At 39.7% G+C, this 144,179-nt stretch overlaps 1 protein-coding gene, 1 long non-coding RNA gene and 1 pseudogene across 2 annotated transcripts; 2 read left to right on the forward strand and 1 right to left on the reverse strand.

The window, feature by feature from the left end:
• Positions 1-1,750: 1,750 nt before the first annotated feature.
• Positions 1,751-48,987, reverse strand: nlgn3a (neuroligin 3a). The gene is made up of 3 exons (XM_088009764.1): positions 48,909-48,987; positions 38,464-38,649; positions 1,751-2,544 (listed from the first exon to the last, which is right to left on the reverse strand). The coding sequence occupies exons 1-3, from the start codon at positions 48,985-48,987 to the stop codon at positions 1,751-1,753; spliced, it is 1,059 nt and encodes a 352-aa protein (XP_087865890.1).
• Positions 48,988-49,088: 101 nt separating this feature from the next.
• On the forward strand, positions 49,089-82,427 carry LOC148157116 (uncharacterized; annotated as a pseudogene).
• Positions 82,428-86,911: 4,484 nt separating this feature from the next.
• On the forward strand, positions 86,912-87,384 carry LOC148157117 (uncharacterized). Its single transcript, XR_015764490.1, has 2 exons — positions 86,912-87,233; positions 87,299-87,384. It is a non-coding gene; the product is annotated as an uncharacterized LOC148157117 (long non-coding RNA).
• Positions 87,385-144,179: the final 56,795 nt, after the last annotated feature.

The following is a 144,179-nucleotide window of genomic DNA, read 5'->3' on the forward strand; positions in this document are numbered from 1 at the left end:
CCCATGTGAAACTTCTACTGAAAGGTAAGGAAGTAAAGCAGCACACTAAAACTATAGTAACAGTTTATTTCAACTCCGTTTTATTGATGTTTCTTTTATATAGCCTAACTTTTCTTTTAGACAGTTACTCTGAAGGGAAATGCTTATCCGTTCTTGTATCAGTAAGTGATACAAGAACGGAAGATACCAATGATCTTCCAAGACAGGAAGATCATTGGTAGCGCACAGCCCTGTACCTCTATTTCCTGTGTAAATATAAATAACCACCCAGGCCAACCTGTCTATGGTTTACCGGTACATAAAATAGCATTTGCTTTAAGTGCTGTGACATTTTTGAGACTGGTGTTGTTTTAAGATGATACAAGTCCTGTTTGTGCTTGAACTCTGTTCAATTACCCATGAGTGTCAGCTTCTACGGCAAACCAGCCTTAATATATATATATATATATATATATATATATATATATATATATATATATATATAGATATTAACCGAAGACGTTTGTAGAGTTTTATACTTCAACTTATACATTATAACCATTTAACCAGTAATCTCACTTCAAAAACCCCAAACCTGCTTAGGAACGCTAAAGTTTCTCAGTCAAAACCAGAAATGATGAAAGAGAGATGGACTGAACAAAGCTTTGGCTTGGCATTTCTCAGCAGCTCTCATGTATGTTTACCTGTTTAGTGTTTGTGGTATACACTAAGTAGTAGTCATATTGAATTAAGTATTGACATTCTTTCGGGAGTTGTTATACGTACCAGCAACTCCTGAAGGAAATCTGTTAATGGCTTACATATATGTGGCTATGGTGCCATTATTCTGGAGAACCACAAAAATTAACCACTGTTTGCTTTTAAAAATCTGTACTTTAAAGTATATGGCATTCCTTAATTCAATAATGTTATTCAAATCCTCTTATAGCAGCTGACTTGTCTCGCCGTTGTGTTGTCTGCTGTCTTGCTGCAATATCTCACCTCCCACGAGACTTCAAGGTGCATGTTTTTCTTCAGGGAGCTTCAGTAGAAATCTTTTTTCCATAATGTTGTGAGACACTTACAGTAAAATCTGTGCCTGTCATATTCAAACAAAAGCGGTTTGCTGTGAAGCACAGTCCTTTGTTACTACACTGCAGCCGTTTAGCAGATGTTATGGTGTGTTCATTAAACGTGAGTCAGAATGACATTGTTTTTATCGTCTTACAAACTTTTTAATCTACTTTTTTCTAAAAGATAGATATTTTTCAATAATATCTCACTGTCACAAGAATTTATCTGTTAATGTAAAAGAGAAAGTTTTGCATCATGGCAGTCTGCATCTGTTGCTGACAGAGCTCCTATAGATGTTTAGCGACTGACACAGAGGATGAAAAGAAAAGTTAAAAATTGTTATGAATTTGGACAACCCTGTCCTCTGCAACACCATGTCCAAAGAGTCAAGTTTCTCTCCTACAACAAGACTGGCCTTCCTAACGATCTTGTTGATCTTGTTAACCCTCAGGCTGCTACCCCAGCTTACAACAGCGAACATTATGGTGCTAGCCACTGCAGATTCATAGAACATCATCAGCAACTTCTAGCTTGGATAGCTGTGCTCTGCTATCCATGCTAGTCACGAATATCAAATGCTAATTGGTATAATTCTATACATCTACCCAATCACTTCCTATACCTGCCTTTATGGGGAATGGCCCACAAGCCAGTATTCAAAAAGCAAAGATGTAAATACAGCAAAAACAAAAAAAACTTACCCAGTTTTGGCAAAGTTGGTCCAGTAGGTCATCACGACAGCACTGAGCATGACATCATTCTTGGAGAAGTTACAGGGAAAAAGATCGGTGGGACCAATCATAGGAATTCCAAAGACATACGGCACTTCGTCCCCGTGTGCCGCGTCTGACCACGCAGGCTTCATAAGACTCTGGCAGTGGTGGTAGAAGGCGTAGAAGTAGGTGGGTGAGCCGTAGCGAGCGTGGAGATCAGCAGTCACCACAGACGGCTCCACCCACTGGTGGTCGGTGAAGAGAGCCACCAGCGTTTTCCGCCTAGTCTCCGGATTGTCTCTGTCTGCCCAGTCCGTGTACATGAACTTAATGGTCTCCCTCAGAGTGTCCTTTCCGTCTGGGTATCCGTACAAGCTGTCCACAAAATCCGACACGGAGAAGTCAAAGTCGTTTCCAGACACACCGTCCTCCGAATCCACCACGTTCTCCACAAACCGCAGGCCTTCGCCCTGATTCACCCCCAGCATGATGTCGTAGTTGAGAAACTCGCCCTGCTCCATTAGAATCTCAGGGTCATCTGGAATAACATCCCCATCGATGACGGGTCCAAAGGCCACGTGGTACCTGGCAGGCTGGATGTCCTGCTCCACCAGCTCCCTGGAGCTCTTCTTCCGTAGGCAGTCCACCATGTCTGATGTGTCGAGGACATTGCAGCCCACCTTCTCTGCCAGGAGACGGGTGTACTTGACCGGCTGGTAGTTCACGGCCCAGCTGGAGAGTGCAGACCCGCTCTGAATGATAGCTCTGTGGAACAGACCTGGACAAGGGCACAGGCAGAAGAGATAGGAGGATGTTTAATGTGTCATTATTAAGGATGATGATTCAGTTATGCACTGCATTACATGAGAGCTGTTAATTTTGTTGCTGCCATGATCAAAAGCGGGCTGTCAGCCACACTGCAGATAAGAATAACAAAGGCCAGACAGAGCAAGTCCTTGTTGCCACACAGAACAATAATGGAATCATTGTTGTAATAATAAATGTGCAGATGGCCTGGCCTCACAGACAGAAGGAAGATACAGCAATCTGTCTGTCCTGCTCTCTTCCTCCTTTCATTGTCACATGCTCTTTTGGAAATGCTAGCAAACGCTGCTAGTGCTAATGGATGCATTTATCACCGTGGAATGGCTCAGTTCACGTTTGACCAGTCTATATATCAGTACATGTTGAAATAGTTCTTTATGTGTTTTCAGAAAAAAGAATATGCGAGTTACAAGTCTAAAATTGTGCTTTAACGAATCTCTGTTAAGTGCAGAATAATGTAAGAAAGATCTGATCTGTCTAAATATGTAGAATTCAGAGCTAGTATCCTATGCTGCAGTCTACATTAAAACAAATAAATAAATAAAAGCACCAAGAAAACAGCTTCTTAATCTTGCACACTCACCAGAGCCACAACATTGCCTTAGTGTACTCAATGTGTACTTGCAAATAAGCAACACATACTATATTCAATATGCGACTGTCAGGAAGGTTTTTCTTTCTTTTTGCCTTGTGGTGTTCCCCCTCTGGTCTGCCATCCTGTGCAGACACCATTGTTGGAAAAATCAACAATGCACTGTGTGAATTCCCAGTTTTAAAGCAAGTCTGGAGCACCCACACTGCTTATGTACAGACTACAGTCAACAACATTTAGGCTGTTGTTCAAAACTTTTCACGTTCTGATTGGCAATTGCAGACTGGGACTCAGCAGCAGCTTCAATTAGTGAATATGGCGGGGTGTTAATATGATAACGTCGTCATCCTGTATGTCGCAGAATGCAAAAATGGCAATGCTATCAACTTGTTTATTTGCCTTCATTAAAAACCCTGCTGTGCAACCTGTTTTTTTATTATAGCCTAATAACATTACCTTAAAAGTGTCTTTAATGATGTAATGTTGGGCTTTGTAAGGCAAACTTTTAAAAACAAGAACACACTTGTAATTTTCTCATTCATCAGCGGTGTAAGGGCTTATTACACAAAATGTTCAACTTCTGAGTAAAGGGTTTGCTCTAGTGTCGGTATAAAAATCTGTTAAAACAAACAGCTGCATGTTGAACGCTGGCAGAGAGCGAGAAATCCATTTCATGAATTTTGATACTTGCTATTTTTTTCCTTCATCTACTCTGACCAAAGCACCTTAATTGAAAACTCTCACCTTTTTGGTCTGTAAACATGTAAACTAACAGCCTATTTGTTGTTTCAATAGCAAAAGGTCAAATATGGGTTAGTAACATATGCTTCATATGCAATTTACAAGTTTATTATGCAAGATTGGTTTTGTTTATTACCAATATCATTGTTAATGAACACATGTTGTGACATTATTCATAATCTTAGCATGTTTGCAAACTTGCTTCATAGGTCTTATTACCCTTTTTTGTCCATATACATGGCAGAGATGGAGATTTAAATTGTACTGTTATGTCCTAAGCTACAGGGAGAGCCCAGCTGTATAAAAAACCTTCTTGGGGACTGTTTTCTCTCTAATGATGGTTTGGGTTTTTCCTTGCAATGGCAATGCATTTTTCAGGGTAGCATAAATTGGATGAACCTCACTGTAACTAAAGACACATTCTGCATTTTGAGGTCATAACACACACACACACACACACACGCACACACACCCCCACACACACACACACCCACACACACACACACACGCAAACAATCCCACTCAAGCACATCCTGACGTGCACAGAGTGGCTCTGCAAGGGATACACTTTACATCACTTTTTTTTTATTTTGTGTTTTTAACCTGAAAGATTTTAAATTCTGCAGAACCTGGTGGGTGGGTTTCTATAAATAAACTGACTCCTACTCACTACACTTGCAGTAAGAACTGAACTGCACCTTTTCATCTGGTTATGCAGACTGCTGGCACACAATGAAAAGCCAAACTGAAACAGAAAGCTAGGTTCTATTGGTTCTATGTGGCAGAAATATATACATGTTGAACTACAAAGAACTTTTATTATGCGACTCTCCATGTTGGTTTTGTGCTCCTGAGTGGGTGGGTTTTGTAGAAAAACCATGGCTCTGAAATCTACAGTTCAATGCAGTCCTCTCGTGATTAAAATTACAGTGCCTTGCATAAGTGCTCACATTATGTCGCATTTTGTTGGATTACAATCACAAATTTCAAGGTATTTCAACTGAGTTTTATGCGATAAACAAGGTCAAACATAATTGTTAAATGGGATAAAAATGAAACAGAGTTTTCAATTCTTTTAACAATTCTTTATCCGATGCCCCCCAATTAAATCCCAGTGCAACCAGCAGCCTTTAGAAATCTCCTAATAGGGTTTATCTGTGCGTGATTTAATCTCAGTATAAATGCAGCTGTTCTGCGAAGGCCTTAGAGGTTTGCCAGAGAACATCAGTGAAGTGTATCATGAATACCAAGAAACACATTACGAGTTTTGTATACAATCTTGAAAATGTGCCTTTTAGTGTTCAGATGGGATGCACTCGTATATCTGGCAACTTGAAATCCACTCGCATCTTTCTTCTTGATATGCTTAATTGGATTATTAAGCATGATTTTAATGACTTCAGACAAAATTAAACAAGTCATGAAAAAAACACTCCATCCGTAAGACAAATGGAAAATATTTGATTAGGTGGCGAACAATTAGCATTCAAACATGCCGGTGAATTTTCTCTGTTTGTGATATTTCACCCTCAGTGTGGGTGGGCACGTTGAGATCTTTGTGTTTAGGAGGTAAACAGCTGATTTAAGTGCCCAATACATCACTTTGGTAGACCTAATCAGAGGCGGCGGGGGGCTTATTTCATCTAGGCGAAGACGAAGTGTTTATTTACATATCTATTTACAGATATTTGCTTACAAAGAGTAAGAAGGATTATTGTGTCTGAGTTAGCAAAGTGTGCTCAGTGAGTGTGATCGTGTGTTTCTCAAGAAATATTTTTAGGTTAGAATATGACTTCACTGAATATGACTACAGATCCACGAGTAAACATAATATCTTTTTTTGTTCACCGATCCCCAAAGTGAAGGATTATTAGATTTCTGCATCATGCGCTTCTTTCTTTACGGATGAGACCATTAGCCTTCTGTGTCCTGCCCCGAAAGTGCCCTTCAAGCTGTCCCGTGGTTGCGCATCTCAGCAGGATGGCGGCCCTGTACCACGTCCCAGAGAGCGGAAGCAGATGTCGGGGGTTTCACCCACTTGAAAGCATTAGAGGGGGCAGACCTAAGATGAAAGATGGACGCTCGGAGGCAGAGCAGGGGGGAGCAGGGGGGAGCAGGGGGTTTTAATCCTGCCATCCCTCCCATCCCTTCCCCTTTTCCCCTTTTCCCCTCCCTCTCTCCTCCCAGGGCTCTTTACTGGTATTGCCTCTCTTTGCATTTCAACTCATATTGCGAGGGGTGATGGGGGGGGGGGCTAACAGAGGCAGTCGTAGATTCGGGAAGCCAGTCCTGAATCCAAATGTCTGCGAGCGATGCCACAACTACTTCTAGACCATCTTTGATCAGAAGTTGCTGTAGGAAAACCGCTTCCCGCTGAGAAGCTCCTGTTCCTGCGATTGCCAAGGCGATTTGCCAGACATACGAATATCAAATCTGTTTTGCCGCAGCTCGAAGAGAGATGCGTCCGTGCGACTTGGCCCATCCCATAGCTACCTGCACCCACAAACCACCAGATGGTCGGCTGAAGGAGGAAGCTGCAGCCAGGGTGACACCGCTAGATTTATCTCCGCTCCGGCTGATGAAAGGCCAGGAGAGTGGCTGGGCTTTTACTATTGTTTGTCAAGAAACATATAAATCCAGCACACATGAGCTGTCAGTGCACCGATAAATATGTATTAGAACTGTGTGTGATGAGCCCCACGGTGATAGGAAGCTCACTGGGGAAGGTCAGAGAGAGAGTGGGGGGAGAGCGCAGGCTTTATCACCCACTGAGGGAATCCACTAATTATCCACACAGGGAGGGGAGCGCGCACATGTGCACGCGCTCCGACTTTGATTGATGATCCGCGCGGAGATGAGGCATCGGCTGACGGACGGTAGGCGTCACCATGATGAGGGTTAACTATTTGTGACGTTGTTTTGTCTCCCTCTGACACCGAGGTAGTAAATGATTTCTCACTCAATATCCAAATGAATTAAGCCGATAAGGCAGGAAGCAAAAACAATCAGAATGCGTGTCACATTCATTTTCTTTTCTTTCTTTTTTTTTTTGGGGGGGGGGGGGGGGGGGAAAGCAACAGATAGCCTTATCGCTATCTGCCTGTGTTTGACATGCGAGTGCCTGACACCGAAACTGTGAGCAGATCCATCAAACCGCAGCGTCGCAGGCAGATTGAGGTCACGCTGAATTATGACTACAGCTCCGAGGTAATCACTCATTGGGGCTTCGGCTTAAATGCTGCTGCGGTTGCCCTGCAGCCGCCTCTGTGCTGCGGTTTGCTGACCTCGACCGTTCTGCCCCCGCGCTGGACACCTGTTAGTTTCGAGGCTTGGAATGGAGGAGGTAATTCACAGATGAAAGCCGAGGAGGAAAAAAAAAAAAAAGAATAGCTTGACCTTCTGGTGGGGATGACCACTGCACTAGTTAAAGAGTCACGCAGACGTTCATCCGGAGGTTCAAAAATGTGATTAGATCTCGCTCTGACAACAACAATATGGACTAAGTGGTGATACTAATGAGCTGGCAAAGTTGCATCAATGGAGAGGGAATAACAGGATGTGGCAACCACTGTGCAAAGGTTCAATCCGTGCTAATGGACACGGATGCTGCCTGTTTGCATTATAAATGATTGTCCGTTTTAATCTGTGACAGCTGGTGATGCACTAAGCTGTGTGCTTTATTATTCTGTCTTGGTAATATACCTGACTGTAAAATGCAACCTGTAGAACGACTTGTTATGAAGAATAATACAATTACATAATTGTGACACTGGTTAGATCGATTTGAAATGTTGGATTGGGTAAGTGATTGTACTGTAACGTCTAACAGAGAAAAAATATGTACAGTGGTAGGAAAAAGCTACAATCTTGATACAGATTAAAGGCATAAAACAGACTTGTCTGGAAATACAAACTTACTTTAGATATAGTTTGTTAACATGTCATGCTTTTCTCCCCTCTTTATTTTACTATTCTGCTCATTTTTATTGAATAGAGAAGAAATCAACACACACACCTCTGGTGAAATCAAGAGGAAGAAAAAAAAAAAACATTTAGAGCTCTTTTATATATTTCCATTTTCAATTTTCTTGATTTTCTCCCTCTTCACTTTTAATCACATTAGCCGTGTTTCCACCAACTTTTTTATGCACATTTTGAAGTATTGTATTAGAAATGGTGATAGAAAAAATAAAATAAAATCTCAAATTTGCAACAACAGTTTTACACCCCATGGAGGTAATTTTTAGATTTTCTTAAAATGAGTTATTATGCCAAAGGGAAAATGTTTGCTGTATAAGTTCTGACATAGCAAACTTTCCTATCCACTGGTGGGTCAGTTCCTTAATTTAGTCCAAGCCTTTTTTATGGAGGAAAAAGGTGCCAGACTGGGATGCCTCTCACCAGTCACCCCAGGCTGGGATGGGATTGGTGAAACTCTTCCATCAACTGGTCGGGGTCGAAGGCTCTGAAAATTTCTAAATTCAAACCTCCAGCACGAAGGTTTAGAACCATCCGTTTTATTTATTTATTTATTCATTTTTGTTTTGTTTTTGCCTGTTCAACTTCTACAACTTGTTTGTTACAGGAATGTGCAACGTCAGCCTCGGATGAAATTACCCTCTCCGTAGTCTAGTTGATTCACTCCAAATGGAAACATGCCCAATTCAGATGTTCCTACTCTTTATTTTGTGCAACATTTCAAACGGTCACTTACAATTTGTAAAACAACTGGATGGAGCTCCTTGAACTTTATTGGTTTTTATGTAGGTGAGTGAAATGAAAGCCCATGGCCACTGTACGGGTTGGTAATCATGAACCACATAGGTCTAGGTAGGGATCTGGAATAGACTCATTTTCCTTTCAACCATTTTCAGTGATCATTTCAATTGTTTGTATTTATTTAGCATTGTCTTCTCTTTTAGGGTACTTTGGCTTCCTACCACAATCTAAAAACAAACACTGCCCTCTCTAAGTTGACCTTCGGTGAGTATGTGTGTGTATGACTGATTGCCCCATGTGTCTCTGCGTTGCCCTGAGATGGACTGCCGACCTATTCGAGGTGTACCCTGCTTCATGCCCATTGACCACTGGAAATTAGAATCAGCCCCTTTGCAACCTGGTAAAGATTAAGAGGATGTAGAAAATGAATGGATAATATCAGTGAGAAGTTTAAAATTCAACTAGAAGTAGCAAGCTCTTCAACAAGTGACAAGAAGGCTGAACAGAAAACATCAAAGTTGCTGTGTTTTTTTTTTTTATGCTTGTGAACTTTCAATCTCTGTCTTGTTGGATTTTTCTAAACCTCAAGAGTAAAGTTTAGGATGTATCAGCACACAGAGCCTGCTGTTTTTCATAATGCCACCATAAAATGTCTTCTGCTGTCTGTGATCTCATCAACTAAAATACACACAAAGCAAATCAAGCTTTTTAAAAGGCATTATTTTGTGAAATCCTACTGAGGAAGTCCATACTTCATTACCCAGCTGTGTTTTATTGCCGATGGACATTTCTTGATGAAACAAAACACACCATGCATTTGTAACTTACAAGACATAAAAAAATAAATATCACAGCAACGAGAACATGTATTTTTCAGCTTTTTAATGTCGTACGCCTACATTTTTCCCCCTTTCCGCTCGGCTTTTTGTGGTGTCTATCAAATCCTCACCGACTCCTTTCCAAAGGGGGGGCCACACTGAGTCCCTCCCTGCTGATTATTAGACATAAGCCCACGTTCAGCGGAGCTTGAATCCTCTGAGCCATCTTACCACCAGCATCTCTTCGCTGCAAGCAAATCTCCGCAGACCTGTGGACTACACACAGAGCCCCTCTGTGGAAAACATTTCTCTCAAACTGGGCTAGTGCTCAGTTGAGCACACTCGATAAATGTTGCCATATTTTACTCAAGTTCTTTCTGAGCAACTTCTCCTCCTAAGCTCTTATATCCTTACAGGAATGCAAAGTGTCACAGATTTTACTGCCATTCGAGAGATGTTCCAGCTTCTTTAACCCCCGTGTGAAAAATGTGAGGCCGTCCAGGACATAAATAATTATGAAATGTTCCTTGTTGTATATTCTTGCCCCCCTTTTGAAATCTCATAGCACAGGGTTAAAACTGCTGTCTCCATGGCTACCGCCTACAGGCTGAATCCACTTAAACACAAGTGCCTCTGGTCTGATCATGCATTAGGCTGCGGGTAATTTCACACTGGTCTGGCAGTCTGCAACAACACCTACATTGTTTTTCGCTTCCATTAAAATTTCCACCAAACACTGAGCTTGTCAACTTCAAAGCGATGCTGATGAAATCAGGGAGAAAAAAGCAAGCTGCACACTTCTTTGTGAGTGTCATTGTAAATGCTCCTCAATCTCCTAAGATTTAAGGGGAAACAGTGGCAGTACCCACGTAGTCATACCCTCTGAACTTTCTGCTTTTCTCATGTCAGAGTCACAAACTTCAATGTATGTATTTTATGAAGACTGTCAGGAATAGCCCAGCCCCGTGTATCAGTTTGTTGTGAAGTGGAAGTAAAATAATGCATGCAACCAGTTGTCGTCAGAAGGCAGCCATGTTTAATTTAGCTTTATAGTCTTATAATTTAGTCTTAGACCTTTTAGGGTATAAAACAATACCTAGAAGTTGAACATTTCTGTTTAATCTGCCCACGGGAAAACAAAAGTATTATGCAACTACAAACCTTTCCAGACGTACCTACACATACAGGCATTAATCAGAGAAGCAACCAAAATAGGCCCATGATGATGTGATAATGTTGTAGGAGTGGCAGAAATCCTGTCAAAAAGACAAATATTTGCAGTGTAGTTCACAAATCTGGCCCTTACAGAGGATAGACATTGCCTCAATGCATGTAAAGGGCATAGCAAGCCTGAGAAACAAGACATAGTATTTAGACGACACCAGTCTTGAGCTAACTGGCCAACATATGAAATGCTACATGTATCATCAAGCTGTGGGGTTATTTTTTAATCAGGAGATACAGGCTGGTTGGTCAGAGTAGACAGATGGAGATAAGCACATACCAAACCAGCAAAAAAAGTATTCTATGTGGTGGAGGTTCACCTTTGAGCATGGCAACAACCCTAAAAGATTCAGTCAGAGCTACAATTCAGTGGCTTAGTTTAGGCTTCCTCAACTGGCGGGTTTGACTTGAAAGATGGTTCGGGGCCTTGATCTGTTACAAAACATGGGAAATGTGTATGGATAATTTTGCAAGGCATTCTAAGGTCAAAACGCACCAGAGGCCTAAATGTTCCTGAGCATTCACCGAGTAATACCTGTTTGTTTAGATTTTTGCTTAGATAAAAGTCATGTGCTATTTTATTCTGATGTTACTGGTACTGTCATGTGTTTACTCTAAAACAGATTTACCCTGGAAAGGTTTCATAGCAGTTGGTCCAAAAGAATAGCTGCCAAAAATCCGTCGTCCTCAATAAAATCTGGGCTGAGGTGGGCATTTTTTGATCTGTACAAAAATATCCACCTTTGCCCAAGTTGTTGGGGGAAAAAAAACTAACTTTTTCTCTCTTTTTTAGCCTCTTTCACTCACGGAGTCATGGTAGCAATGCTTAAGCTGAAGAGTGTGGGGTTAGAAACATAGGGACTGCCCCTGCTTGTATTTTATCTCACCCATAAAGAGGCAGTGTCTAAGGGGCCAGTGTTTTCATCTATCAGTGTGAGACATGCTTCATGCCAACCCTATATAATGCTGTTTGAAGCTGTTGGGTCTTCTGCTCTACCCTCAGTAGAGACTGCCTGCTTGCCTGCAGGCTGTGGCTTAGACCAGATAAAGAGTTTGATCCATGAGGGTGGGTGGTTGGAAGAGTGAGGGAATGGAAAAGTAGAACAGAAGAGGAAGAGAGGGCAAAGAGAAGAGAGGAAGGGATGAAGGTATTAGTGAAGAAGGGAGAAGGGAATGGGTAAATCGCTTGAGGAGGGAAAAGGAGGTGCGAGTCGGAGAGGAGAAGATAAAACTGACCCCATTGATAGGCTGCACCCAGGTTTGAGGATCGATGAGCATCTGAGCCAAGCAAGTGTGATATCTCCTACTAATCATGCAGTGACATCCGCCGCTCAATACCACACACTCCAGGCTCCATCATCACACACACCGACCCCCCTCTGGTTGTATGCACAGCTCAACAGAGCAAGCGCTCCTTCTTGAACTCACAAGTCTGGCTGTTAATCCTGGGCATGTGCACGACACCTGAATCGCACCTTATCTGCGGTCTACTTCTCAGAAATTCATTTGCCTGGCACAGGCGCGGGTGAGGCTTACTAAACAGCGGGACATTTCAGATTAGAGCACGTTTTGTTGTCATTTGCGGGCAAAGCAGATTAGGTTGAAATTTTCAAATGCTCCTTTCTCGATTGTCTAAAACTTTTGGGTGCTTCTGCACTGCATTGTCCGATAGGGCAAATTGAATCTGGCGTTCCCAGCCAGATAATGCTGCTACTTATCCGAGCGTCCCCATGTGATTAGGTTAGGGAGTTTGCAGAGGGAAGCATAAGCATAAATACACATGTACATACTCAGTTAGTACAGGCTAAATAACATCTCCCTTGACTCTTAAATGAAGGTTGGGGCAGCTTTTAAGCACTTCGCTGTACTTGTCAGAAGCCAGAAGAGCATGTGGAAAAGGGTTTAATGGATGAAGCAATCATCCATTAATGGCTTTTTTGTTCTATTTGGCATTTTTCAAAGAATTCATTTTTATGTAACAATCATTTATTGTTAGTAAAAAGGTCTTCAAGATAGAAAAGATGTAAAAAAAAAAAATAAAAAAAAAAACACCACTGAATGTTCAAGATCAACACAAACAGCCTATTTTAATATTACGAACTGAGTTGTTTTCAGCATTCTGTGGACGCGATCTGTCCACGTATGCATGCATACATACATCCTGAATTGATTTCGTCCCTTCTCTCTCCTTGCAGTCTCCGTGGCATGCCAAGAGATAGAGAGCTCCTGCATGGTTAATTCTCCCATTTGCACTCATGCATGTTGTCAGGCTTGCTGCAGCCCCTGAAAAGCAGAGAATGCCATCTCTGTGTCCTTCTCGTCCTGGCTCCCTTTGTGCTCCAGTGTTTCAGGCGTTTTTCACCAAGCTCTTCACTGCACACACATACAGTGCTCAGAACGCCCTGATAGCTGTGTTAAAAAAAAAAAAGAAGTAAAGTGAAACAATGACGCCCTCTGTCATACAGCCTTGACTGTCAGGCGGCGCGAAAATCTAGAGAATAATGAGTTATCACAGGGATATCTGCGTGTATCTCCATGCCACTGTTGTGTAAGTGGCTCTGATAATCTCATTAGACGAGGCAAGTTGTTAAAGATGTTTTCTGAATTCCCACCTCTTCTCCTGCTGTGTCCACAAACATATTTCACAACATTGTGGCAACAGGAGATGATTAGTGCTTTTAGCTCCCTTAAATGGTGGCTTTCACCAGAGAACTATGAAAGCAACATGCTGTTCAGCTGCATCGAAAACCTTCTCCTGTTGCTTTTGAATATATGTACTGCGGTTTACGTTTCCAGTACGTTGTGAAACTATTTCAATCAATTTAATAAATCTGGCCTTCTTGGAAGAACAGCAAATAGAAAGGAAATTATAAGAAGCTCTATTTGCTGCAGGCCTCGTAGAAGACACAGGTGGATGGAGGTCTTTCTTCTGGTCGGAAGGAAACAAAATTGAATGGATGAGATTGATGCTTGATTTCGATTTTTATTTTATTTTTTTGCAGGAATTAGATTTTTTAATGCGATTATATATATTTTTTTTTTGTGTGGTCATTTACACTACTGAATGCTGCAACCGCATTCAGACTTCTGTGTGACTGGTTTCCATTTATATATTTGTATATGTATCAGATTTAGTACCATAGGTGAAACAGAGCAGCAGGTCATTGGTAATGGGAAAATGGATCTCACTAAACCCAGGAAAGTTAATTAAAAACACTAGTCACTAACTTGGAAATATCTGGGGAAACTTCATTGCACTGGATTTTATTTAGGGGTATTAGAGTTAAGAGGACCAATTACAAATACACTTTTGTAAAAAAAAAAAAAAAGTGAATGCCATTTTTTTATGTACAAGGACGTAGTATTTTGCGTTGATTTTTCGCATAAAATCTGAATAAAATCTCTTTCAGGTTGCAACGCAATAAAATATGAAAAGTTTTCACATGTTTGCGAGGCGCTGTGATTTGTACAACAGCTCCAAAGCTTGGCTCAATTTTATATAAGCAGTGACAAACTGCTTATATAAAATTGCTCTGACTTCAAGGAGGCAAAGTGGATATAAAACTTGTACAGCGTGAGAGGGTCAAAGATTTAAGTCACACACAAATATGACAACTCAGCCATGAAATATGAAAGGATGGGAAGCTTCTAATCTTGGTGACATCTTGTTCATGACAGCCAGATGGGATCAGTGAAACTCATTTTGGGCCATGTATAGCCAGAGAAGGCAACAGTTGCATTTGTGACAGACAAATTACCATAAGGGGAGGATGGCCCCCTTGAGGGGAAGCAAAGAAGCAAAGAAAGAGTGACAGATAAAGAGACACAGAGACCCTGGCCTGTGTTGTGAGTGCCTAAGTCTTGCAAAAACCAAATTAGCTTTGAGCTTTGTGGGATATGGAGGTGAAACTGAGATGGATACGCACAGGCCTTTCTAAAAAGCGGGACGTGGGTGGGAACTCAATGCCAACTCTGGCTATTTGCGCCTCCGACATCCAGATCCCACTTGCTAACGGGTCTTTGAGTCTAGTTAAAACAGCACATAAAAAAAAAAAAAAAAGTCCCTGAACTGAGTGAAGCTTGCAAAAACACAAACAACTAGCACCCTGAGCTCAGACATGTTATCCTTGATACATACGTGCATCCTCTAAACATAATTTGCTTCACCGAAGCAGTAAAATCCTACTCCAGCTTACATGGAAAATACCTACAGGCATGCATACTGTGCAGCCCACCCACATGCGTGCGCACACGCTCACACATGCACACACACATGCATCACGTCATATGAAGTTCAGGAAGCTCATTAAGAACTGCACATAGGAGCACCTTGTGGGCAGAAATCATTTTTCTCAAACTCGGAACATCAACAAGTCTTTCAATATAAAAACCACTATTAATGATCCAAAAGTTGAAAGCACTCTCTGGATGTGATGAAATTTTTGCTCCTCCTAGGAGCCAATGCACACCCCCCCCCTATTAGAACAGCTCTTCCTATTAAGCATGCCTTTTAAGGTCAGTGGCCAAACCAGCATCTGCAGCGTCCAAACTGATTAACCATTATACCATGCATGAATGTACCAGGCTGGGTGCTGGCTCCAGCAGCGTAAACATTTTTTCCTAGCTGTGCCTATGTCACTCTGTGTGTTTCTCTGACACCACTCTTCCCTGCTCCTGCCTATTGTGCCAGTAGCCCTGCAGCCAGAAGCCACACATGCTCTGTTTAATTCAAGGCGGCACACCATGCAAACCACGGACAAAAAAGAAAAAAAAAAAAAAGAAAAAACATGGAAGAAATATGATTTTCACTCTCCTCCCGTCACTCGCGTTCCTCTGCTCATATTGAAGACTGAGAACAAAACTGTAGGTTTGTGATTGGGGACGCCTCTCTGAGTTTGATCCCTGCACCTGACTGTGGAATTACCTGCAGCTGGGCTGGTGAATTTATAGAGCGTGTGCGCCCGTGCACTTCGATGTGTGTGCACATCTGGTCGTGTGCGCCTGTGTGTGAGAGGGAGAGGCTTGTATAAGATGTGTTGAGAGAAACGCTGAGGAGAGACAGCAACACTGTCACAACAGCCCATCCCCGGAGAGCCCTGTGTCCCTGCCTCATGTTTCATACTGTAAAGTCCCATTGAGTCAATTACTGTGGCAGCCACTTTAGCCAACACAGCCACTTACAGTAAGTGGACGTTAGGACAATTGGGTTATGACATGTTCTATTGTAAAATATGGCTCGGAAAAGGTCCACGGACGGCAGAGGCTGCTCCCGAACAAATCAAGTCCTCTAGAAATCCCAACAATTAGGAGCAATTTGTGCGCCCGCTCTTTGAGTCGGCATTCAGGATCGGCGAATCAATCTGTGGTGGAACCAATCAAGATCAGTCCAATAAAATGTTGCTGTTTTGACTGGGAAATATTCTGTTTGCTGAGATGTGTCCTGTGGCAACAACGACTAAAAATGTGTTGATGGAAGTCCTCATCAATCTGAGAGCACTTCAGTTTTGCCTCCTCAAAACAGAGGCATGCCCATGATTACACAGTAAATATTAGAATGTATTTTAGATTCACCACAATAGGACAAGACTTTGAGCAAGACATTTTTTGGAAATGATTTTGACACATTTTGTCTAGCTTTGACATAAACAGCGAAAGATTTTGCATATTACAAACCGTGTTGCTAAGAATCCGTTATCAGTAACAAATAAGTCAGTCCAAACTAGAGCTGGTGAACTACATTATGCTCATTAAACTGCTAACCAATCCTCTAGCTTCAAATCAGATGTCAATTTTAGTAACCTTAGCAGCTAATGTTTAGCCGGCTATGCTATTCTCACAGTTCCCGTAGCAAATCTTTCCACTTAAAATCCTACTCCAGCTTACATGGAAAATACCTACCTGCATGCATACTCTGCAGCCCACCCACATATGCTGGTCAGTCCAAACTAGAATGGACTGACCAGCACGCAAACGGTTTGTGTGTGGGTGCAAACTGTTTGCACCCACACACAAACCGTTTAAAAATAAGGATAATTCTTTCATTCTTTTGACTGACTATTAGCAAATAGCAGATCAAATCAAGAAAATGTTCATTGCTGGCTGAAATGTGGAGATGGTTTAGCAGCAATTTGAAAGTGAATAGCTAGTGCGATACAGCGAGCTTGAAGTCATACTAACAGAGCTCCTTAGCCAAGTAAGCTACACATCTTCATACGTGCTATCAATAAATTAATAAAAGTACTCCTGTGTGTTTCTTCCATGTGTTTGTCAGCTTGACACTTCATCTCACAGATTCAGAAACATTTTCTCTCATCTGCCTTGAAGACATTGTGTCAATGCCGCATCATCTGTGTAACGAGGGTGACTCGGTGAGTTTACTTTAAAAGTACAAAGAAGCTGCGTTGCATTGAAGTGTTGCGGTTCTGTTTGAAAATTATGATGTATGCTGGAAAGCTGACACATTTCTTTTGTGGAAACGAACCTTGTTGTTCTAAAAAAGCACACGGTTTGTACAGCTCCAGCACTCAACAACACTTTAGGTAAAGGTGTGTCTTTCCATTAGCTCATTAGTTATTTCTAAAATGTGTCTGCAAAACTCTGCCAATATCTGCGCAATAATACTAATACTACAATATGAAAATGAAAAATTAGGTTTGGACTTTCTGGTACTTCTGTATGATTTATAGAATTTGTTTGGGGTCCTTATGGACTTTCAGTTATTTCTTGGGGCTGTATAAATAAACATAAGCTTATGAAACTGCTTAGTCTAAGCATAGTCTAAACATAGATGAAATATACCTTTAAATGTAGGTTATGCATAGCTTTAACACCAAGTGATGATTTGTAGCCTCAATTTTTAAAATAGGCCTATTGCCCATTGGGAGACTTTACTTTCACGGGAAATATTGTGATGTTTTAATAACGGAAGATCCCATTACACCCCTACTGATAACACCACTATATATCCTACAGATTAGAGAAAAAAAATCTTGGCAGAACAAACTATTTCCATCAACAAAGCTGTCAACATCATGTACCTTATTGTGTTACAAACAAAAAGCAGCATGACGAAGAAAGAAAAAAAAGGAAGGTCATAGGATGGTAAGAAAAAAATAGAAAGGGAGGAAAATGGTGATAAGACTCTGTAAGGGTCTCTGCTGTGCTGTTGGCCCCTAGGGAATATTCCAGACAAGCTGAGGCTTTGTGCTTGGGTAAATAGCACTCTGCATGCTAAATGTGACTTTGCATTCATTGGGAGGAAGCCACAGACATCCTAATGTATTTGGTGACTCATGCAAGAATTTCATCTCGAATAGGTGCTGTTCAATAAAAAGGGTTTGGAGTGGTTTAGTTGAATTAAAATTCCCAACATCCTGACATTTCAAACCAAAATGAGTTAGACAAATCGGTCCAGTTTGGGAAAGAAAGTTAAGAAAGTGTGTTTGGGATGAGTCAGATCTATTTGATTTCAAATGTAGCTAAGCAAACAAGGAAACCTTATAGACGCGCTCAATTAATCTGTGTTTACTTCTCTTATTGTGGTTTAAATCCTTCAAACGGAGCTGATTCTTCGGACACTTTGCTACTAGGAGACATTGACGGCATTTGGAAGAGTTTGCTCAGAGCACTTTTCATTTAACCGCATTTTCTGCTGCTCCGCCGCTCCGCCACTCCTCCATGGGGTCATATTGGCTTATGATGCTCTGCAACTGTGAGTAAATATAAGCCTGTGTATTAGATTTTGGGGCCTCGGATGAAATGTAATTTTTGCAGGGCTCGGTTAGGGGGATTGCACATCCACACGTCCGAGACCACATCTGGCGGGTAGCATCAAATATGCATGAACTTCAAGAGCTCACAATATGACTGCGGCCCTATTATTTCCTCCAGCTTACGATGTTTTCTCCTGTGAGGTGTTTGATTGTTAGGTATGTAACATTGATAGCGACATTTACTTTGATATTTACCAACTAATGCTGGCAACTTGTGAATCAGCAATCTCTGATCTCGTTGCGATACCATTTAACTGAACTGAGCTTGGTAATGTGGGGGGGGGATAAAGCGCATCGATGACTGGCTGGAAGTTGAAAAGTGACAGTTAATTCCAGTTGTTTCTGAAGCTGCTGATGACAGATTGATAGTGTCACAATGTGCAAAGGACAAGTAATTAATGTGTACTCCTCCGCTTCTGTTTGTCACAAAGATTTATTGCTATGAATTTCAAATGAAGCACACAAGCAAAAAAAAAAAAAAAAGATGGGGAAAAACAACATATATAGATATATATATAAATATACCTCAATGTTTGCCACAGTGTCAGCGTCATTTCAAACTGGCCAGCCTATTAATAAGCACTATATGTTGCACTGTACGTTTCCCTCTCCCTTCAGCTCTGGTTTTGGCAGGACAGGCAGCAATGTATTTTTACCTCCAGTCTTTCCTGTCAAGCTCTGAAAAGGCCAAATGAGTAGTGGTGGACAGTTTCTCCACCACCTCAATACCCGAAATTGTGTTGGCTGCTTACAGTGTGCTGGGGGTGCGGGGAGTAAAACACAGAGTGACAGGCCGAGGTCTCGGCACAAGGGCAAAGAGCTGTGAGCTGAGCTATGGTGAGTTCCTGTCCTAGCAGCCTCATTCACTATTTATTTTCATACGTGTGTCTGTGTGTGTTGTCGTCCACGTGGACGCTGCCCCCGCGCACCGCCTGCTGTCCGCTTGCTCGTATTGTTTGGGTCTTTGTGGGTGTACATCCATCTGCATTGTGGGGATTGATGTTTTCGTGCTGCCGCTGAAGTTGTGTGACTGCAGCACGAGGGGGAAGAGAGGCATTCAGTGGCTCTTTATGCCTCGGCAGTCACACTCCAGATTATCGGTCTTTTCTACGCGTCTGTACGCGGCTCAAAAGTTGAAACAAAAGGAAGAAGCAATTTCTTGATTACGCAAGAAGGTGCACGGTTTCCAATTTTGCGTCCTTTTTCTCCATGGTAACACGCCATCCAGTGCGACTGCTGCGTTTTGATTTCATTCTTTATATTCTGTCGTCTCTGACGCTCCATGTGCAGCCAGTGCTAGCAGGCCTGCAGCTTTGGCTACATGAAATACCCTGGAGAAGGAGAATATGTGGGCTTATAACACAGAGAGCGCGTGTTTGTGTGTGTCTATGCATGCATGAAGACACGGAGGTTAGTTAAGCATGGAAGGTGGTTGGAGGGTGTTTACCCAGGACAACCTTTAATGCCAGTCAATCCCAGGGGTTTGGGCCTGCCATACTGTGTGCTCAGAATGAATATCCCTATGTTTGTGCACACACATGCATGTTTGAGAAGTATTGATTTGATTCTGTGGTTTTGTGTGTGGGAGCAACCCTGACTGGGGCACTCTATCAGTTATGCCACATGCTGCCATGCTCCACTTGCTCTGTGCCCACCAAATACAAATTTGACATCTGAAGTCACATTGCTCAACACATCTTTCATCCTTGGACGTCCAGGAAGCATCTGAAGCCATGTTGTTGTTGTTCCAATAACATGGCACATTAAATGTTTCCGTCGATATGTTAATTCAAATAAAATCCAACATTAACACATAAAAATTATGTTTTTTGTCAGTTGAAACAAAACAAGTAACACTAAAAATGTTCCAGCATGTCTTAAAATTTAATGTGGTTTCCTATATAGGGGATACTACGGCATAAAAAGGGACCAGGACAGTTTGAAACATCTCCATTTCAAAGACTATCATAAACAGTATTTTGTTATTTGCTCATACTGATAGAGCTCTCATCCACATTTTTTTTTAATTAAGATTTCGTTTTTCGTTGTTTAACATTGTCTCCAATTTGTCAAATTTCTTGAACGATACAGGAAAGTGCGTTGGTGTCGACTGTTATTGTTGCCGAGTTGGAACCAAAAAGAGACGGGAGGCAAGAAAGATGATCTCAAAGAGGAAATTATGGAACTATAAACAGGGAGGAAACACGGACAAAGAACAGCAAGAGGAGGACTGGCACAACACACCATTACAATTAACATGAACAGAGCAAGCATATCTGAAAAGAAAGCTGACTGAGAATAAATCTCAGAGAGGGCAAATGTGACAACACCACAAGTAGAACATTACGGTTTGTGCAAAATGCAAAAGAAGAGCCAGATACCAAAACAAATCAGGAACTATAACTCAAAGCAAAACCCCAAACAACACAGGAAAAGCAAAACAGGTGACAAAATGAACTCAGACTTTCAGCTGTGTTAAAATTAAAGGTGGTTGTGTACATGCATGGCTGTCTACCTGGAGTGTCTTGCGATGGTCTGGCGACCTGTCCAGGGTGTATTTGCCTCCTGTTCATTGATCAAGAAAAGCACCAGCCTCTCTGTGACCTTGCAAGGATTAAGTGCGAACAGAAAACGGGTAGATGGATAGCGATTCTGAAGGTTTATGTACTCATAATTCTGGTACTTGCTACCTATATCACTAACTCTTCCTCCTTTAGTTTTTTTTTGTTTTGTTTTTTAACTCGGTGCAGACCTGGCTGGAGATTGCGGCACCAAAGAGGACCAGTGTGGAAAAGGCGGCGCTTTGTGAGAGAGAGCGGGTGTTCAGGCACCCCGGGATGGTCGCCAGGGGAGACTCAAGAATTTCTCAAACATGCATGAAATAATCAAAAACAACACTCCAGGTATGTTTTTCATGATGGAATAACATTATAAGATGATATAAAGCTAAAAGAAAAAAGTAGATTTAACATCACATCTCTTATTTAAAGTAGCTTTCCACACTTTTATTTTCCTATTTTAGACTCCTTCAGGGATCTCTTTGTGCAGCCCTTACCTTGGGCCCTTTTCTTTGTGGTAGCTCTCTCTCTTGGTCCCATGACTATTGTCCCCATTATGACTTCTAGACAAAAAATTTGTAGCTACTGGGGCTTTTGAAGGAGGCAGATGAATGGAAAAATGTGATCTTAATATGATCAGTTTCTGTACATCTAAAATCGCTTGAGCACAAGAGATCATATATGGCAACTGTTTAAAAAAAAAGAGGAAAAATAAAACCAGGAATTAGTAAATTCCTGATTTCATATCAAAGTTTACGACATGTATGTGCAATTACTAAAGGACTGAACAAACAGGGTAACCAGGTGAGGACATTTCTTGTGTGAAGAAATGTCTTAAGTTTACAAAGAAGTGCTTGAGAAAAAAAAAAAAAAAAAAAAAAGTCCTTTAAACACATGAGTTCACACTTGACATCCTTGTCCAAAATGTAGCTGAATTGATCCCAAGTGTTACAGTGGCTCAAAAAAAGTCTAGACCAGTGTTATGGAAACGCAGTGGCAGTAACTTAATGGAGGTGTCTGTGAAACGCATTGATAATGCAACTTTAAAAAATGCCTAAGTTTTCCTAAAATTGTAGTGCACATGGCGTTAGTTCCAAATTTTTCACATCATTTGCACCATTTCTCTGCTCGTTCTTATTTTGTTGTTCAAAAAGCAAGTGGAGCCTAATTATTGCCGGTGCAAACACTGCCATTAAAAGCGGCACTGTGAGCTCTTTCCAATTTGCTCTTTTCACATCAGGTTGCTGTTATCTTCACTTCACAGTTTAAATGTGACTTTTTGCCATAAATCCAACTGGAACAAAAATGTCAGAGAGAAATTGCAAAAGTGCTTTATCACAGCACACTTTAGGTCTTAAAAAAAAAAAACAGAGGCAGGAAGGAGGAAAAAAAGGTCACAGTTTCATTTGTAAACCAATAAGTGATGCAGATACTTTAATCCACAGGTAGAATTAGGAATTAATATGTTCACATTAAATAGAGTCTAAAAACAAATAGGCGATGCAATGATCCTTGGGTGTATGCGTTTTATTTGTGTTGGTGTTTTGATTCTTTCCTTTCCTTTGGTTTTTTTTATGTTCTCTTGGTTGTGCCAAATTCTATTAATTTCTCTACATTTATTATTGTTGCTTAGGTATGTTGCTCTATTTATTCATTCCCTTGGGCTAAAGTGTCTTAGATTGTTCTTGTGTTCTTAGATTATTGCAAGGCTTCTTCTCTGTACTGTGTTAATTTGTCTTCCCATTCAGTTTCCCTGCACTGTACTAAATTTTCCCTGATTAGTTTATCTGGTTCGCTTGTCCCTTATAAGTATTTCAGATAGTATTTTCCCTTTTCAGTGCTGGATCATTCCGTTTCTATGTCTGGTTTCCATTTTGTTCCTCTGTCCACGCTGCTTGTCCTTTTTTCCATGCAAGACCTGCAAGTGGTTGTGTTACATTTATCTTAAAGGAATCTTTATTCAAACGTGAAAATATTCCTGCGTATATGTGAGTGTGCAACTCTGAGCGATGGGATTCCTCTCACTTGACATAAACATTTTGAGGAATTTCGCTTCCACTGCTCACAGATTTATGTCCGACTTCCACCATGAAGCTATGCAGATTGTTTATCAGCATTTCTGCGTGGACAGTGTTCGCGCCTGTGTCTCATCTGTGTAAATTCAGTGAAGTACTTCCATGGTAACACGTTCTCCTGTTTGAATTTTAATCAAACACGGGCCATCCTTTCACCGCCGGGGATGTGTTGGCTGTGACGGGTGTGCAGAGTTTTTGGCTCTGATCTGTGGCTGTTTCAGTGAATGGCGTCAGATATTCGCAGTGCCACCTCTGATGTCCCAGCTTTCAGTCCTCCCTGCCAGCTTCATCAGTTTTCACATCGAGAAGTAGGCTTGTTCTTTTGGGTTGCTGACAAATTACAACACCACATTTTGCGCCGTTTGAATATTTTAGCTTCATTGCACTTTTGGGGGGAGGGCAGGGGGGGGAAATGTAATACCTGCCTGTCCTGTGGGATTTTTTTTTTAGTCGTGTCTCTTTCTTGCTCTGAGGAGGATGTTTTGATACGATGAGGGCGAGTGTCTCTAGAGGGTTAGGGGTACAAGCCTCGTCTTTTCCTCTGGGTCGGGGTCACGGGGTGAAAAGGGCTGGACAAACTGCTGAACTAGAAGGAACACTTATTCTGTACAGCTCTTTAATGGAGACCAGAGGGAGAGGAGGAGTCGGAGGAGCTCGGGCTGTGGCACAGTGGCGCTGTTTCACGGTCTCCCTCTTCTCTTCTAATGAGCATTCTATTAGCAGCAAGGGGACAGATTTAGGCAGTTAAGCATACGGAGAAGGCTGGCTAACAAAGCAAGTGGTTAGCTAAACAGCTGTTCTGTCTCTGAAGCTACCTCCCATCCTCTGCTAATGAAGCCCTCACTGATGAGCAGGAGTCCCGGGACATGCTGGAGAACAGGCACAGACACCCACACAGCAAATCTCAGTTACTCACATCCCGCGTCGAATGCCTATGCAGAGGGTAGCTCCACCGACAGGACAACCGAGGCTCCAATTAGATAGTGGCTCCGAGGGGAACCCTAAGAATAGCTCACTGGGTGAGCACAGACAATTTTATATGCGTTGCGTGCTGCTCTGTGTTTGGAAGGTAAATACTCTTTTGTTACGCTTTCTTCACTGGAAGATGGCAGAAGCAATAATGTGTTTTTTTTTTATTTTTATAATGGACAATAAACAGATCACCGTGATGGTATTTTGTGAAATGTGGCGCTCTTACGTTTCACCATTCTCTGCAGTGCAAGTGCAGAGGATGGTGATGCGGATTGATCGCAGTGGTGCGGATTAATCAGAATTAGTAACGTGCCATATGGGTTTGGCAGCACCCATAAAGCTGCAGAAGATGCATGCACTCCCAGCAGCCTTCACTTCAACAACAGACAATGCTTAAATGTCTGTTTTTCAAGTAAGCAGAATGTAACTGAAAGAGTTTCTTTTAGCGAGTCTGTCAAAAAACATGCTTTCTTTGTTTTTGTTTTTTTTGCAAACAACCTGCGGTACCTTCAAGAGGAACAGCAACCAAGTAGAAGCCTGCGGCTTTACGTTAAATATCGCCCAAGATGTGGGACTGCATCCGAACTAATGTGGACAATGTCAAGCTCTACTGGGAATTTTTCACCAAATGTCACCCGCAGTTTGTTTCACCTAGTCTGTAGGTGAATCATTGTAGGTGAAGGTAAGACCTCGCCTGTTGTGTTTCCTTTCACACGTTTCCAATTGGATTTGCATGCTTTCGTCGGACATTACGATACTCGCTGAAATTTTGGAGGTTTTTAATGATGCAATTCTGACACACCAACTTGTGACAATATAGGAGTGATCAATAGTCTATAAAAGCAATGAACAATCATGAACATAGTGGACCATATCTTAACCAAAGCATAGGTATATGGAGGGATATTGTGTGCTTGGTAAATACTTGACCAGATCCACATGAACGTTTACATATTCTTATGTTACAACACTGAACTTCAGTGTCTTTTATCAGGATTTTAATGAGTTGGAATAGGACAAAGAGGTGCACAGTTTTAGAGTTGTAGGAAATAGACACACAGTTTTCGATGTTTACTGCAAATAGACTCTGATAAGTGTTACATCCATTTTCACTCAGCACTTTGTAGAATCAGCCTTTGCTGCAGCTACCAGTCTTTTTTTTTTTTGCTATGTCTCTACTGTGTTTTCACAACCAGAGTCTGAAATTTGTGCAAATGCTTTGGTGTGTCATAGCTCAAGCTCAGCCAGATTGGATGAGGAGCGTCTGTGAATATTAACCTTCAGCTACAAATTCTCTATTCGATCTGGGTCTTTACTTTGAATGGATCATTCTAACACATAAAAATGCTTTCATCTAAATCATCCCAGGGTGGCCAACTCAAGTCTTTTGCAGCCTCTAAGAGGTTTTCTCTCAGGATTATCATGTATTGACTTCTATCCATCTTCCATTCGGTTATGATGTTGCTATGTTTCACTCAAGGGATGATAACCTTCTAACTCACAGCAACGAAGTGCTAAATTAAAAGCACATGCCATATAGGAATTATGGCTGTTTGTTAAGTTGAATGTGAAAAAAACAAACACAGCTTAACACAGTTTAGGGTAAATCTATGTAGCCGTTTGGTGCAAAAGTGTTATTTTTTTAATTAGAGAGAAATCACAATTTTAGTAAATTTGTTCAAATTAACTCTGTTAGAATCTCATTGTGAGTTTTATTTTTCTTCCTTTTGTTTGAATTGTTTGCTTACTTTTCACACAACAATCTTATTAACCTCAATAACTAATTTACTGCTAATATATTATTCTTCTCTTTTAAAACAGAATAAGTAAGCCAGTGCTTGCCTCTAGAAATCAATAGTTGTCTAAAGTCGACTGAAATAATGTCTAGACTAAAACAACTCATTAATGGTATTCTCTTTTTTTCCACTTTAATTAGCATACAATTCAACTATTCTTTTTCAAAGGACCAATACCAAGGCATTATTGAAGATCATGTGAATTTTATAATATGACATATTTGAAAAAAAAAAAAAACAAGTTTATTGAATAAAATTCAAGTAGAAACATAAAGTCAAAGTTTAAAGCAAATATTAAATATTTCATCTACATAAATGTATATGTATATAATTGGCAACAACTTAACATTTCCAGCATGAAAAGTGATCTTTTATAAAGGCGCTTGAACCCACTTTTACGCCTGAACACCTGTGAAGTTCAGAGGAGTGCACAGCATGTACTTCTTGGTGGTAGATTTTGTGCTGGATATGCTCACAGGGCAGGGAGCTTCTGTTTGTAACGCAGGCAGGGATGATGTAAAAAAAAAAGTGTAGTGTGGAAATATTTGTGTGTTGTTTGAAACATTTCCCTGCAATGGACTGGTGATTAGCTCAGGGTGTACTGGAGATAGGCACCAACCCCCCCTATGACCCTGCGAGGACAAGCAAGTATGGATGGAGGCATGGAAGGGACATGTCCAAGATTGGATACGGTGATGATCCATAAAGCTTGTCTCAAAAATTTTATTATGCAAATACTTCTGAATAAAGGATGATGCAGAAACATAAAGCTTGTCAGCTTTGTACACCTGAAATCATACAGACAGTTTATAAGTTGTGTTGATGGAAATATGCCTTAAGCCAGTCCAGACTTGATGCTGCAATCATTTGAATGCTAATATAACACCTCTCCTAGAAATTTGGGAACATCAAAGTACAGCAATATGTGTGCAAAACTATTAATATTCAGCTGAAAATAAAAGACACCTGCCTATTGTAGTCATTGTCGACACCGTTGGCATCTACATAAATTTTATTACGGCCAAGGTCAGAAAAGTTCAAATTCTTCACACAAGGGCTTTAAGGAAAGCCTTAGAAGTTGTTTATTTTCTTTCTGGGCAAGAAATTGCATCTTTGAGTTCAGCCTCTAAATTGTTGGCTCTGACTGTGTACCTGTTTTGTGGGCATTTGCTTGTGGACAGAGATGCAGACATACACAGATATCACACAGTACATGCAAAGCTGCAAAAATGCATTATTTATCATTCTCACCCTGCTGGAGATTTAACTAAAAAGCTGTGAATGGCTTCCCTAAAAGACCTGTTGTTTCAGGATGTGAAAGTTGGTTTCACAGGAAGAAAAATAACATACACTAGCCAACAGTGTGTCTTAAGAGAAATACACGGCTCTGGGAAAGACTGAACACTCCAACAGTGCAAGGAAGTCCTTGGTTTTCCAGTCCAGAACATTTGTTTTAGGTGTTACCGTCTCCAGCACTTATTTATAGGACTAATGCGCAAGGTGGGATTCATTTTACGTGTCACAAAAAACATACACAAGGAAAAATGTAGAAAACGATCAGTTTGACGTGTTCAAGTCAATGTTACAATTTGGAATCAAAGAACTTAACATTTCTTTGAAACATTGTAAACATTTTAAAGTTCATGTTGGGTTAAAACTCAGGAATCATCGTTTCTGCTCTCTACTGTTTTCTTAGATGAAAGAATGTAGCACATCACTGAAAACTTTACACTAAAAAAAAAAAACATGTTGCTTTGTCGGTGCAGGTGAGAACATATTACTGCCAAAACACTTATTTAAAAAAAATCTTCAGCTTTTTAGTCTATACTTTGCACACAAAGCCACTCTTATGATGACAGCCACAACCAAGCAATAGTGAAGAAGAGCAGACATTCATCAGTAGTGATACCTACAAAATAATGTTAGCTTTGGCGTCTCTACAGAGAAGGATCAAACATCGACACTGCTGCACAACTAAATGCAACAAAAACCGAACTGCTGTCACACAATTGCTATGTGCCTCAGTACCTCAGTACCTCAGCTACACTACTGCGTACATGCCTTCAATTGCTAGAAGCAGTGTGACAGCAATTTTAAAAATTAGTAGCTAAAAACTCCTTTAAGTAATTGTCTTATGAATAAATGCATATTTAGAAGGTTGTTTATGATACTTTTATTTTTTACCTTGTGCTAAAATATTTGGTAGATTATTGTTTTGACACTTTGCAGTCTTCATGATACAGCTTTCTCCTGCAGTGAACAGTTTAAAGAACCAACTAATTTTGTGGTGGTCGGTTTCTAATTTTGTACTTAATGACAATACTTGTATGTTTTTAAAAACTAAACCAAGTCAGAATATTTGATCAGAAGTAATATTGTCATCACTGCAAGCTAGCTTTCTGTACAAGTAAACCATAATTGCAGCTCAGATGACCTTTAAAATGCAGCAAGCAAAGGTTTATTTCCCTTTAGCTGTGGTTTGTTTTCACTGTTAAGTCAGCAGTCGGCCAGTTCTCAGTTTGAACCTGAGCAAAACTGAAGTACTATAGCTTCAAAAGGAAGAGTTTGTCTCTATATTTAAGCTGAGAGAGAGAGAAAAAAAACACTTTGGCTGTTTCAGTCCCTAACAGTTTCATTCAATTCAGTGAGTTACCTTCTTTTAACTCTGAAAAGGATCTATGGCTCATGTTACCTCTCTAAGCTAAAAATCTATTCGAGCCTTGTGGGCTTGAGATCTAAAGATTTAGTGTTGTATTCAGGTTTCACAGTTCTGGCACACACACTTGAGGTTTTTGTTTTTCAGCATGTTTAACAGAAGGTCCTCTCAATAGGCACTTTTTTGTTTGCAGCCAGATTATGCAAATTTTACTGTTAATGCATTTGCTTTCACCAGAAATGAACACATGGCTTAGCAGACTGTGTGTTGTGACAGCACATAACAGGTGATATTAGCATGTGCAAACATGGCGGAAAGTTTTAAGTATCCAGATGGGGTACATGAACACCAGTATCTGTGTTGCACTGTGATAGGTTCTCTGTAAGGAAAACCCTTGAGTTCTGCCTCTCAGCAAATTACTCAAACTGTTTTCTTTTTCAATATGACACAGGAAAAATAAAGAGTTTTCCTTGTAAACCAACCTTCCTATTGTCAAAACAGTATTAATCTTCATATTGTTGTTGTCAATATATACTATTTTGGATGAAATGTGTGTCAGACATTTTCTATTCTAAAGGGTTAAACATATCAATGTCATGTTGTTATGTTCTACTTCCTCGTTGTTACTGAAGAAACTCTCCTAACAAACAGAGAAGGTGAAACACTAGTGATTAAAATTTATGAAAAATTTATGATACAATCGAGAAGACCATTGAGGACATATTCCAGTGTTAGCCGAGCAGCACAACACACTGATTGGCACAAATACTTCATTGGCAAACGCAAGATCTGAGTTTATTGAAAAAATGCATATCGAGACAGGTATATATACATTGCTGCAACAATTTCCACATCAAATTAACCCAGGGTTGAACATGCATAATGAAGCTGTCCTGCAGAACCTGCAGACAAGACATGTGTTGCTGTCGTGAAAATCATTAACTATGACATCCTGAACATTAATAGAGTGCAAGATAATGCCACACATCAAAATACTAATGCAAATCGTGTGATACTGGAAAGCAATGTATTGTTTCACAGCTTTGCTTGCAAAACTGGACAGTGGACACACGTTGTATTGACAAATCCCTATTCTTAAATAATTTGGATCAATATAGATGGCCAAAAAAATGCTGATCAAGACACTCCTACTTATGAATTACTTGTGATTCTTTCTGTCTCGAAAGATCCTTCAAATGTGGCAAGAAGTGTTATGGTGCTCCCATCCATGGCGTGGGATCAGAGCGGTTCCACACAATCCATCTGTTATTCATGCAGAGACACCGAATGCTTTTTACTGGGCCCAGATAAACAGATGTATGGGCACCTGAGGACTGACCTAACTAACTGCAGGGGTGAGTTGTCAGCAACAACAAGCAAACAGAGTATTCATGGTCAACACTAAAGGAGAAAGTTCAGCTAATTACACCATAGTTCATCGGGCAGACAAACACGGAAACAACAGACTATCTAATGACACATCTAGTCACCCTTGTTGTCTGGTGTGGAATCCCTAATGGGGAAAGGCAGACAATTGTGGGTGCAAGGAAGAGAAGTGCATTCACAAAAGCATTGATGATGGGAAAAGAACCTGGAAAAGACGGTACAAAAGAAAAAATGAACATGGCGACATTTGATGATGTGAGAATAGTGTTTGGGAACACAACATGTTGGCGGAAATTGGGTCAATGTGTACACAACAATAGGGAATAAGGGGAGGTTTGGAGAGAAGGCGAGAGATGGAAAAAGGTGTGAGAGGAGGAGGGAGGTCAGAGAGAAATGGAGATGGGCGGAGGAGGAGTTGGTGGTGGTGGTGTTGGGGATGAGCCCCCAGTGCTCAGCTGTCAGTGCTTCCTCTGCAGGTGGGGCAGGAGAAGTGCCAAGTCCCTCTCTCCCACTCACACAGACACCCATGCATCGCTTTATAATGGATGCTTTACACTGGTGCCAGAGAAAGACTAAGGCTGAGATAGGGAGACATGGTGAGAAGACGAAGGAGCGACGTGGGGGAGGGCTGGGTACTGGAAAAAGAAAGAAACTGCTATGAGAATCGAGGAAGAGAGGAGCTCAAGGAAAATGCTTCAGAGATCACTCAATATAGGTGAGACAGGGAAGGTGATAGACAACCAGACAGGAACTTCCATCTAGTCATTAGACCAATCAAGACAGGAAACAGACAAGACGGTCTGAGTACAATGTGACGCTGCTATCGGTTTAATTGATCTAAAGTCTAACAGGATCATAGAGCATCGAGGCACAGCCGCCAGCTGCAGCTACTGCCACTCACAACTGCCTCTGTCTGCCAGGAGTGCTATCAATGCGGTCTGGACAACAATTTATCAAGAATCACGGATGGCATCTACCTGAACTAATGATTTGTCAAAATCTTCTCGCGGGGATTGCAGGTCTTCAACAGACAACGTTTTCTGTAGTCACCTCGTTCATCAGCAGTGATTAGATTTCAAAAGCAATCTCAGCAGTGCATCACCAGATGGTCCTCATTCTATTGTCTTGGAGGATACTGCTTAGACAGTGTGCCACATGGCGGTCAAGCTACTGGAGCTGGGAAGTCCAGCTGTATGCCGTTACCTTGGTTGATGGAAGCGTGGATTTACTAAAGTACTCAATTATCCTCTGCCTCTTTCTGTGACCCAGTGCTTGTCTCTTTAACACCTATAACTTCATGCTTTATTGGCTCAGCTACCTGCTGCAAGCTGAGACAGACTGGAGTACCTGACTAAACTGCCTTTACTCTTTTCGGACCATTCATCAATTCTTCATTCCTCTGCTCTCTTCTGCCCGGGGACAGGTAAAGCTGTCTCCATCTGATGGACAATCCAATTGGGTATTACTTAGTGTTAACTCCAAACTGACAACAGGGCCTGGAAAAAATGTTCTCTTTAATATAACAAGATCTGCTCCACCTTGGATATTTTAGAAATGCTTTTTTTTTAAAGCTTTCCTTGTTCAGTAAACCTTTAGATTCATTTTATTTCAGTAAAGCGATGCAAATAACATTTCTGCATGAATTAGGGCATTTGCAACGTATTTCAAGTTCAATCTGCTGTCTTTGTAAGGCAAATTTGCGTTGCTACAATTGTCAAATTCACTGTTGTTCAAAGAGGAACTGGATAACACAGCATAGGCCACTTGTGAAAAATAGCATGCTTTTCCACACAATGAATTGCCATCGTATATAGCGGACAACAAAGAGTAGTCGGCGTAAAGAAAGACAAGCATTCTTGCTTCGCAGAGATGGCATCCCCGTGGTTTAATTATCGCTCTTGTCAATCGCCGTGGAAGAATACGGCACCTGACAAGGCATGCCCCCATTCTCTCATGTCATATAGACCCTTTTCACACCCTGAGATGCACAGACACCCTTCAGCAAACAGCCAAATCAAGCCTAGACATAGAGGCTTTCTATTGGGCCAAACATGCAGGTAACTTTACAGTGTCGAGGCACTGAATGCCACCGACATCTGAGAAATGGAGGTCTATTCAACTTTGACAATTGTCCCTGGTTTCTCTCAAGCAGGGGGAATTTGCACAACAATGACAGCTGCATTGGCTATGAATAACATCCAAAGGATGAGGTTATGCAGCTATCTTTCTTGCTGATTCAAATTCATTTCCCAACTCAGCCAATGTCGTTTTATTTGTAACCTAAGCCCGATAAGAAATGGAGGCCTGAGCTTGCAGAAACAATCAGGACACCTACTATAGATGACATTGATAGCACCTATGCATGATGAGCAATGGCAAGAGGGACGTCAGGGAGGGTATGCTTTTAGACTTTTCCATAGAGAAATTAACCATTGAAACTGATTCCAGAGAGGAAACCACAGATAATATTTTCAAAAGTTCAAAGGTCACAGATGTAACAAGGCAGTAATATTACGGCATATCGATGCAGTAATTCATACAAGAGTAGGCCCAACCATGAGTGCATAGAAATGTAGATACTTTTACAGACTGCTAAAACAAGAGTATGGGTAGTTCAACAATTTTTTAAATATTTGCTCATCCGTACTTATGTTTAACATACTCACTTTGCAACACTAGACTGCCCCACTGACAGAGGGGCTTTTTCCTTTACCTTTAAACATTATGACAAATCTAGAAAATACATTTACTGGTGAATTAGAAATATCTGTGCAACAAATGTAAAAGATTTGTCTTCAAGCTAAAAGGTTACAGATTTACATTGAATATGATCGTGTTCTTTGATATTTGAGCCATAAAAAAACATTGTCATTGGGTTCAATACCTGTAATGGATCAGGTCCTCCATAGCTCCACATGTACTTTAAAAATGTACATACTGTACATGAAAAAACTGTAGAGGTCAGATGCTCATGGCTATGGAAGGGTTAAATGCCCCAGCAGCTGCAGCCACAACAGATTGACAGGGGCAGATTAAATAGGGGTCTCAGAAATGTTGCTGACAGACTTTTGAATTGAATGACTGCCTGAAAAAGCACATTTCCACTGATACGTGCACTAAAATCACCAATGCTTGACATGACTTCACATAGAAATTTGTTCCTTAAACACTTCACTTAGATCAAAACAATAAATATTTAAAATATTGCACACATTTGAGTTAGATTAACGGTGGATTGATTTAAATACACATCATTTCCACAAATATATATAAAAAAAAATGAATACTCATTCTGTTGGGTAAATGCACAGTGTGGGGTGCTGGGGTATTTTCTGTTCTGGCCATTTTGAATTGAGATGACTCACCAGCCTACATACTTCAAAATACTTTCTCTTAAAGGTCATGGGAGCCTGTTTCTCTTTTCCATTATTACATCAGAGTAACATCACTCTAACAGAAGCCACAGTATCTCGCTAAATCAGGAACAAGGGAGTAAGACATTAATTACAAGGACTTTCCAATCCCATCCTCTATGAAACTGCATGATTCACAAATCCTTGTCAGAAAATCAACTGAAAATGAGCAGCAGCCATGAATGAAGTTCATAATCAATATTTAAGTGGAAGCTCTCTCTGAACATCAGCTCTGGATGTCATAAAAGATTGTATCACCTAATCATCTTATGTGCAATTCTTTTTCATAATTAGATTCAAAAACTAAAAAAAAAGGAGCACTCATGCAACGCTCCTGGATCAGGGTGGCTTGCATGTTGCAAGAGGGATTTCCTGCATTATCAAAAGCCTCTGCACTTCTTGCAGTTCTGCAATAAAACCAAAGCATTTAACATCTGTATTTATGGTCCTCAATAACCCAGAAGTCTTAATAAAAATGAAAGCTGACATTGGCATGAAGGATCCTCCACACTAGCTGTCTTTAATGTCCAAGACATTCCATTAAAAGGAGAGCACTTCCTTAGAAGCAGAGCTTTTATCCTGATTGCTTACAGGAAGAGAGAGGGAGGGGGGGGGGAAAAGAAACCAAACGACCTTCAGCGCCTTTGCAACTAGCCCCTCACATGTGATCTGTGAACAGAGCCATTTCCACCCAGACATGCAAAAATTGAATGCATATGCTGATAAAAATATGCAAGGATGTGATACGTGTTTGCTTTTTATTCAAAATGAGCAAAAAAAAAAAAAAAAAAAAAAAAAAAAGGATGTGGACTTTAATATGCGCCTAAAGACATGTATGCAAATACATCCCTGGCTATTTGGTATTCCTGCCATGTACGGAGATGTCATCTCACTGTTTAAATCATAATGATTATTACGAGATAGGGGGAAAGAAGTCTGCATGTTCAATTAGTGCCTTTGCGATGCCAAATAGATAATATGTGGGACTGACTAATGTCCTTGCTTCGAAAATTCCTTTGCTGTTTTTCTTTTTGAAGCCGAGGGAAGAGAAGATTTAGATGGAGATTCCTCCCTCCCTGGGAACACAATTGTTGAGCTACATTTAATAAGCTGGTCAGAAACACTCTACTGCCAAGAGAGACTGTGCCTTTAATGACCATTTCGCTTCTTCAGTCACAGATGTGCAGCTAGATGGGCACATAGCGGACCAGGAAGCCATCTTATTAATAGCAACACAGCACACATGCAGCGGACTGGGAGCCTGCAGCGGGAGAGATGGAGAGAGACCGCTGGAGACGTTGCATGGTTTTACTGTTTTGCGGAGGCAGGGGAGACAGATGGGTCCAGTAAAGGGAAGATTAGATGTTGGACTCAGTCTGGACTGGAGTCTGAGATAAAAAAAAATATAAAATAAATAAATAAATAAAAATCAAGTCCACATGAGAGGTGATCCAGGTCCCTCAAACAAGCTAGAGGGGAGAGGGCTATGTGATGGATGTATCTTGTGACTGGAACTCTCGGCACGCCCACGTTAGGGTGGGCACCAAGGCCAGGCCGGAGGAGCAGGTAATCAAAGGAAGAAGCCGGAGGGCCGGGGCGATATAAGAAGATTCAGCTTATTAAATAACCTTCAGGAGGAGTACAGAGGATCTAAGCCACCGATAGGCATAAAGAAGTGTCTGTTATATTGAAAGTCTATGCAGAATGTTCACAGGGAGTGCACAGTATGAGTAGAACCGCTGTCATTAAAGACACCAACACACCAGGGGAACTTGGGAACAGTGCAGCATCGCCGTTGGTTTGCTTTTTCTGTTTTCTTTTTATTTGGATTTCAATTTCCTGGATCTGAGAAGAAACTAAGAAAGAAAAAAAAAAGAGCTTGTGTGAGTGTTGTGTATTTCCTCAAGTTAATCTTATCCAATGTTACCTTATTTCTCATAGGAGTCCAAATACAACACATTCAATATAAAATCACACCTATGATTTCAAGGGACACAGGATAAGATTATGTTTTTTGGGCAAATGGGAATAAGGAATCATCAAGAGATTCAATCATCCGCTTAGAGTCATATTTCCAGAATGTTTATTTAAATGTAAAAAAAAAAGAAAAAATAAAAAGCTTAAAAGATTGGTTCATATTTCATAAATGTAATATGCTGTGCCTTGCTAAAGTATTCATAGTTTTTGGAGTATTTTAGTAATTCATCACATTACAAAAACTTCATAAAACTTAAGGATCTTTATGCCAAAAACAAATAATGCTCAATTTTGAAGTGGAAGAAAAACAATTAATGGCTTTCAAATGTTTTTACTGACACAAATCAGAAAAGTGGGTCAAGCATTTACATAATCTATGAGAATAGTTTAAGTGAAATGAAGCAGCCGTTTGAGCAGGACTGTCTAGAGATCTTAGCCTTGCTTCGATTTGTCTAGATCAGTAATTGAGAAAATGTTGCAAAATCTAAAGATCGATGTTCACAGATGTTTTCCATTTACTCAGAGTGACCTTTAGCAATTTCTTCAAAGAAAGAAAGTCTCTAACCCTTACCAAACAACCCGTAGTCTTAATTCTGCATATTTAATTTTCATATTTTTACTTGTAGAAAAACTTTAAAACCTGTATATTTTTAGTTCCGCTAGATAATTATACACTGCTCTGTGAGAATGTTGACATTCATAGACTTCTGTGGTTTTATGACAAAAAGTGAAAAAAAAAAAAGAGTTAACGTTATGTTGCAGTTTATGAACACTTTTACAATGCACATTAACAAGTTTTACATCAATTTTCACAGCTATGGAGATACAAACTTTTTTTTTGTTTCCTCTCTGTTTATTGCGTTGACTTGGCAACAAGAGCATCCCACCAGCTTTCGCTACACTGACTGCTTTGAAAGCAGGTGCAAAAATACACTTCTCCACTCGGATTTCCTGTCGCATCCTGCAGCCCACTCCAGTCCTAAACTTTCTATAATTACAACAATCTGTGCTCCTAGAGAGTCTGTGTGAAATCTGATTGCCATTGGTAACATTCGCAGCAAGAGTCCTGCTGTGATAGAAGGCTTCCTGTTTCAATTTCCCAGGATCCCTTCAAGTTTTTGCTTGCTCCTTTCTTTTTCACCCCATCAGTGGGGCATACATTTCCATTCAGGGGGAAAAAACAGACCCGGTAATATCCAATTTACTGGAAGGCAGAAGAGATGGTTTCACTAGCAGTATAATAACATGCTATATGAAGCGTGGCATTATAGAGTGCATAAAAAAAAAGGCATCTATGATAAAAATTCAATCCAAAAGCAGTCATCATTCATTGGAGGAAATCAAGGCAATTAGTAACACTTTACTGCAAATTGGGGAACACATAAACAGATTGCAAACACTGGCATTGTAACGGGTCCAGAAGAGGTTCAGCTCACACGACCTTCTTCAAATGCACAATGGTCAGCTAATCAAACATGCAGAATTTACTGGAGTGACAAGAAAATGAAAATGCACACATTTAGTGTATGTTGGCATGTGCTGTTATTGTTTCTGCGTGACTCAAACACTCAATTGCAGCACAGCAGTCCCTGCCTACAGTAAGTTTGGTGACCTGAAGAATGTACTGTACCTAAAAACTGGCTCACAGTAAGTAGCGAATAGCTTCTTGTTATAGTTTTCACAAATGTTACCTAGATGCAAATTAGTTTGAGAATAATACTAAAAAAATATTTTCAGTCAAATATGTAACCACTTGGAGTGTATACAGCCTCTACTGGGACTTGACCTGGATTTGTTTACTTTGATCAAATGAAACTAAATCCGAGATGGGTCATAAAAAAGGCAGTCCAGATGGGTCTGGTGTGCCTCAAAAGGTGAAATTATGGAAAAGCATCTAATGCGAGTAACTACGGTGGAGGTTCTGTGATGCTGTGGGTTGATTTGTTCTACAAAGGAACCTTGTAAGATTCTTTAATATATCAAGGCATTTCAAACAAAAATCTAAGAACTGAAACTGAAAGAGAGCCATGTTTTTTTTTAATTCATGAGGACAAAACAAATTACCATGGATTGATGGATAGAACTTTGGTTAATAGGACAGGGAATATAGTGGAAATGCAAATATTTTTCTCCCAACTCTGATTTTCTTCTGTAAGTACTGGGAAGACTAAATGGCATCATTTCTACTCACATAAAAATTCACTCAATTTAAAGGTCAGATTTTTGAAAAGTTTGCAATCTGAGTTCATGCTACTGCAGTAAAAAAATGGTTTCATTTGAAGGCTTCTAATACATCTTTACCAAAAACGCCAATATGCACGTAGGGCGCAGCTGGACATACCGGTAATTAATAAATAAAAAAATCAATTTAATGTTTTCAATCATATTTTCCAAAAGCAGAATGTATCCCTCATGTCAGCATGTTTGCTACGCAGGAAGGACTAAATGGAAAGCTCTCTTATTTGAAACATTTCCACTACATGCTTCGATCTACATGTTGCACACATGACCAGAGCTATTAATTGAATCCATGACAACACGCGGCTCTTAGGTCTGATGCATGAATAACAGTTTTCAGGTTAAGGACGATAAAGTTGACTGTGCAGGAACACAGCTGGAGCTCGATATCCACAGATGGAGCTCAGCGCCAACACACGGGTCTTATTTGTACAAGCCAAAGTGCTTCTTTCAGAACCTTACTTATGTATTAGCGGTAAAGCTCCATCTTAATTCAGCGATGCATTAGGAGAGCATGAGCTTGAGAGATGTTTATTGGATGTCCACGTCAAGCACGAAAGCTGCATAAAGTATTAAATAAAGTCATGGCCAACATGAGCAGTAAATCATCATGAGGTAATATTAAGGTAGCAAAGAGATAAACAACGCTCTTTAGAAAGAGGACAGTGAGAGACCGTGTGCGTCATTTAGCCTTAATATAGCTACCTCCTCCTTATAAAGCCATGTTCTTTTGTACCCTGTCCTGGAAAAGACATAAAGCCAACATGCTTGTGTCTAGCATGAAGACCTAGATTAAAAAAAAAAAAAAAAACAGCAGAGATTGCTCAAATTTACACGTGGGATTAAATAAGGGGTTATTTTGGAGTCACACTAATACACACGCATGCTTCTTCTCCCAAATAGTTACTAGAGCAGCTTTTTTAACGATGCCCTACCTTCGGAGTGATGGGAGAGGGTGAGCAGGCTGACGCAGGAAGCTCCGATCCCAGATCCAAATACGGTAATGCGGTTGGAATCTCCTCCGAAGAAGCCGATGTTCTCGCTGATCCACCTCAAAGCCTGAATCTGGTCCAGCAGCCCGTAGTTCCCTTTAGCAGCCTGATCGCCCGTGCTGAGGAAGCCTGAAACATGCAAAGGCGAAAACCCATAAATAGCAGAGAAAACAACTGGCTTAGTAGAGAAGGAAAAGGAAATTCTAGGTTTTCTGCAATACCTAACCCCATAGTCACATTGTCACAGGAAGCATCACCATGAGTGACAGCTGCAGTGAAATCATGACTTATTACATGATATGGCTGTTGGTAAAATAGGAGTGCATGTGCCCACATTTCATCTGCACCTTATGGAAAATCAATGGCACGTCTTCCCAGGTGAACATCAATCATAGATTACTGTGCACTCGGCAATACTGACCAGTTCACACGAAACCTTGAGCATCTACGGAAAGCCCGTCGACTTTGTGTGAAAACGACGTGACTTTTACATTTCTAATAATTTTCCCCATTTTCCTCCGACACATTTCAAACCCCGTCTTAACACTCGTCATGTTTTCAGTGGCGACACACAAGATTCGTGAGCATTTCCCCGGCATGTCAGCGTAATCGGCCATGTGAGGTCTAAGTTGGTAAAGTGTGCGTCTCCTGGGTACATCAGAGCTCGTGTTAACACATACCACTCTCTCTCTCTCTCTCCAGGGCGTAAGCCCTGCTGAACGATGGGGTAATCGAGAGTCGTGGGAGAAGATCAAAGGCAGGCAATCCCTAAACTCCCCAATGGTGGATTCAGTGTCCGTCAAATCCCCGGGCCTGCATGTGAGGTGACAGCTCGGAGACGTGAGGAAACCAACACCCAATTCTCTTTCACAAGCAATAAATGTTCTGATGGAGGATGTTTAAAGGCCTCCGGTGATGGTCCCTCAGCATTGTGGCGTTGCTTCCAACATCTATTTCATGGTCTGTGCCTTCATCTTATAATGAAGTCTGTTTTGAAGTCCACTGGGGGAGGCAGACAGTTAACAGCAATGCAAAACTAATAAAAAAAAAAAAATGTTTTAATCTGTGTGATTTCACTGATGTCACTGCTCACTTAAGATAAACAAAGATTAGAGTAGCCCTCCTCAGGGCCATTAGTTGGTTTGGGGATGTACTTAATCTACTAAAAGCATTCATGTCTATCAGCTCTCAGTTGTCAATGTTTCTACTTTTGAGGATGTGATGAACAAAAAGTGTGCAATGGAAAGCAAAGTATTTTTTTTTTTTTGTTTAGGGCACAGCATTGACAGATTTTTCTTCCAGCGTTACCCTTGTTGATTACATTTGAGTGAGTTTGTAACATCCGAAAATGGATAAAAGCTGAATGCACAGAAGCAGAAAACGGCACAGAGAAACCCATGACTGGGTTAATTCTTTAGACAAAAACATGGTTCAATTAACTGTGATCTTACACATTTTGAAGTCAAAACGATGCACATTTCCCGGTCTCATATTTACATAGTTTGACTTTAAAACAGAATCTACCAAACACAGAGACATAAGAACATAGAAACTCTGTCCTCAGGAACAAGGATCAATTAGATGATGCATCAGTCAATGAAAAGTGAACGAAGGGATGAATGGATAAAACTTTTGTCAACAAGACAGCATAGTCCCTATGATATTATTCTTTTCCACACTCAGACATTCAGACCTGAGACATACAGAGTCCGCATCACTTCTTCCTCATTCGTGAACAAGACCTAAGGATATTTAAACTTCTCCACTTTTATTTTTTCTGTATTGTGGCATGCAAATAAATAAGTATAGTTATTATTGGACCATTACTGGAACATCTGATTTGTGGCTGTGTGAGTTATAAAGCAGTGGAGGTTATGTGTAGAGGCGGCTGGTGCTGGACTCATGACATTTGAAAATATCCCCCCAAGCTGCCCAATCCATGGATGACTGGAGTATGTAATGTCACTGGCATATGAAGGGAATACTGGACTGTTCTCTATTTACTCATGACATCACGTCGTTCTTCACAACCCTGGTCACCAAGTGGTGATCTTTGGTATAACAAATATTGATTTCTGAACGCTTCCTGATTTAAAACATTAGTATTGTTGCTTCTAAATGGATCTCAGTTTGTTTTCTTTGCATTATTTGTTGTCTCAAAGCACCACATCTTTTTCCTTATTTTGACCATTTCTCATTTTCTGCAAATTAATACTTAATGTTCTTGGAATTTCAGAGACATGTTGTCAGTAGTTCATAGAATAAAAGAACATTGATTTTTCACAGACACATATAAAGAATAAGATCAGACAAACTGATCATTTTAATTAGTTGCCCAATTGGACTATCAGGACTGAAGCGAATGGTCACCTTTTGCTCAGTAGGGCAGCAAAACTGTATTACAACACCTTTTGATGCTGTTACACAAGTGTCTATTTCAGAGCAATAAGACAGCAAGTAAACTCAAAGAACTTCCTTCTAACCTTCGTAGTAAGACTCCTATGCATTCATAAAACTGAGTTTATATTGTCTAAAGCTAATTAAAAGAGCTCACAGAGTCATTGCTGCAAATAAAAGGTCGTGTGTTGACTGCATTACGTGTGTGGGCTGCATATATATTGTGTCCTTGACATAAATATTGTGATAAAGTGAATATTGTGTGCCTTGGAAAGAGTGTGATGAAATTATAAAAGAAAAATTAAAAGGAATACTATTACTACCACTCCTGCTAGTAATACGAGTTTGTAAGCTGTACTATGAATTTGCACAATCTTACAGGACATTTCATGGTGTTGCATTCTTACGTGAGTACCGCTGAAGTTCTTTACCTTTTAAATTGGAATAATTCTTTTGTGTTGCACAACAGTTTTTCATAAAGTGCACTTCAAGTCCTGAGTATGTACTTATCATTAATTGCACTTGAGCTAACTTGGCAACATTGAGAATACTGATTAAAATCTGTTCTTTGGCTTAAATGCTCCAAGTTTGTCTTTAAGAGCTGTGGTTTCACATTTGAAAATTGTGGTAAAATTGTTAATTCACTTTTTTAGTGGAGATGATTTGGAGCAGTCTTCTTCTATCCTTCCGCACAAATGAAATCGTTGCTGTGCATACACGACAATGGTCTGGAAACCATCCGAGACACGCTTCTAGTCTTTGAGAGAATCTGAGCACAACCTTCTACCACACCCCGACATTAGAGCACCCTTATCCCGAGGGTTTGTTGGTATTAACAAAAAAGGGTGGGCAGCGGAAAGGCCAGGGCCAATTGTCGATAGTAGAGAGGCTGTGGCACAGGAAATGAAGCAGTAGACAAATGGATCAACAGATGGTCTCCTTCAGATGCATCCCTGAGGATGACAGAGCAGCAGGCACATGCAGAGAGGGAAGGAGAGGGAGACAGACAGAGAGAGAGAGAGAGCGGGAGAAAAATAGAGAGAGTAAATAAAAGAGATAGGCAATGGGATTGGAGACAGATGCAGACAGAAAGAGGAGAAAGGAGGGCTCAAGCTGAAGAGCTTTTTCCTTTTGCTTTTTATCTCCGACTCCTCCTCGCTCTCCGTCATAACTAAAGGACAACAGCTTTTACAACCTTCTCCAGGGTACACAGGGGGGAGGCAGAGGAGACGTGACTCTCCAAGAATAACCCTCATTTGCAAAGCAGTTCACACTTCACCAAGTATATGTCAGATGGGTTGAGAAATGTCATGAGACAAGGCATGGAAGAGGAATTTTGTACAAGCGTTAGCCTAATTGAAAAGATACTATAAACATTATCCATTTGGCTTTGTATTATTTAGGATTACTAGATGACAAAATGTAAATTATTACAGTTGGATCCTCGTCTGTGCTGCCGAACACTCGGTTCTGGTGTCCTGTGTGAGGCATGTTTTTCCTAAGCCACTCTGACTGCTCTGCATGTTTAAAAGAAACGGGTTATTAACATGTAGAGTGATAATCTTAAACAAGACATGCTGCAGGCACCATTTAAAAATACATCCACCGTAGCTCCTGGGTGCGTTTTAATTGGAAAGGTGACAGAAAGTATTTACTTCGGAAAGCAATTAAGATAGGAAAATAATTGTTTTCATGCATGACTATTTCTGTTTTTGTACTTACTGCAGCTATTTGACGCATAAGCTCCGGCGCTCCCGTTTTGCACATAAATCTATAGGCATATGAAAAATAATCACCTATTCGTCACCTCTGGGCATTCTCGCTGAAGCGCAGACTCACTCCGGCTACTTTAATATATGTAATTAACTGTACAGGCTCACTTTGTTCTCGTTCTGAGTTATGTAAATCTTTTTCTCACCCATAAGGGACCGGGTTATAGATTTCGAGACTTAGCAGATGATCTCTGTCTGATCAGCACAGCGTGGGCTTTGGCTTCACATGAGCCGTGGCGGTGCCGTCCAACTCTCGTTCTGTTAGCTGCTCACACCTACACATGACCCTGCGGATTCTGAGCCGAGGCTCAGCGCTTGTGAACTGTTTTGTTAGGCTAGTGATGTGCTTGACTGCACTACTCAACCCCAGGCAGTTTAAATTGCTAATGAACACAAGCTACTTCACAATAAGCTTTTAATTACTGATGAAAGCTGTCCCTTTTTAATTCTTGCATTAAACTCGATGTGCAATTTTGTTTTTTTTTTTTAATGGTCACATAAATTTGGCACAAATTATGCAAGTTGGTGGTATTGCATTTGACATCCCTTAAATAGCAGGAGACATGTAATCTGGTACTTTGAAAGTTGAGTCTACACGAATGAGCTGGCTTTATGGCATTCTTTCACGCTGATTCAAGAAACACTGCAATAAAAATCACTTCAGACTGACATGGTTATTGTTTATACCATGTTTAGCACAAATTAGTCGTTGCTTTTTCTTATGTTTTTTTTTTTTTTTTTGAAGATTTCATCTAATTAAACAGACGGGAATAGATTAAAAAGATGGCGCCCTCTTTACTAGCAGAGGTATTCATTTACCAGTTCCTTACATGATCAAATTGGTGATGCTCTCAGGTCCAAATGGTGGCGTCTCCAAACTGCAATTTTCATATTTTTTATCGGATGTTCAACAGGATTACATCTGACATCATGGCCGACTATTTAACAAAGATTCTTCATTTATTTTTAGTCTTATTAAGCGCTTTTAATCATAAGTAAATCCATGTTGTATAGTGAGATTAAATTACAATTACGGGTACAGAGTTCCCACCTTTCTGTTTGGCATATAATCACTATTACAACTTCAGATTGTTTCATTTATTCATTTGTTTTTGCTTTAAGAAGTTTCAGTGACATAAGTACAATTTTACATGTTCCTAATGTTTAAATGATAATCATCTGCTTATAATATCGTCTTTTTTTTGTGTGCCTAAATCATCTTTTAGGAACTACAGCGATCATTCTAAATCTGTGGATATTTCAATGCTAATCTCAACAAACGAGGAACATTTACACGCTAAAAACAGAGTGAGACACTTTTGTTTATCACGCCAAAGAATTTCTGAGACAAGTGTTCGCTTTTGAAAAAGAAATGGACCCATCAAAATGGAAAGAATGCCCTCAAGCTGATCTGAACGAGAGCAAAAGGAAACATGTGAAACACTTTTCTTTATGTCAGCCTTTCTAAATTATTTATGCCACATCCAAAACATATTGCACAGGAACTGTCGGGGAAAACGGGGTTTTCTACAGGCAGCACTTGTGAAAGGTCAAAGAATAACTTTCGGTTTTGTCTCAGTAGTTGAAAACAAAGATTTCCAAATATGGCAGCCAACATGTCAGCTGGATTTGATGTCGAATCTACATGACAGTTTCTTCATCACACAAACAAACTGTATGAGTTAATAACAGTGATTCTGTGCTCTTTTCCCCTGCACGATGGAGCTGTAATTTGAACTGACTGATTACATGATGTGATTTTCTATCATGTCTAAAAGCAAGCCTGCCTTGACGTTGATGTGGGCCACTTGTACACGATGGGGGAACTGACATTTTCCTCTTGTGGCAGCTCAGAGTCTCAGCCTTGATTTTAGCCAGAGCGGCAACAGTGACTGTCGTTTGGTCAGAGCCGGATCAGGTCGTACCTGTCTTACTGCATCCTCCTAGTTAGGGACAACATTGTGTGTTTGCATGTGTGTGTATGCGTGTGTGTGGATATAAATCTCCCACTGGAAGAAACATGGATGTTGTTGTTGTGTTAACCTGACCAGAGGGTTGGTTAATGTACACAACATGACAGGGTCTTCAGTTGGAGCTTCAGTTAATATGTAGGAGCAATGAAAAGCATGCACTGTGACATCCAGAGAGCAGGTGAATCCTGCTCAAACCCACCACCGCACAATTCTTGTCACTGCACAGCCAGTGCATGGCTCAGGATTTTTAAAGTAAGCTTCTGTTATTATCTTAACCTGTGCAGATAATTCATTTGCTGTCTTCATTTAATGAAAATTCTAATGTTGATGAAGTTGCACGTTTCTCTTTATGGGCTTTGACGTATGATAATACAAAAAAAAAACTGTTTTTGTTTTTTTTTTACTATTCATTTAATGCACCAAAAGAAACTGCACATATTTATATGAATTTCTCAACTTGACTCACAGCAACAGGGAAATATATTAGATGCATGAAGCCAGATAATCAAGGTCTTTATTTTCAGTAGGATTCAAAACTATTTCCATCAGTAAACTCACGGCACATTTTTTTTTCTCCTTCATGTATTTAAGTAATCATATTCTATTATATGATTAAAATAAGGGTGGGACTTTGTGAATTATACTTTACTTCACCCCTTGAAAATGCATTAAAAAATTGAGAAGTATATATATGTGTGTTTGCATGTATGCGCATGTATGTGTAATTCTAAAACAACCAAATTATGTATATATAGACGTATATAAATCATTGGGGGAAAATATGATTAGTTTAAAACGGTAATCGGCAGGCCACATATTAAAGAGAACAAGGATTCAGAATTGCCAAGGAAAAACTTGATCAATGCATCACTACTTATAATTTTTAATAAGAACCTACGTGTAAAAGACTGTACTTGTCTTTTTTGCTCCTTTATTTTGGTGTGGCGGCTGTCCTTATAATAAATGAACAAAAATATTATGACACATGAGCACCACCAACTCAGCTTAACTGTGCAGTTCTTCCTGACCCAGGAAGATGATTTCCTTCAGCTTTGCTTCCTTGCACTGATATCGCTCTATTGATTTTGATTTAAATGTCTGTTTCCTATGGTGAGGCTATAATTCAGAGTGTAGCAGAGAGAGGTGACGATAGTGATCGCTTTGACCCCAGACATCTCTCTTAGCCTGGTCTCTCAGATAGTGGAATGCGGGTAAACTAATGATGGAAGGTGAGAAAAACGTGAGGAGGGGATGGGCTTGTTATCAACCCAGAAAGAGGGAAGTAAAAGGAGGAAGTAGAAGGAGCAGAGGAGGGGGAAAAAAATGGAATAACAACTGTGACGTAACAGAGAGTATGCTTTTGGGCTTTTAGCCGAACTAATTCTCACTTCCAGTTTGCCTCGTCTCTTTCTCCCTCTCATCCTCTCCCTCTTTGGCTGGTCCCTTTTTAACAAAGCAGTCTGTGTCCAAACCCTCCTCTAGACCCACCCCTCCCGACCAAGTCCCTTTTTGGCTGCTCCCTGTATCTCTTCCCCTCCTTTTCTGTTTTGGGGAAATAAAGGTCCACACAGTTGCAGCATTGATGGTCCACACTAAGAGTTCTCCACTACAAAAGGGCTCCAGCTTCCCCCCGAGTCAGGCCTGAGTTGAATGGGAGCCTCGGGGGTGTGGATGAGAAGCATAGGCTGGAAGAGGCCACCCTGCACAGAGCCACATAAAGGGCCAGTATGCCGGGCTCAGGATGAGAGAGACGTACACCTATTGATTCCTCTCTTTCTTTACCTACCAAAGATTTTTAGATTAGTTTTAAAAACTTTGGGAATGGTCTTAAACCTCAGATCAGTGACTCTCTTTTTTTCCAGCTCAGAGGCCCACAGCATGTCTCGAGTACAGACTGATCTGACAGGACGAGGGTGGGAGAGATGAAGAGCACAAGAAAGCCTCTTCATGGCAGCCTGAATACAGAAAGCCATTTACCGACCACCAGTCCTTGTTTCCGGGGAAGGAGAAAATAAAGAACTGGGGTGGATGAAAGTGAATTATTTCTGCTTACTAGTTCCATATTACTGAATATAACATGATAGTATAATTAAACAAGAACATGGTTAAAAAGAATTTATGCATGAGCCCCCGGTTCTTGCCGGCCTCATCGGGAATTAATAATTAAAGGAAATATCAAGCTGCTTCAAATGGCAACAAAACCATCAGATGTTCCAGGAGCCGGGTCCCTGATATTGGACAACTTGAAACTGAACAAAAACACCCCGGCAAAAAAAACGCTGACAATGTTACCTTAGGGGAGATTGTTAGAAACTTACATTTTCATGCCTACTCTTGTAAAGGTCTGAAATGATCCTAAAAATTACTTGATTACAAAATTCCTCTGGGAAAAACCTCTGACTTGATGCTTTTGTTTAATTCAAACGACTCTTTATTAATGGTCACATATTTGATGGGGAACAACTCCTATGGTCACCTAACATGCTTATGTATACATTAACAAGCGTATAGGAGAAAAAAAAAACATGGAGAAAAGACATGCAGTGCCATACATTTGAGAAAAGAGAGACATACTTAAGGACAACACAGCTGCACTAACTGAGTTAGTGTTTCACAACAATAAGTTGCCAACAGAACCTTTGCAGACAGATGCTTTTTGATTCTTGAAATGACATTCCCCATGGCTATTTAGTATTTGAGAAACAAGCAGATGCATGCAAATCAGGACATATGATAATGGGCACAACAGATCTGAAACTATCTCAGAGGAGCAGATTGGTCCTGGTATAATAAGGGCAACTAGGATTATAACGATATATCCAGCCAACAAGACAAGCCAATACATGACATTGGACTCATGAGAACACAATAAAATTTTAGAAATGTATTTGGGTAAACTAAAGACCTAAATTTGAGTAAAAGTTTGGCAAATTACGAACTCTGTTCGTAACTCCAAGTTTAACTTGTGCGCACATTTTTTGGTATTTATGCTTGTCTACATCGAAGACGATCCAACTTCAAAGAAAAAAAAAAACTTGGAAAATTCTCCTATTTTGTGTTTTCACAAATAGGACAAAGACTCATAAAACTCAAACTGTGTTTCAAAGAATTGCTGAGTGCAGAACCATCCATAAATGTAAAGATTTTTCATTTTTAAGTGCAGGTGATCAAATGCAGCTCAGAGTCGTTAAAAACCGCTGCATCGCCCTGAAGTTTAGGGCCAGTGGAAAGCTACGAAGCAGACTGTTGTCGGCCTGTTCAACAAGTCTTTCTTAGCCAACTTGGTCAACACACTTGGCCAGCACTTTAACTACTTCCTTTTATAGATCAAAAAAGTAATATCTTGTACAAAAATAAAGCTTGAAGCTCTCCCTTTAATAATAGGCCTCATAATAATCATCTATATTTATTTTACCAGATGATGTCAAACGCTGACAGCAGCTGCCTGCCATTTCGCAAGAAAGACCTTACAAGGAACATTTGGACAATTTGAAACATAATCTGAGATATTCAGAAATACAAATAGATGTACTTATACATATCCAACTCAGAAAATGTATTATGCACTCATATCCTTTCAAAGTGCTGAAAAAAAAACAAAAAAAAAAACACATTCAGTACAATATTTGATACCTGTAGCGTCAGAGCAGTGTTCTTGGTTTTACAACATGTTAGATATACATTACGCAGCTTTTACCTGCATTGTGTTGGTATGGTTTGGAGAAAGGTAGCGCGCACGCACACGCACACACACACACACACACACGCACACGCGCGCCGAGGCGCTCTTTTGGAAAATGTGGCTTTCGTGCAGCAAAGGCACGAGAAAAGACAAACAACCAACAAAATGTCAAGAGAAAAAATCTGTGCTGCACAAACACCAAAGCTCATCTGACACATATCTAAGCCTCTAAAACCCAGATCTGTTGCTGACAGACAAGAGCTTGTTATGGCAGGCAGGGATGAAAAACAAGATACTTAAAGTCAGATCCTGCGGTGCACGTGGCGGCTGCCGGCCATCCTGCATGTGACTTCGGGGCTGCTTAATCTGATAGTGTGATGTGCGTTGGTGGTCAGACGAAACAATCCGAAGGGCTCCGGTGAATGTCAGCCACGGCAGCAACTACAAATGAGCAGTTTACATATGTATGACCCCTGGCACCCGAGTGCCACTCAATCAATCACATGTCAGTAAGGTAGTTGCTTAGTTTTAGCTACGTGGACTTCTTTTGCCTCTGCCTCTCACCTCTTACGGCTCTCCTTTTTGCCGAATCCGTGTCATGTTTCACGTCTTCCTCCTCTTGGCGTCTTGCTCTGTTCTCCATACCTACCTCCGTTTCCCTTCTCCACCTCCCTACCTAACGACCCTCTCTCTTCTCACCATCTCACAGCAGCATCTTCCCTTTCACATAATAGCACAGACAGAATGCTCAAAGACACTGAAATGCGTTTACATGAAGGGGAGCTTTGCATCTCACAGCTGGTGCGGAGGCGGGCCTGCTTGCTTCCACAGGAGGAACGGGAGAAACTGGTGTTTGAGAGTCACAACTGTGAGGTTAAGCAGCACTTTGGTTCCACTTGGATGCACGTACACAGTGGGAAGATTTTCATTAAGAACACTGTGCCTTAACGAACAGTGTGATATTCAAATGTAATGCATATATGTGCAGACGTGGACACGTTTTGTTGGTAGCGTTAGAGCTCAGTAAAATAATCCTTCATTTGTGCTGAGACGTGATTTCATTAGCGACAACTGACCAGGGTACGTCTGAATTCATTTAAAATGTAATGGCGTAAGCAAATACAATTGCTAAAAGAAAATAATTAATTCATCCTTGAATTATGTTTCTCATATTTCAATGTCTACAACCAGCTACTCAGCTAATTTAAATGGAACCAAAATGCTACTAGATAGTGTAGTATTGTTGTGGGCATTGCACTGAACACTAGGAAAACAAACTTAAGTCACAGACAGGAAAAATCAATATAGAGGATCCTATACAAGCAGTGTTTGGTCTAAACAGCATGACTTCACTTATATTCTCTTTTCAAGAAGGAAAACATAATGCCATACTGGCAATCCTGGAGAGACTGGACACAGCACCCACTGATGTGATTCACAGGAAGACAAATCTGGCACTCGTCTACAAAAGAAATGAGGAAATGCCGTGTTTCAGAAACTAGTGACGGGCAGCATCGAGTGGCGCTTGCAGATACTTGTGGAGTTAACCAGAGGCGGAGATCCAATCATTAATGCTGACACGTAAACTTTTGATGCCCATTTTGATAAGGCAGAAAATGCAAATGTTTGAATAAGGAAGCCATTGAACTCCAGAGTCACTTTCATAAGTCCATGGAAGAAGACCCATGGCTTCACTATTGACAGAGACACAAAAATACAGGGCTCAGTTTTGTTTTATGACCAGATCTGACAACATTAAAATTTGCAGCGTACAGTGAAGCCTCCAGACTACCAAGACATGCCGAATTAAAGCATACTGCTCAGTCCAGTGTTGGCAAGCTCAGCTTCGGCTGCAGGTGATGGATCCTCCAGCAAGACAATTACCCAAAGCATGCAGCTGAATTCACACAGGAACTGCTAAGATAGAAGCACTGGAATATTCTTAAAAAGTCCATCCAGATCTGAATCTCAGATCTGATCTGAATCGATAATGGAGAAACGAGGAGAAATCAGCTGCCGACTGGAATTGCACAATTTTCCAATATGAGCAGTGACTGTCCAAGAACTCAAAAGTAAAATTTTTGATTGCAAAGTCCTGAAGCGCTACCAGGTCATAACAATATTTGGTGTTAAATGTGGTTACTGAATGAAAAAAACTTTCTAAACCCTACAAGTAAAGTTGGATCAACCTGCACAGTAGACAGTGATTGCTGCAAAAGATCAAAAATAATAAATCAGGATGCCATCTTTTTTGACCATAGCATTCTTTTTTTTTTAATTCTTTGAAATATTACGTTGAATCAACAGCTTAAAGGTACAGTCTAATTTATGTTAAATGTGGAATAAAAAAAGTAATGAATGCCTACACACATTTGTCATTGTCAAGTTCTTTCACTGATATGTTATTTTATTATTGTGGATAGGTTTACATCTCTCTACATATACACACACTTTCCTGGTGTAATCAACATCCTTTGTCCAAAACATCACACCTTTGGGGTGCCTTGTGTGATGTTTTGGCCTGTGGCAGAACAACTTCAAAGACGTTGCATGAAACATGACATGCAAGCTGGGATGATGTAATTTCAGGGTGTGGTGAGAAAGTTTAGCAGCTCAGTGTGCACTGATGCGCCGTGATACCACGGAAGAGATCAGAGCCCCAGCTTATCAAAGCACATCACAGGAGCAGAGCAGGAGAGAAAGGTCATCATTTAAAGGATCTTCAAAGCCCAAATCCTCTTCTCCTCAGGTTAGAGTAGCTCTGGTATCTGGCTGTAATGAGCTTAGTCTTGGTTGACACTTCTACACAAGAACTCGAGAAGCCAATCCATAAGGTATTCTTGCAGCTTTTATTCTGGATACCATAAAACCTGTCGCCTTACGTTTGCTCATTTGTAAAATCCTGACAACTTTACTTGCAGATCCATAGCATCAAATTTAATAGAAGCTAGCTGTATTCTTTGAGTTCAGCAGTCGTATGTGGCCCAGAATGAATGATCTTTGTTTGTCTTTAGACAGTGAGTGTACTTTTGTGAAAAAAAAAAAAAAACAACAAAAAAAACAAAACATTGCACCTCTGTCAGTGAGGTTGCTCTCCGACTGATAACTTCCTACTAGGTTACAGGGAGAAATGATTTGCTCAGAGAATATGGTTTCTGATGCATATATTTATGTTGAATATATATTTCTCAGATCTCTCTGGTCTGGGTACATTGCTAGTTGCCACAGTAGAGACAAAATCATTTTTTTTTCCATATTGGGAAATACAAAAAAATATGTCTATCCCTTGAAATGTCTTTCAAGCAAAATGTCTTACAGCACACCATGTTTTATTTGCTTGTCAAAATCTAAAACGATATGAAAAAACAGTTTAAAATCCCCTGAATTTTCACATCCTGCAGTCAGAAATAAAAAAAAAAAAAAAATGAAGTAGAAGCCAGATGCTGTTAATCAAATGCATTGATTACCTGATCATCACCGTCATTAAGTCTCTGCAGCAGCATATTAGCGCAGGTTTCCGCAGTTTTTTGGTACGAATTCAGAGAAACTGTTGAAGCAGATGTTGTTGCCCAATCAATCTACGAACGTTCACAATTCTTCATCTTGTGCGGCAAAAACCAGCTTCCAAACGAAAAGCGCTTAAGAGGCTGTAGCCAGCACTTTGACAATCTTTCCTGAAGTGGAGATTTCAGCCCGATTAAATCAAACTGCCTAACAGTTAACATCAACTGTGGTGAAAGGATGATGATTGGTGAAGGTATTGATTGTTGTCAGGTCAATAAAGACTGTTTCACTGATTATTAAGAGTGGTATAACTCAGTTTAATTCAATTCATTTATTTATGTAAGGGTAACGAACAGCAAATATCATCTAGAGACACGTAAAAAAAAAATAGTCAGTTCATTCCAACCATTGAGAAAGATTCAAAGTCAGTTCCATGCATTCCAATTTGGTTATCAAACAATGCAATTAAGTTCAGTTTATTATTCAAATTGATTACAAACTGTTCTAAGGAAACCCATCTGACTGCTTGGAGTCACTCACTTACACCATTCACTCCTCGTGGAAGAACATGCAGCAACAGCGGACTGACGTTCGCAGTGTGTCGTTGACTTAGCAGCAATCCCTCACACCGAGCATGCATGTAGCAACAGCTGGAAGGAACCTCCAGCAGAACTTGGCTCAGTGTGAGCGGCCATCTGCCATAACTCAGTCCACAAACATCTTTGACATGCTATTTCCAATAAAATGCTACATAAAAACAGATGATCTGCTTCTCAGCTGTGATTTTGAGAATGTTCCTTTCTGATTCACTATCTTGATGAAATGAAAACGATTTTAAATCTAAAACCTTGGGCTTTAACAGTGCCATCAGTAAACGGGACCACTGAGGCGAAATTAAAGCACATTTACCCATCTATAAATCTGCAACAGAATCGCAGCAAAAGAGAAGAATCTACACACTACAATGTCTGATCATTCCTGAAATGCAACTTATATCTTCATCTGTCATTTAATGATGCCACCCCACCACCACCGCATTTTGCAGTGTGAATATTGTTTTAAGGTGATGTGCAATGTTCGTTTTGAGCCCAAATCATGTTTTGTGTGTAAGCAAAAAGTTACATTTCTGTCTCACCTGGACAGACGAACATGTTTGCTGTTTTAGTTGTGGTTGTAACACAACAACATATTTTGACTACTTTGCCAGAAATTGCAGATGTGCACTAACATAAACAGGCCTTTACTGAGATTCTAAGTGAGAGTCGTAGTGGTTTGAAATATGAGCCTAATAAGCATAAAGACAATTTCAGATTGGATTAAAATTGCTGATTAAAAAAAACAAAACAAAACATTTAAATAGTTACATTTAAGTCAACATTCTTTCAAAATCATGAAAGAGACCCAGGATAAATTAGGGCTACCTAAAAACAGCAGAACACAAACACTGCCTATCTATGAAAAGTCGCTGTGCTTAACCTATTTGGCTTTGAATTTCAACTATGTATACATGAAAGCGTAAACTGAGGTGCAATCGATGTGGGACTGACTGCAGCAACTGTGTGCATAAGTGAATGGGAAGCTTTCCAACAGAGTGTGTATGAGTATTTTCTTGTTTTTTGTTGTTGTTGTTGTTTTGGCATGAATGCCAATGCGTGTAGCATCGTGCAAGTGTGGGGTGGTGGGGAGCATTGCAGTGAGGGGGGTATGGATATTAATCACCAGGAGGAGCATGGTTCTGTGTTGCCACCCGGAGATGGATGGGGTGTGAGTGCAGTGATGTCACCCTGACAAATGGACCGGCCATGTTGGCTGAGACTCGCACATCGCCTCTCATTTCAATTAGTTCGTTGCACAACAACCTGGCTAGCCCACAATCTGCAGGTTACACATGCACAAACACATACTCCGAGTCCAAAAGCACACCTCCTCCGGTGCTTCAGCCCACAGCTCTCTAACAAGATGCGCTGATCTGTAAGAATACAGTGGAGTGTCTTTAATTAATCTAACTCAATTATGATGGCACTTTTGCTTTCCCTCGCAACAGCACTCACTCATTACCATGCATAATATGGTCCAAATGCACTGACTATGTTGCATGGCCAACACACAAGCCAGTGGAAGCTGGCACATAGGATCTAAAGACTGGACACTGACTGTGTGTTTACTCCACAATATAAATTTGAAAATGTGCCAAAAAAAAAAAAAGGCAATGTGAGCAGCTGCTTAGGTCAGGCATGCATTTGCTCTTTGTTGCAAAACAAAATAATACAAGAAATGCAGCTGTCTTTAGGAGCAGCAGGTACTGAGCTCTGGTCTGACCACCTCATTTGCTCTTCTTGGACTTTTTCTTAAAAGCCAGCAAAAAGCTAACCAACGAGTTGGTTTTAAAGTGTCTATCACTTACAAAAGAAGTGTTCGGTCCTTTCTGGAGGTCTAATGCTGCTAACCGGAGGCACAGAAAACGGTTTCCAACTCTTGTCTGTCTTCAGTGAACTTTGACACAGGAAAAACTGCTGACTTTTCTCAAACAACTACCGGTTAAAGTACCTCTCAGTCACCATTCTACTGCGCGTACATGTACTCTTACTCTTTTTTCCCACTCTCTCACTCTTCTCTGATCTCTGCATCTGACTGCAGTGATCTTACTGTTCTGCACACCAGGAAAGTAGCGCAGGGGGATTCTGTTTTCTCTAAGCTGGGGGCCGACTGGTCTATTTGAGACTGAAGAGGGCTACGCAGTGCACCGTGGAGGACTAAGTTGGGGCTTTGATAAGAAGTTCCCGGGGCTAAGAATCCGATTCCAGCTTAACATTAGCTGCTGGGATCTCTTCATCTGCCTGCGAAGGCATCAGGAGGTTAATGCTACCCCATAGAGATGAGGAGCTGAATGGGGCTTTATGGTGCCATACTTAATTGGACATTTCCACATTTCCATTTAGCCAATTAAACACAGTTTAACAGTTTCCCTTGAAATCTAATGCTGGAAGAAAAAGCAGGTTACAGATGGAAATCTTATTCAGTACGGGAGTATTTTTTAGTCATAACTGTGTGCATAGACGTTTCATCAAAAGTAGAAAAGAAAATAAATTCTGTTAAAGCAGGTAGCGTTTTTTTTCTGTGGTCTGTTGACGTTTCTCACTGATGCCAAGCATATTTGGCACATTCATGAATTAATAGTTAGCGGTCTAGTCGGTTTGTGCGTACTGTATGTAGAATTCACAAGCTTCAACAAGTGAGAATGCGTAGCTGGTTCAAGTTCCCTACTGCAATACTGGGGAAACACGCCAGTTCGTTGATACGAGAAATTCTTTTTTTTGTTGTTGTTTTGAAATACTGTGTGTGTGTGATTTCATTAACACTTTTGCAAAAGAGGCAGCGCAAATATTATTGTAGGGAACATAAAAAGCATGGACCACACAAAAGACACTTGCACCAATGTCCTCCAAAAAGAAAACAATATTTGTTTGACTCCCTTCCCTTTGGTTGAGACGTTGGTCTTGTTTCTGGAACGAACGAGGCTCCGTTGCTTTTTTTTTTTCTTTTTTCATTTTGCTCTGCACTCCTTCCTTTAAATCTAGCAACACTAAAGAACTGGGTTTCAACAACAACAAAAGAGGTTAGCTCTGGCTCTCCGTTTCATCTTGGCCTCCATCAATCCCAGAGGACATCTCTCTGGGTCCGTCTGCACTGCATAGCGATGGGAGATTGCACTGGGCCTCTGTTTATTTGGCTTTCTTCCCCTTTCTCATTGCGCTGAAATCTGCCTGACAGTTCGGCGGCTTGGCTCAGGCCCCACAGGGGCTACCGTCAGATAAAATGTCACAGTGGCTTTGTTCCACATGCCCTATAGGCTGGCGAGACACACTGTACACCTGAGAGCGGGAGGGTCAAAGAGCAATGCAAAATTGGTGAGGAAGAAGAGGGATAGAGAAGAACTGCCTCTGACTTAGTTTTGCAGCCTTTTAATAACACGCATTTTAAAGAGCCTTGGTATTCGTTCCATAATATTTTCAAACTTTTGTCACATCACACCAAATTGCATTGCCATTTTTTAATGTAATAAACCATTATAAACTAGCAGATAGTTTATGAACATCAATATCATGTTTTTTAATCTTTTTTAACATAAATCTATAGATTTAGACTTTGATGGGGAATTGCTTTGATCAAAACCTCTCCATTGTGGTATGAATGAATGGGGCTGCTGACCTGAAATGTGAACCTGTGCATAAGTGTAGAGTCACTGCAGCCTTAAATACATTTTTCTTCCACTATTTGTATGAATTTATCGTCATCCACATTCCTATGAACTCTGACCAGTTTCTCTTTGACTGCTAAAGAAAAGCACTCCATTGCATCAAACTCCAGCTGTCGTTGGTCATAAGATTTTCTTTGTCTTTTTTTTGGGGGGGCGGGGGGGAATACACCAGTTGAAGTTACAAAGAAACTACACCAAGCTTTACATAGAAGCTTCTGAGGTTTACAAATGGCAAGCTTTGTATTTGAATTCATCTTGTTTAAAGGGTAAATGTGGGTGAAACCAACAGGTCATTACCATAACATCTTTTGAATGCCTATTCACACTGTTAATGTTACTGGTTTTGGCCAATAAGGTGAATATTCGAAAAGATTGGCTAATTAGCATCCTCACCGCATTAGCACACCCTATGGTGGTAACAGGTTGGAAAAGAGACCCCAGCCTAGGTGCAGTTTAGGGTCCAGGCCAAGTTCTCACCTATATGTGGCCGAGAGTCTGGGCAGATAACTGAGGCTGTCAGTGCAAATGCTACGAAATGAAACAGTATTCTCCACGCGGTCGTGGAGCTACAATCTTTCTCAGGACTTCAACTCCTGGAGGGATTCTTTGTCAGCAGAAGGAGAGCAGCAGTACATAGACATCTTGAAGCCAACAGGAGTACATCCTCACTTTGGAGATGACAAAATATCCCTGACAGAGATCAGTGTCGTAAAAACCTCTGACGCCTTTAAAGAACAGCTGGATTTTAAACAGAGAATAATTTACACACAGCTAGATTGCGTTTACAGAGTAGGATACCTCTGACGGAATCGATTGCCCTGTATTTCATTAAGGAGTAAGTACAAATTCACTTCATACAATTCTGTAATCAGTGTTACCTTCTCTGTTCACCTCAGCGTTATGCACCACATTGTATGTCCACAATATAAAATCCAAATAAATTAAATTGATGTTTGTATGTGTAAGGTGACAAAATGTGGAAAAAGTTCAAGTAATATAAATTCTTTTGCGTGACACTGTATTGTCACTGAACAAATTGACCTTTAAATAGAATTAGATTTAGGACCAACCCCCAGAGCTGTATAACTTTCCTACAAAAAAAAAATCCCTAAATCATACATGGCCCATTAATAATGCAAATGCAGTGTCCATTTATGTGACACAGTGTTGTGGTACTCGAAGTTGGTCTTGGTCTTAAGACCGGTCTTAAGACCATTTTCTGATGGTCTCGGTCTCGTCTCGGACTCGACCGCATTTGGTCTCGGTCTTGTCTCGGTCTCGGGCTCTGAGGACTCGGCATTTTATTTCAAGACCAGTCAAGACCGCAACTGTGAAAATATCACTAAACGTACAGCATACTGTCCAGTTTATTTGTTAACATCTTTGTTTTCAGTGGATGCAAAACGCACAGATTAAAATCCAAGCAACTAAGTGTTTCTGTTACTCCCCCCACCCTCCCCACCTTTTACTCTCCCTCCCCACCTTTCACTCACGCGCGGCGCTCCAGGACATGCACAGTGGTATCCTCTCAGCGGCAGAAAATGTTTGTCTAATCATCAGTAATATAATAGTGCTGCATAAATAGTAAGAAATCCGATGGCCACAGCTAACTCAGCAGCGCTTCGGTTTCACAGACGGTGGAGACAACGTCTAACTTTTTTCGTCACTTAGAAAAGTAGCTCAAAGAAGGTAAGATCCGTTAACGTGATGTTAGCAAAGCTAGCTGTACAGAGACACATAAGCATTGTGATGAAAAATGTTATCACTCACTGCGGTGAATTATTGTGCGGAGGTGTAGACTGACTTGTCGCATATATGGGACAACGCTATGTCCAAAAGTCTGCAATATAGTGAGGTGACATTCAGAAACAGTCAATTCTTCTCCACGGCTCTTTACTTATTATATAGGACTGGAGTGTCACTCACTGAGAGCCGTTGTTCTATCAGATAGCCATACGCTGTCAGGTTAGCATACATGCATTAAGCATCAAGAAGTCCGACCGTCAGAGGAGTTGTCAGTTCACCATACGCAGCAAGTTATGATGAACATAAGTCATTAAATTGTTTTCAATGATAACTTTATAGATATACATGTGTTGTCATGGTTTCAAAGTGTATTTAAAGCAGAGTCTGGCTGCTGCTGGAGTCAGCTACAACACACGCCCGTGTAAAACTCACTTAACCGCTAAGTCAGGATGCCATACAACTGTTAATAACAAAGTGTATGACGATCTACGTTATGATTCTATGTTGTTGATTAAATGAAATCTTATGGTAATGACGTGTCTGACAGATATAGCCGGTGTTCTATCAGATAGCCATACGCTGTCAGAATAGCATACATGCAGTGAGTACCATGCCAGCGCATGAGCATTAAGTCCGACCGTCAGCGTAGTTGTCAGTATACGCAACAAGTTATGACGAAAATAAGTAATTAAATTGTTTATAATATGACATAATATGATAACTAGATAGATATACATGCGTTGTCGTGGTTTCAAAGTGTGTTTAAAGCAGGTCTGGCTGCAGCTGGATGCCATACAACTGTTAATAACTGTTAATAATGATCTACATCATGATTCTATGTTGCTGATTAAATAAAATCATATGGTAATGACAGCGTATGCATGTCTGAGCTAAGCGTACGACTATCTGACAACGTATGACAGAACACCGTGAGTTTGTGCTAAGCGTATGACGATCTGACCTGACAGAACACCCGTTCTTTGTTCTTGTAATGCTCTGTGTACACTGCATCATTATTTTATTTGATTATGTACGTTAATATTTAAATGAACAAATAACTAAAACACAAGAACGAAAGAGCACGCAGAGCATGCACAATGCTCTTTGATTGTTTTTGTTCAAAGTGGCAGCTGTAATGTCTGCCATGGTGTCAGACTACCTGGCTTCATGTACTGGGATAGAGAGTGAAAACAGTCACGATGAGCGCCTTCTGTTTGGTTACTTCTTGCTTGTTGCTCCTTGGTCAGTGTTCGTAGTTAAGCGTTATTTACCGTCAGGGCATTGCCTCAATTGCTATGTTTAATGGTGCAGACAGTGGTGGTTTCTTATATGAGCAATATGTTCAAATGCCCAGGGCTTTATGTTTTTAGGGATGGCACGAGACCATCACACTTTTTAGCACAGAAATGGAATATTTAATATTGGTAAAATATATTAAGTATTTAATATCTAGGTGTTTTTATGGGAATATGGATCTTTCAGATTATTTTGAGAAGCAATTTCGATCATATTTTACATTTTATAGTATCATGTAGCGTGGGGCGCTGGTCTTGGTCTTGACTCGGTCTCGACTCCCCTCGGTCTTGGTCTTGACTTGGTCTCGGACCCCAAAAGTCTTGGTCTTGTCTCGGTCTCGATACACTCTGGTCTTGGTCTTGTCTTGGTCTCGGGTTAGGTGGTCTTGAACACAACACTGATGTGACAGGAATATGTAGCTGAGTGTGAGCCCACTATCTTGCACAACCATTTAACATAACAGCTTCTGAGTCTCAAAGTCCTGACATCTTCAGTCAAACCTGATTCGCATTTCCTTGAAAAGCCGCGGCACCAAACCCAACTGCCGTCTTTGAGCCCGAGATGACTTATCTCACTGTTTTCCTAATGAGGCTCAAATGAAAAAGTCGACTGGTTTCTCTCGCATCTGAGCACTAGGGCGGTTGCCGCTGTCAGCTCCTGTTAGCTCAGTTCTCTCTGGTTCGTGTTTCACAGAGCACAAACACACTCATCCCAAAGGAGCCAGTCCATGCTCCTTCACAGGCGCCGACCCCCACCAGCCCTCAATTAATTAGTAAAAGAAGGAGCAGCTTCTGCAGGTAATTTGATTAAATACGACATCCCTGCTTTAAAGACTGTGCTGACGGAGCAAAAAATAAGATGGGACGTTGTCGGAAGAAATTGTCACTGTACTCCTACATGACCCACACCTCAGATGCTCCGCTCTCCTCCCTCTCTTATCAGCTCAACATCAACGTGCACTCCATTTTCCAAGGACATCTGTGAGACTTATTAGATGAAAAATGCTATATGCTCTAGATTACTGAGCTTGTCAGTCGCCTAATTTGATGCAATCCCCACCAGATCTCTTTGCCTAATTAGGTTTTTTTTTTTTTTTTTTTACTTGATAGCAGACATTTATGAGTTCCTATGTTTGTACTTTGACTGAATGCTGCACGGAGGTTTTTATCTACGACCATGCTTCTCTGATTAAACCATATGTAAACAACAATGTGAGAGATTACGCATTTCTTGTTCACCAAGGACATCGACAAATGACATTAGTTCCCGACAAAATCTGCAGAGGAAATCGTATTAGCGCAAAAATACACACGTACTGCAAAGTATTCAAATCATCACCTTTCAATTTTGTTAACACGGTTACCCTACTGTTACAGTAATTTGCTCGAAACAACTGAAAAAATGTGAGGTTTCATTCTATTTAATATACAGCGAATGTTTTCTCTCTCCATCCCGAACACTTCATGTCTTTGTGCCACTGTATTGTACTTTGCCCTCAGGCTTGGAAAGGCTGAGTAGAGCGAGGAAGGCTGTATCGAGCAACGGCGCATAAATGGAACGACTCGCCATTTCGGTGGGGGCGGGGAGGGGCAGACCACTCATTACACAGATGCATAGCGGTGTTTGTGGTCAGTCAAGGCCAACATCCACTCTTCCCAGTTTGACCTAAGCTTGAATGGACATTGCTGCTCATCTTGGAGCTTCTCTCCTCTAAGCCAACACTCTTTGTATCCTCCAGGGCCTAGTTTCCTTAGAGGTCTCCACGGGCGGTTTCTTACCCAACAACAATGCAAGCATGCTACTAAAGAGAGGGAACCAGACATGAACTAATGGAAGGAAGGATTCTGAATCTTATTAAAGGGACATCTTGTTTCAGTCACTGCTCCATTGAGCCCTCCGGCTTCGTGTCAGTATCAACAGCAAACAGCTAGCAGGTGCAGTGCACAAATGAAGCCAGTTGTGTTGATCGAATCATCTGCTGCTCTACAACCCTACATCTATTCTTTCATTTAATCATGCAGTGAGAATAATAATTTGATCCCCTGAGTCTAATAAGTAATAAGGAAATCAACACACTCTCTTTTTGTGGAAGCTTAATTTTAATTGGGAGAGAAAGAGTAACAAGGATAGAGGTCTTATGTGTGAAAATGCAGCTCCGTAACTCTTCTATAGCGGCTTCTCTCAAGCCTTGCCAGGGTCTGGGGTTTGTGCTGTGCTAGATGATCCATCTATTATCCATCTTCTGTGTTCTGGATGAGACTATTCCTGACAAAGGCTTTATTGGTGCTGAAAATTGGCCCCTTAATGTGTTTATGGGGCCTAGTAGAAAAAAGTTCCAAATTATTTTTCTTCCACTTCTGTGTTTGACTGTGGAAAATGCATTTTTAAAGGCCGCAGCTTAAAAGTTCCCCAACTCAAAACGCATTTGGAGAAGACAACGTGGACATCATTCAAACACTTTTTTAAAAATATATATTTATTTGGTCACTGGCAAACTTAGAACTAGCCTGTATAAGATCAAAGCTAATTGAAGGTTATTTGATTTTTCTTTTATTTAAAATGAATCACTCCACCTTTTAGAACCTTCTCAATGAACTTCTTACTGATGGTTTTACGGTTCGTCTAAGTCTAGTCGGGATCTGTTATTTTGTTACTGAGGTGCTTTGACAGCTCTTTGGTCTTGCCCATGGTGGTGGAAATGTTGAAAGGGAAGAAATTGATTTTGCCTACAGGTGTGGCCTTATACACAAAATAAGATACTGGAGTATCTGTCGCTGATATGTTACAGCACATAATATGGTCCTAAACGTGAGGTAATAAAGAGTAATTGTAAAACTGTCACATATGTGAAGGACAATGCAACCCTGTTTTGCACTGTACGTGTTTATTGGGACGAAGGCTGTAAAATTCAGAGTGTCCTGCTGCGTCTCACTCTGCTTACTTTCGTTATCGTCTCACTTCATTTTCATTTGATACATAATCCTCTGGAGATGAAAACTCAATGTCCTATACGCAGCCCATCATTGCCCTCAAATGGTCAAATAATTATAAATTCAATTGATCAGAGAATAGTTCAGAGTGCAGTTTATTTAAATCAAGACTAAAAACCCCAACTGCTTAGAGTTGCTTTTGAACCATAATAAGTTAAATACTAACCAACAACTGATGTGTGACGATGGCACTTGGCAAAATGTAATGTTTCAATTGTTGACTATGTGTTCTTTGTCTTTTAACTTTTTATGATAGCACTTTGAGCTGTATTGTTGCTGAAATGCGCTATACAAATAAACTTGATTGATTAAATGAAGTGCTCAGCACCAGGTATGCTGAATCCTCATCAGTGCAGAAAGTATAGCACCATGAGATTAAGGAACATTATTGAATCAATGCTGTACCATCCGAGTAGCAATAGCATCAATTATATAGATGTGACGGAAATGTGTGGTATATCTTGTTACGTTTTGCATTTTCTCACACCATTTAAACAAAAGGTAGACGTGTCAAACTCTTACAGTGGTGATAACATCAAATAAAAATGAAAATGCTCTAAATCTTGTTTTATCTATGGTTGCAAACAATTAAAAGCGCACAATCAGTATGAAATCAAATACTTATTGCCTCACTGTTTCACTCTTTGTTGACTTGTAAAAACAAAAGCTATAAAAATAAAAATCACCCTTGTATCTATCTCATTGGTTAACTCCCCGTAGAAGAAAAACTGTTGGTTAACAACTCTGCTATCATTTGCTGAGGAAAGCTGTAATGTGCAGTATTTTCTGACTCTGCCAGCCACACATCTGGCTAAAACATTCTGCAGCCTAGCTAACTGTAGCTCCATGTGCAGAGGTCTGATGTATAGCAAGCTCACAAGGTGAGCCTTATCTCCTCCACCCTGAGAATTCGCAATTCCGTCCTTTCGGATTGGCACCGGGAAAAATCTTGAGTGGCAGGCTCCTGTTCTAATTAAACCTGCAAAAGCATTAGTCCCGCTTGTGAGCAGTTTTCATAATTACCCATGCAATTCATTCATTATTTAATTTAAATAGGTGGCTCAATGGCCAAACATGCAGTGAATTGAAGGTCTAAATTAGGAAAATGCCACAAAGATATTGGATACCTGATTTTTTTTTTTATTATTATTATTATTTTTTTTACACCTGAGCCACATGTAATGCTTCTGGATGACAAAGGATCAGAAATTAATGGATGGAAATTTGGTCTTATTAAATTTTTAAAGTCTGGAGGTAACATAGGCAAACACGGGAAATCACTCTTAATGCAATGTCTATTAGGTTTAAATAAAATGTAAGTATGACCTTTCTAAGCTCCTTAATTCAGCTAAATTGGCTCCAGAGGAAGCTAATTTAACTTTTTACAACATGGAGGAAAATGGGCTGCAGAGCAGAGGTACCATCAGCAAATGGCACTGGGCCCTGACTTGTTTGCAGAAGAAAATGTGTTAGCTTTTTATTTTCAAGAGAAAAAACCCTCCCTAAAAGGCTCAGAGACTCCCGCCCCCCTTAGTATTTTCCATATTTTCTACCGACTGTTGGGATTAGCATTATAATTTTGGCCACAATGGTATTGTTAGTGAATATAAATTTGAGCAAAGACTGAATTGCAAATGCAGGGCGCAAAAGCATGCAGTCAGCATGTAATAATATGGCATGGAAATGTTAAGAGGCACATCTATTTAAATGGCAGAACTAGGGTATCACATAAAGATGACATAAAGTTGAACTCGGAAACAGGCCTGCAAGACCGGGGGAGATAATTGACCCATAATTCAAGTCTACAGTCTTGGAGGTAGACCACTGGCTCAGGCACAACAGGTTAAATGCTACATAAAATGAACCAACAGGTAAAGCAGTATACCACTGCAATATGAATAGTTAAGTCTGTGGGCTCAAAAAAAACAAACAAAAAAAAGAGCTAAAAACCTTCTAGGTTAATCAAGCTTTTTGTTAATTTTATTGACTTGCATGTTAACAGCTATTTTATTCTGTGTCCTTATTGGCTTTTACAGCATTTATTTTTAATAGATATTTTGTGTGTTCAGTGCACAGCATTTGTTTGACTGTTTTGTCTCTGAAAATAACCTAATAAATAAACGTTAGTTTCAATCTGGCAAAACTATAAGGGCCTGGAGATTATATGTCTTATCTTAATTTATAATAAAACACAAATTATTGATGGAAGAAGTTGATAGAAAGTAAAGGACACACGGTTTGCAGAATCATTTATAAATAAAAATCTGACAGGTGAGGTGTGTGTTTATATTCAGCTGCCCAGAACAGACCTTTGGTTTTAGTCAGGCTGACCCTCCTCAGACCTAAGAAGATTTTCCATTAATGGATGGCGGGACACTGTCCATTCGAAAATGACCTATTCTGGCTGCCCACAGTGCAGTAGGACAAGCTGCACTGCATTTCTAGATCTCTGAAAAGGTTTTCACATAGCTGCCATTCACACACTGACATAAAACTAGAGAAGTCAAAAACTATTAAATACTTGATTCTAACTTCTTTTTTTATATATATAAAATTGCTCATATTCTATCGTACAGTTGGATTGTTTGTACATAATGTGGGTGCCACAAAGTTGCTCAATTCTACACATTATTTGAAAAATATTCAAAATGTGCTTTACTATAGTTATGCACTTCTGCTTCAGGGGTTTCTAAGATCGTATGAACTTGCCTGCTTCAGTTGTCACAATTTCAATAGTGGAACTGGCCTGGCCATTGCTTTCCAGTGCAGCTCTGCTTGAAAAAAATTCTTGCTTCCAGCACAGTCTTTGCTTTTCCCCCTCGACTCAGATCGTCTCCGGTCGATTTTCAACCCACTCAATCAGCGAACAGAATGAGAAGTTGTGAAAAATGACTTCTCTCTTCGCAGTGGAGGACAGTTGTTTACAATTTCCCGTAAGCTTCTTAGGATCGAACTGGCGCATAAGATACGTCATGGATGAACGTTAGCGACTGGGTGAAGTGTAGCAATCATTTCTCAACAGGTGAGAACCCAAACCCTCTGTATGAAGCAAATAGCGTAGGACAAAGCTGTGGTTTTTATCAGGCTGTAGTGGAACATTAACATCATTTAGCTCCATATTTTATACCTTGTCTACTAAGTGACAAGTTATTGTTTGCGCTATTGATGCTGAAGAAATCAGCTCAATGCTGCCACCTCCACTTTTTGCTATCCTGTCAGTGTGTATGCAGTGTTAGCTTTCTGCCTCATTTTTCCTTTGGTAAAATATATATCATAGTTTTGTTGGTCTATCAAATAAATCTCAATACATTCAAGTTTGTGGTTGTAGTACAAACCACTTTGGTTTTACTACCAAAGACTATGAATACAATGCAGAGTAAAATTTATTTTTTTGTGTGAGTTATGAGACCAAACATTGAAAATTCAAATATGAGTGATTTTGATGTTTCCACTTCAAGAATTGACATTTTTGCGATCGAGTCAGAAGCAACACATGCACATCCTCAAACTTTAGCTTCATGGTCTGGCACGTTAGCGGTTCAACTAATATGATCTGTATCATTAAATTTCTGACACTCAAGAATCCATATCCATTTCAGTCCCTGTCAAGCATTGTTAACTTCTTTACTGCTAAATTAAGCAGGAGATATGCTGCCTGAATGGAGCTGTATACAGCTCCTGACAATGGAAGCACAGGGGCCAACAGCGTTTCGTGAGAAGTGAATTAAATTTGTAAGCTTGTGTTGTGTGGTGTGTATACTCTGTGTTTTTTGATTTCATCAAATATTTATGACGGAGACCAATTTTCCAGGATTTATTACTCGCATTTTCTTGGTACATGCTGCTCTAAGCATATGTGAAATTATGGGTTTGTTTATTTTTGGGTCAGCTTACAGGTAGAAAGCCCACAGCTCAATCATTTATATTGCCACTACAGTGTTTGCAGCACAGCTTGCTGTTGATGTAACCAACTAGCACATTTGGAAAAGAAAGATTTGATGTGCAGCACAAGGTAGACAGAAATCAAAGGCCATGGTTCTCAAACTGTGGTGTGAACACCACTGGTGATACTTGAGAGGCCCACTATGATAAAAATTGGTATTAACTATTGACAAGCTAAACAAAATCTGTGCACCAGGAATAAGTGGAATTGGTTGCGACTGTGGTCTATCTATTTCTGGATAGTTGTAAGAATTTACTGCAGTAATAAACAAGAACCGATGGGGGAAAAGGCATTTATTCAATTCAAAATATTGATGATTGGCCAAATCACTGGTGAAAATTGATTTAATGATAATACTGACAATTTAGAGCAATTGTCTTTGAGAATATCTAGTATGTATGTTAGTCTTCAACCCTGTGCAAACAGCCCAATGCATGCACACAGCTGTGTCTATGTGTGGCTGTACAAAAGTGCAAATAATTTGTTTGTTATTTTTATTTATTTATTTTTTCCTTTGGCTATTACTAAGTTTTATGCAAGGTGTCCATATTTGATTTTGAGGTTCATGTGCAATTTAGACTTGTGATATTGTCAGAATTTGTCGCATTTTATTTTTGTATGTCGTTTTGTTTTCTTTCCGTTAGGTTTTTCATGTGCTGTCATGAGTTTAATTGTATTTTAATTTAATAATGTGGTGTCCTCTTGAGCATCGCATTTTATTTACTTCCTGCTTCTCCTTGGACATGGTCAGCCCTGTTGTCATGCCTGTTATGCTCCGTATTCCTGTTATGTTCCTGTTTTTATTGTGTTTTCAAGAATTCCACGCATGACTTTGTTCCCTGAATTCTATTGTTAGCTCTTCTTCTAAGAACACAAGACATCTTTCTTTTTTTTCTTTGTCAACTTTAACACTGGAAATTATTATCATGTGGATCTAGTAGATACATGTTTTGTCTTTTGTTTTTTATCTAAACACAAAAAAGCCATGCTGTACCATTATTTACAAAGTCATATAAAGGTAGGAATACCTGGAAACAAAATTTACTTAATACCTGTTGTAAGATCATTAATAGCGAACTGGAACTGGACAACTTCACGACACATGCTGTAAACGCTCATATAACAAACCAGATAAAAGCCAAAAATAGACACTTCCACTTGCTAAGTTGTCAGGAAATTGGAAAAAAAAAAATATATATATATATATATATATATATATATTAGCAGACTTGTAACTGTGCTCCAGTGACCCAGAAACACATATTTCTAATTGTTCTATCAGGTCTCTTGGGCTTACTTCACAGAGCTTTGACCCCTTTGCAATCAGGCCATAGCAGAGCTCATCAGAACCCAAAGGAGAGATTATCCCCTCAAGCATTCCTCCCTGAGCAGGCTGCTTCAAATACCACCTCATCCTCTTGATGGCATCCAGGCTCGGTGCTGATCGGACATGTGAGCCTGGACGCGTGTGGGACACAAAAGTCAAACGTCCACCAACAGCTCTATTTGTTCTCTATATTCCCTTGGAAGTGCAGCGGGGGACCAAGCCACGGCAAGATGGACTGCGTATGCTATTTTAACCTTTCTCCTTCCTGGACAATCTAATAACATCAGGCTGCGGCGATGCAGCAAAGTCGGCCTCAGCCCAAGGTGACTCTGGCGGGAAGAGGGGGGTGGGGGGTGAGGGGGTGTGTCTCGTGGCCAGTTAGATGAGATCTGCTCACATATCCTGAAGCACCTCTGATTTCACTATAATACAGATGAAATTGTGAGCGATAAGGACTGTGCCACCGAAAGTGTTGCAACTGTGCTGTTGATAAGTGACCTTTTTTTTTTCCCCCTTGGTACAGCGAAGAACAAAAAAAAGAGAGAGAGAGAGAGAGAGAGAGAACAGTATTGGTTGGTGATGAGCTCCATGCTGATGCAGACGAAATAAAAAAAAAGCCACTCTAAACAGTTTAGGGGTTAAGACTTCAATTCTTATCAACTCTTTGATTTCATCAGCAATATGTTTAGAAAAGAAAGTCATAAAAAAAAATTTTCTGGATAGCAGCTTAGGCCTCTGGAACACTGATGTCTGTACTTTCCAAAATATAATTCACTGGGGCTCTCTCTATCTGATTTCCGTGGGACATGTCAGGGGCTAATTGTTAAAAATTGAGTTATTGAGCCGTATGCCCTTCTGCAGCCCCTGAAGGACTAGCACCAACACAAACAGCTCCCGAACACTATTGGAATTCCACCGGAGTATCCCGGACTTACCCCGGCCATAATATTGCTCTAATAATTGGAGCTCACAAGTCATCAAATATCATGGCGGTTTGTTCAATTGATTCAGACAGCATATAGGAGAAGAGGAACGAACACGCATTTCCAATTTACGCATTTGTAATCTGGACGGCATTCTTGGACTCTGTTTTTAATAATGGGAAACTGTGCAAGGCTAAAACGGTGTTTTTGCAATCTGTCCTCTGGCTAGTGGCGCACAAGCGAGCGTACATGCAAATATGATGCCGAGCTCAGCGGCATCATTAAACTCAAGACAAGTGAACACAGAGCTCTTTTCCAAAGAAGAGAGCTACCGTGATGGCGGGGATGCAGCAAAACACCACGATTGATTAATGTAATCCAGTAATTTGATAGGCTTTATTTTGACAGCACACTGTTCAAATGGAGTGTTTGACAGAGCAGAAGTGGGGTGTCAACAGCCTGTTTGCCACATTCTGCAGCTGCTGCAGCAGCACTGAAAGTGATGAGAGCTATATCGCATCCCATCAGTAGAGGCGGTGGATTACTTTTTTTTTTTTGTGCAGACTGCTGACTTCTGCACACAGCAGAATGAGGTTGAGTGAAGGCAAGTCACAGAGCTGGATGATAATAAACCATAGTTGTGATAAAGATGTAATGGATGTGGAATCTGGGCAAAAAAGCAAAAAGGGAAACAGTCATGAATATTATCATAGAGAGTGTGCGCGTGACATGGATTGGGCTGGTCTCATTGCACACACTGGAACCGCACTTAAAAATAAAAAAAATAAAAAATACATCCCTGCTGACTCCCTTTGCAGACGACGCTCTTATCACCTGCGAACAGGATGGAGGCGGCAATGTGTCCAATCAAACAGTTGTCGTTCAGAAGTGTTTGAACATGTTTTAAAGCATTTCAAGAGCAAACTGAGTTTAATTAGAATGGCTGCTGGTTAGCACTAGCTGCAGCCAAAGACGACTACTCGGAGGATATCAACCGTGCCTTGAGCTCTTGTCTGCTCTGGTCTGGCTGAGTCTCCAAAGTCCAGAGTCTGAATCTTTTATAAAAAAGAGGGAGTATTAAAAAAAAAGGAGAAAAATCAGGATAAAAATGGTGGAAGTTCGTTTGGACATTTGCATAAATGGTGTAGTTCTATGAAAGTGCTTGAAAGAGCACGGTCTATTTTACCGACAGGATAAAGTAACATTTCACTCTTGCTTGATTGTTTTTTTGTTGCTTCCATGGATGGATGTGTGATCCTCTGCCTTTCTCTGATTGGGTCAAGGAGGTAACAGGTCCTGGAGGGACCTGGCCAAGAGGAGTCGGCCCTGATCTCAGGCGCTTCAAACTTGCTTCAGCACTGTTCCCCAAAGGTCGTGGCTCAAAGATGCCAACACAACCAAATCATCTGTAATAAGGCAAAGATGAGACCCCGAGACTCCTTAACCAGACACTCTCATGACTTCTTCAGTTTTGTGCTTTTTCCACAAAAACACGTGGATTGTACATCCAAACTCTCATGATCCCTTCAGTAACTCTGTGGGGGTAAAGATCTATTACACTGTTCCATGGCTATGATCAAAAATATGACACGGCCCTGTGTGAACACATTCATGCTTTTTACCCTTAAATAAAAAAAGTATTCGCCTCTCTGAGCAGAAACTAAATGCGATGAATGCTGAGTGGGAATGTACTAAGTAGCACAGCATCCCTTCTCAATGCTCCCCGGTATACAATACACCCAAAGGGAATCGTGAATAATAAAGACTTCAAATGACAAGCACGCAGCGGGGTTAATGATAAAGGTCAACTTGCCAGTATGTAGCCTGCTAGTATAAAGGCCAAGTGGCGCAGGATTCACAATTCACACGGGCTCCTGGCCAATATATGGCAGCAGGACCCAGGGTTTTCCAAACCAGATGAGAGCCGTTTCTATGCAGCAAATCCATTTCCAGGGCGGCTGCCAGGTGCTGCACTCCTCACTGATGCTTTTATTAGCCTGCTACGTCAGGTTATGCGATGACAGAAACTAATAGAGTTTGATGTGGGGGGGGGGAGAAAGCAGCGAGGCTCGTAAGTATGTAAACAAAACAGGAACGAATGAAACCCTGGATTACGAGGGAGAAATCTTAGGACCAGTGGTGGGAAGTAACGAAGTACAAGTACTTCGTTACTGTACTTAAGTACAATTTTCGTGTATCTGTACTTTACTTAAGTAGATTTAATAATGGATACTTTCTACTTTTACTCCACTACATTTTACAGTAAGTATCTGTACTTTCTACTTCACTACATTTCTAGAAAACTGTCGCGTTACTCGTTACATCCAAGTCGCGTTGCGCTTTTTGTCCATTAAAATGTGACGTTCAGGGACTTAAGGTGGCGCCGTAAAATCCGAGCAATAACGTGACTTAGTGTCTGTTGTCACCCATCGCCTCCACCTTTACTCGCACGCGGAGCTCCAGACATGCGCAGTGGTTTCCTCTGAGCAGGAGTAGATGTCTATGTGATCGTCGGTGATATAATAGCGCTGCATAAACCATAAGATATGGCGACATGTAAAATCAGCAGCGCTTCGCTTTCACAGACGGTGGGGACTTCGTCCAACTTTTGGCGTCACTTGGAAGGAAAGCTTAAAGAAAGGTAAGATCTGTGGACGTGATGCTAGCAAAGCTAGCTGTACTGTGAGACACACGTTGCATCTGCGATAAAAAAAAAATTGTCACTCCTGCGATTAATTATTGTGCGGAGATGTTGACTGATATGTCGCACATATTGGACAACGCTGTGACGAAAGTCTGCTGTATAGTGATATAACATTCACGAACGATCCGATTCTTCTGGACGGATCTTTACTAAGGTTGATAGAACTGAAGCCTCACTGAGAGCCGTTCTTTGTTCTTGTGATTCTCTGGTACACTGCAGTAGCTAATATTATTTTATTTAATTTAAAAAATATCTAGATTTATTTAAGTAAGTAAAACAACAACGTAAGAACACAGAGCATGCTTATGAGGGGCCGTTTAGGACAAAATTTACGTTTTGTCTCTCACACACTACCAAAAAGTCTCGCATACTCCAAAAAAGTTGCCTCGCATACTCAAAAAAATTACGTTTTGTCTCTCACACACTACCAAAAAGTCTCGGATACTCCAAAAAAGTAGCCTCGCATACTCAAAAAAATTACGTTTCGTCTCTCACACACTACCAGAAACTCTCGCATACTCCAAAAAAGTTGCCTTGCATACTCAAAAAAATTACGTTTTGTCTCTCACACACTACCAAAAAGTCTCGCACACTCCAAAAAGTAGCCTCGCATACTCCAAAAAATTACGTTTCGTCTCTCACACACTACCAGAAACTCTCGCACACTCCAAAAATTACGTTTCGTCTCTCACACACTACCAGAAACTCTCGCACACTCCAAAAAAGTAGCCTCGCATACTCCAAAAATTACGTTTCGTCTCTCACACACTACCAGAAACTCTCGCACACTCCAAAAAATTACGTTTCGTCTCTCACACACTACCAGAAACTCTCGCACACTCCAAAAAAATAGCCACGCACACTAAAAAAAATACTAAAATGTCACACACACACAAACGTTAACTTTCTCGCACACATACACTGCTACCAGCTCGCACATTCACAAACGTTAACTGTCTCGCACACATACACTAACAGCTCGCACATTCACAAACGTTAACTGTCTCGCACACATACACTACTAACAGCTCGCACATTCACAAACGTTAACTGTCTCGCACACATACACTGCTACCAGCTCGCACATTCACAAACGTTAACTTTCTCGCACACATACACTACTAACAGCTCGCACATTCACAAACGTTAACTGTCTCGCACACATACACTAACAGCTCGCACATTCACAAACGTTAACTGTCTCGCACACATACACTGCTACCAGCTCGCACATTCACAAACGTTAACTGTCTCGCACACATACACTAACAGCTCGCACATTCACAAACGTTAACTGTCTCGCACACATACACTAACAGCTCGCACATTCACAAACGTTAACTGTCTCGCACACATACACTGCTACCAGCTCGCACATTCACAAACGTTAACTGTCTCGCACACATACACTAACAGCTCGCACATTCACAAACGTTAACTGTCTCGCACACATACACTGCTACCAGCTCGCACACACACACACACAGACGTTTATCTCTCACATACACAAGACTAAAGTTGAACACACAGTACTAAGACTCGTTTTTTGAATGTGTGAGAGCGAGACTTTTTTTGAATGTGTGAGAGCGAAACTCTTTTTGAATGTGTGAGAGCGAGACTTTTTTTGAATGTGTGAGAGTTGTCACGGAAGAGGCGGGGCATAATTTTTGGATCAAACTGCGCATGCGTAGATCCTAAACTATAATTTTCCATTTTTGACTCACTGTATGTTGTATTACTTAGTATATTTGTGTTTTTAAATATATATAAATATATTGAAACTATCTTTCAATAGCTACCTTATATTAAACTATGTTAAGGACAAATGTCAAACATAGTGCAAATATTTTGAAAACAAAGTAAAAGATCTTGCAGGTATATTAATCTCCTTCCTCCTTCATCAGAAATGAAAAATTATAAATGCACACTATGTGTTGGGAACCTGTGTTTGTTGACTGACTTTTATTTGTCAGGCTTACGAGACAAAAGCTGAAAAAAGATCGATTTTCTTCGCTTTCAAAATAACACAAAACAGCGAAAAAAGACCTCCACACCGGACCTCGTTTATTTATGTATGTATTTTTATTTTGATAGCTGCCGATTAAACTGAAAGTTACACATTGACATGATCATATGAGTAGTTTTTACCGAGAAATCGATCAGAAGCGCCGTGAAAATGGTCAGATTCACCGGATCCACGTCTCTGGCTGCAATGCGCGCTCCCGTCACAGGGGGAACAGATTTTCACGGGGGAACAGAATTTCTCACAAGACCTCTTAATAATTCCTGTAATGCTGGCACCCAGTGGACAGATTGTACTACAGCAATTTTGCTATTTTTAATCAATCAATCAAATTCATTTATTTCTATAGCACATTTAATCTACAAGAAAGTTAAACGTTCTATATATATTTAAAATATATATAGCACAAATATACTAAGTAATAGAACATACAGTGAGTCAACAATCGAAACTTAAGGTTTAGGATCTACGCATGCGCAGTTTGATCCAAAAATTATGCCCCGCCTCTTCCGTGACAACTCTCACACATTCAAAAAAAGTCTCGCTCTCACACATTCAAAAAAAGTCTCGCTCACACACATTCAAAAAACGAGTCTTAGTACTGTGTGTTCAACTTTAGTCTCGTGTATGTGAGAGATAAACGTCTGTGTGTGTGTGTGTGTGCGAGCTGGTAGCAGTGTATGTGTGCGAGACAGTTAACGTTTGTGAATGTGCGAGCTGTTAGTGTATGTGAGCGAGACAGTTAACGTTTGTGAATGTGCGAGCTGGTAGCAGTGTATGTGTGCGAGACAGTTAACGTTTGTGAATGTGCGAGCTGTTAGTGTATGTGTGCGAGACAGTTAACGTTTGTGAATGTGCGAGCTGGTAGCAGTGTATGTGTGCGAGAAAGTTAACGTTTGTGTGTGTGTGACATTTTAGTATTTTTTTTAGTGTGCGTGGCTATTTTTTTGGAGTGTGCGAGAGTTTCTGGTAGTGTGTGAGAGACGAAACGTAATTTTTTGGAGTGTGCGAGAGTTTCTGGTAGTGTGTGAGAGACGAAACGTAATTTTTGGAGTGTGCGAGAGTTTCTGGTAGTGTGTGAGAGACAAAACGTAATTTTTTTGAGTATGCGAGGCTACTTTTTTTGAGTGTGCGAGAGTTTCTGGTAGTGTGTGAGAGACAAAACGTAATTTTTTGGAGTATGCGAGGCTACTTTTTTGGAGTGTGCGAGAGTTTCTGGTAGTGTGTGAGAGACAAAACGTAATTTTTTTGAGTATGCGAGGCTACTTTTTTTGAGTGTGCGAGAGTTTCTGGTAGTGTGTGAGAGACAAAACGTAATTTTTGGAGTGTGCGAGAGTTTCTGGTAGTGTGTGAGAGACGAAACGTAATTTTTTGGAGTATGCGAGGCTACTTTTTTGGAGTATGCGAGACTTTTTGGTAGTGTGTGAGAGACAAAACGTAATTTTTTTGAGTATGCGAGGCAACTTTTTTGGAGTATGCGAGACTTTTTGGTAGTGTGTGAGAGACAAAACGTAATTTTTGGAGTGTGCGAGAGTTTCTGGTAGTGTGTGAGAGACGAAACGTAATTTTTTTGAGTATGCGAGGCTACTTTTTTGGAGTATGCGAGACTTTTTGGTAGTGTGTGAGAGACAAAACGTAATTTTTTTGAGTATGCGAGGCTACTTTTTTGGAGTATGCGAGACTTTTTGGTAGTGTGTGAGAGACAAAACGTAATTTTTTTGAGTATGCGAGGCAACTTTTTTGGAGTATGCGAGACTTTTTGGTAGTGTGTGAGAGACAAAACGTAAATTTTGTCCTAAACGGCCCCTCATACATGCTCATTGCTCTTTGTTTTCGTCACCTGTCATGGTGGCAGACGTTGCAACAGGAGGGAGGATGAGAACAGTCACCTCCCTCTCTGCTTGGTTACTTATTGCTTATTGCGCCTTGGACAGTGTTCATAGTTGAGCGTTGTTTACCGTTAAATGCTGTGTTTAATGGTGCAGACAGTTGTGGTTTCTGACATGGGCAATATGGGCAACCGCCCAGGGCGTTATCTTTTTAGGGATGGCAGGAGACCACCACAGATTGTAGCACTGAGATGAGAACAAAGCAGAATGAAGAAGAATTTGAATTGACACTGGTTAAATTTATTTCAGCTCTAAGTATTTAATATCTAGGTGTTTTATGGGAATGTGGATCTTTCAGATCAATTTGAGAACTAATTTTGATTGGTACACTTAATTTTATTGTCATGTAGCAGGGGGTGCTGGTCTTGGTCTTGGCTCGGTCTCGGGTTAGGTGGTCTTAACTACAACTCTGCTATGTGACTCCTTGGTTCCATGTCCTCCCCCACCTTTCTGTTGGATTTCTTTCAAAATAAATGCCACTAGTGGCAAAAAAGTGAAGTTCATGCTATGTTAGGACAGGAGACCAGATGTTTCCATCCCTGAAATTATGATGCATAGAATCACATATCTAAGTCTAAACCATGTTACAGAGAGTAAACATAATAAAACCATGCTTTATCTGTGGTATTGTTCATTAAAATGGCACATTTCTAATGTATTAAAATGAAATACGATCGGTTCACTTAATGAACCGATCGATTAGGCATTATTAGCAAGTACTTTTACTTTTAATACTTAAGTATTTTTAAAAGCCAGTACTTTTTTACTTTTACTTAAGTACAAATGTTAATGTGGTACTTTTACTTTTACTTGAGTACATTTTTGTCTGTGTATTTGTACTTTTACTTAAGTACATATGTTGAGTACTTTCTCCACCACTGCTTAGGACAGAGAAAGCTATTGAGGTTACAGATTTTCAATAAAACTCGCAGCACAGCAGAGGAGAAGCAGGATATTCAAGTGCAGAAACGGTGCTATTGAAATATATGATGCCGGGGATCAGAAATGCTGTTCCAGTAGACCAATAAAGACTTGACTGGCATCAAACACATTAAGGCACTCAGTATTTACAGTCGCTTGCAAGACTGTTCACTGCTTTTGAAGGTTTTTTTTTTCTATTTCGTCAGGCTATGACCACAAGCTATATTGTATTTTGGGAGGATTTTAGTTGACAGACTGACACAAGTGCACTATTTAAAAAAAAGAATTTGTTTCCCCTCGAATTAAAGTCAGAAGTTTGCCCTATATCTGTATTTATCTTCCTTGTTCCCTAACCCCTATACAAAAAAACAGTGTGGGTCAGAGCTGAACTTCACATCAAGCCTTGTTTATTCTTCACATGAGTACCTTTAAATTTTCATTTCATACCAGCCACTGATTCAGCATTTCTAATACCAACGCAGACTCAACTTTGTAAAAAATGTGTCGTAGTTGGCTGAAATCACATAATTTATTTATTTATTTTTTTTACATTTTTACTCTCTCTCTCTCTCTCTCTCTCTTTGCATCCATAAATTGAAAAACTTTGCACAAAAGTGTGCTCTGATGTGTAGTGTGAATTAATTGAACTCTTAGAACACAAACTGACAAAATCTGATTAAATTAAATAAAACTTCTGGGTCTTAATAATTTCAATAACTTTACTGGTTCGGGATTTATCGTTACATCATCCATTTGTATTTGCTGAATCATTACCCATGAAGCCCTTTTGCTAAAAACCTCAACCCTTGAAAAACACATTTAATCCTCTGATGAACATAACAAATCAAATTAAATGATAAAAACCGCAAAAGTAGAACAGTGTAGCCTGTGTTAAGACTCATTTCTCCCTCCCCAGAAGCGCACACACAAATGCTGCAGGGTAAAAAGTTTTCTTAACTTATTCCATTTCTTTCCTTGTTATTTTTAAGGAAATCATGTCTGCATAGCTCAGTTAATGACTGATACTGAAATAAATTTATGAACATCTGTGCTGCTTCCTCTTCTTGGTAAGCAGCTCTGTCATGCTGTGATGTAAGAATCTTTTAAACTCTGTTGGTACACAAAAATACTCTTTTGTTGCAGTTGCTGGCTTTATTACAACAGATATATCGAAAACGGCTATAAATTATTCTCAGTTTTGATCATTTTAGAATAGCGCTAGAGATAACTTAGCCAAACTTGACAAACATACAACACACAAAAAAATTAGCATTTTTCCCCATATGTTTTCTAATGGTTTAATTTATAACAATGACATTTTCATTAAACTTAGACAAAAAATGATCGATTTCAACAAAATGGAACTTTGACATTTACAAATAGAAATATATATATTTTTTTGTGAACTGATGAAGCACCTTGCTTTATCAAGGTGCCATCTAGAAAGGGAAGAGGAATTGGCAATATCATGTATCAATCAATCATTTAATGAAGTTTATTTGTATAGCACATTTCAGCAACGAGGCAGTTCAAAGTGCTTCACATCATAAAAACACAAAAATAAAAAGTAAAAAAAACATAGCCCTAGGAAAACTACTAGCTAATATGTCATTGAAATCTGCTTTTAGTTACAATATGAAGTATTGCAGCGCCTGTTAAGCTGCGTTAACAAAGAACTTGTTGAATCTTTGCTTCAAAATAAATGATTTTAAGTCGAAAAATGATGAAGGCTTGTTTGTTTTAAGTAATTTTGTAATCCCTAAAACTCATCCTTCACCTACCAGCCCAAAGCCATCACCGTGTTTCCATAAGTACTCAGGCACTCAGTGAGAACCCAGTTTCTTGTACTCTGGCTTGCAACATTAAAGCCATCCCAGTCTCCTCTAATTCTCAACATTTCCCACCAGAAATCTACTTCTTTACTGACTTGAAAAGAAAGAGTGGGCAAAGAATGTGGTGAAAAATCCAACATGGATCTGTTTTATACCAATCAAGACTTTTCAGCGAGGAAAATAAAGTTAGACTGAGTTGGACTGTGGCCATGGCTTCTTTGACTAGAGAAAAGGAGGCTGCACTGAATCTCACACTGCAGCTGAGAAAAAATAAAAAAAAAACAAAAACAATAGTGCTTTCTTTTTGCTGCTTGAGTGATAGTGCCCTCCCACACATTGGTAAGCTTCCTTAAGGTTATACAAATCCACAAGTGACCCTCTTTAAAATCGATTCTCAGTGGAGAAACATGGTACAAAAGACAGTTTACATAATCTGCAAATAAAAACTGCCTATGTTAGATGTGTGGATAAGCACCTCTTTCCTTTCCAAAGTTCTGCAAAGGTATCTATCGCCAACAGCTTTCTTCTAACTATGTGTAACTGGGAAATGGAGTCTTGTGGTTTGTCTGATCACAAAATCGCACGTAACTCAGAAGTCCACTGGTCACATTAGCTTTTTTGTCATTTCCTTAGTTGTCTCACATCATCAATCAAATTTTAATATCAAAGATAACCTGAGTAATTTAGAAAAAAAAACAGTTTTGAAATGATGATTACATTTATTAAGGGAAAACAGTAGGGACAGTGTGGCATTGAAGGAGAATTTTTATATCACAATAACAAACATTGTGTCAACAGCAGCAGAGTTTATAGGTGAAAAAAACTGCTGATCGAAGGAGCCCCAAAAAGACTCGTTTTAGCAAAAAGCATATCTGATATACATTATGGGGTCAGTCTGATGGTCAGGGATGCTTTGCTGCTTCAGGACCTGAACTGATTGTTTTAATAGATGGAGTCATGAAACCTGCTTTTACAAGGAAATCCTGAAGGGGAGTGTTTGGCCATCAGTAAGGACCTTAGCTTAAGCGTTCTTGAGTTATGCAACAGGATTAAGATCCCAAAAACACCAGGAAGTCCACCCCTGAATGACCCAAAATAAGAAAAACAAAACAAAGTGTTTGAATAGGTCTAATCAAAATCTGGACTTAAACATGTTTGCGATGCAGTGGTGTAATCTTGTGCATAGTCAAGATTGCACCACAGGACCATCAGAGTTAGCATATTTTCTCCAATAAGTGAGATAATTGTGACTCCGCTTTTCTTTGTTTCATATTTAAATATTCTTGATCTTAAACATTTGAATGTGTCAAAAAAAATACAATAATTAAAAACAGCAGAAAAGTATCGGGGAATAAACGCAATATCACATCAGTGTAGAATCTTCCCCTAAACTCTACACAGTCACGACTCTGAACAGAAACAATTCTCACGTCTGTCCTATTTTAATAATAGAAAACTCCCATTCAATGGGTGTAATTAAGAGAACTGTGACCAGACCTTGTTCGTACTCTGTCTCCAATCCTTCCTCCCCCGATTGTTAGTTGCGTCCACTGTGACGGTGCAACACAAGCTGTTAATTTTCCACTCTTTCGCAAACAACTTCGCTTCCCACTTTAATCCATCATTCTAAAATCGTCACCTATCGTTGCTTAGTAGTCGCGTTCACCGCCACCTAAAATGTTGGCACTTTCACCTACACTTCTCTTCGGAATGTCCCTAATTGAACCACATTCCTCTCCCTGTTCTCTTCCTCCTACTTTTTCACCTTGTCAGTTTGTCATTTTTGTCCTCGCCGTCTCCAGACGCCTCCCTCTGTTAGCACCTCTGCAGAGGCGCTTGTGTGGCAGCAGCTGTGGAGAGCTTTTCCCACACAAGCAAGAATTGTTGACCTTGGTGCTAAGGCTTGGTCACTGCTATGATTAATGCCTCTACAAGACAAGAAGCCACTACCTCCACCTGCCTCGACCAGTCTATATCTTTTAACACTAATCATCCCTGTCCTAGGGATGATGCGTGTGAAAGATTTGTCCTCATGATACACCAATCTTCTCTTCAAAACTGCTGCTGAAGAGGGAGTAAACAACTGCAAACAGGGGAGTTTTAGCTTCACAAACACTTGTTTTTTTGGTCCTCTCCCTCTTCCAGAATGATGAAAGGCGTTGTACTGGGCTCATCTGGAAGGGGTACATGCTGGCTGTTGTTCGATAAGGCAGTTTACCTGTTTGCGTTTTACCCTCAGGAAGAAGAAGCGCCTGTGTGTTTTGTGGTTGTGAAGTTAAAAATCCCTCAAGGACAAATGCGCTAAGAAGAAAAGCTGTGCTGCCATTAGGAATCCCATGCTCCCTCCTGGCGCGGAGCATAAAGCAAAACAAAGCATTCGAGCAATGAATCACCTCAGATAGATCTTTCAGGCACCATAAACAAGATTCCTAATACAAGCTGGGAATAGACTAAAGTTATAATGGTCTCAGAAATACAAATATTCACCTTCGGGTGTACAATATATCTTGCCGGTGTCATCTCCTGACAGAATTATATTTGTTCAAAGACTTCATACAGCGATATGTACTGTTTTCATTTAATTGATTTTTTTGTCCCAGTGTCAATATCTCTAGCGGAGAAACAGAACAGTAATTTGCTGTCCCTATTACCCACAATGCATTGTTTTCTTTTTTTTCTTTTCTGTAGTTGTTTGTGTCCTTAAATTCACTTGAGTTTGGTAATGTAAATGTCTTTACAATATTTAGTTGGGGCCTGCCCATAGCATTGCATAGGGAAGATCAGTGACTGCCTTGTGAAGCAAGCCTTTTCCCTAAAGTTAGCTATTAGCTAATTTTCTCATTAATTAGACATGTTTAGTATACTAAATGGAGCAAGTCAAATTAAAACAACATGCTACTGATGCTCCACATGCTGCTGCCAGCATTTAGGCTAACATTAGCATTTTGGCTAATTTTAACTTATACACTAATTTTAACATATAAAATGGCATGCATCCATGTTATTCAACATGCTTGTGACTCTCCACATGCTGTTGAGTACATTGCAGCTTTCTTTAGCATTGATGCTAATTTTTAGCATCAGAACCCTGGGTTCCAACCGACGAGCACACTTTGGCAGGCCCCACTTAAATTCCGTCAGGAATTTTCTAGTTGGGGCCTGCCATAGCATTACATAAGGAAGGGCGGTTACTGCCTTGCGAAGCAGTACAAAAAAACAATACAAAAGTAAAGTCAAAGTGTCAGGATTTGGGTCTTCTGTGTTTATTTTTGGGGTTTTTCTGTGTTTGTTGTGATCCTGTTCCCTGTGAGTCTCTGTGATGTCCTGTCCTCCCTATTAATTGTTTCCCAGGTGTGTCTCGTTCCCTGATCACCCTCCCAGTGTTTTTAAGTCCACCTGTTGTCTTTGTCTGTTGTCATATCCTAGTCACATGTAGCTTGTCGTCAGTAGTTTTAAGTCGAACTGTATAGTCCTGAGGCTACTTTGCTCCATGTTCAGTCTTTGTGTCAGTTGCTACCGGTATTTAGCTGTCTGCTTTTTGTCTCTGCCGTGCTGCCTGATCTGGACTGTTTGAGCCACTTTCATCGTTAAATTCATCATCACTTTCTTCATAACCTGGACTCCTGCGTTCATTCTCACCTTCACAAACCACCACTTCATAACACAAAGAGCTTCAAACCTCTTTAAAAAACCTCAAGAAGGACTCAAAACTGCAGGTTGAGAAGATTGAGACAGAAAAGAGGCACATTATGTCTGAAATCAATGCATATGAAGTGAAGGTTGAAAAACATCAAAGTGAAGTGAAGAAACTTGAGATTGAGGTGTCCCGAAAGATCGACGAAATCGAAATAATGAGATTTTGAAATAAAGACAAGTACAGACTTCTTGAGGGCAAGGTAAACACTCTGGAAAAACAGTTGAAAGAGGCAGAGAAGGAAAATAAAATTCTTGAAGAGAAACTTCCAAAAACCCCAATGGAGGAAGCCATGGATAGAACTAAGCAAGAGTTTAAAGCAAGGGTCGATTTATCTTCAAGCGCATTAGCTGTGGAAAAACAGCGAAACAGGACATTAAAAGAACGTCTGATGAGAAAAGAACAGGAGGTAAGTAAACTCATGGAGCAGCAGGCTGAGACCTCCAAGCTCTTAGCCTTCCAACAACAGAGAGAGGCTGCGGCTGTGAAAATGTTTAGCCCACACAGAATCTGATTGGAGAGACCTAAAGACAGAAATTAAATCCTTAAATTATCATATAAAGGTGCTAAATGAAAAGAGGGAGAGGGATCAAAACCAAATTAAAGAAGCCACCGACCAAGTGCAGAAGGTGACACAATTGTACATCAGTGAGAAGATGGAACATGAGATATGGAAGGAATCCTTAAAGAGCAAAGAGGCAAAGGTAGAAGATGAAATTACTTTGAAGGGACCTACAGATGTAAGCAAAATTGAAACAGAAACCAATGATAAACAAGTCAGAGGTTCAACCACCGATCCAGGAAAAAAAAGTCCAGCTACCCAAAACAAAGTCGATATGTAATCGAAGAATTCTGCTTCTGCGTGAAGGCAAGTTGGAGCCAGCATTTAAAGAAGGCCACCTTACAACACAACCAAAATTAAAACTGCAGCCAACTCCCCCAAGCAAAAGGAAGCCTGAAATCCCGCATTTTACACCGACAGACAGGAAAACTGAGCGGAGAAAAATTAGCGGGCAACCTGGCGGGATCGTAGATGAGAACGGTAAAGTTCCCTCATTAGAGGCTAAAGGCAAAAATATATCATGAGGTGCGTTTGGATGGATGGATGGATGGATGGATGGATGGATGGATGGATGGATGATGGATGGATGGACAGTTCCAATCATGAAATAATAACGTCATGAAATAATAACGTCTGCATAGACTCTCTTTTGTTTGGCCATAACCATAATTTTCTGTTTTAATCGAATCAACTTTAGATTAACTCATCAATTAATAACTTGCATCCCTACCTGTACTGAACATTGTGTTTCTTTCTACGATACACTCTAAACTAAATGCATAGGTTTTCTCCGGGTGCTCCGGTTTTTCCTACCATTCGGGAAAAAAAGTGATTAGGCGGTAGCACTTTATTTGATGGGGTGTGAATAAGACTGTCATAGCACCGTCATAAACATGACATAACACCTGTCATGAACATGAGAAAGTCTTCATGACACTTTATGACTGTTGTCATAAAGTGTCATTTGGTAAATCATGACACTTTTAATACAAAGTTGACATTATTCAAAATGTCTTCGTTATGACAACTTGACATTAACCAAGAAATCATGATCTGACATAAATTTGTTATAAAAGCATTACTGATTGCACTTAAAAAAATATGTAGCTTTATGTGGTAATATTTTATTGCTCTGCCATTTTGCTAGTCTTAAATTTCTTAATTTAATTGATCCTAAAGTGTTACAGCAAGATGTCTAAAAAGTATGGAAGCCCATCTCCGCCACTATCTTAAGTTAAAAAATAAATAAATAATCTCAAAATAATGAGATAGTATCTCATTATTTTTCATATCATGGACCAGCCATTTGCAGTCCTCATAAATATTCTATGCAGACCACAATTCATGAATAAAATTCAATTTAAAAGAACACCCAGCACAGGCTGTTGATACAGATTAAGAAAATGTCAAAATTTTACTGATAAAAGGTTTTTAAAACATTAAGAAAAATAAAATATTTTCCAAACAACACATAGTTGAATAGATTAAACAATATTTTAATAAAACAACATTGTTTGCTTTCATAAAAAAAAGTATTTGGTAAAAAAAAAAAACTACTCAAGTACTTAGCAACTGTTTGATATTAAATCATAATAGCTGGTTTAATTCATAAGAGAAATATGTAATCAGACAGAAAATATCAACTTGGATCTGGACTTTGATTGCAACTTGAATCTGTTTTGATTAAAATGATCTCAGTGTTTCTCTGACTGTACATCTAGAGTTGGTGCCATGCTAGCCAGTGACCCTCAACCCCCATCCCAAGTCTATTGCAACCTTCATATGACTGTCTTAATGGATTTCCCTGTATCTTTGAAAGCCAATTCTGTGCTTGACTGTATAGCAACATGTTCCAAAGCAGTTAATGCAATTCACACATTTTGCTGCTGTACATTTAAAGAAGAAGGGACCTTCAATTCACATCCACCGGTAACTGAGATTATTTTTTATGAGCTAGACTATAAAACCAACCCAAACAATCCGAAATATTGGAGGTCACACAAAAGGAGCAGTTGGTGTGAATAAATCCTCTGATGTATTAATACAACTCTTAAAAGGGCATCTGGCTCCGAAAGCAATAAGAAAGGCCAGGTATTCACACAAAAACTCTATTTGTGAAGGTTTTATAGCTTTGACCTAAAAAAAAAAAGTCAGAGCTGGAAGAATATTGTCATTGCTGTAGGCAACACTACGACTACACACCTATACACCTGTTGTTAATTTGGCATTTTTAGCTAACAAGACAAGACATCAGTAACAGGATTTCTTTTTTGGCCAGTAAGAAATAAAAAATAAAATGTTCTTGCAGCACCATCATATTGTATGTGTGACCAAGAAAGCTGAGGTATCATTCGTGATGAATTGCTCAACTATTAACCCCCAATAACCAAAACCTTCAAATAATGATTTGGTGATGCTTTTCTTCAGCAGAGTAAGAGGAGCTGCTAGAAGCTGTCTCCCTAGACATTAATAAAAAGAAGGACGGAGCTTTATACAAGCAATCCTGCAAGAGGTTGAAGATTTGAGATTGTGGCAACGGTTCCCTGCCAAAGGAAATCAACCGTAAATGAACAGCTAATGGTGCAATGGAAGTATTTAAATACACCATAGTAAGTGTGTCAAAGTCCACAAATGAATCTAGTTGGGAATCTGCTGGATGTTCAGATGCTTCCAGTCTAACAACGCTTGATCTGTTTTGCAAAAAGGAATGGTCAAAAATGTTAGCCTCTCTCCGCTCAAAGGTGTCAGAGGGCAGAATATAAATGCGTGCTAAATGTTTCTTTGTGCAATCATAGCTTAGTTGATGTGAATTCATTTGCAAGGCAGCGTAAAATCATCAAGACAATCTAACTCAGATTGTGGTGCATTTTTGCACTGTAACAATATGAGGTTTTGTCTGGACCGCAAGCGGTCTCCACAAAGCACGTCCTCCATCACCAAACAGTAAAGGTCAAACTTCCAGCAATAAACCTTCTCATTCACAAACACTGACACAAGCCTGACATTTTCCCTCGGTGAACCGCCGCTCCATCTTTGCATTTCATATTCCCATCTTTGACTGAAGTGCTCCATTTTTACAGGAGATGCTCTGAAGGACCCCTTGACCAGATGAAAGCAATTGTCGGTTGGCTCTCTGATGTCTTTGTAATGCATATTTGCGGCTTTGGTGAAAGTACTACAATCATCTAAACGTGTTTTCATCTCTGGACAGTGCTACAGCCGAGCTTTGCTTTGCATAGTGAAAAGCCCTTCTGTACCATAGACATTAATTTCTTAATGTCACAGTTTTCCAAAAATGTCATGCTTATGAAATATAATGAGCTCTGTTCTTGTTTCCATTTGTTCCAGGATGAAGGGGGAGGACAAACTCTTAATTACAACGCACCACCAAAATCTCAATTGAAATAAAAGCGATGTTTTAATTCAAGTAAGATGAAGCGCATTAATTCGGTACACACAAGTTGTACAATTGTCTAACGCTGACACTCAGCTGGTAGTTAAAAAAGGAAAGATCATTTTAAATACTGCAGGTATACCACACACCACTGTATTAGTAAGTGTTATGTTTTAGATATGTTCTCAAATAAATGACAAAATATCCATTTTGTCATTTGAAGATCCCTACTGTTTTGAGTTTTGCTGTCTTGCTGAGTGTAGAGGTACCCAATGAGACAAATGGAAAACAAGCTGAAAGCTAACAAATAGTCATATGGTGATTGTCATTTGAAAAAAAAAATAAAAATGAACCCATGACATCCAATATGTAAACTGCCGTTACCTGGCCATATTTTAAATCGATCGCCTCATCTTGTTTTGCAGGAGCAGGCGTGATAAACGACCCCTGTCAGTTTTAAACTCTGTGACAAATATACTGTATCACCAGTGACAGGTTTACATAAAAGCCATCCTCTGTTTTTATGCCACGGCGTTGTCTTTTAGTGGAGTAGAAGCAGCAGAATGATTGGATTTGAATTTGTAGCACCAAAGGTTATTGAAGTTTATGCAATGAAACAGCTGGAATGCAATCTAACTTTAAAATTGTAAAAAAAAAGTAAAAATAAAAATAAAAAAATTACATAGTTTGATACATCAATAAGTTTTAGTGAATGTGCAACCAGAAGTGTTTACATCCACCAAAATAGCTGAAGCGTTAACTTGCTATGAAGACTAATGTTTTCTGCCTCCAGGACTCAAGGAATATTTCATTATAATAAGAACATGAGAACAGTAAACCCATGATCGCAAATATGAGTTTGCACATGCTCCCAATTCAGAAAACAGGCACGAGGGCAGATTTGTGCTTATAAAGTGGTTTACATAGCAAACAGAATCTCTGCTGAAACAGTTTACCCACATTTAAATGAGTCATTATGCATGCATTTTCCTCCAAAACCATATTTATTTAAATAATAGCTAGACCAAATAACTCTTCATTCTCCATCACCAAAATAATTAGGGTAATGCAGATTTTGCTGAAAAAGTGAAAGATGTGTTAAAGACAAAAAAAAAGCAGCACAGGCAATTGATTCGTTCTTCTGGACTTAATATAAAATTGTCATCTAATCATTGTCAGATACAAAACCTACAACTGAGACTTTCTAATAGGTGCCTAATATTGGATTTAATTGATAAATATTTACAAATAAATGAACTATTTAGAGAAGATACTGTATGTCTTTATCATGTGCCTTAAGTGAGCCACACAGGGGAATCAGTACATAAGGGGGTGAGAGGCTGAAGTGGCGAACCGTGAATGAAGGGGTCAGTTTTATGGAAGCAGGTCTGAAGTTGGTCGGTTTCTGTTGTTTTTTTTTTTTAACTGTGCAGTCATAAGAAGATACAAAGAAACGTAATCTTGAACAGTAGAAATGAAGAACATTGTTATGAACTGTGAAATGTCATACTGTGAGTGAAAATCATTCAAAATTCAGTAAAAGAACTAGGGGGTGTTGTAATGGATAGAGAACTATTTAAATTAAGTTATCTAAATTATTCAAATTTGTATATTTATTGTAAATTATTTAAAGGATGTTGCAGGTTGTTTAATGATGTTTGTCTGTTTTGATTACCACTGTTGGTGGTTTATGTTTTGTTTAATTGTATTTGCACTTTAAGTTTTTTTTTGTTTTTCTTTTTTTTGTACCTCGCGGGCTGCCGTAGCCAAATGAGGGCAGGCCCTATAAAAGCTGGGAAATCACTATCAATGAATAACTTCAACAAACTGTCGGATGTGCTTGGCACTGTTAACGTTTAGCGTTCCCCGGTGAAAGCAGCGAGGTACGTTTTATTTTGTTGTTTGTGTTATAAGTTTATGTTATATTCTAATATTTGTATCTGTTTAGTTTTCACGGTGACTATGGTGACTGAGATGGGTGTGGTGACTGTTTGATGATCCACATCAAAGAAAATAAACAAACCATGAAAATCACCCGTCGAGACTGCGCAAAATTAATTCACGTGCTGGGGAGCTGCTACAGTGAAAACTCGAGGCTTCCGTGTGTCGCCTTCCATTGACTGTGAGACGTTTGGATCGGACATCGGCCGAAGTTTGACGCCGCTTCGGAGTCAACGCCACCATGAGGAGCTGTCTTCGCGGTGGATCCAAGTTTGCATGAGAAACTGATGCCGACAGACGATGATCGCTGGCTCGGTGAGAGATTGACTGATCAAACAATACGGAAACGACTTGGAGATGAGGTCACCTGACTATTATTGGCGTTTATGAAATTACGCCGAATTAAAAGGTAAACGGGACCAAAAAAAAAAAAAAAAAAAAAAAATTAAATGGAATGGTGTGTTCTGCAAGTATTTCGAATGTGGGTTTAATTTCACTGTAAAGTTTAGGTCATTGTAAAGAGTTAAGATGTCACTGCCAAGTGAAAAAGGACTTTCTGCTGAAGATTTGTGTACTGAAGTAAAGCCAAAAGGACAAGAGTTGGTTTCAGGTCCTCGAACAAGAAAGTTAACCGAAAAAGGAGAGCAGTACAGAGAGGCAGAATCTGCAAAACGGACAAAAGCATTTCTTAAATCTTATGTATCCTGGAAACAAATTGCCAGAGAAGCTAGGAAGAAATTAAAAGGTTTCTGCTCTCAGGAGACTCTGGATGAAATAAATCAGCAAGTTCAAAACAGCCTTGATAAAGTGAAGCAGAATTATGAGTTCCTTCAACGTAATTCTTTAAATACTCCAGATATTGTGCAGAAACTAGATGCCTGTACTATATTAACAAATGAGATTTATGATCTTGTATGTAAGCGTTTGGAAGGGAGTATTGTTGAAGAGAAATTTAATAAAGAGGTTGAAAAAGAAAGGGTGCGAGAAATCTTAAATAGAGATGAATATCAGTCTGTGTTTGGAGAAGCCTCTACTGAAAGTTCTTCATGTACATGTGGTTCATCAACTACCAGCTCTAAAGTTTCTCAAGAGCGGGTAATTGCAGAAGCTGATCTTGCGGCCAAAGAGGTTCAAGTTAGATCCATGTTGGAGATTGAAGCTCAGTATGCTAAAGTCAGTAAACTTGAATGTGAGTGGAAATGTCATGAGTCCCAGATTATGGCAGAAATGAAGCAGAAGGAGGCTGAAGTGCTGCAGCAACTTGATGAGGAGAAGAGCAAGTTAAAGGTAATGGAAACAGATATGGAAGCTAAAATGGCTGCAGCTCGGGTTGAGGTTTATAGCAGACTTGAGGATGGAGTTGAGCGGGAAAATCTTGATTCTAATCCTGAAGTTAAATCAGTGCAACCTTTAAAATGCTCAAGAAAGTCAACTGCAAGGGCTGCATCAATTCTACCACCTCAGGTTTGCTCTGAGGTTCCTGCAGTAAACTTGGCTGAAGCCTTAACGAGCTCGTTAAGTTTAAGTCGCCTCCCTGTTCCTGTACCTGCCATATTCTCAGGTGACCCTTTGAAGTTTGTGGACTTTAAGATATCATTTACAACTTTAATTGATTCAAAATCCATCTCTGTTGGGGAAAAAATGTTGTATCTGAAAAGTTATCTCTCTGGAGAAGCCCGAAAGGCTGTAGAAGGTTTCTTTTACAGAAGCTCTGAGGATGCATATGAAGGTGCTTGGTCAGTTCTTCAGGAAAGGTATGGAAACCCATTTGTAATTCAGAAAGCGTTTAGGGATAAACTTAAGTCTTGGCCAAAGATTGCACCAAATGATCCCTTGTCTCTCAGAAATTTCGCAGACTTTCTGAAAAGTTGTGAAGAGGCCATTCCTCAAGTAAAAGGACTGTCCATCTTAAATGACTGTGAAGAAAATCATAAGATGTTGAAGAAGTTACCAGACTGGGTTGTACGTAAATGGAGTAGAGTTGTTGTTGAAGTACTTGATGCATGTGGGGAATATCCATCTTTTGAATGTTTTTCTAGATTCATACAAAAGGAAGCACGCATAGCATGTAATCCTATTGCTTCTCCATTTTTGTTAAAGTCTGGAACTTCTTCAAATGATCCTTCCAGAAAAGCAAAGGCTCTTAGTACTAGTACGGAGTTCAAGAAACAAGAAACTGTTCATGTTCTGAAATCTAAACTGCCTTGTTTGGTTTGTACAGACATGTCACACAGTGTTGCTAAATGTCCTAAATTTGCAGCTAAATCAATGGAAGACAAAAGGTCATTTATACATCAGAACCATCTTTGTTTTGGATGCTTGAGAAAGGGACATTTATTGAAAGATTGTAAAACGCGCCATGTTTGTGGAGAGTGTAGACGGCATCATCCTACTTGTTTGCACCAGGAAAGAGTGAGATCTCAGGATGCTGCTCAGCAGTGTTCAATCTCTCCAGAAGAAACGCCTCAGGTTTCTCGCAGTGTTTTGTCTCATGCACTCACCCGAAACATTTCTGCGACATCAAGTATTGTTCCAGTTTTTTTGTCCTCTGTCAAGGATCCTGGGAAGGAAATACTTACTTATGCACTCCTTGATACTCAGAGTGACTCTTCCTTTGTCTTAGAAGATCTTGTGAAAGGCCTGACTGTTGAAACAAAACCAGTACAGCTAAAACTTAGTACCATGGTTTCTGTTGATACACCTGTTGCAAGTCAAATTGTGTCTGATTTGCAGGTTCGGAGTTTTTTCTCTGATAATTACATATTGTTGCTGCAAGCATACACACGTGATTTCATTCCTGTTGATGCATCTTGTATTCCAAGTAGAAGTACAGCATTACAGTGGCCTCACCTTAAACATCTGGCTGGCAAAATGCCTGCTTTACAAGACTGTGAAGTAGGTTTACTCATTGGTTTTGACTGTCCTTCTGCTTTGGCTCCCTTGGAAGTTGTTGTTGGTGGGGAAAATGAACCTTTTGCTCAGAAAACTGCTCTTGGTTGGAGTATTATTGGGGCAGCGAATCCACATTTAGATCGGCAAGGTAACCAAAGATTTGTACACAGAGTGATGGTGAAAGAAATGCCAGCTCCATTAACTTCTGATGTTTTAAAAGCTCTGGAGTTGGATTTCAGTGAAAAGGGCCCAGAAGGTAAATGTGTTTCTCAAGATGACATTCGGTTTATACAACTTCTGAGTGAAAATATTACACAGAAAGATGATGGCCATTTGGAAATGCCCCTTCCTTTTAAAACACCCTGCCTTCCTGTGTTGCCAAATAATAAGAAGCTGGCTTTGGTTCGTCTACAACATCTGAAGAGAAGGTTGAAGAGAAGTGATCAGTTCTACAATCATTACAAAACATTTATGGAGTCGATCATTAGCTGTGGTGATGCGGAACTAGCTCCTGAGGCAAACGCCAATGATTGTGTGTGGTACTTACCTCATCATGGGGTGTACCATTCAAAGAAACCAGATAAGTTAAGAGTGGTGTTTGACTGCTCCGCTAAATTTCGTGGTATCTCTTTGAATGATATTTTGTTAACTGGTCCAGATCTGATAAACTCTTTAATTGGAATCCTGCTGCGCTTCAGAAAAGAAGCTGTTGCTATTATTTGTGACATCGAAAGGATGTTTTATGTTTCATCAGAGCATCGTTGTTACCTCAGGTTCCTATGGTGGGAGCAAGGAGATTTGGAGAGCGAGCCTAAAGAGTATCAAATGAAGGTTCACCTTTTTGGTGCTGCCTCCTCTCCAGGTTGTGCTAATTTTGGCTTGAAATATTTGGCACAACAGCAGAAATCAAAGTTCCCAGCTGCAGCAGCATTTGTGGAGAATAATTTTTATGTTGATGATGGGTTAATAAGTGTCCCTACAGCTAATGATGCCACCAAACTAATAACCGATTCACAGAAACTGTGCAAAGAAGGTGGTTTGAGACTCCACAAATTTAATTCCAACAGATCTGAAGCCCTAAGCTGTGTGAATCCATCTGAGAGAGCCATCAGTGTGGTTTCTGCTGATCTCAAGCCTGACTTGGTGCTTACTGAACATACCTTAGGTATGCGATGGCATGTCAAAACTGACTGCTTGGGTTTTCACATCAATCTGAGGGACAAACCTGATACACGCCGCGGTATTTTATCAGTAATAGCCTCTCTGTATGATCCATTAGGATTTCTTTCACCATTCATTATGAATGGAAAATGCATTTTACAAGATCTGTGCCGCAGAAGTATTGGGTGGGATGACTCTCTGCCTGAGGACTTGCATGTACGGTGGGAGAAGTGGAAGTTCAGCCTTCAGGATGTCAAGAGATTAATGATACAAAGATGTTGTCATCCACAAGGATTTGGAAACATTGTTAAAACAGAACTACATCATTTCTCAGACGCTAGCAACCTAGCATACGGTGCATGCTCCTACCTCAGGTTGGAGAATGACAAAGGAGAAATCCATTGTGTTTTGATCATGGCTAAAGCCAGAGTGGCTCCTTTGAAGATTACAACTATTCCTCGCCTTGAGCTTTCAGCTGCAGTGGTTGCTGCAAGGTTGAGTGTGCTGTTAAAATCAGAGCTTGATATGAAAATAGACGCAGAGTTTTTTTGGACAGATTCACAAGTAGTGTTGTCATATATTAATAATGAAGCACGACGGTTTCATGTATTTGTGGCAAATCGGGTCCAGATAATCAGAGAGAACACAAATCCAAATCAATGGAATCATGTTGACACCACTGAAAATCCAGCAGATCATGCGTCAAGAGGGCTGTGGGCCTCTGAGATTTTAACCACTAACTGGCTAACAGGTCCTGAATTTTTGTGGAAAGGGGAGATAAAAAGGGAACTTAAATCTTGCCCCGATCTGTTAGTTGGTGACCCAGAGGTTAAAACTGTCCAGACATTTGTAACAACAACAGATGAGACTGAAGATTTTCTGGAACGTTTCACTAGATTTTCATCCTGGTCAACACTGATTAAAGTAGTAGCCAGAATCAAAAGACTTGGACACAGAAACGAATGTTATTCAAATGTGGTGAGTGTTAAAGAACGTGAGGATGCTGTTAAATCAGTGGTGAAACTTGTACAAAAACAGGCCTTTGGCTCAGAGAGTGAAGTTGAGAACAGGAGAACAAAGATCAGGAAGGGATATTATCTCAAAGAGTTCAGTGATAGAAAGACCGGTGCAAAAATTGGTGGTGTTATTGGAAAGTGACTTGTAAACTGAATGTACACAGACAAGTATGTTTAAACAATCTGTATGGTTTTAAGGGAAACTTTAAAATAATGCATGATTTTCTGGTAATAGTTCATGCATTATTGGTGGGAGTGTAATGGATAGAGAACTATTTAAATTAAGTTATCTAAATTATTCAAATTTGTATATTTATTGTAAATTATTTAAAGGATGTTGCAGGTTGTTTAATGATGTTTGTCTGTTTTGATTACCACTGTTGGTGGTTTATGTTTTGTTTAATTGTATTTGCACTTTAAGTTTTTTTTTGTTTTTCTTTTTTTTGTACCTCGCGGGCTGCCGTAGCCAAATGAGGGCAGGCCCTATAAAAGCTGGGAAATCACTATCAATGAATAACTTCAACAAACTGTCGGATGTGCTTGGCACTGTTAACGTTTAGCGTTCCCCGGTGAAAGCAGCGAGGTACGTTTTATTTTGTTGTTTGTGTTATAAGTTTATGTTATATTCTAATATTTGTATCTGTTTAGTTTTCACGGTGACTATGGTGACTGAGATGGGTGTGGTGACTGTTTGATGATCCACATCAAAGAAAATAAACAAACCATGAAAATCACCCGTCGAGACTGCGCAAAATTAATTCACGTGCTGGGGAGCTGCACGTGAATTAATTATAATTGTGCATTAGATATCATGTTATAACATTGCCACAGTATTTTTCATTAAAGGAAAGTCTGCCTTGGAAAGCTCCATTCAGTTGCTGTCAACGCGAAACTTTGATTGGTGAAATAAGTGTGAGCTATTAAAAGGAGCCCTGAATTTCAGTGCATTAAGCTTGACACATTTACATACGTTTGAGACTCTGATTTTGAAGTCGAAGAGGAAATGTTTGTGTTGCTGCCCTGCCATTTGTGAGGCAATGCAACTCTGTTGAAAAAACACACAATGACAGATAAGGTACAAACAACTTGCTGGCAGAATGTTTTTTTTGTTTGTTTTTTTATTTACATTTTCTGAAATCTTTGTTCTAATGTGAAAAGGTTTATGCTTTTTGGGCATTATGACCATTTTAAATGGTCAAACTACACACCACAATGTGCAAATAGTGGCTGCAATGTTTTACACCGATTAGATTCCTTATAACAGATGTTGCAATTTATAAAGCCTTTAATCTGTGTGTGAAAAAAGGGGATTTTTCATGTAAACTAAAAATGTTAAGATCTCTCCTCCTGCCTGTGAAGCGCTCTCATATTGTGAGTCGGATGTATTTTTATAATCCTAATTTATCCACTAGTGCTGTACTAAAAAGGAACTAAATAAAAAACACAGAGCACATCATAAACGTTACTGCTTTAAAATTATGAAAGACACAAAAACAGATTCTGTGAAACCAACAGGTAATCACAGATAAATTGGTGAAATAAACTTTCTGCCATCATTTTTGCAAAATCAAAATTGTTTTAGTCCCGCTTTTATTAGCGCCAACAACCTTTGTACATCACAGTTATAGGAAGCTCCAGAGTGGAGGAGCATTGAATCTAATGCTGCCTCCTGTTGTGCACAGAAAGCCTCCAGCCAAGATTTAAATGACAATTCAGCTGAATGTGAACAACCCAGGCGACTGGAGACAAGTGCTCCAGTCTATTAGTTTTTATAATAAAATTATTGCAAACTTATTTTAGTTAAACACAATTTTTTTCCCCCGTGAATTAAAAAAAAATCCTTTCAGCATTATTCTGAAACAAAAGCACAATTTGTATCAGTTTTCCATTTGAATATTTGCTTGGATTTTTCTTATAAGACAATTACTACGCTACACACTAATTAAAAGCTGATATAGCCTACTATACTTTGAATACTTCCTATAAAACAAACTAGAAACAAACTGGAAATAACGGTCAATGGTAACTGTTGACAGATTTAATGCAAAAAAAAGTGTTATAATCTAACAGATCAATTTTAGACGACATACACTGAAGCTCCTTTCTACATTCCTCTGTCTCATTTTAGGGTCTAATTATTGCAGGAAAGCTACAGTATAAGCTCACTTCTCCACGGGTGCGGCTTTAGACGGTTCTGCCCCAGTCCGCCCCGGCTCATTCATCTCCATTAGCAGGTCTTGCCCGTTTTTCACAAACACTTACGGGGTTGTAGAAGATGCGGTAAACCGTGCATTGTATGCCAACGATTTGACCGGCAGCAGAATGCATTCCTTGACTGGCCTGTGCTGAACGTCACTGCGAAATCCAAAGAACAACATTTCAACAATGTCCGCAACGGACCGGCGGACAATCACAGAGCTGCTCTGTGTGGGGGGAGTGTAATTGTCAGCAGCAACAGGAGCACATGCGTCAACCTTCGGTGCAGAATGAGTGTGATTTCGCAGCCCTGCGAGCAACACATCTTTCTGAAGTTCTGTTTTGGAGTTACCGCTTTGTGCCACCCAGTGTGAAACACCTGAATTACATGATTTTAGTTTAGCATGACGTGCATTTTATTCCTCGTTTCATTTTTTTCCCCTCCTCTTCAGTAAAGTCCATTTGAGTGGCTATTGGTGTACATCTTTCACTGCATCACCTAAGACTTAAAAGGCTGCACGTTAAAAAACACAAAGTGCCACAATACAGACAGATTTTCACACAGAGAAGCAGCTTCAGTGACTCACCAAACTGAAACATCTAAAATATCACAGAGGTTTTGACAGTCGCCACCTGCTGTGCTTAAACTTACATTTCAACAAAGTACGAATAATACACAATCCATCCAAAGCTCATAATATTATAAGTGTCGATGTTTAGTGGGACTTTCTAACAAAATTGTGAGACAAAAAGAAAAGGGTGCATGCTGCTGTGAAAAACCTGTCTGGCTGCAGACGTTCCCTCATTTTCCAAAGCTCTGTGCCACTTAGCACCTTTCTCTTTCATGCATAATCAATACCACGCTTGGGTTTTATGCTACAGACAAGAAACATCTTCTCGGGGACAGTAAAAAAAAAAAAAAAAAAACGCCAAGCAGTGAGAAACAATTGGCCCCATTCTTGGCCCCGTCTTGACGAGCCAGACGTTTGTAACAGTGTGTCTTGCAAGAACAGCCTAAGAGTTAATTTCCTGGCTGTGATTTGTGGGAGAGAGACATCAACAAGCTGCCGCAGACTGGAGCATGAAAAACCATTACTTCAATCCCTCACTCCCTGACATTAATAGGATGAATAAATGTTTTGTTCTCGTCTTAATTTGGATGAATTTATCCAAATGGCAATGAAAACAAGTAAATATCCATTCCAGCTTTGCTACTGATAAAAAAAAAAAATAAAAAAAAAGAACAAGAAAACTCACTCAACCTTTGCTTCTCCCTCCCCTTTTGCCTACTTTTAAGAATGTGTATTGCGCTGCGCTCGTATGTCAGTCAATAAACAAAATAACCTGAACCTGGAAGGATACATAATTTATGGAAAGAGTTTAAGTTGGTTAAGCCTTGCCTGGAATGGGGTGGTCAGATGGACTGTTCCTTTGCAGTAAGTCAGATTGTCATAGTAAAATACATTGTGTATTTAGTATGATTTGTTTGTCTTTTTATCATAGCAACCCCAGAAAAGCAGGAAGGGATTGCAATACAAATTGAAGGAGAACAATACAGTAAAAGAACTCATCGATGTTCTTTTTGGTACAAACATTTGTGTTTTTTCTGTTCATTCCTCTCTCTCTTTTTTTTTTTTGCATTATTTAGTGCAGTTGTTCCTTCAGAGGTAAGTTCTTATTCTTGATAGCTTTAGGAAAACATTTTATCTCTATGTGAGAATTCTGGCGGAATTTCAGGGGACAAAAAAAAAAAAAAAAATTGGCAACAGTGAAACACAGAAGTGGTTTTAGAAAAGGATCAGGGCGGACTGGAACGGCCGGGTTTCAATATCAAAGATCCAGTCGATGAATTCCATTAAGATGATTTTCAAGTTCCACCAATGTTTCCTGCTGTATCATCTGCTCCTTCTGCCAAAAGTGGTCGCCAAGGAGAAGTATAGAGATATCTGATGAGCCCCGTCCTGCCAGTCGAAACACAGAGTCAGACACTTGCAGTTTTGCCCATAGCATCACCGTCGTTCCAGTGAAAACCAGAGGGGGAAAAGTTAGAAGAAATATTTACACTCAGCAATAGTGAAATAGAAAACTTGAAATCAAACTACATGCAGCAGAATATGGCATTTGATCAAAAGTACTATGGTAAATATTTCCAAGAAAAAAATATAAACAGATTTGAAACAGAGCTGCAGTTCTGAAGAAGATCACAGTTTGCCATTCATAGAAGCTTGGATCATGAGTTGGAGGTTAGAGTCACATAAATAAGGTTGAACCAAGGTATTATAATATCATAAGCTTACAATCTGATTGGTAAATATAGAAACAACAATAGCAGTAGCAAGAAAACACTTCGTTGAACCTTTTGTCTGGTGTGAATTTGTAATATCCTCTGTTCATATTGGCATTGTGGCCACTATAACCCACGTAAAGGCTGGGGATCTACTGCTTTGCACTCTTTTTGCATATAAAATAAACAAACAAAAAAAAAACAAACAATTATTACATTTGAAACGCTTTGCGATATTGATGTAGCTCATTTTGGCCAAGACAGCATTATTAAAAAAACAAACAGCAGCATCATTGTCGGATAATGCGGTGGCGATTTTGGCAAATAACACACATTAATACGCTACTTCATTTTTATAATCACAATGTCTCCACACTTCCCCATCTTTACAATCTTGGTCTCAAATCTGGAAACTGTGATGATAACTGTGATTATTATTGCGATTAAGATGTATTCACAGTACTTCATGGAGCCCGCTGCAACGTCAGATGCTTCAAAATCTCTGCTGCAATGCTGCAAATCTGCCATAGCATTTACTGACGTCTGCTCATCAGCTTGATTCTTGTTCTTCCCCCTGTGATACAAAGCAGAATTTGCTATATTTCTTTGGTGAGCTTTTCAAACACTTTGTGTTCAGTCCTACTGAGGAAATCCGTACTTCATTGCCCAGCTGTGCTCTAAATATACATGGACTTCTATTGGCGAGGGAAAAAAATTAAATAAACGACTCCACTAGATGGTATCCTTAAATTTTACTGCAGTGAGAATAAAAATCTATCATTTAAGAACACCAATGAGGCAGCAAAAATGGGAGCAAATGCTTTCATAGCTCAGCCTGGAAGATTGTACAGCAGACTACAGTGCCGGGGTCAGGAGGTCAGAAGCACACTGCGCGCTGCTCAACTCTCAGAGGAGCTGCGCTGTCATTCGCTGGTGAAAACAACTCCACAAACTTGGGTGGTAGACTACATTTTGCTCCACATTATTGTTCGCACATAGCTGCAAATATCCTCTGCTCCCCCCAAATCCCTGCCTGAATTACCGACAGTCGCAATTGCAAAGAGAGGAACGCGACAAAGGGAGAAGCTGGAATCATGCTAAGCAACAGGAAATGCAGCCACCTGCGCTGCTGCTTTCACGGTTTCGTCCATACGCAGTGGGTTATTTACATTCGTTCTGGAAAGCACTTCTTTGGAGGGGTCGAATAACTTTGAGTGGACTGAGGTGACGGTCCACACTGCGGATGGCTTGTCCATAAAAAGGCTGCGATCAGCAAGACATGACAGATAAACATCAAAGGTCATAAAATAATCCCCGTTAGAGGTGGATGTACTCTACAAAGTATGCCCTGTACTTGACCATTCTCCTATTTACGGCACTTGGCTGCACTGAAGAGTCTCACCTTGGCTTTTGGCAAGCCAGGCAGCTTTTGTTAATTTCTAATGCATTTGGAAACTAGTAATTAAGCGCCAACACCTCCAACCTCCCACATACTCCCACACACACACACACACACACACACACACGCACACACACACACACCACCTCCAAGTTTTTGCCCCTCTCCCCCCAATGGACTGAAAAATTGACATGCTCTGGAGAGCCAGTGAGTAATTATATTTGTAAAGAGCAGTGATACAAGATACTCCCCCCTGACTGGGACTCATTACACATCATTAGAAGAGAGCTGCAATGAGGCTCGTGCACACGTGCATCCAGTGCATGTGACCAAACACGCACACATAACCGCAATGTCTTCTCTCTCTTTTTTTTTTCCCCCTTTCCCTCTCTGTCTCTCATACGCACACACAGAAGCACAATCTCATATCCACACATATATACACACACACAGATCAATGAGCAGAAATCCAAACACTGTTTGTCTTTGGTAAACAAACCCTCCACCTCGAGGCCCTGACCCGAGCGCAGTTCGACAAGCAGTAAGAGGACACTCTGAATGGTGTAAAACTCTACACTCGATAATTCATCCGGTGATAATCATTCTGCGATGGGTCAATAACTAATTAAAGATAAGATCTGAAATGAATTCTCATTCATCTTAACAGGTTGAAATATGAAAGTTTGCAAATGGGGAGGGGGTTGGGGGGGGGATGGGGGGCTGAGGGGAAAAAAAAAAATTCCAGTCCAGCCTTTGAAGCAATAATTACCATTACAGCAGCACAGGGCCGAAGAGCTGCAGGAAGGAGGGGCTGATGGCGCTCCAATAGAAACTTCCAAGTCTCCTCTTTAATTGGAACATGGAGATTCAACAGATCAGATTCCCTGAAACGTGTCTGCATGTCTTGCCGCGATATTCAGCTTTTCTAAGGATTTCACCTAAAATTAACTTTCCTTCCAAATATGTTTGTTTTCCCTGCTGCCGACGCCTCACGGCTCATTTTAAATCTCCTCCAGAAATTGGACTTACAGTACATCTTAATCTAAAGCTATGCTGCACAACTCACTGAGCAACAGTTATTTCAATGTGCAGCACCTGAGCTAAAATGCCCTCCAAATACAAAACTTGGATGGCAGCACAAAATGTTGGAGCAAATACGCTTGCATTTGTACGTAGCAACCCCTATTTTACTTATTTGTACAACCATCTCTCCTCCTCAAGTCTTTGAGACTCCGATTTTTAGATCTTGAGACCATTTTTTAAATAAGTTTGCACAACCAGAGTTCAGTCAGACTGAATGAAGATCATTTGTAAACAGCAATATTTTTAATTACATCTGAACTTTGACTGGGGCATTGTGCAATGAGAATATGTGTTCAGGGTCCCTGTTGCCTTGTATCAAGTCTTTGAATGCCTCAAATAGATGGCCCTGTGTTTAACTCCACCTAGCTTCCTAACAAACGTGCGTGACCATGTTCCTTGTTCCTGGTAAAAAAAAACAACAAACAAACAAAAAAAAAAACGAACTCTGTACGTGTCTGTATTGTATGTGTGCGTGTGAGGGTGTGTGCGAGTTTGTGCAGTTTGCAGTCAAATCCATAGCAAAGCACCCAACAAAGCCTTAAATTTATAACAGAGAAAAAAAAAAAATCTATAATTTTGCTCCACGTGAGCAAGAGAATATATCGCCTAAATGACACCAAAAACATAGTGAAGGTAATCTGAAACAGCTGCAAGAGACCAAAATACATGCAATAATTATGTTTACCAGTGTTTGCTTTTGCTGATAAAATGTCTCCACCTTATAACGCTTTAACGAGCTTGTAAGGGAGGGTCTATCGGAGAGCTTTGGATCTATTGTTTCTGCGAGTTGTGTTAAATATTCAGTATGTTATGTGGATTTCAAAGGTGTTTGCTGCATTATTAATGAGACAGCCAGATTGCAAGGCGATGGTGTGAGAGCTATAATAATGTCAGAAAGTCTGGTTTGAGATGCTCTGACTAAAACCCATCATCTTCTCTGCTCTGCTGTTTCCTTTTCCCTTGAAGACGCCTAATTAAATACATCGTCACACTGTGATATTTATCTATTTGTGGATTTAGCCCGTTTTCTCGGATAAATCACTTCCTCTGTGTAAAAACCACTGACATGTAATAAAATGAAGCAAAGCTTAAGGAATTACATTAATCTAGACGTCAGATGACCTGATATTACGCTCGCGTCCAAAACAAACACTTCATCACGCTTAACTAATGCTGTTTGATGTAGATTATTTTTTCTAAAACTGCAGCCACACCTTAAACACACACGGCCGAAAAGGATGAAATCCCCATTTCTCATGCTGTTGCAGTTTTCACGACTAAATATCTTCACACAGCTTAGTGTTAATTGGCCCATCATGGTCTTATTTCTCTCTGGCCTCGGTTTTATTTGGTTTATATGAGCGTGCCTGTAATAAAGCTTTAATGCTTTACCGTGGGGAGATTATCTGACCATGCTACAGCGGTGGACATTATCACTCAACTACATGCATCGCTTCGTCTTCGCTCATTGGTCAGAATGGCGGTTGGGGAGCTCGCCACAAGAGCTGCTTTGTAAACTGTATCTGTGCCTGCGAACGCGTCTGTTTTCCCGTGCACTTCGGCGCGTGCAAACAGTGTGCGTTTGTGCGCGTCTGCGCCTGGCTTGTTCTCGTTTCGTCTCACTGACTGTGTCTGCAGTGTGTTAGATGATGTGAGACGTAGCGCGTTGTGTGCTTGTGCGGGCGTGCTGCTCGAATTTGTATGTGGTGTTTGTCGGCAGGGCGCGCAGGCTCGTAGAATGACATTTGGTGAAACGTGGCGGCGGGAGAGGAAACATCTGACTCATAATTGAAGTGCCATGAAAGAAATATGGTCATGAATCTGTATTAGGCTTATGTGCTCAGCTTTAAAGCAGTGGCAGGAGCAGGAGGCAGCATGCTCAGCCTGACTACCTTCCCACCCTGAAGGCTGATTACAACGCTCAAAAGGATACTCCACAAAAATGACAGAGGAAAACACAGCGTATTCAAGGCGAGGAGTCCTGATGACAAAATCGATAGGCCGTAGCGCTCTCATCTCCATCAAAAAGAGAGTCTCGGGATGAATGTAGCTGTGCTTCTGTGATTCACCCACAGCAATCATCTCAATGTCCTGAAGGATAAAGCAGCACTCCTCCGTCACCCTCCTGCTACTCACATGTACAGCCCTCCGTGCTGAAGGCTGAGGCAGTCTGCTCTTTGAACAGAAGAAGTAGAGGTATCCCACATCGCGGCTTGTTTCCAGAAAATAAATTGCTACCGATGAAAGGTTTATGTGTCAGTTCAGAGAGCGCTGGCCCTTTAAAGGAATCATTGTTACAACTCTAATTATCTTTAGTCAAAAACAGACGGGCCTAATAAAGCATGAGTATTTTGAACAATAGTGTAAGGTACAGATTAACATCGTCTGTTTTCCATTACAGAAGTCAGCAACTATGATTTTGATTGCAAATATTTAAAATGATAATGATTGCAGTTTATTCTTTTTTTTAAGAATTACACTTGTAGCAAATTAAACTATAAATGAAGTGATTAAATCAGACATGCTGATGATTACATATTAAATGAAAAAAGTATTTTTTACAATGCTTTTAAAAAGAATATAAGCTATAAAATGTGTGACATACAACTGTAGACAATGACATAGAAATAATACATGTATAAAAATCTTATTTAGAAATTCATATTTGCCTTTTAGACAATACAATAAGCAATACACCAGAATACTTATCACTCTTCTATCTTGTAACAGACTCAGAAACTGAAAAAAATGTTTTAAAAATCCAGAATATTCCAGATTCTTCAAGATATTGAAGGAACGATTAGAACCAGAGCTTGGCTACCATACAGGTTGCCGAGTTCAAAGTGTCTTAGTTAAGAATTGTAAAGTTATTTAAGATTGTAAGTTGCTTATAGTTCCTAATTATTTCACAGTGGTTCAGCTGATATCCTGTGATTTGCAGATTTATAGGGTTATGCAGTATACTGTGTTGTTTTGCAAAGTGTAATGAGGCGAAGCTATAAGCACATAGGATGACAGCTGGTTTAGTTTGTGGGGTTTCTATAGAAAAATGAACAGAGCAACACTAAATTCTTAATTCAGAAGCTCAATAATACAAGCTGAGCCTTCATATCGCAACTTTTAATGTCACTGATCGTGTTAAATCTACTTATTTTATGCACTCTGTTAAATTTCACATTATGGTTTCTTTTACCACCATAGCAAACATTATACAGGAGTCTTGGTTAGGTGTAGTTTATGCTTTTTAGCACAATTTACATAAATAAACAGGTAAAGCATGTGTAGGTTTCCAAAGCCACTAGTGGCCTTTATACTTTCGTGAAGGTCATTTTTGTTTTTTTAATCAGGGAGTTAGTCTGACTAAAAAAAAAAAAAAAACACTTTTTCTTTTCAAAGTAATCATTTCACCTCTTATCTCCATCTCCTGTTTAAAGTCATTGCTTCTCTGTGCATAAATCTGTGCCAATGCAACTGTGATGATGTTTACATAACGATACTTGCATAATTCGCAAAAAAAAAAAAAAAAAATGAGACTGAATTTCTTTTAAGACTGTAAAAGCTGCCCAAATACTTTATAATCAGTGAAGATACTATGAGAGTTATCCGTTTGAAGTAAATAACATCTGATTATAATGTTTCATCAAAACGCTACTTCAGTAATTTCACACTATTTCTTTTAGCATGGTGATGAATAACTTGATATTCACTGTAAAGGCTGAGTAACTGGGGAAACCCCCGGAAAATGTGACAGTACCGAAAAGTAGACAAACAAATAGGCTCTTTGGTGTTCTCACAAGACTTCCCGTCTATTTAAAGAGAACATAGCGACGACCAACACACTTTATATTAACAGCCAGCAACAAATTAGGTGAAATCTGAGGCAATATTTCAACAAGCAAACAGCAGGGAGATTTGATTTTCCATTCAAACGGTTTGTCTATAACCACTTTAAATGTGAAAAATATACGTGGATGGAGATCAATTCTGTCCCAGAGATGGATGGAAAAGGTACAAAGCTTGGGTTGTGCACTAACAAACTCCATTTTGTGCTGCTTTAGCTGTTTCCATGGAGCTCTCAGTCGCTCTCTTTCACCGTCTCTCTCTCTCTCTCGCTTTTTTTTTCTCTCTGCCCTCCTCAGACCACACAGACACACACACACACCTACACACACATGCACACACACACAAGTGTCTGAAAGGGGATTCATCGGTGTGAGTTTGTCTGCAACCGACTGCAACTCAGGAAGATCCTCTCTTACCACTAACAAACCCTTTTCCTCTCCTCTGTCTCCCCTGCATCACACCCATCTCATCATTTCTCAGTCTCATTACAATAATTTCCTAATTTATTCCAAATCCCAGCCACAACAACAAACCCACACTCAGCCGACTCAATTACAGCAATTTGATCCACAACCAGACTGCATGCAAGCACCACATCAACACGGAGCATAAAGGACAGTCCATATTTTTTACAGTTGCGCTTGTGTTTTTCATTAGGCCTCATTTAGAGTGTGTGAGGCAATCAGCAGCGCTCATTACACCCAGATGCCCTATAAAGATGCCCCAGAAAAATGCCCTTGAAGGACAAGGTAAGACAGAGAAAAACAAAAAAAAAAAAACAGAAGAAAGTATGCTTACCGAGGACTCCGACCCGATAGTTGAGAGTGATAACGATGACGTTTCCGTAGCTGGCCAGGACGCTCCCATCAATCATGTTGCCAGTCCCCTCCATGTAGGACCCTCCGTGGATGTAGACCATCACAGGCTTGGCCCCGGTATCTCGTATGTCTGCAAGAGCGGCCATCATTAACATATTCACATAGTCACCCGCCCGCCACGGTCAAAGGGTCAGCTCAGATTCAGATACAGCACATGGTGGGCACAAACAAACAAACTGACAACCCCCTCCCAGATACCAGCTGGAATCAAACGGTGCAGCCTGCTGGCCCGCTAATGGGAACTGGTGCAATATTTCTCCACCGTTTCTGCTCTAAGAAAAACAAATTAAGCTCACTTGAGTTGAACTCTGTCGCTATACATCCGTACACATGCGTGTATAGTGCTTTGCAAAATGTTACTTCTGGAGCAGATGACGCAAGACTACCCTGAAGAGACGATGAAACATGGTGGACTTGGCATCATGCTGTGGAGACAGACGCCTTTGCTTTATGCAGGGAGCCGAACAGAGATGAAGATCAATTGAGTCAGACTCAGAGTGGTCCACGAAGAAACCCTTTGGGAAACTGGAGAAGATTTGAGACTGTGGTAGAGATTCATCTTCAAGCAGCACATTGACCCCAAAACATAGTACCGCAGTTACAATGAAGTAAATTACCGTATTTTCCGAACTATAGAGCGCACCTCACTATAAGCCGCGCCTACAATATATATATATATATATATATATATATATATATATATATATATATATATATATATATATATATATATATATATATTTTTTTTTTTTTTTGGGTGGGGGAGGATGGAAACATACATATATAAGCCGCTGGTATCTCCACCACTCTCCGTTTTAATAAATCTGCTGGATTTATTAAGGACGCAGCCCTCCTATGGATTTGTTCATGCAGAGTTTACTTGCAGCGGCTCTATTTCCCTCCTTTACTGTCAGATCAATAGCCCTCAACTTAAAAGCTGCATCATTTGAGTTTGAAGAAATTTCTCCGTTGTACCTGCTGCTAGCATGTGCTTGTTCTAAATGAAAATTAGCACTTTCTTCTTTGATTTCCAATTTTGACTTCCAATGATTCACTTCCTGCTCAAGCGCCCCCTGGCGGTTGAAGAAAAATCCACAGAAAAGCCACACCGGGCTACAAGCTGCATGGTTCAAAGCGTGGGGAAAAATATAGCGGCTTATAGTCTGAAAAATATGCTAGATCTAAGTATATTCACGATTAAGAAAGGCTTGTTCAAAGACCAGACCTAAATCAAATAGCAAGACCATAAAGTATATTGTTATAAACAATGTCCATTCAATCCGACTAAGCTCGGGGTATTTTTGCAAAATAGAATTGACAAAATGTATCTCTTAATGTGCAATGATGGTTGAAACTTGTCCAAATAGACTTAAAGATCTAATTACAGTTGATTGTTTCGCTCCAGAGTCTAAAGACAAATGCAGGTCACACTCCTCTGAATGTTTGTGGTCATAAAATTCCAAAATGAGAAAAAGTTGAAGTTATATTAATACTTTTGCAAAGCACTATACATATGCCAAACTATTAGCTTGTATCCGGCTACCTTGCAGGAGCAGAGCCACTACTTTATATAAACATGCAGAAAACCATTAGGGGGAATAAAGAGATAGGTCCTCTGACAAATCTCCTAAGCAAGGAGAAGGCTAATCTGGGCTGACAGTGATAGGGGGAAAAACACATAAGCTCATTACACACAGCTATCTTGCACCTCCTTTTTTTTTTTTACACAGTCCCAAAACGTAACGGCAAATTGTTTGCATAGTTCCTGTCTGGACATATGAGGGCAAGCTACATTTTCTGCTTCATTTTTTGGTAACCGTTGTTTGTTTTGCTTCCAAAGCGGAGGTTCTGATACCCAACTGGGGTGACAGTCAAGACAGAAAGACACAGCACATCCAGGGGTAGGGGAGGAGTAGGAGAAAAAAAAGCCTCTGTCTAAGGAACAGACTTGAATTACTGACCGGCTAACTGGAGCTGGGAGACAAGACAAGTAACTCTCATTTTCACTCCTTCTACCCCCAACGTTTCTGTGTAGCTTCTTGCCTCCGCCCCTCTTCCCCTCCCACTTTGTATCACTTTGACTCACGGTCTCTCCCCCTGTTTCTCCCCTGCCTTCCCTCCATCTCTGTCTCCAACACCCTCTCCTTTTTTTTTTTTTTTTTTTTTTGCAGTGGTGAGAATGAGAAGGGGTAGGAGGGCAGAGTGATGAAGACAGAAGGAGAGCAAAATAAAAAAGACAGCCAGAAAAGAAGGAAATTGAAAAAAGGAGAACAGTAAAAAAAAAAAGCATAAAAAAGAAAGGAGGAATGACTCAGATTTAAATCGAATGGCATTGTATTCCGGTTGCTCTGGTTACAGAAAACCAAAATCCTCAGCTATCTTGTTCAGAATAGCCTGAATCAATCTTCAAGCACTCCTGATCATTATACAACCCCCCGTCTCCTCTGCTAATTTCAGACAACTGCAGAAATGCTTTATGGAGGGAAGCATTTTTTTTTTCCTTGAGCATTGCAGGGCTAAATCTTGTTTTCTCCCTTCCTTATTTTACTATCCCCTGGGTTATTTGTGGCTCTGTTAGGTTTAAAAGCAAAGCAGTAACTTGTATATGATGTGGACTTATTTATGGCTACCTCTATCTTGCTGGTATCTGAGAAGGCTACACGGTGAAATGTGATTTATAGCTGACACTTCTCTGGACACACTTATCTGAGACAAGTGGAGGAGGAGAGAGAAGGAGAGGGGGAGGGAGGGAGGTGGATCCATGAGGTGAGAAAAAGCATTAAAACTGCAGTCAGAGAGGGGAGAAAGAACCGAGAGATGAGGTGAGGAGGAACGAGGGAGCAGCAGGACGGTGTTCTCCACAAGCTAATCAAACAAAAGGCCCACAGATACAAAGAGAATGGCAGAGAGGTAGAAGGAACAGGGAGCAGAAATAAGAAGAAAAAAAAGAGAGATTAGTCGTGTCAATGTTATCAGTCACCTCTTTTGTTGGTTCGCATTGGGTCTCCATTTGGAGACGTTTCCACTTATTCTAATCTATTTACTAAGTCGACCTGACATGGGAAGTGTCACAGATATGATCCAAATATTTGATTTTGTTCTAAGAGGAATATATACACGTATACAGGATCTCACCTAAATTGTTGCTTTGCAGAGAAAATAAGATAACACATTTTTTGTTGGTTTTATTTTGGGGGTGGGGGGTAGGTTTCCCAGTCACATCTGCTTTACAGAAAAAAAAAAGTATTATTTCATTTTGATCACTTATAGTGGTGTTCTTCTGGATGGCCCAATCTGCTGAACAAGGTGACTTAGCTGTTTTGAGCAGAAAGTATCCTGAGTCAAGGTAAGCACATTGTTACATTAATTCATATTATTATTAGCATCAAGATTCAGCACCAAGCTTTGGCTGAAAAAAAGGAGAGATAAATTAATTAATGCACAGTGATGTACATATATACATTGGCTGTTTAGCGGTATCAGGGTACGCCTGGGTTTTAAAAAGTTGTGGTTCTAAAACTGCGAAAATTTTACGTCCTTTTCCAGTTATTTAAAAATGTTTTTATGAGATTACAAAAAAAAAACTTCCAGACAGCTTTTTTTTTTATATATATATATATATTTGGAGCATAGAAAAACACAGCTCTCCCCAACTCTTACCTGATGTGCACTGCTGAGCAGCTGGCTCAAAGACATCTACTGCACTTTTCCCTGGCTTACTGTAAAGATTGCTAAAGCAATGCATTTTTAAGCTACAGTTGGCAAAATTCAATGCCATGGCACTTCTGTAGACATGGTTGCTAGCTGTGCAGGTAGCCTGGCTAATTAATCCGCAATACAAGTCAGCAAAAAAGAAAAAAGGGAAAAAACAGGAAAAAAAAAATCTAAGGCTCCAGGAAGACCACTGTAGATTTCTCAAAAAGAACTGCATCTACACTGTAGGAGGGTTTCCAATAAAAAAAACCTGACAGAAAATAATTGTAAGCCTGGCTAAAGATACAGCTAGGCTTCTCGTAAAACAAGCGCAGCAGTTTCAGTTTATTCTGTTTCCTTTCAGTCATTAATTTCACGAGGATACTACATTTGTCAGAATGGGCAAAGGTCTATATATAATTGTTGTTAAAAAAGTAATAATCTCTGGATATCTACTACACACATATAAAAATATATAAAATGTTTTTTGTGCATGGATGAGAGGTACAGATGTATATATATAAAAAAACAGTTTTGCAAAAATAATTAGGTTAGTGAGAGGATCATCTATCAAGTTAGAACTACAGTCGGGACATAATGAGGTAATAAGCTTCTTAGTTTGTTTTTGCCTGAAGTAGAGCACAATGGATAAAAATATAATTAGCAACAAGTGTTTGAAAACCTCTTTCTTGCAGCTGTTTATTCCACATTTTGCTAAATTCTCTGCATCAAGAAAAAAAGCCCAAGACACAGATACAATGGAGATGACATTATCATAACTGTGATAATGAATGCATTGTGTTACTTTAGCAGCAGTAGCAATAATTGCTTGTCTGTTTAAATTACAGCATCTACATCGTGCTGTACAGTACCATGATACCGTTAAACCATAGCATTTTTGCTAAGAGTTATCATACCTTGAGTAATCTTGGCACATGCCTATTGGTATGCTCTATTAAAAGTCCATGCAAGATTAACTCAAAATGTGAAACAAAGCAACAACATTCATGGTTTGAGGAAACTAAATAAAATAATAAAAAAAAAAAAAATTCTGTGAATGATGGAAATGTAGAAACCTGATGAGCAAAAACGTAATACTTACACAAATCAGTTTTCTCCTATATATTTCCCCCAACAGATGAGTGTGATCATGCAGCACCTGTTACACGGAGGCATACATCCATACATTCCCATCACTTATTTTATAAGCAGCACATTATTGCACCACAGAAGAACAAATTTACTTACTATTTCCCAGTGCATAAATAAATCAAAGGTTCTCCGCTTGGACAGCGGCGACAGTTAGACCTACAAATACATCACAGGGCATGAATTTTAGAAAAGGACTAAGGGGCACAACCTTTCAAAGGTGCCTGTGGACTGATTGAAGTGTCAGTGGGAGGCATAACTCAAGCCGACGCCAAGCCTCTTAGTGTTACTGCTGCAAGTGAAACCAGCCAGGAGGGCTCTGAGCACTCCTTCCTTCCTCTGCTATCTTATTTTCTCTCTCCACCTGTACCCCCCACCTTTTTGCCCTTAGCCTTTTCCCTGCGTTGAAAGCAGTCAGTCATATATATATCTGACGCTGAAAGCCCCAGAACCCGGCCTTGACACTACGGAGTGGGACAGGACAAAGCTGAGTGGAGATAAGTGTCGCGGCGTGCACTGTGTCAACGCTTGGGGAAACATGGTGGCTGTCAGTGGCCATCAATGAGGTCTGAGGTGGGAGGGGAAAGGGTGACAATGTCCTGATGTGGTAAGACATGACATGTACCCTACTGTAGTGCTCTTGTCAGGCTGGGCTTCATGGTACATTTTTGACAAGTCCATTACAAGCAATATTCACGTTAAAGAAAAGCCTCGGAAGGCCGTCACACAGCAGACGGTAAAGTCACATCTAATCGTGCAGGAGCTAATTTTTGATGACTTTTTCATATTTTCTGTCATGGCTGTTGACAAGGTTTGCTAGGACCGTTCCAGGGTCTTTATGTTTGCTTCCTTTATCTATTCAAAAAGAATCAGCAGTGTTCAAAACGACATGAACAAATTTGGAGAAAGTCCTCCTCCTGCATCAATTCCCCACTTTGTGCAATGCACCAGAACCCCTGGCATAATGCAGCCACCACCGTGCCTAACAGTATTTTCGAATTCAGCTTTACCTTGACTTTGGGGATTCCAAAATGGCAGTGAGTCAAACATACAGAGCAACACCTTCTGAAATGCATTTTGGCAGAAGCCTTTCAGTGGCTGCCACAACTGTGGTTGACTTGTAGTTCACAAAGTGACTTTAAACCAAACAAATTAAGCTGTGGAATGGCTGTATGCCTTTGTTTGAGCCTTAATGTAGAACGCTGACTCTTAATCGACTAGAAACATTTCATAAAAATGAAACAAAGAATTTGCAATCGTGTATAATCATACAAACTTTAAAAAAAAAAACAGCGTAACATTCTGCTGTCAAGATCTGAAATGAATGTGATTTACGTGCTCAGTGTATGTGTGTTTGTTTGATCTTTATTTTCAACTTACCTCTCTTTATTTTTTAGCTTTTTTATTGGATTCTAGATCTAATACAGTGTGTTAGAACTAGAAATAAAGTTCTAACACACACGTGAAATAAAGTTCAATAATTTCTCCACTTGCAAGCCAGCTGCTTCCTGGTTTTAGGACCCTTTTTCATGACTCACTTCTAATTTGATTGCCTTTAGCAAGACTGTGTAAAGTCTTCTGGCACTACTGAACATTTGCCTTGTTAGGCTGCTGAACTGAAGTGACACATTTTAGGTAAGAATATATAGCGGCTCGCCAGTGAACTGTAAAGTGCCCATCGAGAACCGACGTCTTTCTGCAAGAGCAATGTTTTCTCTCTTCTCTTAAGTGGTTATATCAAGATTTGGTGTTTTCTGATTCAGTTGATTCTGCCTGAATGTGGAAGTATTCATCCAATATTCAACTATTCTTAGAAACCATAAGATTTCCCCCCTCCCCCCAACAGGCTTTGAAAGATGAAATAGATTGCATTTAACAACGATTTTAGCTGCCAGGCAACAAGGGCACTGGCATCTTTAACTAAAATCAAGAGAACACAACCGATCTGAAGCCCCGTTTTATCTCAAGCCAAGCAATGTTAACACTGGTCTTGTCCCTTCCCTACATCTCCGGCCTTTTAAGGCGAAGGAGGTGATGTTTCCCATTGAAGAGAAATCTAAAAGCCAGACTCCTGCTGATCCACATTACACTCTGTCACTCTCTTACACTTTTGTAGGGAAGGTCTGCCGTTTCATGTTTTAGAGCTAAAGAATTCAAAGGAAGAGACCGGCTTCGGAAAAAAAAAAACACTGAGTGGCAGACTCTGTGAAGTTATATCTTTTTTTTTTATCCTTTTGTAAAAGTGACACTATTTTACAATTATTTCATAGAATATCTTTAATAATAGCAAATAACAATTTCCTGCTGTGATTTTGAAAAGTCAGCACATAGAACCTATAAGCCAGACAAGTTTAAAAGCCAGCACATTATCAGAAGTGATGGGTTTGGCAGGAGGAAAGCACTCTCTGCAGCCAGAGAATATTGCACTGAACAGTTTTCTCCAGAAAGTCTGACAGTTCTGAATAACAGAGTGTCAGATGTGACTTTATATAAAGAAATCCTAATCACAGGATTGAGATATTTTTAAAGAGGAAGGTGACTGCTAGTGTGCGCACCTTTGCTCCCTGGCTGTTGAGGTTGGCAGCAGACAAGGAGGAGAATGAGAGAAAAGAGGGAATAGAAAGATGTGGACAGACAGAATCAGAATTAAAGGTTATATTAGGAGACAAAGCTAATAGAAAAGGTCCAATGAAGGCCAAAAGATGGAGTAGATCTACTGAATCAGAAAAGCAAATCATAAATAAGGTGCATTTCATCAGTCATGTTGTCAGAACACGACAGTGGCTTTTTAACCTGTTTTGGCACAGCATTTCAAAGTTAATATGCAGAACCATTTTGGTAGGACAGAAGACGACGATCCAGACCTCTTTGGAGATTTGAACACTTTAAATAATTTCTAGTTTCAGAATTTGCATAGAATTGTATTTTCACATCATGTCTGCAACATAAACTAGAAATTGTAATTTTTTAAAATGTAATAGAGTGAGTGAAAAAACAAAAAAACACGTCACAGTAAGTGTCTTCCTTTATGGCTGAAATGATGTCTCGTGGATCGGCAATTAGCAGAAATGACTGTCCTGGAAAGAAGCAGAGCCCCAGCATTCCAAGGATTTCTGAATAAATGGACTTTAAGGGCTATGAATTCTTATGTCCGTGCTACATCAGAGAGAATAGGATAGTGGCAGACAGAAGAGAGCGGTGCGTGAATTCCCCCTACTGCCGATTTACCACTCTCCAGCCTGCCTTAGTTAAGGGCTTTGCTGGATGGGGATCGAGCCAGAACTGTGCGATGGAATTAATGGTAATACCCAGGCAGGTGGAGCTCAGCTCTGCTCTCTGGCGCGGCAGCGATGGAGTGTCTCTGAGGGTAGTGGCAGGGCACCTCTTTATGTGCGCGTCTTCCTCAGGGCTTGCTTCTAGAGCTCGGAAGAAGGCAATGTGTGTGCATGAGCATGTTTGTTCCAAATCTGCAGTCGCTGTCGGTGGAAACAGTGCTTGAGTCTTGATGCGCCGAACGGCAGACATGAATACGGATCTATTTCTCATCCATAAGAAGGCGCTCGGGCAGAGGTGGAGCGTGTGTGGTTGCCTCTCGGTGCCTGTCAGAAGGCCCAGCCCCTCAACACCGCTGCCACTTTCACTTGGGAGATTTACCTCCTGCACCGACTCCAGTCCTTTATTTACATACCCAGCTTTATCTTACAACACCAGGTAAGTGATTGAAAGCTCGCTCTCCATTTTACAGTGCAATAACAGCCTCTGTAAAATTGAGTCTTGATTGTGGGCTGTTGTAAATCACTGCAGTTTGGCCCACATGCTTGTGCTGCTGGAAGGGAGCGTAGTGCAGAATTTGAATGCTCTGAGGAGTGCCAAAGACTTGACTTGTGCTCAAGCAGACAGGCAGGACACATAAAGGGCAGATATCCAGTTGCAGACAGGAAAAAAAAAAAAAAAGGAGGAAACATTTAAACACATACAAAATAAAATCATATTGTATGGATTTTATTATGCCTGTACGTTTGTCTGAGTTAAATGTTTTACTGGCTGCTCTGCAGCCGTTTTTTTATTTTTTATTTTTTTATTGTTCATTTATATATTACCCTTTTATTACATACGCTTTATTTATTTGGCAATGGACAAAATCCTTTATTGTTCTTCTGTTTATCAGGATTAAAATTGGAGAACGTTCCCAGAGGGTTTTTAACAAGGAGGAGGACCGTTCCAATATGTTGGATGAAGGGAGCAAATTAGCCCAGGATAGACGGATGGCCAAGTGAGGCGGCATGGTAATGCCGGGATGAACAGAGCGAGAGATAGAAAGGGCTACACAGAGAAACCAGACGAGGCAGCGACTCCCTCAGCTGAATGAGAATTCATGGATAAGAGGAACGTCAGCCAGAGACTGAGAGGTTGAGCTTGGCTTGTGTTATGATTATTCTTGTTCTTCAGCATGAATACAAATGGTCAAAGTTTTCATCAGTAATGCATGAAGTAAAATTATTAGGAACTGCGACGGTGCTATTAAAAGAACGGCTACTCGTGAGGGCAAAAATTGGTGAGAGTGCACGCAGCGAGAAAAAAAAAAAAGTATGGAAGTCATACTTTTTCCCTACAAGTATATTTGTAATTGGCTTTCGACAAAGAATGCACGGCAGATATTGGTAATAATAACCCAACGAAATCAAAACACATGAGTTTATGGATTATATGTAACAAACTGGAGAGGCAAAATGTCAGCCCTTACTTAAATTAGAAGTAAAGCAATTTTTTGGTGATGACAATTTCAAGACTTCTCCATTATTGAGAAAGCAGCTACTTTAATTGTTTAGGTAAGATTTTCAACCAGTTGGTTATCTTCAAATCTTGTAGGTTTTTCTCCGATCTTCACTGATTGCCACACATTTTCTAATATACTGATGGCCTGAGCATGCCAGCAGCTTTGTTGTCTTAGTTTAAACCAGCATGAATTATCTTGGTTGTGTATTCAGGATGAATGGATGAATTAATGAACATACTTTATTAATCCCCACAGGGGGAACTCCTATCAGATTTCAGCTATTCTTTGGCTTTTAATGGCAATTTTGTACCTATTGCCCAAGTGTTTTCAGGCATATACAATTTGAGTTTTATAAAAACAAGTTGAATGTTTACGGTCACTCACTTCAGAAAATGAAACTATCATATGAATTCATTACACACAGATTGAAATATTTCAAGCCAATCTATTTCTTGTAGATTTAATGGGTCTGGTTTGCAGATGACAAAGAGTCCAAGATTTATCTTAGGTCGATTGAAGGTACATAAGTTCGATTTTTTTTTTAAACATTGGTCAGGTTTCTTATAGAAAAAAACCTGTCTGAGTGCATCACAATAAACATCAATTTCAAAATATGTGTTTGTGTCGATCTACTCAATAGCTGGGCCTGATGAATTGCTGCATCAGTATGGCGGGCACAGAGGCAATCAGCCTGTGGTTCTGTTGAGGTGTAATGGAAACCCAGGTTGCTTTATTAGTGGCCTTCAGGTCATCTGCATTGCTGGATTGGGCGTCTCTTATCTTCTTCTTCTTGACAGTACCCCATAGATTTTCTACAGCTGGGGTTTTTTACAAAGTGTGGGGAAATGTACCCCGCTCTCAGAGAGCAACTAGACGCCGTGCACCCCACACTGACTACATTACAGCTACTATTTCTGCAAACTTTATTCTGTCACAATGCTTGTTGTCGCATGTGTTTCACCGACGTTGTGGGGTTTACCTGCTTTAGCTACGTGACGCTTCAGTCGCCTTGTCATTTGCAGTGCTACAAGAATCAGCTACTTTCTTCATGAAATGCAAACTTCACTTTCATTTGAAAACATGACTTTGGCTAACAGCTCAGTTCTTTTTCTGCTTTGCCCAGATGAGATCCTTCTGACATCGTCTCTGGTTCATGAGTGGCTTGAGAACATTTGCTGCCCCTTGTCAAGGTCTCAAATTTAGAAGAAATAAAAACTTGGAATAAGTCACTGTGTGTAATGAACCAATATGTGTCATTCGTTTTCTGGAATAAATGACAAAGGACTAATACACAAAACCTTTGAGCTGTAAGTGTAGCTTAATTTTTAGGCTAATTTAACATCTTTGTATGTGTGAACTACTTAGGGTTTTCTCAACGGCACCAAGTGGCAGAATCAGTGACCCTCTTCACAAATATGTTAACAGAGACAAATGGCAGCATTTATATATATTTTCCCCCACAAAACAGAAACAACAGTTTGGTTTGTACGGAGTGACGTTTTTTTTGTTTGTTTGTTTGTTTTTTTACCACAGTAAAATTAAGTAGAAATAGAGGGTTGTCGCACCTAATACAACACAATCACTAGAAAAATAAAAAAATCTTACGGATAATTTTAGGAAGTCATGGCCAACTCTGTCACGCATGCATTAGTTGCAGTAAATGCTACGGGGACTATACTGTGTGTCTTCGGCGATGCTCTGCAAACAGCATTAGACGCACCCAGTAAAGAATAGACTTGTCACATTTTCAGTGAAGCTAGTCTAGCACAACAGATTGGAGACCAAGCCGCTGTGCACGCATGCACAAACTTGCCAGACAAAGGGATTGGCACTTGTCAGCAATTTTATACATACAAAGGGGGGTTACATACAGACACACGTGAGCCTGCTTGAAGGAGGACAGAGCTGTACATGCATGAGCCGTGTGTGTATACACAGTGTCAGGTTGAAAATCAAGACAGTTTGGCTGCAGTTGCAACAGCTTGCCCTGGGCATGAATAAAGAAACACCTGTGTGTGTCAAAGTGGTGCCATGGCAACACTTCCTGATATGTGATCCAGGCCAGCATGAGGAGGGTTTTTTTTTTGTTGTTTGTTTTTTTTTTTGAGAGAGGAGCCTGTTGGCAAAGAGGAAGGACCTTCTCTACAGACACTTGAACATCTAGAGGAAACCGTCTATTTACAGAATCCGATCTCTCTCTGTCCCATGTCCAGCTGAAAATGTTTAAATAAAAAACATTGTAAGAAAAAACAAACTTGTTCTTACCAATTCTCAAAGATACGTAAAATAATATAGTCAGTTGTCTGCTTCAGTTTGTGTAGAAAATAAAGCTTTCAAATGACCTTAGCAATAACTGAGAAACACAAATAAGTATTGAACAGGTGCATCTTGATTACTGCCGGGATTTTAACGTGATTTTGATGGATTTTTATGTATTAAACATTTTATAAAAACACTACATATTTCTGTTGTTGAGCTTCTATGTCTATTCAATAATTTAGCAACTGAAGGGGTTTTGAACTGAAAATGTTTTTTTGTTTTATCAATACATAGTCTTCACTTAAAATGTAACAACAACACAATTAACTCCACTAAATGTTTAAATCCTAATAAACTAGAATTACACAAAGAAATAAACTATATCTATTAGCTACACAAAATTTTATTTTTTACAGCCAATTTAAACCCCGAAAGCATAAATATTTGATAAAACAATATGTATTCTCTTTCATCTTCTTGCTTCACAATCTTCCCAAGGCTGTGGTTATCTGCTTGAGCATCATTTACCACACTTTTTCCTTCCACTAAACTTTCCAATAATATGCCTGACTGCAGCCCTGTTTGTTAACAATCGGATTATTTTGTTTTATCTTCATGTCAGTGATTATCACTGTGGAAGCCACAACATGGTCATAGCATTTCTTCACAAATTACTCGTTGATCAAATTTTCTGAAATAGTTTTTTTGAGTAACCTATACTCAATCAAATAATAATAATAATAAAATATATTGCTTGATATACTTAACCACGTGTGTCATCAGTCAATATGAATTAATTTTTGTTTTTAATTAACTTCCAAATCAACTTTTTGATATTCCAATTTACACAGATGCAGACGTTCAAGTGAAGTGAAAATCCAGAGTGTCATTATTATTGAAACTGAGTGCAAATCAAAGGCTTTGTGATGATACAAAACATCAGGCTTTCATCACCTGCCCTACAGTGGCATCACAAGAGAAGGGCCGGGCTACATCAAGGGGTTTTGATTTAGATTCAGCGACTTAAGCTGTTTCTGTTGCAGCACAAGAGCTGTCTCTCATTCTAATCTCAGCAGCGATCCACCCTGAGCCAGGAATATCCCAAGATAAATATGGAAAGGGAACAATGCGATTGCTGAGCAGCAACTTCCCATTTTCTACACCTCTCATCTCTAATCCTCTTCAGCATCGCTCCTGAACTGCCGCTCCTCATCTGAATGAGCAAGCAGACCTGAGGAACAGTCTGATATTACACTGCTGTGTCTCTATCCTTTGCTATTATCACCATCAACACAGCTTCTGCCCACACCTTAGCAAAGGGGTTTAACTGCTAACCCTGCCCCTTTAATATCAGCTGCTTCACTCGCTGCATAAGATATTAGCATGAGTCAACCTAGGGTTTAGTTATTTTGACAGATAACTGGATGTTATCAATCTCTAAAGTCAAAAACTCTCCTGATCTGAATATAGATCCTTGGGAACAAGAGCCATCACATTCACTCACATGCAACCTTTGTGAAAATGTTGCTCGGCAGATGATGATGATGATGATGATGACGATGAGACACGGGTGCCTGATGAGTGCATTTGCAATACAAGAAATCCACAGAGGATTATAAAACAGTGAGATTTTTGTTTTCAAAAGAAATCATGCACCGTCTTTGTTCACCGTGGAAAATACCTTCGTCTTCGTCACCGTCGTTTTCCGACAAATCTTCGCCCTGTTTTTTTGCATGGGCCCCTGTTGTTGAAGCGGGGAGAGAAACATAGAGACGTACAAAGAAATTCAAAATAGCATGTTTGGCAAAAAAAAAAAAAGACAAATGGGGAGAGGGGAGAGGCATTTCATTGAGAGCACCATAGGAAGAAAACAATGTTCATTTAAATATAATCCAAAAGCACACGTTCAATTTTCTACACGAGGCACATAGCTATGACAGAAACATAAATCATTCATTTTGGACACAAATTTAATGGGCTTACAGTGAGTCATATCAGAACACAGCTTTTAAAATTTTATTTGTACAAAACTAACCTGTTAATGCAGCATATTCAACTCAGAGTCACACAACACTGACATTTTCAGAAAATAAAGTTTCAAAGTGATCGGCGGAGGGAAATCAAGATGCTGTGTTTGAGCAGCTAAACATTCATTCTGACATTTTAGTTGGTCTTTGGAGGATTTTTATGTGAGTTTAGACTTTATGGAGATTGGATGCTGACTGGTTGAAAAACACTGCTAATAAGGAGTCAAACTGATATTTCTTTTGGTTTCTTTTTTTTTTTTTACCATCAAGAGGTGTGTTGGAGGTTGGCATATTTATATCTAAGTATTTATGTAGGATAAGGTCTGATGTTGGTTTAAAACACAAGCATATGTCTGATTGTGCAAATGTCTTTTAGATTTTGAGGGATTTATGTTAAGCTTTCTTTAATATTTAATTGGACCAACATGTTTCTTCTGACAATATTTTGGAACGGCCAGAATCTATTAAGAAGGTTAAAGGTTAGTTTTAGGGTGATGGAAAGGAGGTCTTCTGATCTCAAAGTCTTGGGCTCATCATCAGCGTTAAATCATCAAAACACCAATGGAAACATAAAAAAGCTGATTAACAAATACAATAATGCCAATACAGACTTCTCCTTTATTTTTTTATTAAGAAGTGGAAAAATATATTTTAGATTTCATTTCTTTATTCATCTGAAAAAATGATACTCCTTTTATGTCGTCTTATTGGATTTTGAGAAATGTCGCGCTCTCTCTCTATTTTTTCTTTTTTTTTTTTTAGAAACAAACTCCTTGGTTGAATGAAAACAATTTGCAGGGGTTTGAAGAATTTGGTGACTTAGTCGGAGATCTGAAATGAAAAAGGATGATCTGTTCATTGATGTGTGTAGTGGTGGTACAGTGCTACAATGTTTCTTTTTAGTTTTTTAAAACGAAACATTGGTCAAAAAAGTGATTAACTTTTTTTTTTTTTTTCCCCCTCGGCTTTGACTATTCACAGGATTTACAAATAACCTTCGAAGGCGTCCTGTACCCATCAGGAACATTTCTTTTAGGCCGTTTTGATTGCAGGGAAGAGGTTAACTCCTCAGAAATGCAACCAGATGCCATCAGATTGGTATCTAGGAAGAAAAGATAAACCCTTCAGGCAGAGTAATGTTTTCAGTCCTTTTCTGAGTTGTTCTCTTGGTTGGTGGTAAGGATGCAACAGTCGTGCTGTTACCATCTGAGGATGTGACAGATCTCTTTGTCTTGGATGCAATGTCAAAGGTGCATTCATTTAATCACTGCGATGGCGTAAGTTTTAAGATGAGCAACACTGATGTCACCAGCCATCATGAATGATGTTATGAATTTTGTCCTTGTGTTGTGGGGCTGCAATAATGAAAAATCTACCCTTTGAGTCTTTTCTTCACTCATCATTTACAGCTGGGAATGATTGCTTGTTGCCCAGCGCCAGCAGCCAAAAGGCTTTAGAATACCAATACCAGTTAGTAAGTTGACTGACTATCAATCCATGTGTGCAACAGTCTATCATCTCCTGAAAGGAATATAAAGAAATGTTATTTTTGGAGATGACCTTTCATCCAACACCCTGTCAGTTTACATTTTCCACTTGAACAGCGCTTAATACAGTAGATCATAATGCTGTCGGTGACTTTGAACTTGTTCTCCGACGCATTCTCGACAACAGCAAAAAGTATGAATCAACATCAAATCTCACAGGCGTATTGACAAAAAAAAAAAAAAAAAAAGAGCTAATCCTCTCATTATTAAAAGATGCCTACATGGAATAATATTTTAATAACAGAGTTGGGTTTGACCCTTTGCTGCAGCTTAAGTCGCTGCTGCTAATATCAATTAAAAGATAATTGAAAATAGTTTTCTCTTGGAAAACTCTAGTTGCTCTCAGTGTTTGAAAACATTTCCTCCGCCGCCGTCGAAATTATTAATTTAATAGCTTGAGGAGTCATAATCATTGGGGATGATACCATTAACCACAAAAAGGCTGTCCAGTGGTATAATTTCAGTGACTATGACATGTTTTCTTTCCTCGTATGCATGCTCTGCGTTCACAGACGTGTTCTGTAAATCTTCCTCATTTTATTTTATCCACTGTAAATCTTGCATGTGTCACGCACCATGTGTGTGTTTTATGCACCTTATGTGCCGCATGTTTGCTAAAGCTTTATCTTTACGGGTGCATGAATCCACGTCTTCACTCCTGAGTGTCGTCTTATATCCTCAGTTGTCTTCTACGTTCTGAAATGACACTGTAGGTAAAATATGCTATAATGCATAATGTAAAAGGCTGGGGTGTCATGACATTTACTCACCTACATTTATTCTCTGAAGTAAAGGAACATTTTTACTCTTTGATTCCATGGCAACAGCAGTGACCTTGTTAAGTGTGTTCATCAGTTTTGCATTACCATAAATAATGCAATTTAAAGAACATCAGATGTGATACGAGCGACAGCTGAAACACCCAGAGTTTGACTGTGACACTGAGGTTTAAATGCATCCCCTTTGTTAGTGATAAGAGTCAAAATGACTGCAGAGGATTTATGTTTCTGTGAGGCAGAGGGTTTCGGCGAAGGATAAAATCTTGTTTCTCGAACTGAAATAGCGGGATCAAGCATCATAGTTATAGGATTCATTAACACGGAAGAAATAAAATATTTTTTTCTTCTTTTTGGTAATCAATGCATTTATTTTTGTTGCTTCCAAAAATAACAGCCAACCTAGTTTTGTGCTTGTATTAAAATATATGATGAACTCATCCCAGTTACAGCTTTATTGTGTAAATCGAAACAGGTAGAGAAACAATCGATATATTTTATGTGTGTGGGTGGAAGGGTCACCTGCCAGATAACACGCTTAAACCTTTATTTTAAAGAAATCATTCAAAAATGTAAATAAATGCATACATAAGTAAATATTCAATAACATTTGACATTTTTTAAGTTTAAATTTGTTTGAATTTCAATAGCTTCATCCTGTAATTCTGGATGAAAGTTTCTCATTTATTTCTCGAAGGAAATATTTTCCTAAAATGACTTTTGACACACTGGATCTCCTAAAATAACTGCTTCCTGTATTCTTTTCCAATGCAACTCTGCTGAAACACATGTTGTCTGTAAGACCAAACTTAACATTATTTCACAAGTGTCGACCAATAATTTGTGTAAAAGATGTTAGCATTTTATGCATGGCACTAATGGTAGAAATCAGAAATTTTGCATAAAGCCTTTTTTTTTTAAATGTTTGACATTGAATAAATTGTTTCTACTTCAAGCCAGTTGGATTTCTTTAAAATGTATTTCTTCTTGCTAAATGTCAGAATAAAAAGTGGTAAATTTCTCTAGAAGAAGAAGAAAAAAAACATCTTTAGAAGTTTGCATAAAATATTTGGCGTGACAGTGCAGTGTTTTAACATTATCTGTTGCACAAGGCAAAACAAAATGTATTTCTGAAGGGCCACGGTGAACGAAAAGGTTTCAAATCGGTGCTAATATGTTAAAGTGGCTGTTCTAAATTTTGCCCGACTAAATTGCACGGAGGTGGTGAATCAATCAGGAACAACTTTGTTGTGCATGAATTAAATCCCTCAGAGCTCTGAGATATCATGTCTCTCACTGTGCGTTTCATTCGATTTCCTCTAAAAAAAAAAAAAAAAACCTATTAGTTTTTATTTTACAGACGACTGAGAAGAAGAGGATTAAATAACATTTGAAGGCCTGTCTGTTTTGTGCTTCAGTTATTAATTTTTCTGTATAATAGTTTTTCTTTCTTTTTTTTTTATTTTTTTTTTACCAGTTTTTTAACCTTACTGCTTGGCATTACAAATTGTACTTTTATTTTTTTTTTTCTTTTGTGAAACAATGTTCCATCAACAGCATTTTATCTGTAACATTATGTCGTTTTCACAGGAACTCATTAAAAGAAGCCTAATCATGCAAATAGATTCAATTATTGCTGCGAGTCTTGTGCTACTGACATGGCTAAACAATGGGTTTATTGAGCGATAGAGTTTCAGACAAGCATAGATTAGATGGCAGGTGTTGACAGGGAAGCTCTGTCACTTTGAATTTTGCAGTCTCTGAGCCTGAGCGTGTACGTGAGCATCCTAACCTGAAAACGAAAACGTGTGACTTCTGTATACGAGTCAAGCAGAGCGGAGCGAGCCAATATTTGACCTTGACGCTTTTAAAACGACGCAACAGCGGAAAAGTGTGACACTTTTCAAATAAATAAATAAATAACGAGGAGAGGAGCTTGTGCACAGACACCCTTAGGGAGTCAAAATTTGCATTGTATCAAAAGTAGGTAGCATCTTGAATAACATCAATTGTTTTGTGTTCCTTTGACAGGATTAATAGAAAGCTGTCACACTTATCTGATCAGGAGCAAAGACGCCACATAGACGGGCCTGCTTCAATAAAAGGCATTGAAATGCAACATTTCAGCAGGATGAAATCTCACACGGACGGCATTGTAGTAATTGGCTAAAGAGGTTTACGCGAACGGACCAAGGCATGCGCGCACACGAACTGGCACGCTCAAACACATAAATACGTAGCGAGAGTGCCCTCAGACTCCAGAGACTTCTGGACTGAATCCACAATTCACTCAATACGTCGCGGAAGGGCTGAATGTTAACTGCCTTTCCTTTTGCTGCAAAAAGGTTCACTGACAATAGATGGGCCTCGGAGTTAAATATCAGAAAGGTCAGGATGTGGAAAGAGACTTTGTGAAATGTTGCGGCCTTGACAATTCAGAGCAGTTATATTCAGTCTCTAATCCTCAGGTGGCCACTTCTCTCTCTGCCTAGATTTGTTTCTCGCATTTAGTGTCTCGCTCTTCTCCTTCCCTCTCTGTATGACTGCCTTTCCAGTCTGTCTGTCCTTCTCCATCTCGCACAATCTGTCTGCCGGTGCAGAGGTTAAGGAACAGCTTGGGAAGGACACATGAGAGAGAATGATGGAGAATGCAGCTAAAAGGTTAAGGATGCTGTAATCCTGCGGTAAAGGACAGCCAAAACTCACACTGCGCCACAGTGGATTCCAACATAAAAGAAAAGAAAATTCCTAATATGTGTAAAGAATGCAACAGGAAACGAGCCAAACAATTGTCAAAGGCAGACGCGCGAAAGGTTGCACACATACAAGGTTGAATTTTTAGTAAGGCGTGATTAGAAAATATGCAAGAGTCTTGCTTAGAAAATGTTTAATGTGGAAAAAAAAAGGTTCTGATGAGATCTTAAAGATGTATGCAAAGCATTATTTCAGAAATAGGGCTTATGTATTTTTACATATTTTTTTGAAAAAAGAAATATTTCTGATGGAAAGCCTGGGCAGTCATGGTGAGGAATTTAAAGTCACCATAACCCCAAGTAATTTGGTGCTGAAATCTACAACTTTTCCATCAAACGGAGGAAACTGTTTTAGCGCCTTTTAACAAGGAGCAAGAGAAGGTGCTGTAAGGACGAGATTTTCCTCTCATTTTTATTTTTTTTGCTTCCCGATGCCAGTAGCTAACTGAAATAAGATTCCTTGAAAGCACTTTCATATTGTTTACATGGAATAAGAGAAATTCGACTTTTCAGACACAAAGTATTTCCCGCAGAAGAAAATCTAATTATGCTCAGGAAAGCAATGGAGCGCCAGCTGTCACTCTTGAATAAAACGCTGCTAGCTGCACTTGCTAGGCGCAGTCGTCAAGCTACGAGCCAGACGACTGCGCATAGCAGTCGTCTGAATTATGACAGAACGTTTCTGTCATAATTCCTACAAGTTTTGAGTCCTTCAAATGTGACTGTGTTTTATACATCATGGTAGCACCTCCCCTCCCCTGCATGTTGACACGCTCTGACAATCAGCTGGCTAGAAGAAAGTCTATTTGATTTTCCTTGTCTCACAAGAAAGAAAAAATTGTGTTCTTTAGAAAATGTTTTGGTCACAAAACACAGAGAATCACGGTGTAGAAACTTACTTGGCAATTCTATGATTTGAATATCTACTGAGCAGCAGATTTCAAGCTGACCAGAAAACTATTAACCAATTTTTATCAGGTGTTTGTACTTGTCTTACCCTAAATGTTTACAGTTTTTCTAGATTTTTGCTTAAGTCTATATTACAAAGTCAACATAACAATGAATAAATGTAATTATAGATTATGATATCAAAACTTCAAAAATCAATATCGTTTTTTAGCTGCCATAAAAAAATAATTGTTTATCGGTTTTAAATAAAAGCAATAAGATCATGTTGCATATTTTGGTTGCAAAGATTATCTAAATGCCATTAAGCTGCTGTATTTTTACATCTAATCGTCTCTTATTATGTCGATCTCTTACCGACACATGATTATTAAGAAGTCACTCTGAGTGATATGTTCCAGTGTTTTCCTCTCTGAACGAGCTTTAGGACTTCTCGGGCTGCTTCTGCTGTGCCTTTAACACTTGGGGAAAAACAAAAAGAAAAGCACACTGACAGGGCTGACTGGAAGCTGGACAGCAGCAGCAGCAGAAGGTTCTCAAAAAGCCTGAACAGGAACTTCCTGCTGTGGTCACATCTTGCATCTTAAGTGAATATTATTGGATTTGCTATTTTATAAATCAGTTTTCCTTCTGTGGTGCTAAATGGTCAAAAACAACAATTTCATGTACTCATAGGAAGAAAAGTCCATAAGGATAATGTTTGTGTTGATTTTATGGTGAATCTGCTTTGCTGTCAAGTCAGAGAAGCTGTTTTTTCTTTTGTTCCTGCTTCACTGGAAAGTTTTTAGCCCCTGTCTGCTTGGCGTACAGATTTCCTCGGCAGGACTCCGGGAGTGGCCCATCCTTCCCTGAGGCGAGTCTGAGTCGGCCAACCAATGGGATTAGCATGGTGTGTTACTGTTTGCCATGGCCCACGTGCAGTCTAACCGGGACTGGGGGCTCCTCTGTAGATTTCCCAGCTCTCTAACAACTGGAGGTCATGGGGAAAGTGGAAAGAATGTCCAGTGTTTCTGCTGGGGTAGTTAATCTACAGGTTTGGCAGCTGGCTGGACCATTCAGCACTGGCATGGAGCTGCATAAAAAAAAAAAAAACAAAACATGGCAGCTTGCAGCCTATGAGAGAGCTGCATGGGAATGATAGCTGGACGCTCCGAGTCGAGCCAAAACCTAAAACAAGATTTAATGTTTCAAAATAGACCCGTGATACGGGATACATTTAGAAATGAGGAAGGTTGATCTTAGAGTGTCATCAAAAATATAGCGCAGCTCAGAGAATAAGTGACTTTGTAGAAGATTTTCCAAGCAAACGACAAAAACTAAGATGAGTCTTGAGTTAAAAATTATGCACTGTTTGTACATTGTATGCACCCAGAACACAATGCACTGATTGTATGTGATTTTCAGAATTACCCGTAAGTGGAGGTCTCATCAAAAAGGATGTGTTTGTGGTAATCAGCTTTAAAGTTTGACAAACAATTTAACAGAGAACTGTAAATCTTTCACAGATAAAGACGCTGCAACTCTGGGTTTTTCCTCTCCTCGGACAACATATTGGCCCATCTCAAACCATATCTGGCACTCTCAGCCGAACAGTGCTTAGCTGTGTCCCTGCACATCATTACCCGCCCTCCTCACTCCATTCACTCTAAACTCAGGGTAGGAAAAATGACTGAGTGATATGACCAAGGCTCCAGCGTCCCCACAGCTCTGTCACTGCTCTTTGCTCGGAGCACTTAGTGAAAAAGGCCCCTTCAAAGGGACAGAGTTGGAGGGGGGCCAGTGGCGCTGATGCTGCACATTAGATCACCTGACCTCAGGCGCTGCTTCTCAGGACATCTGTTTAGGTGATGCGGTGCTGGCCTTGTAAAAGACAGAAGATAGTAACTGTGTGAATGACATGTTTGGCTGTGTGATCATCAAAATTATTTGTGGACTGAAGAAAAATGCACTCTTTGCGTCTGTTATATGGAAATTAGTTGCAAAAAGTTTTGAGTAACAGTCAGCTCCACTGGTATGAAACTTTTTTTTTTTTTATGCTTTAAGTATTGTATTATTGCATAATACATTATTGCATCTTTTTTTTTTTGTTACTGAGCCCATCTTTGATCTTTTTTCAGGGTTTCCTTCAGGGTAATGGGTGACAATAAGCCTAATCTTTAATATCCAAGAATCCAAGGGCTTTCTAAGAGGAAATAAAAAAAAAAGCTCAGCAGGGTTTTGGGGTTGATCATAAGAATAAGCATTTAAAATATGTATATCACTACTGAACATGCACAGCGTGTATGACTCTGATTCATTAAGCAGGTTAACACCGAATGCTTCGCAAATAAAACCCATCTTCAGATCGGTGGCAAATTAATGGGAAGTCTAAGTCTTGACAACAACATACTGCTGGCTCAATAATATACAAGGCTCTTGAATGTTTTCACATTTTCTCACGTGAACGTAAATTATCAGCTAGATTCAGGTTTGGACTTTGAATAGGCCACTCTAGCATACAAATATGCTTTTCTCCAAACATACATAATCTAAAAGGCTGGATTTTGGTCTCACCTGACTAGACCAAAATTGTGGCTTAGCAACATCAGCTACATATTCTTGGCCATTTTCCAATAAGGCATTTGAAACTTATTAATGATCAGAATATTGAAATTATGTTTGTTTGTTTTGTTTTTTTTACTTCACAATTAGGTGCTAATTGTTGTAACATTGTAAAAACATTCAAAGGGTTTGAACACTTTTCCAAGGTAATGTAATAGAGCGATCACCTTGTGCTCTTTTATTGAGGATCTCTATGCTAATGCCTCACTCAGTGAAACACCCACAGGGAATAAGGTTCCACTAAAGGTTTTATAAACACCAGTAAAGACGGAATCACTACTCTTCGACTCTTGAACATTGCAGTTTTGTAAAACACACCTCAAAATGGCATCGCTGGAGTTAAGGGCACATGATTTCTACATTTAAGAAGTGACTGAGTCATTAACCAATTAAGACTTTGCTGCACAGACTTGTGGCTGTCATGACAACTTGAATTGAGATCCGAACTTCGTCACGACAAACATTCTTCACCGATCAGGAGGCAACATTTCCACATAGCAGTAGACAGACCAACTTTGTAGTTAGGATCTCGCTCGTTTAAAAATTTGCACCAGGATTTTTCGACCAGAATAAGATCTGGATAAGATCTTCATAACCTTGGCTAATACAATCATGTAGTTTCTTTACATTATTATATTTTCTTGTAAATTTATTTGCACCTTCATGTGAATAGCCAATATCGATGACTAATCTTCCTTTTCATTTACCTTCTTTGAGGGGTTTTAAAATACTTTTGTGCGTTTCAAACTACACCCAATTTCTCATGCCATTCTTGTATTGAAAGAAGACACATTTCTATTTGCCTTTTTTTTTGACAAAACCGAAATGTTCAAACGTAAATGAAATCGATTTGTCTTAGATGTGTGAAATTAAAGCAACTGATTTCACACGTTTATGAAAGTCCTGCAAGAGTAGTGTTTACATTTTTTTTTTTTGGCAGAGACTGAAATTTCACTCACATTGAGCATCTTTTGGAATCAGTAAGTTTCCCAGTCTCTCCTAATAAAACACAGAATGAAGGAACATCTTGGAAAAACTCCAATTCCACTTTTTCTATAAAGTCCAATAGATCTTTTAATTTTCACAAAGATTAAAGCTTGCATTTTTGATAAGCACCTGATGCACATTATGCTATTATTTATCTTAATTTGTCACCTCTATGTATTTGCAAACACACTCTCACATGCAAAATTTCCACATTAAATCGAATTACAACAAATTTGCCACAGGCCAAAAAAAATTAGCTTTTCTTATGAAAAATACAATAATATTACAAACTTAGATTGTCATCAGCAAAAAAAAAAAAAAAAAAATCTATGGAGTTAATAACATACCAAAATAGTGACATAGAAAACTTTTGATAAACCATTTTCTCATTACCATACACATGAAAGATAATTGAAAATTTCTAACTGGAAGGGAAATATTAAATAGATATTTCTGCGTATATTCCACATCTGGGACTAATTCAGAAGCAGGAGCGCCTGAAGGGCCAGTCTGTCTCTGACAAAATTGGTTTACCAAAGCAGAATGAAGGAATGAAGTGGGCACCGTGAGGGCAGTAGCTGCCTTCTGCCTCTGTGGAAATCACTGGCAAAGGTCTCCCAGTTGAAAGTGAATCTTTGCAGTGGCACAAAATACGCTCAGGATCTTAATGTAAAGCATACATGTTGCCTTCAGGCACTGGCAGAAAATTATCCCTCTGCGGTTACTAGCGATAACTTAAGCTATTACCAATGAAAAAAAAGGGCTGTTTCTCTGTGGCTGTGTGTAAGAAACCACCTTATGCATAGATTAATGTTCCGATTGCGCCGAGAAAGAATTTTGAATGTTAGTTCATATTAGCTCAATGATTAAGGCTCCAATTCTTCCAGTTGAAATATTTGACAAATGACTCAAACCCAGCACTTGTGCTTCTGAATTAACAACAGCTGCATTTCACCTAAAGGGGGAAATCTGAACGATTTGAAGAGGGGTTCTGTGCAAGAGCTACTAATAATGATAAAGAACAAACAAGTTTTGTTGCAGTAGTAGCATCAGTCAGATCCAGTAACAGATATCCAATTTATAAAAGTAAAAACCGTAAACCAGCGATACGATAGTGTGCTGTAAACTTCTACACGTCTTTCATCCAATCGTAACTTAGTTCTTTTCTCAGCCAGAACAGCATTAATGTTACCTAAAAGTTGTGTTGCGAGGCCTCTGGTTGTTTCAGTCTGCTCGTTCAGCCGAGGCAACTGCAAGCCAGTAAAATTGAGGGACTACGACATTTTTCTGGCGTGATAATATCTGTTTCAGCTAGAGCAGACCGAGGAAGAAATGTTGGCTCTAGAGACAGAACGCAGGAGCAGAGCGAAGAGAAAACGAGAACTCCAGCGAGAACACAATCTACCTGCCGGTGCGGATGAAACGACTGTATTCTGCTGCCATCACATCCCGACTGCTGTTTCTGCCATGAAGGGAACTTGGCAAGGACATTGACTTCACGGTCTATCCAGCAAGGATGTCAGTTTGACAAAGCCCGGTTTGTATCACAACATCCAGACTTCCTTTGTGTTCCTAGATTCTGGTGTTTTAATAAGCGTCTCGGATTTTTCAGAGGATTAATTGAAAGAAACATCCAACACCAGAGGGGATGGTCCAAAAGTTAGCTTCACAGCTTCACTGGACTTAAATTTGGGAGAAATTTGATTCTCAGTCGATGTGATAATCAGGTAGTTTGCTATCAAGTCACTTTCGCCCAGCTACGCACGATGAGAGTGGCAGAATAAATTACAGCTTTTCATTTGTTTAGTTTGAACACAGTAGCTAAAACATGAATTAATTACGTTTCAACCTATAGTGGATGTGACTTTAAATTTTCTACAGATTGTTTGAGTAGGAACCTTTGTGCAATTTTTGTTCAATTTTTCCGACTTTGCACGACTCCCCTGCATTGAACTTCCACTTCAGGTAAAGCTATAATTGCCGGTAGCTACTTCACAGTACCCCACTTCATAAAAAGTTACATTTTCAAAATAAACTTCCCAAAACGTCACAAATTAAAATGTACACATTCTCAACCCAGTGTTTATTTAGGGACCATATTTCTCAACTCTTGGCTCACATTCACACATCGAGACAAAAGACAAACACAACTTACGCACACTGACATACACAAACTGGAATCAAGCACTTACTCAACCCTCACACTTATGTCAAGGTTGATTTGAGTCACAAGGCCCACATTTTTCCCAATTAGCACTTTGATTTTGGAGTTGGTAGATGGTGATAGGAAGCATGAATCACTCTCTTCACTCTTTCATTTCCTTCCCTTTCGTTCCATGTTGCTTTTTTTTTGTTTTTACATACCTCCTTTTCTACATATTTTCTTGTTGGGTTTCCTCGCACATTCCTTGGATATTCTTTTGACTGTAAAATGAATGGAAAAACTACAAAATAACAGAGCGCTCTGGAACAGAACCCAGGTGACATGCAACAGCTGAGACTCGTATTCTCCCTTTTTTTTTCCCTCCTCCCACCCTCACTAGACTTTTATATCAACGACAAGAACAACAGAGGTCCTGTTGAAAAAAAAAAAGTAACTGGGGTGTTGCTGCAGAAATATTCTGAAATGGTGGAATGAATTTGCTGCACCTTGGGACAAAAGAAGCCCATATTCACATGCACTTCTATTTAAGACCCATTACAGCCACACAGAGGACAGGCTGGTTAAACTTTCCGAAACTTTTCTGCCGTTTTTGGCATTGCCCATTAGGTTTATGTGAAATTTTTCTGTATGGCTCTCCTTTAAGTGGTGAGTAGTGAATACTGTTTAAGGAGTCAATATCCACAAATAATAACGATAAAAATAAAAATGCTTTTTGTGCATCCTAATATTCTACTTTTTCTGCTTAATAGGAAGCAAACTGGACAAAGGAAGGAGAGTAAAGGGTCTTACATAGATCAGGCTGATGCCACAGGCTTCTCATGTACCAGACAGAATATTTCACCAACCCTACAGAAGATCATTCACTTATGAGGCAGGCTACTATATAGGTCATATCCCCAGAACAAGTCAAGACAGTGAGGGCAAAGAAAAGGTGCATCGAGTATTTCCAATCCGTCTCTTGGATTAAATTTGCTTTTCTTTCATGTTTAGTCATATTGAGGAGTCATTTAGTTGTCAAAAGAGGAACTTCTAACATTGGCATGGAAGGGGAGAGTTGATGAAAAGACTAAGAGGAAGATCTAATCAAGATGGAAGGCTGAGCTAATGAACACGTACACAGCATGCGCCAGACAACAGGTCATGCTCTGCTCGAAAAGGAACAAAAAGGTGACACAGAGTTTCTGAGATAGGACAGGAGGAGTGGGAAGCAGAGACAGGAGAAAAGAGGAGGACAGTTTTGGATTTCATACTCGACACACTCACCATCCTCCGTTGGAACATAGATGTTTAGGTAAAGACAGTCTTCGTGCTGATCCTGTATGTACGTGGTAACTATATCCAGGTTAAAGGTGAACCATATTGGCATCATGATCTCTGGCACTGCATTGTGAATATTCTGGGGGCAGACGGGGGCGAAGTGGGTGGCGTTTTTGATCCCCGACCAGGAAGAAGGCGGCTCTGGGGGCATGAAGCGCTTCTCTCCCACGGGCGGAGCCGCGTAGGGGACCCCCAGGTACTGGTCGACGGGCCCCAGGATCTCACTCGGTAGGGGCACCCTCACCCCGCGGAGCTTCCCGTACTGCGTGTTCACGGTGGGGTGGTAGTTCTGACCTCGCAGGGCCGCGAAGCACCAGCAGAAGCTTAAAACCCACAAGGACACGCTGAAATTGGTGCAACTGTGGACGCCGCGCCAGTTCTGCAAGGGGAAACGATTTCTCCTCGGACAAAGCCACATGATCCCTGTGAGCGAGAGCGAGCGTAGGTGACCAACATACAAGCCGGGGCACGCCCTTCAGCAAACACTCAGGCTTGCCGCTAACCCCTGTAATCCAGCCTCCGGAGGGACAGTCATCAGCTGTGATATAGAAGCCCACCAGCTTAGAAATGATGAGAAACAGCCGCAGATATGCAGGTCCTCACTCACTCGCCTCCCAGTGCGCTCGTCAGATCTTCCAGCCGGCGCTGCAAAGGGAAGAGGACAGGAAAATTAGTGCAAGTTCCCTGACAACCTACCATTTTTAGCCAGTCATTATTATTGACTCTGGGAGTCCTTTTCTGTCATGATATTAAACAGTTCACACAAACATGGCGTGGCTCTTAGTGCTATCATCAATCCATAATATAATTAAGTGTGGTGCAACCTGCCAGGCTGAGGCCTGAGGATGCTCATAAGACAACTGGTATGGGGAAAGGCATTAACTGTCAGCAGGTAATTATTCTTCACTTTATACCAAGCCAATTATATTGCAGTGCATAGTTGTACCCTTTGAACTTTTCCATTATCTGCCACCTCACCACAACAAACGTCAATGCATTTAATTGGAGTTTTATGTGATACATTCACAAAACGAAGAACATATGAGTATAATGGCAATTATGAATGTTTTTTAGTTAAACAAAAGAAAAAAAATACAAATCTGAAACGTTTTAGCATGCATTAACCCATTTTTACTCAATAGGGGTCAAAAGAAATTTGTTTCATCAACGCCTTGAAATTAGGCTTTTAAAAACTCCTGCTCCGTCTGAAACTCTGTCTTCAGGAAGTCATCACAGCAGGACTCCTCTATTGACCCTTCAAAAATGTTTTCACCAGCGTTTCACTGAGAAGTAGCTCATATAATGAGCTCAGCGGATCCACAGTTCCACCAGGTGTTTGCTAATTGCTGCTGGCTAGTCTGCAGGACCTGACCGGGAGAGTAGCGCGAAGGGCTGCTCTGTGATACACAAGCTTGGAAACTGCAGGTCTGAGGAGGAGCCTAGTCCTCAAGGGCGTACTCAGTGACCAGCTGAATAGTTGGAGATGAAAGGATTTCTGAAACACGCATGCAAGATTCAAAGTAACATTGCATGTTTTTGTTGAGGGAATAACTGCAAAATATGTTGTAAAGCTCAAAAGAGTTGATTTTATATAATACTCCCCCTCTGACAGTATGTGCTTAAATCCTGAAGTGTGAACCAATCACTGAAGACTAATAACATAGTACAAGTTTAATGTCCTGTGTAATGACACGGAGAATATAATTTCTTCATTTTCCTTTTAATTTTTTGCACAAAAGAGGATAATGGAAATGACATTTTACCACTCTGGTTTGCTCTCACAGGTGATCACGCTATGGGAAGAACGCAGGATGGGGCATCTAGCTGCAGGCAGCAAGGCTACCTTTGGTGAACGCGTTGTACTGTAAATGCTAATCAACAGTCCCGTGGTGCAAGCTGTGGTGCCAGGACTAACAGATTCCCACACTTGCTGATCAATTTTCAATTTCTATGGCTTAGGGTCCCCCTCAGACTTGCGTGCCTACTGCCGAGTTCACTCTAATAAACCACAGAGAAGAAAAGCCAGCATTTAGAAGGGGATATTGCATTCCAAAATGACTGTGTAAATGATTTATAATGTATCAACAGCCGTTGCAGGGCACGCAACCAGTGAGAGAAAAGCAATCCTGACGTCCCTGAAGGTGCTGTTATCGCTGCAGCCGCGCGTTGCCAGATTACCTACTGGTGGCATACACTCTCTCAGCTTTAGATAAAAGAGCCCTCATTTTATTTACAATACATACATATATTTTGTTAGTGCCGTAGATGGTTCCACCTGCTCCGAAACCTCTGCAAATGGAATATTTGCCGTGGACAATACGGCTTAGAGAAGCCGACAAAACCAGCACCTGCTATGTTATAATACATGAAAAGCCATCCATATCCAATCTGGGGACTACAAGGCATGAATTGCTGGGGGCAAAGGGCTGACAAAGCCTTCAAAATGCTAGAGAAGTCATACTGACAAAGTGCCTCCCCGGCTCAGTGGGATTCCTGTCGCAGAGCCAAAAAAAGACTTGTAGACTTTAGTGTCGTATCCTTGTGTTCAAAGGATTATGCACTAAAGCAACGGAAACATTTAATTCCTGCTTATGTGTCTGTACAATACTCGAATATGAAATAATGCAGAATCCCAGCACTTGTAGGGAACGCCGTTCAATATGAAAAGATCTTTGAAAAAAAAAAAGAAGCGAAAAAGCACCTAGCAAACATCTGCAACAGTCTATCAGTAAATATTACCATCATAAACAGTAAAGACTCATATTTCTTAAATAATTATTTACCAGGGTTGCACAATATCTGGGAAATATTGTGCAATATATAGTACGGCTAAAATAGCAATGACAAAATTGAATATGATTAACCCACATTTTCTTATTTCTTTCCTTTTTTTCTCAGTTACGCAGCGTACACACCGCTTTGCACGAACTTTAGATCCTCCGTAATGAAGGGCAGGTTGAATGCGTCTAACTTGCACACATATATTATTTAAATCCATTCCTTTGCGATTGCAATTTGACACACACCGTTACTGGGATACCAACTGTGACTTGATGTATTTTGCAACTAAATTGTTCGTACCTGCCAATTTAAATCAAAACAATGCATTTAGGTAAGAAAGAAAACAAGTCTTTCAAAGCACTTCAAGTGAAATTGAAATTGCTCCTTAGTGAATCATTACCCACCACGTGTGGCCATTTTCTCCCTCTTGTGTTAAAGTGTGTTATTGGAAAAAAAAACAAAAAAAAACGGTCTATATAGAAATAGAAATGTTTAGAAAAAAATAATCTTACAGTACATTTGTATTTATCCTGTTAAAACCAGATATTTACACCGTGTGAATACACATGTAACCTTTCTTTCTCGTTGGCTGACAGATTGAAAACTGAGCCATTCCTGCAGTCAGTTTGGATTAGCAAATCGTTCTCTATTTGTTGCTAAAGACTGTAATGCTGAGAAAGATGCTTTTCTTAGAGTACAAGTAGACCTAATTCTTAAAACTGTCATATGTGAAAACAAACAAACATTGTTTTTGGGCATCCAGAACAGATTTCTGTGGTCTACCTTCTATGGTTTTTGCCGATTTTTCTGAACCTTTTATGTTAAGCTGGTTTGATCCCCGTCATCTACATTACATTCCCTTTCACACAATCCCACTGCTTCTTTTAAAAATACACTATCAAAGCAGATTATGCAACAATTAAAAAAGTACGATCAAAACAGTGTGAATATCAGCCAACAGCCCCGACTTTTTATCGACGGAAAGTGCTAAGACTCTATATGAAAGGAACATTTAGATAAAAAGACTCTGAAGCGTGTGAAGCGTAAAAATTTCTGTATGCACGAAGACTGCAAAAATATTTTTGTTATGAATCTATAAGGCGTCTCGCTGTTCCACATTTGTCAAAAAGAAGAGGTGATGCAACGCAGTGGTAAACACACTGCTCTCCAAGCTTTTAGAAATGCAGCTAAAATAATTAAATATATGTTAAATTTTAAAATTATAAGTAATGCAGAAATAAATGTTGTAGAACGTTTATTTCTTTTCTGTTCTCAATCCAATATAAGGGTGGTATTTTTTTATTTTTTTAACTAAAAAAAAAATATTAATGATTTTCATTAACCAGGAAAATCATTTCCTGGTTAATGATTTTAACCAGGAAATCATTACTTCTGAATATCCGTCCATCTGTCCGTTTCATGTATTTAAAGAAGTAAGAAATATTAACATTGTATTTAAATCACAGTGATGATAGTTTCCCAACTCCAGGCAGCTTCTTTAAATCTCGAACCCAACCACATGTTTTAGATTGCCTGAGGAAACAAAACTCTAAAACTAATAAAGCTGTTCTGATTCATATTTCTCACGTGCATGCAGTAAAACTAGCAAGAGAAACATAAGAGTGCATCTTGTTGGCAGAGGGTTTTCTGTACCCCCAAACCTGACCCAATTCCTCTTAAAAACGGTTCATACATTCAACTGAAACAGTGAGCTCCTTTAAGAGCTGAAATATTACCAGTTATCTCATAAACACACAGTATGTGACATCATATGTCTTCATTTGGAAGGTAAACGGTCATCAAAATATATGGTAACACTTTATTTGAAGGGAGGTGACTAAGACTGACATGACACCATCATAAACATGACATAACGCCTGTCATGAACATGAATAAGCCTTCATGAATATTTATGACTGTTGTCATAAAGCGTCATTCGGTAAATTATGACACTTTTAATACAAAGTTGACATTATTCAAAATGTCTTTGTTATGACAACTTGACATTAACCAGGAAATCATTACTGTTTAAACTTTACCTTTAATTACATAAAGTTACCTAATTTTTAAAGTGCAATCAGTAATACTTTTATAACAAATTTATATCAATTATTATCAATTATTATTATCAATTTCAAACACCCGCCAGCTTTGACTCAAAATAGGTATCTGCTACAAACATGACGGTATTTTACAGCATCTCTCATGGTATCAAACTCCACATAAGAAAGATTTTATGAAAGGACTTTTTTTTTTTTGGAATAGTTAGGGTTATATCTGACATGGGGAATTTTTGCAAAGCTTAGTTGGGAAATATATCATGCCCAGATGTGGGATGCTAATAAGACTCCTACCAAAGAAAATTAAATGCCTTTACTTCAAGTTACTTCAGCTACGTGTTATTGTAAGGCTGTGCACAATTATTATATTGCTTATCTCCTTTTGAAAGACTTGTTTGCGTTTTAGTTGTGCAGAATGTATGCCAAATTATACGTGAAAATGTGTTTTTTTCAAATTTGTGATGATAAAGTATGTATTAAATTTGAGAATGTTATCTTTTTGCAATTTCCATGTTTGGTGGCATTACAATTATTATCCCAGAATGTTGTTTTATTCTGTCAGCAGGCACAATCCTTATTCTTCTGCCTTCAAGCGTCCAGCTTCCTAAAGAGGCTTTATAACTTAGAAACAACATGCTGAGATCAAGGGGTTGAATACAATCCAGCATCCAGCCTTAGTCTGTGACTCTTCTTCTCTCCTCTCTAGTTAACTTGCAAGGAACCCAGTAAGAAAGAGTAAACACTTTATAGTGACATTTGCTCCGCTTCAATTTGAATTAAGGTCAGTCACACGTTATCTGTTATGGGTTCAGCTGGTAAAAGCACCCCATATTGATCCCCCTAAGCAGCAAATACCGCATATCAACCCAAGGCCTTCAAAAGCGTACTGCTAAAAATCCATAGGCATACATATATGCATGCATTTCATGGTCCGTTCCAATTTCACGTGAGGCATTTTATCATGTTTGGATTTCCACACATCAGCAGCATGTGTGTGATAACACTAATTTGACTCACACAAACTACATCGGGTCAAACTTTCTAATCAGGACAGAGCAAGGACGCAGGACATTGTGATGAAGTGTGTGCTTGCGTGTGTGCGTGTGTGTGTGTGCTTGGAGTACGTGCGGCACAGAGGACTTCATCAGTCTCTTCACAAGCAGCATCTCAGAGGTCCTCTCCGCTTTGATCTCCCTACCTGCTGAAGCACTGCCAAGGGACGAAACGGTGAAAGGGAGAGACTGCATGAGCTCTCCCTCATCATCCCAGATGTATTGATCGTCTCATCACCGTGGCCTTGCAGCCCATAATAAATACAACTGGGGTGATGGAAGTAGGAGGGCGGGGGCTGGGGAGGGAGCTGGCTGGGAGAGGGCAGCAGAGGCGGGCGCTGTGCTGACTCTAAATCAGGTTATTAGCCCTTAATGCAAGATGGCACTCCAACAAGTACATGCCATTAAAGACCCTCCTCCCCAATTCTTCAGTACCTGATTAATGGGACATGTTGAATTCTGCTAGTCCAATTCCTATTCATCATTATTCAAAATGGCCCCACCGGCACAACACTTTCTGATGTCCCCCAACTGATCCCATATGCAGAGGAAAATGCACAGAGTTCATTCTTCTTTGCACACATACTGTTGCGTCGAGTCTTTATTCTCCTACAGCAGAGAGAACTGTGCATTGCAATAAAAAGTCTGAGCACACTGCCAAATGTACTCCTACGCCTCGACATCCCTTAGAGAGAGGCTGAATGGACTCTGATAAAAAAAAAAAGGAACAAATAAGGGTTTCTGACTAGATGGAGCATCTGACTCTCCACACTGTTATTATAGTAACTACTCCGGAACAAAGACATTCGCAAAGCCGCATTAGTGCTCTGCAACATCGAACTTCAAACGAAGCAAGCTATCCTGACCTGAAAAGGTGTAATCACTGATTACAACGGAATCAGTTGCTGTTACGTTGTTAGCCGGGCAGAATATGCAATTACAGACAGAAAGTATGACGGACACCTTGAAAAAGAAAATCTTTACATTAGCTTGTCACTAGGGGTGCAGAAATTTTGTGATTTTAACGTGCCACAGTGTTTCCTTTATGTCTGTTTTGCAACTTGCTAACTAGTTGCCATCAGCATGCAATGGCAACAAAAGTACAATCTTTATGCTTTAAAATAGCCCCTATTGTGTCTTTGCTTAAGACTCTTATTTTGAAGTAAGAAAGAAAACACCTCTTTAGTTGTGTTGTGTACTTAATGACATTAGCTTAAAGAAATGAGAGAATAAGATGTTGGAGGTAAGTCAGGTTTTACAACCCAAAGTCATTTAATACTGACCATGATTATGAGAGACCAAATATAAAAAAGATGTTTTAAAAGAAATTGGCTGCTCATTCTCATCTCATGCACATATTAAAATACATAATCCAGAAGGCTGAAGGTCATATAAACAAAGGATGATATTTCAATATGAAACCTGTCTACTTTGATGCCAGGGTAACCCTGATTTAATAAAGTCAGTCATGCAATTAGGGTACCATCCCCAGAGATCCTTTGTGTGAAGCAGAAATGCCCTGGCTTATGTAGTTATCCAGTTTCTTCATTTGTTATGCCTGCAATGCTAAGTGTAAAACACACCAGGAGATGCAAACGTTCCACATTCATCAATTAAAACAGAAAAATATTTGTCTATTGGGGATACAAGTTATTGATTGTATCAATAACTTGTATTGATACAATCAATTAATTAAATTAATTAAATTAATTTAATTAACTTTAAATTAATTTAAAGTTGAATGATCTTAATTTAACCGATAAGTGGCCATTTTCTTTATTTTTTTTCTATCAGCATGATTGTCTCACAAATTAAAGTTACATATATTTACAAAATGTAATACAACAGAAACCTATTAAGTTGATGAATAGAAAACACCCCGAATCCTTAATTCCCCATGAACAGAGATCTAAAAATATCATTTAAGGACAAGATAACATTTAGGTCTAACATTCAGTCTGTCAGTGGCGAGATGGACACTCAGTTCAGCTACCTTGCTTGTTGCCGCCCGTCTACGCAGATGATTATGGTTGTTCATGTCAACACTTGGATACATCAACTCACAAAAGCACTCACCATTGCTTTCTCAATCAAGTTACGGTTTTCTGCTTTCCTGTTATCACATCCTCGCTTCTGTAGCACATGAGTAGTTTTTGTTTTAGAAGTTGATTCTGCTTTGAAATACAACACGGCTGCATGAACTACATTTTAGGCGCCTGTCGAGTATTTATATTTCAATAACGCACAAAATACATTTTGCTTCCCACACCGGACCATATCATTTTACAGTTCTGGGTTGCCTCGCCATGATTATTTCTTTTACAACTGCCTTTGCTTAAGCAAGACCAGCAGCTCCCTCTAATGGACACTGAGGGAAGGTCTGTTTAGGTGAAGTAATTTTTTAACCATTGATTGACAATTAATTGTAAATCGATTATTTGTTAACATCCCTCTATCCTGTACTAAGTTTAAATGCTTCCTTAATGAATAAAGACAGACATGTTATTCCTTTTATAGGAAACGTTACAGCGAACCCATGCATCTTTATGCCACTACTTAGTAATAATGTCACTAAAAGGACTGAAATTTTCTATACTCAATACATATTACAGAAGATGGCTTGTAATTTGTCAAACCTCTAGTCCGGCTAAAATGAAAAAAACAAACAGATTTTTAGCTTTTTCAAAAATATTGCTAAAATATTTTCACATTTTTGTGAAGCAAATATGGGGGCAAAACAATTAAAACGTCAAAAAGGAAAGCCAACAATCCAATCTGATGTCATCATGCTCAGTTCTGCTCTCCAAAGACACCAATCCACATCGGGGCGCAGCTTCCATTTTGAAAGAAGTGTAGCTTGTGACAAAAATTGCAATCTGCATGTGACTCAGAAATGTGGCAAGCATTTTCCTAAACTGATTGCTCAAAAAAAGTGTACTTTAAACATATGCTTGAATACAGCGACGTCGGTGATAAATGCACACACATACCGCACTTGAAGGCTCTCTCTTTAGTATAAGCTCCTGAGCTTGATGAACAACAGCGTGCCACATTAAATCAAGGTGATTGGCATGTTTCAGAACCAACATTCACAAAAATGTCAAACCAAACTGCAGCCTCATAAAAGCTCCTGCTGGGAATGAGTGCCACTACAACAGTGAAAAATGAGGGCCTCCTTGTCCTTTCATTTGCTTTTTTCATCAGACACAGGGCCTGTGCAGTCATTATTACTTAAGAGATTTGGCATAAAATTCAAGGGCAAAGAAGTAGCAGCATCTGACGGCGAATCGCTGGAACGTTTCTGATGTTTTTTTGTTTTTTTTGTACAAGCATATCGGATTTGGTGAGTATTGACTGTGCTGCTGCTTTGCATGCTGATAAGTCATCTCCATCTCAGTCCTTGACCGCTGGATGAAGGATGCCATGAATGTGACTCCTGACCAAATGGACAAGAAAACTCACAGAAGGGAGTTGGGCAGCCCAAATAAAGACAGATTTGCAGGTGATCACCTGTTGAGATGAATTATCTGGTCGCAAAGCCAATAGATAACGGCCTCTCCCTTAACTGCTGACAGTGTTTAAACCAGCTGTTTTCTCTTGTTTGCCTAAAATGATTAGGGCAGGTTTCATCTCGAAGCCTTAAAGCTGCAAACGGAGCCAGCGACCCATTCTCACATCTATATATGGCTTCTCTCTTAAATGTGTGCACACCGAGTGTGAAACCAACTGTATATAGCAATATGACGTGGAAAGCAACATATGATGCTAATCAACTTAATTAAACTGAAAATGAGTGCTGAGCTTACAGTTAAAAACTGATTTTAAAAAAAAAATTCAAATGCGTTTATCATCAAGATTACTCCAACATGCTATTAAAAATATAAATAATTTGAATGACAACATAAATATATTTAAGATGTACACACAGCTTGGTGATATTAAAAGCTTTCCTAAGCTGCAAGTGCAGTCTGTGGCTATCTTTGTGATGCAGTGTAAATATAACAAGCCACACAAGGCATAACCAGGTTGAACCAGGAGCCGTTCCGCTAACCAACGAGCAGGAGGTGATGAAACCTTCGGACGAGGTGCTGGAAATGAATCAGACGGTAAACGAAAGGTTACCCTAAAATGCTGCACATCGTATAGTAATGATTGTACTACATTTCAAAGATTAAATCACTCAAGAAATATTAACTATGCACAAAACAAGCAGCTCCATTCATACCAACTACCTACAATATTCAGTGCAGCTTAACTACGGTGTCCATGCATGTTGGATACCTATTAAAATATCCATGCTACCACAACTTAAATGAAGTACACAAATCCTCAAGATAAATAAGGAGTTAACTAATGGGAGCGTCAAGAACGTCACTGAATGTCTGCATGTGATCTCCAAGACATTAACAAAGTCAAATAATTATATCCAAAACTTGCAGTACAGTTATTTCCAGAAGGAGGCAGCTAAAAGTTAGCACACAGTGGTAACAAAACCAGATGGCACAATGCTATCAAACCAATAGCCAGGACTTCATTAATACACAACATTTTTGTTTAAAATAACACTGATTGTAATTGTTGCACTATTAGCATCTTTCCATTTTGCTGAGTCCCTTACTTCCACAGAGAGAAGAAACTGACCCTCAATCAGATAAAGTCTTTTGGAAAACTCCCGATTGATACTGGTGGAGGCTGCTGAAGCTCCACGTAAACAGACTTTCTCCACTGGTACATTACTGAGAAAAATAAAATTTAACCAGACACCTCAAAGAGGCTCTGATGCCGGGGGATGATGTAAGGAATCGCGTGCATTAGTACAAGTGAGAACCAAACATTTTGACTTATCTGCTTGCAACTTCGACATAACTGAGGTTGGACAACAAAGTCACTACGAGGAAAACAAATGGTGGATTCATAAAACTGATTAGTCATGACCTTGTTTACCAGTTCCACAGCAAATGCAGTGACGTAATAAACAAAAAGGCAATAGAGAAAAATGAACAGACTGAAAATATGAAGGTATCTATGCAGCGCCATGAGAGAATAGCCTTTTTGTGCACTCCTAGACGCTCAAAGTACATCAAACATGTATAAAAGGCTATAAAAGTGGATTTTCCGTCTTATATTCCCTTAAAATCAAAATTTACAATTAACATTTTTGTTCCAATTGCACAAACCTGCTTCTGTTTGTGCAATCCTGACCCTGGATAGTTTTGCATGTCTCTCCTGCACCTGGTACACAAAAGCAGTTGCAGTTTTATTTCATTTCCCTTTGGGGTGAATAAAGTATTTTTGAATTTGAATTTGAATTTGCTGAAAAAAAGAAAAAGTCAGATGCATCTATGCACAACCTTGTCCAAACAAAGCTGTCTCAATGAGCGTATCTCTTCACAATTACAATATTAGGGGACATTTTCTAACATTACAGTTTCAATAAACCGACTTCATAACTGCAAAGCGATTTCCTTGTTTTCAAGTCATTTGGGATGGTATGCCTGCAATTCTGAAATTAATGGTGGTTGTGCTGGTGACGGGCCCAGATAAAACCATAATGTTGTCTTTCCAAACAGATGGATGTCCCAGAAGAAATTTAATTTATTTTTTCATAATCACCATTTCACCGTAAAATTCTTTTAGCAATTTCACTATGAAGTATTATTGATTGATTGATTCTACTGTGCAAACCTATAAAAAAAATACTTGAGTATTGAGCATGTTTTGACTGCGGTTAGAAAGGTTTTCAATTCAATTCCGTTGTTTAAATCAATTTGGTTGGTATTTGTTTATTTTTACTATTTATTCATTTTTATGGGGGAAATGTGATTAAAATCAAACTATTACAACATCCAAACTGTTTGTTCAAATAAATGAATTACATTTGAATCTAGTGGTTCGAGTGCAGAAGATGTGACTTCTGGAGCTAAAATGTGTGTTTTTTTTATGTAACAGAGCATGTAGTCTGATTTATCATAGATCAACAACACGCCTAAGATTGAGCGAATCCAGGTAATTGCATCATTATATACAACCTGCATCATAGATATTTTATTTATGTATGCTATGCTTCATCCAAATGTTGTGTCTTCTGATTGTTTGTATAACGTTTCCACATCTGTAGTGAGACGATTTTTTTTTTATTAGATTTAGTGAGGAGGATCCACGCAAGCATAGCAAAGAAAATTCAGGTGATATTTCAAGCTGCTCTTCTCATCTGCTCGGCTATGAGGACAGCACGTATAACATCGCAGCACAAACATCAATTTCTGGCTTACAGTGGAAAGGAGGATGGATCTTTTTCAGTCTTCTGGGGTCTTTCTCTAATAAAATTCAGGCAAGTGCAAGGAATCCGAACAGCGGCGGCACAACATTGCTTGTATAAAGCGAATCAGGCTTGAGAACCGTCATCTGAAAACGTAAAACAGCAAGTGTTCCCCCACCCGTCTTGTCTAAATGATGCTGTGAAGACAAGTCGGTCAACCCATCTCCATTTGGACCGATTTTGAGAATATCACTTGGGTTATTTTGAGATTTAATCCTATACTGAACAGCTAAGCTACCAGACTTTAAGAAATCTCATATGCAATGCATTGAACATTGATCAGAGTGAATCAAACATTTATTTTTTTTTTCTAAAGCAAGTATTAACACCTAAAGAACATACAAGGTTGAACTGAGGATTTTCTGTGAGCTAATTAAAATCCGTCTGGTAATTACAACAAGGAGTTGATCTCACAACCGTGGCTCCAAGATCACTGGTATTACATTATAAAGTCCCCTTACACATGCAATATTGACATTGTTTTCCTACTGGTTCTAATGTTAAGGCGATTGAAAAAGATTGTAGCATAATAGTGGAATAATGAGCGTAATTTACAGTGTAGTGGAGAAGTGAATCTATAGCCTGGCTGGCATTTCCTGGCAGAGATGCAGAAAACAAACTCCTGCCCCAACTGGACACGATTCTCCGCTGAAGAAAACGGAAACGAGGTCCTCTCTCTGTGCCAGCCCTTTGAAAAGCTCGTCGTCGTTTAGCTGTGCACCAGCTCAAAAAAAAAAGAAAAACAGCATTGATAAATAATAATCAACACTGTCATTCAACTGCATTTCAATTAACTTTATAAAACAAAACTTAAAATTTAAAAACAAAATTTGCTACCAAATAGAAAAGAAATAAACACATATAAATGCGCCAAATAATCTTCCAGGTATCAAAATGGACCATCAATCCCTTTGTTGCCTCTGGTGATTTTTAGGTCAAGTGATGAAATGGCACTTTTTAAAAAAATT

Source organism: Poecilia mexicana, unplaced genomic scaffold (assembly GCF_051168715.1).
Source record: "Poecilia mexicana isolate PSO_F unplaced genomic scaffold, ASM5116871v1 scaffold_10, whole genome shotgun sequence".
Taxonomy (NCBI): Eukaryota; Metazoa; Chordata; class Actinopteri; order Cyprinodontiformes; family Poeciliidae; genus Poecilia; species Poecilia mexicana.

Bases quoted from the DNA above. Each gene is read 5' to 3' on its own strand.
- nlgn3a (XM_088009764.1), bottom strand. From the start codon at position 48,987: ATGGAGAACAGAGCAAGACGCCAAGAGGAGGAAGACGTGAAACATGAC. The intron at 38,650-48,908 runs GTGAGAGGCAGA...TGCATGTTTCAG, and splicing joins AAAAAGGAGAGCCGTAAGAG to GCTTCCTCAGCACGGGCGAT. The intron at 2,545-38,463 runs GTAGGGCATCGT...GCCCTTGTCCAG, and splicing joins CCTCTCCCATCACTCCGAAG to GTCTGTTCCACAGAGCTATC.